The 124,091-nt window shown below is 39.9% G+C and overlaps 2 protein-coding genes across 8 annotated transcripts; one reads left to right on the top strand and one right to left on the bottom strand.

Moving 5' to 3' along the window:
- The first annotated feature begins 5,589 nt into the window (after positions 1–5,589).
- Positions 5,590–51,951, top strand: Ankrd42 (ankyrin repeat domain 42). Of its 5 annotated transcripts, none has more exons than XM_034502201.1 (12): positions 5,590–6,615; positions 9,835–9,998; positions 15,257–15,364; positions 21,810–21,929; positions 25,871–26,006; positions 30,959–31,159; positions 32,712–32,837; positions 34,455–34,560; positions 39,273–39,445; positions 47,423–47,549; positions 48,806–48,950; positions 51,555–51,951. In XM_034502201.1, the coding sequence occupies exons 1-12, from the start codon at positions 6,471–6,473 to the stop codon at positions 51,639–51,641; spliced, it is 1,638 nt and encodes a 545-aa protein (XP_034358092.1). In that variant the 5' UTR covers positions 5,590–6,470; the 3' UTR covers positions 51,642–51,951. The 5 variants fall into 5 exon arrangements, 4 of the variants coding, with proteins under 4 accessions (XP_034358092.1, XP_076794056.1, XP_076794044.1 ...); XM_076937941.1 differs by having other exon boundaries at positions 5,624–6,615; positions 50,720–51,951; XM_076937929.1 differs by lacking the exon at positions 30,959–31,159 and having other exon boundaries at positions 5,624–6,615.
- Positions 51,952–53,405: 1,454 nt separating this feature from the next.
- Positions 53,406–67,088, bottom strand: Ccdc90b (coiled-coil domain containing 90B). 3 transcript variants are annotated; one of them, XM_076937952.1, is made up of 10 exons: positions 66,965–67,088; positions 66,592–66,784; positions 65,139–65,258; positions 64,407–64,510; positions 61,216–61,317; positions 60,035–60,076; positions 59,883–59,954; positions 59,320–59,378; positions 57,431–57,545; positions 53,406–54,218 (listed from the first exon to the last, which is right to left on the bottom strand). In XM_076937952.1, the coding sequence occupies exons 1-9, from the start codon at positions 67,028–67,030 to the stop codon at positions 57,479–57,481; spliced, it is 825 nt and encodes a 274-aa protein (XP_076794067.1). In that variant the 5' UTR covers positions 67,031–67,088; the 3' UTR covers positions 53,406–54,218; positions 57,431–57,478. The 3 variants fall into 3 exon arrangements, with proteins under 3 accessions (XP_076794067.1, XP_076794064.1, XP_076794074.1); XM_076937949.1 differs by having other exon boundaries at positions 59,325–59,378; positions 66,965–67,085; XM_076937959.1 differs by lacking the exons at positions 66,592–66,784; positions 66,965–67,088 and adding an exon at positions 66,380–66,497 and having other exon boundaries at positions 59,325–59,378.
- Positions 67,089–124,091: the final 57,003 nt, after the last annotated feature.

Below are 124,091 nucleotides of genomic sequence, written 5' to 3'. Positions count from 1 at the left end.
GAGTCTGTATTACACTGATTCTGAGGCAATACTAGACCTTTTAAATGAAAGCAATGTCCTGTATTAAGTTTTTCCCCAACAACAAATGTCTACAATTTTAAAGAGATTACCAAATGTTAATCTCAAAGTCAGAGTTCTTCCACAGGATCCCAGTTTGATTCACAACACAACACACACACACACACACACACACACACACACACACACACACACACACACCTCAGTTTCTATTTACAGTTTCAGAGGATCCTTCTTGCCTCCAAGGGTATCAGGTACATACGAAGTAAATTTTTGTGTAAGAAGCCCAAACTCCTGAATTCATTAAAACCCAAAACCTTAAGATTAATAGTCTCCATTCAGCAGCAAATTATAAATGCATCACGGGACAGTAAGAATTGTACCATCCAATAATGTAGGCCACATTTCCTGCTGCAGGAAATCTTGTAAGACCACTGATACTTACTACCAAATACCTAGAAAGGGATGAAGAAAGAGTCCCTAGATTCTTATCAGGTAGGTGGGAAGACAAAGAGAATTAACAATAGGAGAAGAAAATGTTGGTAGGTTAAGTCACAAAAATACCGTAAGATTAAAACATTACATGGGCCAGACATTATGCATTAATCTCAGTACTTGGGAGGCAGAGCCTGCAGGATCTCTTATGAATTCAAGGCCAATAAAGGACAGGGGAATCCTGTCTCAAAATGCAAGATTGTACACAGATATAACTAATATAGGTACCTAGGCTAGGTACAACTGATTGGGTTGACAAGAAGTAGGAAGACACATAAGAGCTACTACTAAAATTAAACTTAGTTGCCATGGGTTTAAGTCAATGATGGAAAGGATAACATTAGAAGCTTTACTGCTGGAATCTACAAAGAATAGTATTGTTTCTAGGATGACAAATAGTATTCATGTTTCAAACTGTTTCTAAGTTTGTCCCTAATTCAAGTTTGTAATTCTCATTTTCTCCTTATAAGAGGCCAAACATGAGATAGTGATCCAGATCTCCTAATTTAGCTCAGCCTTAGAATCACTGTGTATAGTGGGTCTTGTATAAGGTCAACTAGTAAAAACCTTCAAGTTCTTTTTACGTACTGCTAACCATCCTAGAAATTACCAGAATTATGTTTCAGCTCCCAAAGATGGAAAATAAAACATTTTAGAACTATGCTGCCACATAAGTACCACAATCAAAACTAAAGACAGAACATGTTCTGAACCAAAAGTTAAAAGTCTTGGGAGCTAAAGAAATGGTTAGCAGTTAAAAGCACTTGATGTCCTTGCAAAGAACCTGGTTTCATAGCCCAGCACCATCAATGTGTGGATCACAAGTTCTTTTGGCCTCTGCAGCCACCAGGCAGACATGTGATGTATATATATACATGAGGCACTCACACACAAAATTGAAAAATTGAAGGCCACATAAAAATACTTTATCTTCTAAAAGTGAGTTGTAGGTTGATTTTACAAGGTAACTTTTTAACATAAAGATTCTGAACTTAGTTGTTCTGTAAAACAGGGATCACACTAAATTTTGCTGGGAAGGGACATGTATTATATGACTGGCTTAAAGAGATTATATTTTACTTAATTTTTCAATGAGTGGCTGGCATACTATGTCAAAATACATTAAAAGGTTAATTATTTAGGAAATTATAATGAGGCATCTAACTATGCCTTCAAAGAGGAGATAAACTGATCAGCTGTGGTGTAATTCCAGTCCTTCTAAGACAAAGGCAGGGAAGTTCACAAGTTAAAGGCTAGCCTAGGCTACATAGACCCCATCTCAATGTCTTGAGACTGTACAGTGGTAGAACATTTCCTATGTATAAGGATATACATAGGAAATCATACGTTATACATTTCCTATGATCCAGCAGGTAAAGCTACTGACTGCTAAGTCTTTATGAGCTGGGTTTAATACCAAAGAACAATGTGGTGTAAAGAGAACTTCCCTAAGTCATTCTCTGACTTTGACATGAGTACTGCAACATGTATGAGTCCTCCACATAATTTAAAATTAAGGAAAAACAGGTGTCTTCAATTCATATGATGGTAGTTTTCTGTAATTCAAAACATTGTCTATTTCTTGAGGTAATATGTTCTTCAGCAAAGGAGTAAACCAAGAACCAAAAATTATCCATAGGATGTCAAGGCAAAGGACATCTCAGATGACATCAAAGGGAGAGGCATTGTCTTTGAGGAATGCATGGGCATAAAAGGGTGCAATGTCATGGTTCTAGCTACTTGGGAGACTGAGATAGGAAATCACTTGAGCCCACGAGTTTGGGCAAAATAGACTTATTTTCAAAGTAAACAAGTTTATGGAGTACATGAGGACAAAAGAATAGAAATGGTTGTCCAAACATAATCTGCCCTGAGCTGGTCCCACTCCCTCTAGAATCATGCCTAGAGCTGACTTTGTGGGAGATTAGCTTGTCTTCTCTCACTTTAGAAAAACAGGTGGGAGTTAGAGGCGGCGCAGCAGTTAAGGGCACTAGTGGCTCTTGAGAACTCTGGTTTGAATCCCAGCACCAGAACAGCAGCTCACCACTGTACTCTAGACCCTAAAGTTTCCATTGTTTCCTCTAGCCTCTTGAGGGCACCAGGTACAAATGCAGACAAAAAATTTCCATATTAAAAAAAAAATTAAAGACCAATTAAAATTAAAACAAACCAGGTGTGGGCAACTCAAATTCCTAATTAGTTATAGTTTCCTATCTGAAAACAATGCCTACTCTCTGGAATGTTGATATGACCACTCCAGTATGAACTCATCTTTCTACAATTGAGAATCTGCTTTTACTGTCAACTTACCTTGAAATCCTATGCAATCCAATTTTTTTTTTTATCTTGTTTTATTAGAACTGCTGTATCAGTGACGTTGCCGTTGCCAAAACCACTGTGCTTTTCCTTAGCTTCTTAATTATGGGCCATTACTTTCAAAACTACCTTCTGCTTTACATGACAGTGCTTATTTTTATTTGCTTCTATAATCTTTATACTAAAAATTATAAGTCTCCTTCTATGTCTCTTTTTGTGCTCTACAATATAATCAATTAATTTGGTAAAGGTTATTTCCAAACTTGAAATTCTCTTAAGAGCAACTTTTAAAAATGAGTACATGTGTTTTGTTTTTCTCAACTGCCTATGCATTATAACCACATGAATGCCTGTAGACTGTATTTCTACAATTTTTTATATTTTTCACTGTTTTAATAGAAAAGTCATTACTTTTAGTGTGTGTACCTCATTTGAGAATGGGTGCATATATGCCACCTGTGTGCAAAGGTCAGTGGACAACTTGCAGTCGTCAGTTTGCTCCCACAATTTGGGTTTTCAGGCATCCAATTCAGGTCATCAATCACTTTGTACAGGCTGAGCCATCTTGTCTCTGTGCAACATCTTATAAATGTAGTAAAACCTAGACATTCTTTATTGACTCATTCACTATAACTGTAAAGTATTACAATGGCTGTAGTATCAGAGCAAGGTATTTAGAAGACTATATAGTTACTGATTCATAAGTAATGAATTTTAAATGTTTTAAATTTTTGAATTATGGTTATGTTAGCTTAATATTTGGCAAGTATTCTGTCCTGCTTTTTCTCTGGTAGTTATTTCTCAAGGATATATTTCTTTGGGATACTTTTTAATGATCTTATAGTTCTTGAACTAGTTTTTAGGTATCTGTATTTGCCTAGATTATTCAAGCCAATTTTCCAAATTAGTGTAGGCTATGTAAAATAAAATTTGATGTTTTTAAAGACCTGTATATAACACATTCCCCTTGTTTCTAATACTTTCTTTCCTTTCTCATATTTGTTGTGCCCACTGTATAGGCTTATCTATTTGATACAGCATAACCCAGAAGTAGAGCCTTTACTATTTGAAGTAGCTGTATGCACTGTGTTAATCTGGAGTTGTACTTAGTAGGTTCCAGATCCCCAACTCCTACTAATGTCATCCTGATCAAATGTGAACTGTTCTTCATCTGTAAGAAATAAACACAATATAGATTAGCTTTGAAATTACTTGCAAGTCAGTTATGATAGGCACTGGTTCACATATAATTCAGTAAATACCTGTCCTACAAAGGTCACAAAGGTCTCAGTTGCCCCAGTTCTGAAAAGGAAAAAAAAACCTAATCCCATACCCCCTTCAAACAGTAAAAAAACAACCAACCAACCAAACAAAAACCCCATTGTCTTTAGTATCAGTTCACTAATCTGATGATCAGATCAATCTACAAAGTCCACAACAGAATAGCTACTGAGCAGCCCTTTCCACGATGTAAATAATCTAGATTTCGGGAACCAATGCCAAAGACAGAATGCTTACTGTCCAGAAGTTTCAACTCCTTATGAGAGGGTGAAAACCAAGATGACTACAATGTGTGATGTGATCCAATAAAAGCTGTGAGAAATCAGGTTTTGAGGAAGGGAATATGCAAAAAGAAAAAAGATGTAGTAGGAATTGTCACGCAAGCAGTTACTACTTACTATGTATCCCCAAACAATCAACTTTGATGTTTCTTAAAATATGCAGAATGAAAATACACTGTCAAAAAGGTTTAGTGATAAGAAAACTCACACAAAGCACTGAATACAAGTGTCAATTACTACTTAAAAGATCAATTTACCTTGAGAGAAGGTATATTTTGCTAGTAATTTTCCAAATTTGTTCAGAGAACATAAATGGAGAAGACAGAGTAGTTTGTTGAGGGCAAACTACATATTTAAAGGTAGAGAAATGAAAAAGATTGCTTTCCCCAATTCAATTACTCTTGAGCTGAGAAAGCGTGGTGGCAATGCAAGCATGCAAAACAACAACAACAAAAAAACCCCACCTGAGAAGTCCAAGCAATACGGACGATGCTTACCAGTTTTTGTATTCTCGGTGGTTAGCACAAAACTCGATACTTATATTCGCAAAAATAAAGTAGAAGAATACATTTTGAGCAATGTCGGAGAGAAAGGGTTAGTTCAGTTAGTAATGTTACAGCGAAAGAAATGTTGCATTTAAAGTAGGAGTTACTGGTGTGTCTTTTGGCTAACTTCTGCTGTTTTTGGAACTTACCCGCTGTTTTGTCTTAGCAAACTAGTGGTATCTTGAGTGTCAACTGTAAGCTGATGATACCTATCAAGCGAACAACCAAGAGCCCGACATTAAGCACACACTCAACAATGACAGGGACTGCACCTGCTACCGGCCCCTATAGAGATTTTCCAATTTTTGGGAAGCCATGCGTCAAAATAGATTTTCTTTCAAACCAGCATTGAAACAGTATACCAGGCTTGCCAAGGACGAAAAGGCCCCTGAGGCGCGGCACACAGGTCAGCTCCGCGAACCGCAGTCCTGGGACCGCCATTTGGGGGCGAGACCCATGACATGGGGTTCCAGAAACAAGCCTCGGCAGGCTCTTGTGAGACTGAGCAAACAAAACAAACAAAACAAAAAAATAAAAACCCACCAAAAACTATTCTGTACCAGAGACGCGCGGCTTTCCACAGGCGAAACCCCGAAAAAGGTGAAAAGAAGGAAGCAGGAAGTGACGCATGCATAAAGGATACGGAAGTGAGCGCACACCGGAAGTGTATTTGTTTCCAAGGTGACGGCCACGCCGCCACGCCCTCCAGGTTGCGGGAATTGAGACCCTGGAAAAAGACTCCGAGGAGAGCGTTCCTGCCGACGGCGGTCGCCGTCACAACCACCCGCGGGCTCTAGAGACCGGAGACTGCGTCCTCCGCGCCAGCCGCCGCGCATGTGCTATCCGCGGCCCGCACGGCTACCTTGTCTCTGGGTCTAGGGACAAGATTGTGGAAGAGCAGGCATTCTGTTGCCACAACCCCAGAGAAAGAAACCTAGGAGGGGACCGCCTCACCAGGGTCTCTTTGGCAAGAGTAGGTGAAGACGGCGGCTTTTCCCGAAGGGACTCGAGAAAACCCAGTGAAGACCCAGGGCAGTACCGCTGCGCCTCTCAGGAGAGAATTAGGGAACAGGATGGCCTCCGGCAGAGCAATTCATGGGTGTCTGTGAGGGGCGACAGCGGCCAACGCAGTAGCGACGCGAGCCTAGGTGAAGTCGCTGGCTCGCATCCCTGCGACTCGAGGGCAGCCGTCAGCCAAGACGCCTGGGTGGACGTCCCTGAAACCCGAGGGCCCGGAACCATTGACTCCGTGGACCAAGGCAGCGACTACCGCAGCGGTTCTTGGGAAGGAGCGAGTGTCGGTGGCAGTCATTGCCTCAGTAGTTCTTGGGAAGGAGTAAGTGATGACAGGCGCTACGAGGCCAGAGACTCCTCTAGGGTGAGCATCATTGAAAACTCCAACCGCCGCTTCCATAGCTTCTGGGAGAGAGAAAGCGAAGAAGATTCCCGCTTTAGGGGCTCTTGGGAGAGAAGGAAGGATTGTGGGCCCCGCGCCAGTGACGAGGAGTCCAGTTCTTGCAGCAGTGGTCCATACATGGGAGCAAGTGAAGACCAGTTCAGCAGCAGGGACTTGGGCTCCACTCCTCCCCAGAGTCCAGGTCCGAGGATGAAGGACCACACCATGCCTGGTGTGGCTAATCCAGGCTCCTCCAAGTCCTGTAGGGAGACTACAGACTCAAGTGAGTCATGGTCTTTTGCTCATCCCTTGTTTAGGTTACAACACTTTTCTTACTTAAAGGGCATCCGCCTGTGGTCCTGCTGGCCTTTCCGTTTTATTGCCACGCCTCTTTCCCCCTTTATTCCCACTGATTTCAAAAGCTTCTCACCTGTCCCCATGTTCCCTTATTTGAGCTTTCCCTCTTGTACATCATTTGTCTATCAGACATTTTTACTCAGATCAGACATCATTCATTAAATAATATGGACCTTTGTAAATTCTTTTCTTCAGCATTTGACACTGTGGAGATGACAAATTAGAGCCAGCTAAATTTTTAGTTTCCATTCTTTCAGAGCTCCCTTTACTGGCTTACTCTGTTTCTTCATCTTTCTCTTTCTTTTTCTTCCTTTTTCCGAGGGTATTGTGTGACAAAACGTTTCCTGGGGAGACCCAGATAGGGATCCCACTCACCCCAGATAAGCATCCCAACAGACCTAAGAACTGGGTAACACCAATCCAATTTGGCATACCAATGCATTTTATTGAGGTCACTTGGTGGAATATGGGTGAGGGGTTACTTATAGGAGCACAGATGACTCATAGACAGCTGCGTCACCAAAACTTCCCCCAGCATGGGTGACAGCTCAGAAAAGCTGGGAAACCTGGAGCACACTGAACAGCAAGCTGGCAGGCAGCTCAACAGGTTGGAAGCTGTCTTTTCTTATATTTTTGGTTGTGAGCCTAGCCTTTAATGGCTGAACCATCTCTCCAGCCCGAAACTGTCTTTTCTAGGTGACTCAGTTAGTCTAAACCTCTTCCGAGCAGCTGGTCTCAGAGACGCTTTGCAGCTTTTTCACTCAGAGAATTTTTTTTTTTTTTTCAGCTCAGCATTGGGAAAGAGGGAAAGGAAAGAGTGTAAGAGCTGGAGAAATGGGTGAAGTGTTGTGTAACAGTTCTGTCCCAGATAAAAGGAGTCTAGCTTGCAGGAAACTCCTTAAGCAGGAAGGTAAACCACTTAAAATAGCTTTAAGAAGTTCTTGAAACTGATCAGTTTCACTAGAGTAAACAATAAAATTTGAGAGTCAGTCTTAGATAAAAGGAAGCTGAGCTGCAAAGAAGATTCTTAAGACATGCTGAGCTGCTGACGGGTGGGTATCTTCTATTGCTTTTTACTATCTTTTCCTCACTCTTTGAATCTTCCCATAGTTCCAATTTCATGAATCCCAAGAAGGGCTTTTGAGTGTGGATCCAACTTGTACTCTCTTTCCTTCTTTTTCTGTAAGATTTTGGGCCCTAAACTTTAAGAAGCATCAAGCCAACACCTCCACCTCTAACTATTGTTTATTTATTTTACTTGCCAAATCAGAGACTATCATGGAGTTTGCTAGCCACATATCCCTTTCTCGTTGCAATTGCTCCTTTACAGAAATAAGTTCCTACTTGGCTGACACCCAAGATACATTTCTAACTACACACAGCAGAGCCCAGGCAACCTCTGCTGTGCTTGCTGACAATCTTGACCCTTGTGTTTTAAACTCAAAGACTTGCAAAATTTCCTGTAAACTTTTAACTGTTTTTAGAGCATTTCCATGTCCCACATCAAGCAGGCTTGGCAACCCATACTGTATAGACAAAGGACAAAGTCCTGAGATTCCTCCCACAGACACTGCTAATCCTGATGGCTCAGCCTTAGTTGCATGTCTCAGTACCATAGCAAGAACCATGTAACTGCTGTGATAGCACAAAGGCAAACTAACATATACCACACAGGAAAGGACAACTCTGTTGGAATACCCTCCCCCAGATGCTCACCCTTCAGACTTCTTAACCTTAGTTGCATGCCATGGTACCCATAGCCAGGACAATGCACTCACTCTTCCCTAACTCATCTTTGCTTTTGTTGTCCCTGTTTGGATACCAATTCTTTGTATCTTGGCTTCCTTTTTGTCTAAGAGGGGCTTCTCTTTATGTTGGATTGTGATTGGGACAGGTAAGTTGAAATAAACTGTTTCCTCCCCAAGCTGCTTTTGCTTATGGTGTTTCATCACAGTAATAGGGACTCTAACTATCACACAGCCTGGGCAAGTCATTCGAGTTATCACTTCTAGCTTCTAGCAGTTTCTGACTTTCAGCAGTATTTGTAAACTGAACTCAACTATATTTCTCTGTATCTGCTTGTCTCTAGATTTAGGATGTCAGTTTGACCTGAGACTTCAGTTGTTTGATAGGACCAAGAAAAGTTAATGTCTTTTGCTCCTTCTTCCTCCTCCTCCTCTACTTCCTCCCCTCCTTCTCCTTCCCCCTCTTCTTCCTCCTCCTTTTCCTCTTCTTCCTCTTCTTCATCTCCTCTTCTTCCTCCTCTTCTTTCTTCTTTTTCTTCTCATCTCTTTACATTTTCTTATTTTATTTTATGTGTATGAGTGTTTTCCCGGCATTTATGTACATGAACCACATGCACACCTGGTGTCCATGATCCCCTGGAACTGTAATTACCAATGGATGTGAACCACCATGTGGTTGCTGGGAATTGAACCTTGGTCCTCTGGAAGAGCAGCCAGTGCTCTTAACCACTGAGCCATCTCTCCAGCCGTTTTTTATTCTCTCTCTCCCTCTCTCTCTTTCTCTCTTTCTCTTTGGAAACCGAGTCTTACTATGTAGCCTTGGCTGGTTTAGAACTCACTATATAGACCAAAGTGGCCTCAAGCTTATAGTGATCTGCCTGCCTCTATCTTCCAAGTGTTGGGATTAAAGGCATGTACCACCGTGGCTGGCAATTGTTAATATTTGATATATTCAGTTCTCTTGTGGGAGGAATAAGTGGGACAATGTTCATCCTGTGTATCTCAGAAATAGAACCTAAAGTATGATTAAGATATACTTAGTTTGTTTCAGTATTTTGTTTATATAAACAATGCTTAATGAATATTTTATACAAATTTTATTCTTGGGACTATATACCAGGACAACTGGACTTTCTCATGTTTCAGTGTCGTATGCTTATATTAGTTATTGTCTTTCCCTAGTCACAAAACTGTTTTATCTATCTCCAACATATATACACATAAACTTTTTTTCTCTTAACAAGGATGTTTGTGTGATTTGTTCTTTGTTTTAAACTACTTTAAATTTTGTAGTAACTTATTCAGAAAGATAAAATGATGTGCTTTGTCTGGTTCATTGCTGTAGTCATTTCTTTTTTACAGTCCTGTAATATAGTTGAAGAAATTTGACTTTTCAATAGGTTCCAGGAAGAAGGTGCATTTTAGTAGCATACATGATGCAGTACGGGCTGGAGATGTCAAACAGCTTTCAGACATTGTGGAACGTGGAGCCAACCTTAATGAAGTGGATGTTCTCCATCAGTTTACCCCTTTACATTGGGCAGCACATTCTGGAAGTTTAGAGGTAAGAATCTTTAACTGCTATTAAACTAAATAAGTTGACGATTTTACTTTTATAAATTTAGTGTACAGGGATAAGACTTCATGCTTGGCACTCAAAATAATCTTTTCTATTTAATTTGTTATTTGAGTGCTCTTTAGAAGGGCTCTCTAGCAAATTATCCCAAAGCTTAGTGTTGTAAAGTGACCACTTTCAGTGCTTATGAGTGAGCTAAGAAATTGAATTGCAGGGACAGCTTGTCTTTGCTCCTTAGTGTCTGGGGTTCTGGTTAGACGATTCAAAGATGACAGCTGGGGATATAGCTCAGTGGTAGAGCACCTGCCTGGTGTACTATGAGAACCTAAATTCACTCTCCAGTACTGAACAGAAATAGTGTGCTAGGCCAGACTCTCCTGAAGCCTCATTTACTCAGATATCTGGTGGTTGATGCTGGATTTAGACTGAGTACTTTATTTCCAAGTAGGTGTTTTGGTAAGTTCTCCCTGCTGTGGGTTAGTTTGTGCTTCCTTATAAGATGGTGACTAGGTTCTAAAGACAAGCAGAGAGGCTAATATTTATTAGATTCACATATATTTTAAGCAGTTACTGCACGTTGTTCCATGATACTTTTGACTGATATTATACAGATAGCACATTCTATGTGTACCATTTTCCATGTTTCATTTGTTCAACAATATGCTTTTGTGTTTAAGCCATGTGGTTTTATATATGTACATTGTTTCAGGCTTATTTTTAGTTTATTCTTAGAGTAATAGAATTTATTCATTTTTCTGTAATACTTGGTTGGTTTCAATTTTTAGTTTGTACAAACAGTGCGCAGTGAATATTTTATACAGATCTTATTCTTGGGGATGAAGGGCAGCTGGAATTTCATACGTTTCAAAGCTGTATACTTATATTAGCTATTATCTTTCATTTGCCTATAGATTATAGTATGTTTAGTCACAAAACTGTCTTATCTATCCCTAACAAATAACAGCATACTTTGTTTCTGTGAACACGACTGTTTGTACGGTTTAGTTTTTGTTTTTGTCTACTTTGCTTCATGCAAACAGATCTGGATCAGACAATCTCCCTGTGTCAATGTGGGCCTCAATTGAAGTGGCCAGGGTTTCTTTTACTTTGATGTGTCAGTGGTTCCATTTTGTGAGTGAGAAATGTACCTTGTAGTTCTCTGTAAGCTTGTAAGGGTAGGTGGGTGGTGGTCTCTGTTTCCTTCTGTATCAAAAATCTGCATTCTGGCAAATTTTTCATGTTTTGTGTTTGAGTTATTGCTAGTTCATCAAAAGTGGAATTTTATCTTTCTTTATTCCCTCTTTCCTTCTTTCTATTTTTTGACTGATTTTAGGAAGAAGCAACAAAATTAAGCAAAACAAAAACAACAACAAAACAACAACAAATCTCCATAACTACTCCTTCCCCCCCCCCCCCAAAACCTGACTTTATTCTGCCATAGTCAAAGAGGATACCTTGCAGATTTATTCTCTTTCCTGGTACCCATTCAGCCTCATTGGTTACCTTCACTTAATCTTCAAAGTTTAAAAAATTATTTTATTTACTTATATTTTAGACAGGGTCTCACTATGTAGCCCTGGCTTGCCTGGAACTCCCTTTGTAGATTAAGCTGGCCTCAGACTAAGAGATCTACCCTCCTCTGCCTCCTAAGTGGTAGGATTAAAGTCATGACTTCAGACTCTTTCTGATGTTGGCTTTCCCAGGCTGTGGGCTACTGAGGCTGGAGTTTTTCTCTTTGGTAAACCTGGGCCTAGTGTTATTGTTGTTGTTTTTGGTTCACTTTCAAAAATTGTCCTTCTGGTAGGAAAATTATATTATATAACCAAGTAGAACTGTTCTATGAAGCTAAGGGTATGGATAGCTATAGTCCCAGGCTAAAAAGGAAGCTCTACCCTTTTCTAACTGAGATCTAGTAGCTTTTCTTTGTTTCTTATAAAAAATTGCTTTTATTTATGTGCTTGTATGTCTGTCTATGATAATGCGCATGTGTGAAGGTACCTGAGGAGACCAGAAGAGGAGTTGTGAGCCACCTGGCATGGGAACAGAGACATGAACTCAGGTCCTGGAAGAGCAGCCACTGATCCTAACTGTTGAGCCATCTCACCAGCATCTCCTTTAAATAATTTATTTACTTTTTTGGGGGGGGGGTTTCTGTGTAGCCCTGGCTGTCCTGGAACTCACTCTGTAGACCAGGCTGGCCTCCAACTCAGAAATCCACCTGCCTCTGCCTCCCAAGTGCTGGGATTAAAGGCGTGCGCCACCACTGCCTGGCTTACTTTTTTTTTTTTTTTTCAAAGAGATAGTTTGTATTATACCACAGGCTGACCTTTAATTCCTGTGTAGGAAGATCTGTAACCTGTAATCTTCCTGCCTCCACTTGCTAAATGCTAGGATTATAGTTGTGCACCCACGCCTGTTGAGTACAAAACTGGGGATCTAACTCAGGATGTTGAGTATGCTAGGAAACTTTACCAACTGAGCTACATACCCAGATAATATTCAGTAGATTTTCTTAAATATACACTTTACATCTTGTTATATGCCTTTGGTCAGACTTAAAAAGGTCATTTTTGACAGTATTGTTAATTTTATTATTGATTATGTGAAGGTCTTGCCCAGTTCATCCTTCAACAGCTTCTGAAGCCCTGTTCAATTTTCTACTTTTAAAAAAAAATATGGTTGGTCTCAGTATGTTTGTTCACTATCCTCTCAAATACCCAACTGAAGAAATCCTTTTTGCCTCCGGCTCTGAATCAGCTGTGACCTTAGGTACATGCTATGCACCTACTAGTTAACTTACATTTTAAAAATTAATTTAAAATATTTTACATGTAAATACATGTAAAATTTTACATGTAAATACATGTAAAATATTTTACAGACATACACGTTTTGCTTGCATGTATGTCTGTGCATCATGTATGTACCTAGTGCTTTCAGAGGCCAGAAGAAGGTATCAAATCCTCTGGGACTGTAGTTACAGACAGTTGTGAGCTATTGTGTGGGTACTGGGAATCTAATGCCAGATCCTCTGGAAGAGCAGTCAATGCTCCTGTTGAGCTGTTACATATTTATTTATCTATTGATTGATTGAATGATTTTTTTGACAAAGGCAAATATGATTTAATGGAGAGCAAATAACATTAGTTGTCCCAGTTGGACATTCATGTGAAATGAATGTCAATCTTAACCCATACTAGGTTATAGAATTTATCCAAAATTAATATTATAATTATAATAATATAATTATATATTATATAATTATATATAATTATAATAATATAATTATAATAATATAATAAATGCTATAGAATTTATCCAAAATATATCATAACTAAATATAAAACTTGTAAGACTTATATTAAAAATAGGATAGAATCTTTGTAAGTCATATAGTTGACTAAAAATCACAACCAGTTTAAATAAGGAACACTTAAAATTGAACAGTAAAAAAAATGTGCAAATGGGCAAATGTTAATGTTTTCTCAGAATGTGTGGACTGATGACAATTGAGCCTTGTGAGTTCAACATCATTAACTGTTAGAGGAATGAAAATTAAGATCACAATGAGAAGCTACATATGCATAAGAATAGTGAAAACAAGAATAAAACAGTCCCTAAAGTGACAGTATCATGGCCAAGAATGTGGAGAACCTGAGACTCTCATGCATTGCTGGTAGAAGGTAAAATAAAATAGATACTCTAGCAGACATTTGAGGACTCTGTTATAATGTAAAGTGGACATTATTTTTATGTCATAGCAGCTTTGTTACATAGTTATTCAAGAGAAAAGCTAAAGCAGCACATGAGTGTTTATCATGGCTTTAGTTTCCATGAGCTAGACAGTTCTAACACATAGTAGTGTCTCCATAAGTGTTTGTTGAATAAATGAATGACTTGTGATGGTTAGTGAGGTTGAGCTCAGCAAGTAAAGGTGCCTGTTGCCAAGTCTGACAACTTAAGTTCAGTCCCTGGAACCTACATGATGGAAGGGAACAGCCTAGCTCTCACAAGTTGTCCTTTTTCTTCCGTATGGTGTGTGTGAACTGCGAAGACAAAATAATGAATAAATACAATAAAAAGAACTATAAAAAAAGAGAGTAGTGCCCACAGCATCCATGCTTACTTAAAACATAAGAAAACTTTGTTGATCATGAATTTTGGTGGCAGACAAGTGATGCCTAAATGGTAAAGTCATTTAACAAATTACAGGTTATGCATGATGTGAAAATGAGTCAGATAGTCAGTTCTTTTAAAAAGAAAGATGCTTCTTAGAGATAGAACCTGCAATGTTCAACATTGAAAGATAGTAACACCTTCTGTAGCACAGACCTCCAGGTGCAGCAGTCCCATGAGATTTGGTTTAGTTTTAAATCTGTTACATTTTAGTCACTGGCTGTTTCTTTTTTTAAAAAAATTCCTGTTATATACATTTTAGGGATACTATCACAGTAACAGTTTATGTTTTGATACAGTAGTTTTGAAGATTTGTAGTAGAAGTTTGGCATTTAAGTAGTAGCTATGCACTCCCAGCTACTCAAAAAGGATGAGGAAGGGAATCATTTCAATCCAGTGTTAAAAGCAGTCTTGGACAGCATTGTAAGACTGAAACTCTTAAAAAAAAAAAAAAAGAAAAAGATTATTATATTTTTAATTAGTTGTGTGTACATGCACAAGTGCATAAGCATGCATGTTCTGACCCAGGCCAGAGAGCATGTTAGATTCTCCTGGAGCTAGAGTTAGAGGTGGTTGTGATCTATGTGACACTGGTGCTGGGAACTGGACTCCTGTCTCCAGGAAGAGCAGCAAGTACTCTTAACTGCTGAGCTTCATTCTAGCTCTAGAAAAGAAGATTTAAAAAGGCAATAGTAATTGCGAATTGGCAGCTCTTGAGGGAACTTGGCTCACAGATTGGTTTTGTTTGGCATGAACACTTAGCTAAGTGGTATATTTATTGGACTAGCATTTATTTCACTCATAGCAAGAAATGCCAGTAATTTAGTATCAAGTGTACCTGGTAGAGAAGGAATGTGGCTTCCAGTTTGATATAGTTCCCATTACTTTTTCTTATTTACCCAACAGTGAAGCGAAATGTTGCTTGCTATGCCACTGTGTTTGTGCGTTTGGTTTTCTTACACTGGGCTTACACTGGTCTATTGTTTCTCGTGCTACAATGGGAATCTCATAATAGACTAAATTTAAAAGTTTTAAAAATACTAAAAGCATCTGGTTTATTATTTTCTTAGTGCCTTCACTGGCTACTCTGGAATGGTGCTGATGCCACACAGACAACTACAAGGGGATGGACAGCAGCTCACATAGCTGCCATCCGGGGTCAGGATGCCTGCTTGCAGGTAAGGATTTCTGTTACTTTTTTTTTTTTTTTTTTTAATTCAGTGAGTTCAATTATGTCACCATAGCTCTGTTGGGATATTGCCATTATTCTATTTGATCCAACTCTTGATCCATTTCTATGCTGTAAAGAAGGATTGACTGATGCCAGCTGTCCACATAAATGATATGTAACTGGAGATTCTTTAATCCCTGAAGTAATTGGGTTGTGTTGAGTGATGTCACAGTCATGTCCAGAGTATCTTCTTTGTAGCTAGCTACTGTGGTGCAAATGTTTGTGTTGTGCCAATGTAAGTGTTCAAATCTTAGCTCTCAAAGTGATGGGCATTAACTCTAGAACTTAGGCAATGAGGGCAAATAGAAAATACAATAGTAACTTTAGGGGAAACTGAGTCAAGTGAAGCTTTACTTTATACACATTGCCATCATTCTATTGCCATTATTCTCCCCAACAGGCATTAGCTCAAGTCACTCCCTGCACCTTGATTTTCATTTTCTTTCCTACAGTGATCTCTTTCCTCTTAGAATTTTTATATTGCTTATTTTGGTACTGTGCTATGAGCTTACTTCTCATCAGTGTCTTCTTTGTGGAGTTGATTATCTATCCCTACAAATGTCCTGATTCTGTAGGTTTGTAAGTTGCTTCTTCTTATTGTTAATTATTATTTGATGACTCTTAAAACACAGTAAGTACTCAGTATACTATTTTTGACTGTTATTGGCTGGTTAGATCAGACACAGTCATGAAGATCCTTTGTTAAGGAATTGGTGAATGAAGTCTGGTTTAAAAAGGAAATTCTGACTGAGAAGAAAAGAACTGACTAGGAAGGAGTTGTGGAGTAGCTGTGTGATACAGCACAGGGGTAGCCTGGTAAGGCTCTTGTTCCCATCCTCGACACCAAATGAAAAAAATGTCCTAAAAGATCATTTGTTAAAATAGATTTTAATTTTTAGAGCTGTTGTAGGTTCAGCAAAACTGGGCAGAAGATACATAGAATTTGAATTGCTAGATTGATTTCCCAACCAGTGAATCTCTGGAGGGGCAGAACACTTACCTGACATCAGAGTTTACACTGGGGTTCACTCATGGTATTGTATGTACTGTACATTTGAACAAATTAAAATGATACAGTGCTTGGCTTATTTGTTTATTTTAGTGATAATCTCTTGCTGTATAGCACAAGCTGGGCTTCAGCTTGTGATCCTCCTGCCTTAGGATCCCAAGTTCTAGGATTATAGGCATCAACATACCTGATTATCACTAATTTCTTTTAGTGCTCAATATTTTCTTGTCTGAATGTTTGTTCCCATTATGCACTTATGGTATCTTTGTTTACAGTCCTGACAATATGACTAAAGCTTATAAATATTCATTTTAGATTCTCATTGGACATGTTTTCAATTTTATTAGATATTTACCTAATACTAAGAAGTGTACGATTGTTAGATTATGGTAAGATTGTGTGTTGCTTTATAAGAAGCTGCCCTTCATCTTCCAAAGTATCTAACCCATGGTTCCTCATCCTTACCAGCTTTTGAATTGTTCTGGATTGTGGCCATTCTAATAAGGTAGATGCCTTTTACTGTTGTTTACATTAGTACTTCTCTGGTGGCCTTTGATAATCAGTGGCTTTCATATGCTTATCTTCTTTGGTCAATGTCTGCTATGAACATTCTTTGGAAGTATTGGAAACTGATCTCAAGGTCTGTTCTAAGTTAAGAAATTTACCACTGAGTTATATCCACAGCTTAGACCAATGTTAAAATTGAATTCTTAATGTTTAAGAGTGTTTTATATCTTGGGTAACAAACAATCTTTTATGAGATATGTCTTTTAAGAAATATTTTCTCTGTGTGTGAACTGTCTTCTTTATTCTATTCTTGTGTCTTTTTAGAGTAGTCATGTTTAATTTCAATAAAGCCTAGTTTATCAATTCTTTCATGGATTGTACATTTGGTATTGTATATAAAAACAATAGCTCAGCCCTGAGTCATCTAGATTTTTTTCCTCTAGGATATTATAGTTTTATATTTTGTATCTATTGTAATTAAATTAAATGTATTACATTTTAAGTTAATTTCTTCTTTCTTTCCCTCCCTCCTTCCCTCTCTCCCTCCGTCCTTCCTTCCCTCCTTACCTCTGTCCCTCCCTTCTTTCTTCTTTCCCTCTCTGTCAGCTCCTCCAGTGCCTCCCTCCCTCCCTCCCTCCCTCCCTCCTTCCTTTCTTCCTCCCTCCTTCCCTCCCTCCCTCCTTCCCTCCCTCCTTCCTTTCCTCCCTTCCTTCCTTCTTTCCTTCCTTCCTCCGCCTCTTTGTTTGAGACAGGGTCTTTCTACATAGCCCTGGCTATACCAAAACTTGCTATGCAGATAGGCTGACCTCAAACTCAGAGCTCCTTCTGCTTCTGTCTCCTGAATGCTGGGATTGAAGACATGTGCCTCCATATCTGGTCAAGTTAAAATTTTTAAAATGTTGGTGAGGTCTGTGCTTATATTCAGCATTTTTACATGTGGGATTCCCAAGTGTTTTAGCACCTGTGTGTTGAAGAGACAATCTTTTCCTTTACCAGAGTTGACTGTGTTTATGTGGGTTTATTTCTAGATGGTTTATTTAGTTTCATTGCAATATCTGCTTGCTCTTTGGCCAGCATTAATTTGTTTTGGTTTTTGAAATGAGTCTTGGAAAGTGTCAGTCCTTCAACTTTGTTGTGGTGGTTTGAATATGCTTGTCCCACAGAGTGGCACTATTAGGTGAGGCCTTGTTGGTATAGGTATAGGCTTGTAGGGAGAAGTGTCACTGTGGGGGTGGATTTGAGACACTCATCCTAGGTGCCTGGGGGGTCAGTCAGTCTTCTCCTAGCTGCTTTCTGAACAAGATGTAGAACCCTCAGCTCCTCCAGTGCCACACTTTTCTGGACACTGCCATGCTCCCACCTTGATGATAATGGGCTGAACCTTGAACCTGTAAGCCAACTCCAACTAAATATTGTTTTTTATAAGAGTTGCCTTGGTCATGGTATCTCTTCAGAGCAATGAAGACCCTAACTAAGACACTTGTTCTTCTTTTTATATTGTCTTGGCTATTCTGGTCGTTTGCTTTTCTATAAACTTTAGAATCTGTTTGTTGATATCCAGAAATTATATCACTGAGTTTTGATTTGGACTGATAGATTTGTGAAATTCATTCTTCTTCTGTTATATAGGAAGAAATCCTGTAGTTCATGACCTGTGTGGAAATTGGCTTAGTTACACATTTGGATGAAACCATCTTAGAACACTGACTTGGAACTCAGTTAACCAATTAAGGTTCTGCAGGCAGTGTTACAGAAGATTTGAAGACCCTTTATAGGATTACCTAAGGAATGTATCACAGTTTGCCTGTAGGTCATGTATAGTATTCTTGTGTTGGGAGCTGACTTAAGCAGAAAGCGGCTAGATCAACTTTGCAGCCATCTGGAACCATATACCCTGATGAAAGACTTGGTTGTCAAAAGCCTATAACAGCTGAAGCGCACTCTGATAAATATATTGTTTATCCCACACAGCTTGTTTTGCTGTTTAGTGACCTCAGCTGTATGGTGCACGTGGTAAAATGTTTTCACCTGTGTTCTCCTGCTTGTGTATATAAATACTTTTCTTACTTTAAGGAATGGGTGGGGGTAGGGTTATTTGGCTGCATGATCTTTGGGGGAGTGCTGCTTACCCTCTGGTTGCTCTGGAAATTCAAACATCAACATCAAAAGGATAAGGTGGTGATCATGCAAGCATTGCTTGCCGTGGAGCAGGGAACATCCCCTCAAGCCTGGTTGAATCTGCTTAAACAATGAGACACCATCACTTAACAGGATATCCTGAGGGCTTGTGTTCCCATTGCACCAGGTATCCTAGTGGTGGTCCTCCACACTTCCCGGGGCTCAGGTTCCCATTGCACGGGATAAAAGGTGTGGAGGGTCTCGTACTGTTTAACTGCCTTGAACGCCTATCGGTAGAACGGTGGGCTAGATCGGCAACCTAACAGTCCTCGATTGTTGTTGCAGTTTAATAAGGAAGGGGGAGATGTGAGGAGCCGTATTCACCATTATAAGATGGCGCAGGCTTCTGCTTCCTGGTTCTTCACGGAAGCTTTACTTGAGAATGCGCATGGCGCGAAAACCGAGTATGACAATTGGATGAAAGATTTGAGCCAATGAGGGATCTGCACGTCTCACAAAGCTCTATTTAAGCAGCAGGCTTTCTGAGCTCGGTGTCCTTCCCTCCACCTCACCATATTGAAGAGCTGTTCAATAAATGCTGTCAGAAGAATCCTGAGTGTGGCGTTCTCCTTATCAGCGAGGTAGGGCGTCACAAGGGTCCCCCTTTTTAAATTTTTTTCAAAAGGGAAGGCTGGGAAAACTTACGGAAACCGTGCCTGTCCTAGGTTGGAGCAAAGGACCCCAGCCTCACTTAAGATGGTGAGGCCTCCCTTATTTTAGGGGCAAGGGTCTCGATATGCTCTCTTACCCATCATTGGCTATCTGGCTTAGCGCATAAGTTAGGGGTTAATCCTCATCAGTCTTGATGACAGAGGTTTCAGAGTCCCCTACTTCCAGCCTGTAATAGCGGACCTGTATGGGTTTCATTTGTTATCTGTTGCTGAACCAAAGCCATCAGTTTGAACAGCATGAACCCGAGAGACAAGAGACTTAATATCTAAACTGTTGATATAAAAGCAACACTCTTTAAGGCAACACACAACTTCCCCTGTTGGAGAAGTGAAAGGTCTAAGCCTTGTACCCACAAATTTATACCAATGAAATCCTTGAATTTTGCATCAGCTTAGTAACAATTATACAGATAAAGACAGCCTAATATTAGCCACCTCAGTCCCCAAGTCCAGGGAATTGGGGTGCCGACTCCTCATTAACTTCTTCAAGCTGAACATGGGCGTTGACTTTTAGAAGAGGAATGAGGGGAAGGGTAAATTGAAAAGCATCTGAAGTCTGTCTTAACTGCATCCAGCTGGAAGTCCAGGGCATCAGTGAACATGCAGGTGATAAGATTTATTCTCCAAAGCTGTGTATTCTGCAATATACAAATCTCAAAACAAGGTTTAGTATCAAGATAATTATTTTGATTCTCTGAAATCTAGTGTTCTGGAGGCCTACCTCTGTCATGTCTGATCCATATAATTCTGGAAGACATAACTACTACCTTAATGACCTCATCAGAAAACACATAGAAAAACCTTTTCTTCCAAATTAGCCTTTCCTTAAGCCAGTAACCAGAAAAACCTTTAAATTGAGTTTTTATCCAGAAAAATATAATTATACAACTCAGAATCACACCCATTTTAAAAGTTAAATCAATTAACATTATCATTCTGCTTAGCTCTCTGTCTAGAGCAGCCTTCTATTTATTCCTCGCATCTTTAAAACCGTTTTCATCTGTTTTTACTCACTTATTTCTTGCCCCATTTTCGTTACTATAACCTTTATTTATCTGTTTGGCTCTCTTGACTCAGAGCAGCCTGCAATTTACTCCTTGCATCTTTAAAACTTATTTTTTCATCTGTTTCTGCTTATTTTTTTTCTTGCCCCGTTTTTGTTACTATGCAATCACCTTTGTTTCACTTCCGAATTCAACCAGCTCTGTCAGTCGACTGGTTCTCCAGCGCAGGGTGTCTTCCACTGTATCCCGCTTACTGGAGTTCAAACATTGAGTCTCTGTCAGTTCACTGGTTCTCCAGCGCAGGAGTGAGGATGACCACTTCCAATTCCCGTGGTGTCCTTCACTGTATCCAGCTTACTGGAGCTCTAACATTGAGACTCTGTCCAAATTAGCCTTTCCTTCTTAGTTTTCTTCTCTATCCTAGTTTTCTTTTCTATTTTATTAGCGCTCTCTCCCTTTTCTGCTTCTGATAGGCTATCTTGTTGTTAAGCCAAACAAGATCCACCATACCTTGCAGAAAAGCGTCTAGACTCTCCGCGCCATCAGTTCTGAATCCTCTGCGAGCCAACAGGGTCCTTCGTGACTGGTCAAAACCCCGAGATGTTCGGCTTCATCCCGGGTTTCAGTTCCACTTGCGAGCGCTCCCTCGCCGATAAGGAGCACACCACACTCAGGATTCTTCTGACAGCATTTATTGAACAGCTCTCAAGATGGTAAGGTGGAGGGAAGGACACCGAGCTCAGAAAGCCCGCTGCTTAAATAGAGCTTTGTGAGACTTGCAGATCCCTCATTGGCTCAAATCTTTCATCCAACTGTCATACTCGGTTTTCGCGCCATGTGCAGGCGCATTCTCAAGTAAAGCTTCCGTGAAGAACCAGGAAGCAGAAGCCTGCGCCATCTTATAATGGCGAATACGGCTCCTCACATTCTTGTTACACATTAATTGCTTATATTTACTCTGTATCTGCATTCATAGTTTACCATCTGTATTCATGCACACTTTCCCCATTTCTCTGTTTCTAGGCTCTTATAATCAATGGAGCCAACCTAACAACTCAAGATGATCGTGGATGCACCCCACTACACCTTGCTGCCACTCACGGACACTCTTTTTCTTTACAAATAATGCTGCGAAGTGGAGTGGTGAGGAACCCCTCTTAATTAGTCATAGTGTGTGATCATGCAGATGAATTAGCATTTGGTATTTTGGTTATCTCTTCCTGACTTTCAGAGTCCTTCCTATGACTTTGGGGAAGTCATTTTTTCCTTTAACTCTCTTACCTTTAAACATGGGTGCAGCAATGGAGACACATCTCCCTTTACCTCTCCCCACGATGAATAGTATAGACAATATTTAAGAGGTTCTGTGTTTGGCTGCTGGTTCAGAGCTTAACTGGGAAGACTCTGAAGCTTTTGAACAAATATTCACCAGGTAATTACATCTTTATGAATTCATGTGTGTCTGCATAATGCTTTAAAAACTCTTCATTTCATACACCAGTTTAGGAAGTGATTTATTACTCCAGGAGCTACCTTGTTTATTTTAATGCTTATTTGTTTATTTTTTAATTTATTAATCATTTTGTTTACATTTTAAATGTTATCTCCCTTCCCTGTCTCCCCTCCATGAACCCCCTCAACCCCCTCCCCTTTGCTTCTAAGAGGGTGCTCCCTCATTCATCCACCCATTCCCGCCTCACCCCTCTAGCATCCCCCTTCTCTGGGGCATCTAGCCTCCACAGGACCAAGCAAGTTACCTTCCCTCCCACTGATGCCAGATAAGGCAGTCCCCTGCTACATATGTAGTGGGAGCCATGGACTGGTCCACATATACTGTTTGGTTGGTGGTTTAGTTTCTGGTTTAGTTTTTGGGAGTTCCAGTTAGTCGATACAGTTGTTCTTCCTATGGGGTTGCAAACCACTTCAGCTCCTTCAGCTCTTCCCCTAACTCTTCCATTGGGGTCCTCGGGCTCAGTTCAATGGTTGGCTATGAATATCAGTATCTGTTTTAGTCAGGTGCTGGCAGAGCCTCTCAGAAGACAGCCATACCAGGTTTCTGTCTGCAAGCACATCTTGGCATCATCAGCAATAGTGTCGGGGTTTGGTGTCTGGGGATGGAATGAACACATGGTGGGGTGGTCTCTGTGGATGGTCTTCCCTTTAGCTCTGCTCCATTTTTGTCCTTGCATTTCCTCAAGACAGGGATTATAATTTTTGAGATGGGTGGGTGGCCCCATCCCTCCACTAGGGGTCATGTCTATCTACTAGAGATGGTCTCTTTAGGTTCTATCTCCCCACTGTTGGGTATTTTAGCTAATGTCATCCCCTTTGGGTCCTGGGAATCTCTTGTATCCCTTGTGTCTGGGACATTCTGGTACTTCCCCAAGTCTCCCCCCCCCACCCCAGCTACTTAGTTCTATTCATTCTCCTGGTCCTCTGGACTTCTCTCCTGTCTCTTCCCATACCTGGTCCTTTCCCCACTTCTTTCTTTCTTCTCCCCTCTCCCACCCAGGTCCCTCTGTCCCTCTGCCTACCATATTTATTTTGTTTCCCTTTCTAAGTGGGTTTGAAGCATCCACATTTTGTCCTTCCTTCTTGTTAAGCTTCATATGGTCTGTGAGTTATTGTGGGTATTCTGAGCTCTGGGGCTAATATCCACGTATCAGTGGGTACATACCATATATGTCCTTTTGGGTCTGAGTTACCTCACTCAGGATGATATTTTTTAGATCCATTCATTTGCCTACAAAATTCATAAAGTCATTTTTTAATAACTGAGTAGTACTCCATTGTGTAAATGTACCACATTTTCTGTATCCATTCCTCTGTTGAAGGACATCTGGGTTTTTTCCAGCTTCTGGCTATTATAAATAAGGCTGATATGAACATAGTGGAGCATGTGTCCTTGTTATATGTTGGAGCATCTTTTGGGTATATGCCCAGGAGTGATATAGCTGGGTCTTCAGGTAATACTATGTCCAATTTTCTGAAGAACCACCAGACTAATTTCCAGAGAGGTTGTACCAACTTGTAATCCCACCAACAATGGAGGAGTGTTCTTCTTTCTCCACATACTCGACAGCATCTGCTATCACCTGAGTTTTTGATCTTAGCCATTCTGACTGGTGTGAGGTGAAATCTCAGGGTCATTTAGATTTGCATTTCCCTGATGGCTAAGGATGTTGGACATTTCTTTAGGTGCTTCTCAGCCATTCAAGATTCCTCAGTTGAGAATTCTTTGTTTAGCTCTGTACCCCATATTTTAATTGGGTTATTTGGTTTTCTGGAATCTAACTTCTTGAGTTCTTTGTATATTTTGGATATTAGCCTTTTATTGGATGTAGCATTGGTAAAGATCTTTCCTGAATCTGTAGGTTGCCATTTTGTCCTATTGACAGTGTCCTTTGCCTTACAAAAGCTTTTCAGTTTCATGAGATGCCATTAGTCAATTGTTGATCTTAGAGCCTGAGCCATTGGTGTTATGTTCAGGAAGTTTTCTCCTGTGCCCATATGTTCAAGGCTTTTTTCCACTTTCTCTTCTGTTAGATTCAGTATACCTGGTTTTATGTGGAGGTCCTTGATCCACTTGGACTTGAGCTTTGTACAGGGAGATAAGAATGGATGGATTTGCATTCTTCTACATGCAGACAGCCAGTTAGACTAGCACAATTTGTTGAAAATGCTGTCTTTTTTTCCCCACTGGATGGTTTTAGCACCTTTGTCAAAGATCAAGTGACCATAGGTGTGAGTTTATTTCTGGGTCTTCAATTCTATTCCATTGATCTACCTACCTTTCTCTGTACCAATGCCATGCAGTTTTTATCACTATTGTTCTGTAGTACAGCTTGAGGTCAGAGATAGTGATTTCCCCTAGAAGTTCTTTTATTGTTGAGAACAGTTTTCACTATCCTTGTTTTTTTGTTATTTCAGATGAAGTTGAGAATTGCTCTTTCTATCTCTGTGAAAAATTGAGTTGGAATTGTGATGGGGATTGCATTGAATCTGTAGATTGCTTTTAGTAAGATAGCCATCTTTACTATGTTAATTCTACTCATCCATGGGAAATCTTAACATCTTCTGAGGTCTTCTTCATTTTTTTTCTTCAGAGACTTGAAATTCTTGTCATACAGATCTTTCACTTGCTTGTTTAGAGTTACGCCAAGATATTTTATATTATTTGTAACTATTGTGAAGGGTGTTTCTCTAATTTCTTTCTTAGCCCATTTATCCTTTGTATAGAAGAAGGCTACTGATTTGTTTGAGTTAATTTTATATCCAGCCACTTTGCTAAAGTTGTTTATAAGGTGTAGGAGTACTCTGGTAGAATTTTTCGGGTCACTTATGTATACCATCATATCTGCAAAAAGTGATACCTTGACTTCTTCCTTTCCAATTTGTATCTCTTTAATCTCCTTTTGTTGTCTTACTTCTCTAGCTAGAACTTTGAGTACTATATTAAATAAATAGGGAGAGAGTGGGCAGCCTTGTCTTGTCCCTGATTTTAGTGGGATCGTTTCAAGTTTCTCTCTGTTTAATTTGAAGTTGGTTGTTGGTTTGCTGTATATTGCTTTTATTATGTTTAGATATGTGCTTTGAATTCCTGATGTTTCTAAGACTTTGAACATGAAGGGGTGCTGTATTTTGTCAAAGGCCTTTTCAGCATTTAGTGAGATGATCATGTGATTTTTTTCTTTGAGTTTTTGGTTTGGGCTTTTGGGATGCAGTTTCTCTGTGTAGCTCTGGCTATCCTGGAACTCTTTGTAGACCAGGCTGCCCTTGACCTCGCCTGCCTCTGCCTCTGCCTCCTTAGTGCTGGGATTAAAGGCATGCACCAACACACCCTGAAGTAGTTCTTTTTAAAATATTGTTTTAAAGCAATTCACTGAAAACTTCATTGTTCATGTGTTCAGATCAGTGGGTGCTGCAACTTTATTTTGCTATGTTAAATATTTGCTGTATTGTTTTAAGATTGCTATAAATTTAAGCTTCTAATTTTCAATTGCAGAAATGTCTAGATTTACCATTTTTCTTACAAATGGCAAGAAACTGAGTCCATTTTGAAACTGAGTGAATTTTACCTATAGGATCCCAGCGTGACTGACAAGAGAGAATGGAAACCTGTGCATTATGCAGCTTTTCATGGGCGGCTTGGCTGCTTGCAACTTCTTGTCAGATGGGGTTGTGGCATAGAAGACGTGGACTACAATGGAAACCTCCCGGGTATTGAACTAAAGCAAATATTGTAGTTTTCATTGATAAAGCATTTAAATGCTTGTTCATATTTAGTAAATATAACTATATCATCATTCTATAATTTCTTCACAGAGCTAAAATAGCAGATAAGCTGATATGAACTGTTTACTATCATGCCTGTATTATATACCCTCCATGAGTTTTTTTTCTTGAGCTATCTCAGCAGAAGAGAAACTTTTTCTTTTGCTTCTGCCTCTTCCTCCTTCCTCAATATTCATGTAGGATTCAGCTGAGGGCTTACACAAGTTAAGCAGGTTCCTGGGTACTGGCCAGTATCCCCAGGGTCAATACCTTTTTTTTTAATTCCTACCTTTCTGACACACAGGCAACTATTTTACTGTTTAGTTGTCTAGAGGACACACATGTATGAACAGGTTCATCATTTCAGTTTTGGTTTAATTGGAAATAAACTGGTTGACACAGTTTGTAAGCAATCTACCTTGTATATAAAGTGGTATTGAAATTCAAAAGACAGATTGTAGTACGATTGAATTCTTAAAGGCTAGAGAGATGACTTAGCAGTTAAAATAATTTGCTGCTTTTTTTGACTCTTCCAGAAGATCTTAGTTTAATTCCCAGGACTCATATCAGTTGGTTCACAACTGCCTGTGACTCTAATTCCAGGTGATCTGATACCCTCTTCTGGTGAAGTCACTTGTACTTACTTGTATATACATACTTTCACACATTCCCTTTCCAGTTACCTTCTACCTTCCACAACTAATCTCTGACTTTTGGCTTATAAATCAGCCCCTCCTAGTTTTGAACTGTATGGGATAAAATAATATATTAGTATTCCAAGTTACTGGCTTGTATTTTCCCAAGTAGGTGTACCAATTTTATCTCATCGTAGTATTTAAGGCTTTCACATGCAGCTGTGTGTAGTAGTGTGTGCCTCTAGTTACAGCACTTGAAAGGTAAGGGAGAACCATTTTGAATCAAATATAAAAAGTACTAACCACAAAGAGAAGATATTATTAAATTAGACTATATTAAAAGTAAACTTGTATTGATTAAAGGATGCCTCAAGAGTAAAACAGCAGTCTGTAAAATGGAAAAGGTATGTGCAATGTATGCAGCTCAAGGCTTCCATCTAGACGTTATGAAGAATCCTTACAACTCTTGAAGAAGAAGAACCAGAATATAGGAAGGATGTCTGAACTGGTATATCACAAAAGAAACTAACCAAGTAGCCATTAAACATGAAGATATGATGTGCCGTGGCAGTAGTCATGAGCAAAAATACAAATTAAAACCATCAAGAGACCCAATAACCCAACAGAATTACTAAATGTAAAACAACTAATTAAGTTAATGGTCAGGGTTAATAAAATGGGAGCCACTACAATGATTTCTTCCATATTTCCATATTACCTTCTTTTTTTTTTTTTTTTTTTAAGATTTATTTGTTTTATGTATATGAGTATACTGTAGCTGTCTTAACACACCAGAAGAGGGCACCACATCCCATTACAGATGGTTGTGAGCCACTGTGTGGTGGCTGGGAATTGAACTCAGGACCTCTGGAAGAGCCTTCCGTGCTCTTAACCACTGAGCCACCTCTCTAGTCCCCCCATATTACCTTCTTTATGATATTTTTAGTTGGCATTAAAAAAATTTCACTATGATATTTTGATAGTATTATTGTAAACTGATAACCACTCTCCCATTTCCCTTTCTTGTTGCCCTAATCCCCAAATCTCCAAATAGTCATCCTTCTGCCTTCTGATTTCATGTCTTTATAATATATGTGTGTGTGTGTGTATATATATATATATATATATATATATATATAGTTATAAAATATAAATAAATATGTATAGTTATAATATATATGTGTAGTTATAAAGCCTTAATTGTATTTTTTAAAATTATATTTATATCTGTATTTTTATGATTTAAAGCATTCTTTTTATGTATGCATATCTCTGTGTAATATGTCTATCTGGAGTTCCAGGCAGTTGTGAGCTATACAATATGGGTATGGAGACTAAGGTCTGGTGTAAAAGCAGAAGTGCGGTGGGCCAGTGACACTCAGAAATTAAGAGGTTTTTGGAACCTGGAAGGTCATGGATGGCTGCTCTGCAGCTGTCATCATGCCACAAAATGAATTGCATCACAAATGCTATGGATATCATTTGGAATACCATGAGAAAAAGAGAAAGAAAGAAGGGTGGGAGGCCCGTGAATGTTTGAAGAAGGAAAAAAAAAAAAAAAAAAGATTGGCCTGAAGGCTAAGCTCTACCATAAACAGCACCATACCAAGACAATACAAATGAAAAAGACTATTAAGATGCATGAAAAAAGAAACACCAAGCAGAAAAATGATGAGAAGACTCCACAAGGTGCAGTTCCTGCCTGTCTGCTGGACAGAGAGGGGCAGTTGAGAGCAAAAGTACTTTCCAACATGACGGAGCAGAAACGAAAAGAAAAGGTGGGAAAATGGGAGGTCCCTCTACCCAAAGTTCATGCCTGAGGAGAAACAGAAGCATTGAAAGTTATTCCAACAGGAAAAAGAAAAAAAAAAAGGCATGGAAGAGAATGGTCACTAGAGTCTGCTTTGTTGGTGATGGTTTTACAAGAAAACCACCTAAATATGACAGATTCATTAGGCCAATGGGTTTGCATTTCAAACAAGCCCATGTCACACACCTGTTGTAGTAATTATTTAAAAAGTGGCCGCTGGTCAATTCGACTATCTAAGCTGCAGTCTCTGCCTTGCTCAACCACCTGGCCAGAGGCCACGTGCATGCCGCAGCTAGAAATGGCCAGCCAGAGATACCAGCCCTGCCACCCATGAGATGCCAGTGTGGGAGATGGCTCTGACTATCCCGCCAACCACACAGACTCAGTACAGATGAGACTCTAATGCTTAGATTATCCCAAGGCTTATATATTTAGTAATGATCAATAACAAGATGCCCATACAATCAGAAGTGTAACCCAATACCCAACCTAGATATACCAGCTACCTTTGACTGGTAGAGACACGTGAACATCAGCCTCCATGTCCCCCTCTCTCGTTCCTCTCCTAGCTCCTCCTTTCTTCTCCTCTTCCTCCCTTACTCCTCCTCTTCCTCTCTTTACTTTTCCCACCTTAGCTCCTCATACACACACCCTGAGCTGAAAGCTACTTTTTGCCTGCCTATACTCAGTGTGAAAAAGAATCTATCATCCTCATTATATACTACCCTGGGTGTGATCATCAAAGGTACAGTTATTGAAGTGAATGTGAGCAAGTTGGGCCTTGTGTCACAAGGAGGCAAGGTTAATTGAGAAAGTATGCCCAAGTTACCAACAATCCAGAAAATGGTGGGTGCATAAATGCAGTCTTGCTGGTTTGACAGTGATGCCATACAAGTCATTCCACTTACTACCAAAGACAACATGCTGTCAGGAAAACACCATTGCTGTGATCTTTCTGAACTATTGGGCAGCCTTACCCCATGTTCATTTATCAAGAAGTATTTATTAAGTTGTAAAGGAAAATAAAACACTTCCAAGTTTAAAAAAAAGAAAAGAAAAGAGCAGAAGTGCTCTGAAGTGCCAAGTCATGTCTCAATTATTTTACTTTTATGTTTATATCTCCAGCCCACTCAGAATTGACTTTTTTATGTGCTATACAAGGTCACAGTGATTTTTCTTTCAAGTATGTCTGACCGTATTTTGTTGACTTTTTTTGCTGTATTCTCATTAAAAAGATCAAACTTGTTTTAAAATATGTGTACTTGTTATAATAGTATAATATAGAGGATTAAAAATTCTTGAGTGACTAGTGATACTCCTAAAGACTTTTTATGGAGAAGATTTGGGGTTTAATAAATATCTTAATAGTAATTTAAGCATGAAAGGAAAAAGAGATGCTTAGAGAGACACATTGCATATCATGAGTATGTGCTCTGAGAGAGAGTTGCCTTCTCAAGACATTAATTTGGTATATATTTATTGAATACCACCCATGTGTCTATGTGTTAGAGGCAACTAGGCAGAAAGTACAAGGTCATTGCTTTCATGTAGTAGTAAGTGAAAAGAGATAATCATCAAGATGAATGATTGAAACATACAACATTATATAGGGATGCATGTTTGGATAAATATAACAAAGGGGAGAAGAGGATAGTAGTCATTGCTTCATAAACTCCCCCCCCCCCCACACACACACTGAAAGTTCTGGCTTCTGTCTGCCTTTCAGTCTGATCTCATACTTTTAAGGATTCTTTGAATTTTTTTGTCTGTTCATCCCATTCTTGTTTGTTTTGGTTCTTTATAGCTTTTAGAAATGAATTTTGTTATTTTACTTTTGAGGATTTAGTGTGAAAATAGTGAATTTGCTAGTGTGTACTTAGTATGCAGTCTTTTTCTTTTTGAGACAGGGTCTTGCTATATATAGCCCATGCTGGCTTTGAACTTATACTCTTGCCTACACCTCTCAAATAGTGGGATTGCAGTCTTGTGCCTCCCTGACTGGTTAATATAGAGTTTTAACTTAAGTTTTTGTATTTATTATAAAGAATAATGAATTATAAGAAGATGACAAATGCAGAATGATAAAAATATCATTCATCTTTGGTCTTTTCTTAGTGTTTTTGAGACAGGGTCTCTCTATTATAAGCTCTAAAACTTATGTAGATAAGGCTGGCTTTTAACTCACAGAGATCTGTCTCTGCTTCCAGATTGCTCTGATTAAAGGTGTGTACCGCTACATTTGCCTAAAGCTATTTTCGAAAACAATTTTAGACAGTGTGTTTCCATATAGTCAGGGGCTGTCCTGGTAGCCCAGAATGACCTGGGACTTCATATTTCTTTTGTCCTTCCCATTAGGACTTCTTGTGTTATAGTCATGAGCTGCCACACCCAGATTTTCAAGGTATTTTGTTGTCATTTTTAGGATTAAGTCTATCCTTTTGTCTTATCTACAGTTCACTTAGCAGCCATGGAAGGCCACCTACATTGTTTTAAGTTCCTACTGAGTAGAATGAACAGTGCAGCACAAGCCTTAAAAGCCTTCAATGATAATGGAGAAAATGTATTGGACCTGGCCCAGCGGTTTTTGAAACAGAATATTGTACAGTTTATTCAGGGGGCTAAGTATGAAGGAAACCATCTAGATGATCAGGATGGTGAGTGATTAATCCTACATTTTTAAATAGAGAATGGTAATAATAAAATGGAATCCAAAGACAAAGAACTTGTAAGGCAAATGCTACATTGAAACAACAATATGTTTCTATCTATATTCATCCAGATTCTTTATGAAGCATTTTAGACAAAGCATGTAGATAGTAGTATAAAGAACACTGTATGTGACTATGTTGGCTAGGTTCATGTCAACTTGATACAATCTAGAGTCATTTGAGAGGAGGGAGCCTAAATTGAGAAAATGCCCCCCTTAAAATCTGGCTGTAGGGCAAGCCTGTAGGTCATTTTCTTAATTAGTGATTGATGGTGGAAGGCCCAGCCCGTTGCTGCTGGGGCTATCCCTGGGCTGATGGTCTGTCCCTATGCAATCACTGATCTGCTTTGTGTTAATACAGATTAGCTTGCATTTTCTAGAGTTTTTTATATGGTCATCTTGAGAATTCATACGTCTTCTGTGTATTTTTAGTTTATTCTTTTTTATTGCTATATTGTACTCTATGATCAATTGAACTGAGGTGAGCATTTGCAGTGCTTTCAGTTTGGGAATTACCAGTAGGGTGGCTGTTATGTTTACATGGACATATTTCTCTTGGTAAGTACTAGGAACATGTGATGGGTGTATATCTAACTTAGATACTGTTTAAGTAGCTGCTTTTCCTTCCTCTCTTTCTTTCATTTATTTTTATTTATTTGCTTATTTATTTTTGGTATTTTGAAACAGGGTTTCTCTGTGTAGCCCTGGCTGTCTTGGGACTTGTTTTGTAGACCAGGCTGGCCTTGAACTCAGAGATCCACCTGGCTCTGTCTCCCAATTGCTGGGATTAAAAGCATGTGTCACCACATTCAGCAAGTAGCAGCTTTTCAAACTGCTTTCCAAAGTACTCATAAACTTGTCATCAAAGATAGTCGTCACGTCACTCTATTCTATTGTAGTCATTTTAATGGTGTGTGCTGTTTTCTGGAGCATCTTTTCCTGGATGCTCATGCTCCTTTGTTGTTGTTGTTGTTGTTCGAGACAGGGTTTCTCTGTGTAGCCCTGGCTGTCTTGGAACTCACTCTGTAGACCTCTGCCTCCCAAGTGCTAGGATTAAAGGCGTGCGCCACCACCGCCCGGCCATGCTCCTTCTTTAATGAAAGATATTTTTACTTTCTGACATCTTAGAGATATGGCTTTTCTAGTTATTGAGAATTTTTTAAAATATGTAGTCTTGACATAAACTCTGTCCCGATGTATATTACAAACATTAATAAATTCTGTCAGATGTATATTGCATACATTTTCTCCCATTCATTCTCTTTTTGTTTTCAAATAGTAAAAATGTTAAATGTTAGTAAGTTATAATTTTTAATTTTGTTGTTTTAGATACTGTAGCACGTTTGGTGATATAATTCTTTTTATTTGTCAATGTATCAGGTGAATGCACCTGAGTAGCTTCATACATAAGATAATATTGAAACCTGGATTGTATGACAGCTTGAGGGAGGGAAAAGAGCAAAGCCCTGTGTTTACTAAAATGCTGACTTTTTATTCAGATATAGCCTTTCCAGGTCATGTGGCTGCCTTTAAGGGTGATTTAGAAATGCTTAAGAAACTGATAGGAGATGGGGTAATCAATCTGAATGAACGTGATGATAATGGATCAACGCCCATGCATAAAGGTGAGCTCTTCCTGCTTCAGCTTCAGTTGTGATTTCTTAGGTGTTATTCATCAAAGTAGCCATCAGAAACCTACCCTCATGGTCAGCAGTGGACATTATATGGAATCCACAACATCTCATTTCTAGTTCAAGTGCCTTTTACGATGGCAAACGTGTATGCCTTGTTGTACGGAACGTTCTTATAATAGTATTTTTTAAAATAATTACTTTATTTTCCTCTTTCCTCTATTTTAAATTTTATTTTGAAAACAGGGTCTTGCTATAGATTCCTGTCTACATTTGTGAAGTAGGCTGGCCTCAAATTCACAGAGATCTGCCTGTCTCTGCCTCTGTCTTGGGTGCTGGAATTAAAGGTGTCCCACCATGTTCTGCTCCTTTCTTTAAGGAATAGTTTTAATTTTATGTATATGAGTGTTTGTCTGGATATGTGCGTATGCACCATGTGCATGCCTGGTTACCTACACAAGCTAGAAAAGGGCATCAGATCCCTGACAGTGGAGCTATAGACAGTTGTGAGCTGCCATGTGGGTACAGGGATTTGAAAAACAAGTGTTCTTAGTGACTGAGCCATCTCTACAGGCCAGAATCTTTTTCTTTCTTTCTTTCTTTCTTTCTTTCTTTCTTTCTTTCTTTCTTTCTTTCTTTCTTTTTCTTTCTTTCTTTCTTTTTTTTTTTTTTAGAATCCTTATCTTATATTTCATTTTAGAGAAATCATTTATCCTCCATTCTTTCTGTATATTGCCTGAGATAGAATGGAAATGTCAGGCTAAAATAATTATTTTAAACCAAACACCATCATTCATGATCACAAATACAATTTTTTGATCACATTTAAGAACAGGAAAGACAGAGTATATTACTGGTTTTTTTTTGTCTAATGGTTATTTACTTTGGGAAATTCTGTAGTATATTTTTGGCAGCTGGTTCTGGATAGGAGAGAGATGAGGAAAAGGAGTAGGAATTGAGGAAGAGAACTAAAAATCAAAGTGATGATGTGTTTATAGAGACTTAGTAACAATGTATTTATGACAGTTATCAATGCATATCTCTCACTATATTTAATGATTAGTGAAACCCAGACCTGATGAAATGAGTTTGATCCTTGGTATCTACATGGTAGAAGTGCCTGGAAGTTGTCCTTTGACCTCCAGATTTACACTGTGCAGGTACAGACACAGAGTAAATAAGTATATGTAAAATGTTTGAGAAAAGATTTCTTTTGTATGTGACTTTCATATGCACAGAGCAAGATTATTGATGTCTCTGAGGTCCTTGTGATTGGAGTGCTCACATTGGAGACACAAGACTGCATAGGAGTTTTGCAGTATGACATAGCACTTTAGAAAGGGTGTGGAAGACTGCTTTCTAGTTTCTCTGACTTGCTTGTTTGAGCTTTAAATTCCAATTTTTATATCTATATCCAAAATTATTTGGATAGGACCTGAGCACAGTAGATATTTGGTTAAATGTCTAGTAGATGTACAAGTGAAAAATAGAAAATATTTGCACAGCATGCTTTTGTTAGTTACTACAAGGTCAAAATGTCAGAAAACTGTTTTCAAATATAACTCTTTCTCTGTATGAATTACATGTTTCCATGTTTTTTCTTTTTTAAAGCTGCTGGACAGGGCCACATAGATTGTTTGCAGTGGTTAGTTGACATGGGAGCTGACAGCAATATTACTAACAAAGCAGGAGAGAGACCCAGCGATGTGGCTAAGAGGTATGAAATCCTGTCTTCTACTTGCTTCTGCTGTCTTTTTGCTTCTGCTTTTAGAGTTGTGCATTTAGTTTCTTATACATAGAAATTTTTTCATTATTTAATACAGCTTTGGGGGACTCAGTAAGATGCTGATGGAATCACAGTTTTTAAGTCGATTGATGTTGATTTCTTATTAGGTCTCCTCTTTAAAGCAATCATTCTCAGCTGGATGATGGTGTTAGATGATAGTATTAGTTCTTTTTCCTTTGGGGAAGGGACATTTCAAAATGAGAGCAAAGTCCATGACAGTGAGCATCTACCCCATAAGTTCAGGTCCAGGAGTCTTCAGCACACTGCAGTGATCTAACTAGTGTGCACAATGCTCGTTCCACCCAGATATCCTTGATGCCTTGCTGAGAACCTGGTAAAAAGGAGTAACAACAGTGATAGTAGAGGAGCATCTCTAACGGTTTGAATCATAGTTAGGAATTCACATGGGAGCTAAATGTAGCCTCTATTATAGAACTCTGCGAGCTCATGCAGGTCAGGCCCATCGTTGTGCTCCTTTGGTGGTTTCTTCAGTGTGTAGTCTACTTCTTATAGGCCAGGCACTGTGGTACAGGTCAGACTGTAAAGGTGGGAAGCACAGTGCCTGCAGCCCTTGAAGCTTTACTTCAAAGGAAAACAGATGTACAAACAAAGCTTTGCAATCAAACCATTGCCTCACCCACACCACATTGTGTGTATAAGTGAGGAAAACTGCCAGCTCTTTCTGACTGTCAGTGGTGTAGCTTTGGAAACAGCACGGATGCCAGTAAACGATGAAAAAGAGATTGCAGAGGGATGGGACTTAGACTGCTGTCAAGGAAACCATTTTTTTGTTTTTGTTTTGTTTGTTTGTTTTTTTCTTTTTTGAAACAGCAGCATTTATTTTGACACTTGCTGGAGGATTTGCAGCAGAACATTTTGTATTTTTGTCATTCAGAGCTGCTTGAATTTTTACTATGAGTATGGGCTACAGTGGCAGGTGAGGCTTGACCTGATGTTTGGTTGGGTCCAACAGCTACTTAACTTATAAGTAGCTCAGGCTGCCGTTCAACTTGCAGTCCTGTCCCAGCCCCCCTGGTGCTGGGATTAGAGGTTTGTGCCACTATACCTCATTAGGTTATTTTCTTGTTGTTGGTTCTAAAGGGTTCTTTATAAATTCTAGATACTAGTTCTTTCTCAGAAAATATCCTTTGCAAAGGATATTTTTCTCTCAGTTGTGGGACATTTTCATACTCTTAAAATATCTTTGAAGGTGAGTCAGTTTTAGTGAAGTTTTCCTTTTTTAAAACATGCGTTTGGTGTTAGATCTTGAAAATCTTTGTGACTTTGTATTCTATGATTTCTTCTAGAAGTTGTATAGTTGTAGGCTGCGAGGTCTGTGGTTCATTATGAGTTCATTTCTAAAAAATATGTTGTACTAGGTATGCATCTAAGTTCATTCTTTTGCATATGGATATCAATTATTGCACTATTTGTTGAAAATACTTTCTTCACTGCCTTTGTCAAAGCTCAACTTTATTTGCTTGTTTGAGACATGGTCTTTCTCCATAGTCCAGGCTGCTTTTAAATTACCAGACAGCCCAAACTGGCCTCAAAACTGTAATCCTCCTGCCACTTCAGCTTCCCAAGGGCTGAGATTATAGGCATATGCCACCACATATCTAACCTAATACTTACATATAGTAAAATAAAAAATGGAAATAAGGACTATTATCTCTAAGTAGAATAAAAAAAAGATAACTAGGGGAACTTATAGGGTAAGTTAGGATATTAAAAACTAATTCATGAGGAGTGGGAATAGGGGAAAGTAGCAGGAAGATTGGCAAGAGAGGAAAGGGATTGTAGAACTAAGGTATGAGAAATAATAGGAAAAAGAAAGAAGAAAAATAAGCAATTAAAAACAAGAAGGGTGGGCATAATAGTACATGGAGACCATTCTGAGGGCAGGATGGGGAAGATCTCTGTAGTTTGAGGGCAGCCAGGGCTGCACAGTAAGACCCTGTCTCAAAACAAAAAGAAAGACAAAAACATTAGTTCTTTTCCATAAGCAGATGGGAGATTTGATGTTTTTTTCCCAGCCAAGCTGCTTTTTTTGACATGTACTGGAGTTGGGGAAGTGGGCAGCGAGTTGTTTTCTTTCTTTCTTTTTTTTTTTTTTTTTATTTTTTTTTTTTTTTGTTCCAAACAGGTTGTACCTGAAAGAACAGTGTAGATGCTGGGCCCTTCTGAGCCTTACTGAGCCAGGCAAGAGCTAGGATAGTGACAGCCATTGGCTCAGCTCATGCCTGTCATCTCTGTATGTTAACCCAGCACTGCAGCAAGTACAGGAGCGGTGCCCCATGTACCGGCACAGTCCACTTCCCGCGAGTGCTTGGGCATGGGAATACTAAGCTATGGCATATTTCCACCATTTGTCTCTGGGGGTTCAGAGTGGAGGTGGTGGTTAAACCCACACAGTCTGCACCAAGGGCACTGAGGAATCCTCTGTGCTCTAGCAACGCTGGTCTCTGTTCCAGCACCTGCTTATAGACACCCATGGCTGCTTTCACTCCACTTCTCAGAGGTCAGGCTACCATTGCCAAACAGAAGTTTCCCTGTTTCCCTCTGCATGCATTTCCCAGCCTTGGAGATCTGTATCAGTAAATCTGTGTTTAAATCACAGCCTGTTTCTTAGGCCCACATTGACTCTTGTAACAAGCACTTGTGGAGCTAGTGAAGAAGAGAGGCCACTAGCACTTGAAGGTATGAAGGTGCAGGGCCCCTAGTTCTTCCAGCCTGAGGTTCCATGGCACCTCCCTTTATATGCTTTCTCAGCCTAGCACACTGAGCAAATTAGCAAGTGGTGGGGCCCTTTCCTGTGCCTGTCTACGTATAGATCCAGATCTGCGGTCGTAAACTAATTTTGCACAGTGCCAGATTGTGCACCCATGGATCTTTTTTCCAGGTTCCCGTCTCTCCTTTTGCTTAAAGCTCTGAGTGGAATTTTCCTTCTTGTTCCACACTGTGCTGCCTAGAGGTCACTCCACTGGGACTAGTAGTGTAGTACTGCAGGTCTTTGCTTCTTCCATAATTTAAGGTACAATATGTCTGGATTTGACCTGGTCACTGTCTGCTGTACATGTCTGTAGCTGTACACCCAAAGTTCTTTTTTCAACCTTGTGAAGATACAAGAATGTTCTGGCTGTCTCTAGTCTACCATAGCTCCTTACTGTCTTATCTTGTCAGCCTGACAACTCTATATACATTTATTACTAAATTTTGTGTTTCTTCTTGTGGTGCTGGGAATCAAACCTGGGTGCTTGTACATACTAGACAAGTACTGTACAAATGATCTACAAACCCAGCTCTGTTGATAGCTCTTTAATAATTTACTTGCTGTACCTGATTAAAAAAATAAGAATGTATGTATGAATGTGTAGTTTTAAAAATATGAATGTATTAGTTTTTTTTGCATTGCTGTAAGCAAATTACCTAATCAACAACTTGAAAGGAGAAAAGCCAATTTGGGCTCATAGGTTTCAGAGTATTTCAGCTCAGCATAGTTAGAAGGGCCTGGCAGCCAAGGCTTGGTGGTGAGAGTATGTGGTGGTGGTGGTGGTGGTGATGGTTCACATAAGCAAACCTGGAAGCAGTCATCTCTGGCTCTCCAGTGGTGGGTATACTCTTCAAAGCCTTCTCCCTAGCAGCCTATTTGTCCACCAGGCTTCATCTGCTAAAGGCCTTCCTATAGCATCACAAACAGGAGACCTGATTGGGTATTCAAAACATGAGTATATGGAACATTACACATTCAAATCATAACAGTGTGGAAAATAGAATTTAATATTCTATACTAGGGCAATTCTTCGTGCCCTAGAAGAAAGTATTTCATATGTCAGTTAAGAACATTATGGGAAAATAATGCTTGCTTCACTTACTTACAACAGAAACATTTCTAAGATTAAGAATTTATTATTAGAGCCGGGTGGTGGTGGCACATGCCTTTAATCCCAGCACTTGGGAGGCAGAGGCAGGCGGATTTCTGAGTTCGAGGCTAGCCTGGTCTACAGAGTGAGTTTCAGGACAGCCAGGGCTACACAGAGAAACCCTGTCTTGAAAAACCAAAAAAAAAAAAAAAAAAAAAAAAGAATTTATTATGAAATGTGAAAGGGAGCAAAGAGAATAGTAAAAAGAAGAAAATGTCATTATTACTTTAAATTTCAAATGTACTAAGTGCTTTGGTTTGAAGGACAAAGAGTAAGTGAGAAAGTGATTATGGTAAAAACTATAATTAACTCTAAAACTGGAACCAGAGTTAATTTTGTCACCTGCCTTGGGCTAGCAGAAGGAAATAAAATAGGGAATCAAGTAGGACCTTCTGGGCTTTGTAGTCCATAGAATAATTCTGTTTGGAGGCGTGCTAAATATTCTTTTTATGTGGGATCTCCTCTCCCAGTGGACTTTTTAGTAGCAACATTTGTGGGATCACTTCTCAATAGGAATACTTTATAGTATTCAATAACCAATGAATACTATTGGTTCCCACATGGCTGAGTGCAGGTCGGATCTCAGTGACCTTCAGGTACAGGCTTGCTTTCTTGCTTGATTAAAGTGTATGTACAGTGAAATTGTCTAAGTTAAGTGTGACCTGTGGTTTAAATGTATGGATGTTTTGGATCTGGTTAATTATTAATTCTTTTTTCCAGATTCGCTCATTTGGCTGCAGTGAAACTCTTGGAGGGGCTACAGAAATATGACATAGATGACACTGAAAGTGATAAAGATCATATAAATTTTTTTTTAAGGCACGGTGTTGAAGGAAGCACTGATGCCAAGGATGACTTATGTTTGAGTGAATCCGACAAAGCAAATGCCAGAAGTAAGTATGCTGCCTCTATCATGAATCAGACATTCAAAAATACAATGGTCATGGGGCTGGAGAGACGGCTCAGTAGGTAAAATCACTGCATGTAATTCCCAGGACTCGTGTAACACTGGCAAGGTGGCATGCTTCTATAATCCCAGTGCTCCTGACTTGTGATGGAAGGCAAAGACAGGGTAATGAGTCACAGCTTGAGGGCCAGGTAACCTGGAGTAACTTGGAGTATGCATCCACAAACAACAAAGAGAACCTGTCTCTATCATGGTGGAAAGCAAGAACCAACACCGGAGGTTGTCCTTTGAACCCCAAATGTGTTGTAGCACATGCTTGCCTGAGTGCACATAAAAGAACATGTGTACATATGAATGTGTGCACACAGACAATATGTATCATATACACACTGTAAACAAACAAAGAAAGGCTACAACACTAGGGCTGGTGAGCTGGCTCAGTGGGTGGTGAAGAGGTCTTGCTGCTCCATTAGAGTTGATTTCATCTAGTATAACTTAGGCTCCAGGGGACACCTCCCCACCATGTACATAAATACAAATTAACAATCAGGCCTACTTTCTTACTGCAAGTATGGAAATTATTCAAATAGCACTGTCTGCAAAGAAAAGTAATTTGGTATTTTCAGAATCAGAACCAGTTCCAGTATTTTTGTCCTAAGAGTTATTGAAAGTATAAATAAGTGTAAGATATGGTCTTTGGAATGAAAGAGTGTAACGTGGAAACTAAAGAAGTTAAATAAGACGAATGTATTTAAGTGGATGATAAACATGGAAAGAGCCGAGTCAGGAGTGATCCTCTCGCTTGGGAGGCTGAGTGAGAGGGTCAAAGTCTGAGGCCAGTCTGGGCTGTAGAGTGAGTTTAGAGCAAGCATGGACTACATAGGAAGATTTAAACTCCTCCTACCCTAGCATACACAAAAACATTTCCAAGGCCTGTTGGTAAATTATATTTTTGTAAAGGTTCATTATTTTTGTTGTGTGTGTGTGTGTGTGTGTGTGTGTGTGTATGTATGTGTGTGTTTTGCTTGTATATATGTCTGTGTACCATGTGTATTACTGGTGCTCACAAAGTCCAGAAGTAGGCATCAGATCCTCTGGAGCTGCAGTTACAGTCAGCATGTTATAGGCACCATGTCATACTAGGAATCAAACCTGGGTCCTCTGCAAGAGCAACAAGTGCTCTTAGCTGTTGGCTTATCTCTCTAGCACTAATAATTATTTTATTTTTGAGATTATAATATAATTATGCTATTTCTCCATTCCCTTTCCTCCCTCAAAAACTCCTCATATACCCTTCCCCGCTTCTTCAAATTTATGGCTTCTTTTTTCACTAGTTATTATGCATAGATTCTCAGTCCAGCAGTTTTTAAAGACAATGTTTGCAACAATTTTTATGTTTACCTGCTGTGCCAAACAGTTGTCATTATTAGAGAAATGGACCAATTCAAAGAACCTTCTGTTTGGTATTGGTAGCCATAGGGGACAGTAATGAAGAATTGAAAAGAAAATAGGAGTATAAAGAAAATGAGTCAGAGTGATGGTATAGGTAACTATTAGGTCTCTGAGGTGACATTTCAGAAGAGACCTGAATGATGAGAATGAACTGTATGAAAGTCTTGGGAGAGAATACTAGACAGAGCATGTGCAAAGGTGAGTATCAGTGTGCCTGAGTGGAGTCACTAAGAAGTTAACAGAGAAGCTTGGAGAGGTGAGTGGGGGTCCAGTAGGATCATAAATACCCTAATAAGAATTTAGATTTAGGTTTTCTTTTAAGCCTTTGGAGGAGTTAAGGGCAAGAATGATGTTATTTGATGTGTGTTTAAAGACTGTCATTCTTGAAAAAAGACTGTTATTCTAACTACTGGGATGTAGCAGACCAAGAGGCACAAAGAATATAACATTTAATATGGGTTAATTAGGAGAAAACATATTCATTTGACAATATGGATAAAGTGTTTAATTTAGAAATTTGTAAAAGAATTGTGCAAGAGCAGTACAGTATAGTGTTATCGTATTGTTTCCTGGGCTCTACAGTCTGTAATGGAGGCCCATAGCTACCAGACACATTCTTGTTTTGCTTCAGTGCTTTTTATACTAGAGATTTTCATTCCAGAAGAGCTTTCATTAACTTTTTGTATTTCCTTTTAAGATCTCTCTCTCTCTCTCTCTCTCTCTCTCTCTCTCTCTCTCTCTCTCTCTCCACTATGTTTTACAGTACCTAGAAGTTGGTTGTGAAGAAAGTAAGTCAGGATATGATTAGTTCTACTTGTTTTTCCATCTAGACTTCCAGAGGGTTGAAAGGCCATTTCCTTTCCCAGGGCCTGAATGAAAGTGGGAAGGTCAGAGGAAGTAGCCTTAATTGAGAAGAGAGTTGGTGATAGCTTGGTTTGAAATGGAGATGGTGAGGTTTGGATATGCTGTTAAAGGGGCCATGGGATTTGCTGATTGATCTGGGTGGGAGGAGTTTGAAGATGAAGGCAAGGAAAGATGACTCATAGGCACTTGGCCTGCATAGTTAGGTGAATGGCAATGCATTTAAAAGGATTATTCACTCAGGAGAGAGTAGCAAGGGAACCTTTGTAAAAGTGCGGTTTGAGCTTTCCCTTGAATGGTAGGATTTAGATAGGTGACATGGATGAGGAAGGCATGCCATTTATCCAACATGTGTGGATCTGTACACTGTTCACAGCCTTGACTAAGAACTACGGAAGTATACCACATACAGTTCTGCATTTTGGAATTTAGAAACTATTCTGGATTCAACATAGATGTCTCTGTAACTCAACTACAAGATATCTTGGTAACTGTGCTCTCTCAGTTATTTCTCTTTTATCATCTAGCATGTGCTTACTGAATATTGTTTATGTGTTAGTGTGAAGTGCTAGGATTACATTGGTACACACATTAATCATTTCTTCATAATTTTGGACTGATTTTTATAATTTTTAAAACTATGGTAGCATTTATAATTTTCTTTCGAAAATATTTACTTTTTGCTGTTTTTTATTGTGGATGTGCATATGTGTGCATGTGTGCACATGAAGTTAGATGACCTTGGAGTCCAGAGGCTTTGGATCCCCTTGGACCTGTAGTTTTAAGTTGTGAGCCACTGTAGAGCTTTGAATATGCTTGGCCCAGGGAATAGCACTGTTAGGAGGTGTGGCCTTGTTGGAGGAAGTGTGTCACTGTGGACTGTGCTTTGAGCCCCCCTTCCTAGCTGCATGGAAGTCAGTCTTCTCCTAGTGGCCATCAGATCAAGATGTAAAACTCTGAGCTCCTTTTCTAGCACCATGTCTGATTTATAAAAAGATAAAGAGAAAAAGAATACGTTCTATGGGGGTGTGGTGAGGTGTGGGAGAAGGGGGTGCCTCAGCAGACCCACGCTAAGGCATCCCTTCCCCCGAGGGACCAGCCACAGGATAGTATAGAATAGAGTTTATTTAGAGCATGGAGAGGGAAGTTAAGAGGGTAGTAGAGGCAGAGAAAGGCAGAGAGAGAGTAGAGAAGTAAAGGCTGGTCATGAGCACATGGAGAGAGGGGGATGGGAAGGGAATAGGAAGGGGAGAGGAAGAGCAAGAGAAAAGCAAGAGACAAGAGATTAAGAGAGGGAGCAAGCCCACTGGTCATGCCTATCTGGCCATTGCCAGGTAACTGTGGGGAGGAGTATATCTGGCTGTTGCCATGCAGCTGTGGGGTAGAGTTTAGACAAAATGTTAACAGTGTCTGCCTGGATGCTATCATACTTCCTGCTATGATGATAGTGGACTAAACCTCTGAAACCATAGTAAAGCAGCTTCAATTAAATGTTTGACTTTATAAGAGTTGCTTAGGTCATATTGTCTCTTCACAGCAGTAAAACATGAAGATAGCCACTAAATGTGGGTGTTCGGGTCCTAACTTGAATTCTCTGGAAGAGTAGCAATTGCTCCTAACAGCTGAGAGAATGTATTAATTATGTTTCTGTTGCTAAATACCATAATCAAGCATCTTAGAGAAGGAATAGTTTATTTAGGCCTATAGTCTCAGAAAGGTGTTAATCCTGGCAGGGAGGTATAATTATAGTAGCAAGCTGCTGGCCACAGGCATGGTGGCTGGAACAGGAAGCAGAGAGCTTTGAAGGAGAGAGAATAAAACTCAAGATGGTGGGAGGCTTTTTTGCTCTTAAAGCCTAGTCTCATTGACTTCTTCCTGCAAGGCTGCATTGCTTACATCTCCTAGTCATCTAGGGACTGTATCTTTAAATATCAGAACCTTTGGGGGACATTGTCATTCAAACAGTAACAGCCATGTTTATGTTTAAAGACTATCATTCTGACTATTGAGGATATAATGGACTGGAGGGTGAGAAAGCATGACATTTCTAGTCTCTCGATTATCTTCTTGATTGTAGCAGTGAGTTTTGCTTCACTGCTCTGGCTCCTGGTGGATCACACACGCACACCCATCCTGGAGTGATCTTTGGATCCGTGAATAAAAGACACACACACACACACACACACACACACACACTCACACACACTCACACACTAGTTTATTTTTAAAATGCCTTGGCTACCTTAAAGACTGAGCACTCGTAAACCTTGCCCTGCTACCCCAGGCCCAATTGGGGAAGTGGCCAGTGGTCACTTACCTGGAATGATTGGTTGGCTTTATCTCCTGCTGCTCCTGAGTCTCATTCTTCTACTCAGAGTCATGGCAATCTCCTCCATTCTTCTCTGCGTTCTACCCACCCAACTCTAAGTGTCCTACCCTGTTTTATCGGTCTTTATTGATGGATCAAAAACCAATTGGGGTGGAGGTGTTCAGTGTCTGGACATACAGATTCCCAACTGAATCAAAGCCTTAGAACCAATCTCCAACATATGATTACCAGTTGGAGGATAATCTGATTCTATTTAATGGTGTCTTAGTATGCTCAGGCTGTTGTAGTTAGAGACTGGGAAAGTTAAACAACAGAAATTTATTTCTTGCAATTAGGCGCTGGAAGTCCTAGATCAAAGTCTAACATGATTGTTTTATGGAGAAGTGCCTGCTTTTGACTGTGAGATGACCATGTCCTCAAATGAAAGAGTGAGGAAGGCTTAGGGGCAGAACAAAGATGCAAAAGTAGTCCACCTAAAGTAGACTCCTCTAATGATATTAGTCTCATGAGAATAGGACCCCTGCTGCCATGCCATTTAACTCCAGTCACCTTCTAAAAACCCTGTTTCCAAGTAACATCACATTGGAATATAGAGCTTTAATGTGAATTTTGGGAGAGATCTGTTCAGTCAATAATGAATAGATAACCACTAAAACATCCTAAATTAGTTTAAGTTAGACTGCTCTTCTCCACCAGAATACATGCTACTTGACACAAATAGATACCCAGAAACCAATGAGGTTGTGGTTTTTATAGGTGTTATGCTTTAAGCAAACAAATAAACAAACAAATGAACTGGAGAGATGGCTCAATAGTTAAGAGTACTGGCTGCTTTTCTAGAGGACCTGGTTCAATTCCCACTACCCACATGGCAGCTCACAACTGCCTGTAACTCTAGTTTCAGATCTGACACTCTCACACAGACGTGAATGCCAGCAAAACACCAATCTATATTTAAGAAAATGGAACTAATTACTAATGGTAATTAGAGCAAATTTTGTTTCTGTGGCAGTTGTGCTGGCGGTTCAGCTATTGGTATATAATTCTCCTGCCAGGATTTTTACTCAGTAATATTGAGAGGTTTACATTTCTATAGAACTTTATAAAATGTTTTTATCTATCACAGTTTAAGTATATGGGAATGATATCTCTTAAGAAACATTAAGGTATCACATTATTTTGTTTATAAAGAGCCTATAGTGATTTGAATGAAAATAGCTTTCACAGGCTCATAGGGAGTGGTGTTATTAGGTGTGCCCTTGTTGGAGGAAATGTGACACCGGGGGTGGTCTTGAGGTTCCAAATGCTCTAGCCAGGCCTATTGTCTCTCCCTGCAGTCTGCTGATTCAGATGTAGAACTCTAGCTACCTTTCCAGCATCAAATCTGCCTGCATGCTATCATGCTTCTATGATGACAGTGGTCTAAACCTCTGAAACTGTAAGCCAGCCCCAATTAAATTTCCTTTATAAGAGTTGCCATGGTCATGGTGTCTTGTAACAAAGGATATTTAGAAAACGGTGCCCTATCTGACTTGTTCCTGGGCATCTCCTCAGCTCTGACTGGGCCTCCAGTTAGATGCGCAGGCCCTGGTACCCACGAGATGCCAGTATGGGGGATGGCTCTGCCAATCTACAATGGTGCATCCACAAAGCTCGGCCGAACCCCAGACAATATCTGCCATCCTTGTAGTACCCAGTAAAATGAAGACTCTTAAAGCTTAATGATTATCTAAAGGATTTATATAGTTAGAAATGCTCAATTAAGATGCTCACACAATTAGAGTTGTTACTCAATATCTAACCGATAGAAGTTGTCACTGAGGACAGCTTTAGACTCATCTGTGGTTCTCCATGGCTGCTGCTCCTCTCCTTCCCCTCCTCCCTTTCTCCCTTCTCCTTCCTCTTTTTCTTCTCCCAGCTCCACCTCCTCTTCTACTGCCTAATCACTGAGCTTCACTGGGAATACAATGTAGCAGAGTAAGTATCCTGCTACAGTGTCTCTTCATAGCTTGTTGACTAAGACCGAGCCCTAGGTTTGTAGATGCTAAGTTACGTGTCCAAAGTCACCCTATAACTGGATGTAAGGATTTCAGACTTGTTTATGTAGGATCTTTGTCACCACACTTATTGTATCCTGAAGGGAGTATGTTCATGCCACATAACCTTACTGTTTCTTCTCACAGTGTATGGTCAGGGAAGCCATGGTGTGTTCTAATGAATAAGAAGGATGGTTTCAGTGGATCTGAGGAAGCTAGAAGAATGTGTTTGAATTGAGGCTAATCTAAGCACAACTGTGTAAGCCATATAGTGAGTGAATAGTAGGTCTTAGGCAGTGGGTTCAGACATCAGAGCTTCACCGCTATTTAGCTTGGTTGCTTTCAGAACATTGGTTTTCTCATTTATGAAATCCAGCAGTGTTGCTATTGCTACCCTGACAGAATTGTTACAACACTTAATTTCATACATGAAAGAATGGGAACTGCTTAAATTGTGGCAGAGGCTCAGAAATGTGTGTTGCCTTCCTTTTGATCTTTGGAAGAAGTTTTTAGTTATTCTGGTTGGAATACATAGTTGTGATTAAACCATATTTTCTAAGAAAAATTGAAACTCATGTCTAGATATATTTATTTTTCCTTTAAAAAGACTTAAAAGCTCCCAGTACAATCTCAGGCTTATTTTTCCAGGGACATGGAAGATCCTTCCATTGTGAATTCTACCAAGGGATAACCTGAAGATGCTAGCATCAGTTTTCTTGAATTTTCTAACATGTAGTATATAATACATGGCCTGGTACCTACTTCTCATCTTAAAACACTGCTTATCTTCTTTTAAGATATTTTGCCTATGATGTCAGCATTATAATTATCTGATGTATATTCCAAAAACAGATAAAGAATCTTCCAAGTATGTTTTTTATTGCTTGCATTGCTGATACTTTCCCTTCCACATATATATCACATTTGAGTCAATTCCTTCCATAAGCAGCAGACCATGGTTCTGTTAAAGAAGAAGCAAATGGAGGTGGAGAGATAGCTCAGTGGTTAAGAATGCCACATGCTCTTTGGCAGGACCTGGATTTGGTTCCCAGCACCCACATGGCAGCGCACAACCATCTATACTCCAGTTCCAGGGAGTCAAAAGCCTTCTTCTGACCTCCACAGGCACACACGGAGGCAAAACACTCATTCACATAAAATAAACTTGATAAATATTTTTAAAAGATGTTGCAAAAGAAAAAGAAGCAAATGTTGAGAGAGTATCATCATCCTGCAAGCATATGTGCTGTCATCTAAACTAGGTTCCTGTTTAACTGTCTTTCAGTGAGAGCTCATAAGAAGATTGTAGAATTGAGACAACTTCTGGAAATCGCTGAGAGCAACTTTAAACATTTGGGTGGGATAACAGAAGAGGATCTAAAGCAGAAGAAAGAACAGCAGGAGTCTAAGAAGTAATGTCCTTAAGACCAATGCTTTGTATTTAGTACCTGTGAGGATCTTACAATGTAGTGGTGGCTCACTATACAATTCACTATAGTCCAGGAATGCTTTATGTTCAAGGAGTTGGCCTGTGTCTTTCTCCTGCATGCTGGAATTAAGGCTTATGCCTCATGTCTGGAATCTGGAAATTTCTTACACATTTCCAAGTTCATCTTTTTGTTTCAGATCCAGCCTTGACTCCCTCTACTGGACCACAGCCTGTGCTGACCCTGAGGAAATACCTATCAGAAAATTTGAACTCAATAATTCCTATCTCTTGTTAATCACACCTAATTTCTATGCCCCAGTTAACCAGTATTAATTAGCCCCCAAAAGCAAATTCATTTAAGTGGTGCTGGTCTCTGGTTAATCACAGCTGGTTCTTCAGCCCCAGCTAACAACATCTGTTGTTGCAGTGAAGCACAGGCTTTGCTTCCAAAGATCTCTTAACTCAAAAATCATCACAGGAATGACCCTGGTAGTGTCTACTCACTTTACAAAGCAGCCTACATCTTTCAAAATTCTTACTTCCAAGCTCCCACAACAGTTCATTAAGCTTTTATTTTAGCACTTGGAGCCTGAAGTTCTAAAAGCTTCCACAATCCTCCCCAAAACAACCTAGCCAGGCCACCACAGCAGCCTACTCTTTGGTACCAATTTCGGTCCTAGTTTGCTTTTTGTTGCTGTGATGAAACATTGACCAAAAGCAACACAGGGTAGGGAAAGTGGTTATTTACCTTATGCATCCAAATTACACTCTTGTCTTTGAAGAGAAGTCGGGGCAGGAACCCAAGGCAAGAACCTGGAGGTAAAGAACTGGCTTGTTCGTCATAGCTGGCTGGGCCTTTTCATATCACTCGTTTCCATTAAGACAGACAAGCTCCCAGGTCAGTCTGATGGAAGGAAGTTCTCAGTTGTAGTTCTCTCTTCCCTTGACTCTTTGACTCTAGCTTGTTCCAAGTTGACACTTGTTCCACATTTTATATCACTGATTCCTGCTTTATTTCTTCCATCTCTTAGTTCTTGTTACCTTCCAGCATACCATGTACTTTGCTTATTTATTTTATGGTCACTGCTTGTCCCCAGTCCCTAAATCAATATAAGATCTTCAGTACCGTCAACAAATAAATTATTGATTTTATTTGCTTTAAAGTATAGTGGTTTCCACTGTTAACAAAAAATAGTTGTTAGGTAAATCAGAACTGACTGAAATAAACATTTTTGATAGGACCATCAAAGAGCTGCAGGGCCAGCTGGCCTATGAGCGACTCCGCAGGGAAAAGTTGGAGTGTCAACTGGATGAATATCGAGTGGAAGTGGATCAACTCAAGGAAGCACTGGAGAAAATCCAGGTCCCCAGTGTTGTAGCTATGGTTGGTGTCTTTACACATTGATTTTTCTTGATAAATAGTATATAGAAGTGGCTAAGACTGTTAGCTTTGAGTTGAGGGTGAATTTGAATTCTCTCAATAATCTTTTTTGATGTGGGTGAGCCTCTGGCCTATTTGAACTTGTGTTGCAAACTAGAGCTAACTATACTTTCTGGAGTAGACATCATGATCATGAATTTGATACTCTTTACCACTCTGAATAAGCATTTTTTCTACTTTCTGGAGCTGCAGTTTGAGTTTCAAATATATAACTTTTGTTATGAAAAAATAAAAAGGCCAAGATCAAAAGGGCAAGAATTTAAATAGTGATTCTACTGGGTGTCAGTTTTAGACAAAGAAACAACCTCTCAAGAACCCAGATCAATACCTGACAGAACACCAGAAATTATAGAATGAGGACAAAAACAGTTTCTCTTCAGTAGGGAACTTAGAGCCATTCAATCTCAGGAGACTAGTCTTTGACTCCCACACTTCTGCAAGAAAAGGCTATGTGTAGTGGGGCATGCCTTTAATCCCAAGTTTTTTTTTTTTTTTTGTTTTTTTTTTTGTTGTTGTTGTTTTTGTTTGTTGTTGTTGTTGTTTTTTTTTTTTTTTTTTTTTTTTTTGAGGCAGAGGCAGACAGTTTTCTTGGTCTTGGCCCAACCTGATCTACAGAGCACATACCAGGACAGCCAGGGCTACACAGAGAAACCTTGTTTCAAAAAACACACTGTGATGTGTGTGGCCTTGGGGACAGCTTAGCCAGATATTATGGGGACTCAGGAACATTGATCCTTTAGGGAAGTTTTCTTCTCCTGTCATCATGAATGACCTCTGCTACCTTGTCTGAACTGTAACAAAACATCCTGACTTTTAATTTTATGCAAGCTGTTAGCCTCTTAATCACTTTAGAGAATGTAACATAAGAGTTGCTTGCAAGATGTTAAAAACAGATAAATGTACATTCTTATACCAAATTTCACTCTCCAGATGAAGCCATTGTTAACAGATTAGTACATCATGTGATGTAGCAAATTTTCTATTTACCCACAGATACAGTGTGTGTGTGCCTTCCTTCAATTCTTTCAACCTATTCTTTTCTTGAAATAGGGTCTTATCATGTATACAGACCTAAAATGCACTAGGTAGCCCAGGCTGGTCTCATTTACAGTCTCCTACCTCAGTCTCCCATGTGTTGTGATTGCAGATATATGCCAACATGTCAGGCTAAGGTGGGTGGGTTGTTTGATCACACTGATAGTATGACACAGGAACAAATTCAGACTCTCTGTCTTCCTATGTTTCTGCAAAGATTCTAACACTCATACTTCAGTGTTAAGCTCTCACTCAGGTCCCCTTTGTCCTGACTGATAACTAAACTTCCATCTGATATTCCCAGCAGGGTTTAAATTTAAAATGGCTAATACCAAACTTAACAAGACCAGATTTCCACTCCAGATCTCTTTTCTTCTTTCCTTTTAAAAATTTCCTTCTTTCCTCCTTTCCCTTTCATTTTCCCTCCCTTCTTCCCCCTCGCTCCCTCCCTCTTCCTACCTCCTTCCCTCTCTCCCTCTCTTCCTTGCAGACAGGGGTTTTCTGTGTAGCCCTGACTGTCCTGGAACTCACTCTGTAGAACAAGCTGGTCTGGAACTCGTAGTGATCTGCACACCCCTACCGCTTGTGTGTTGGGATTCAAGGCATTTGCTACCACTGTCCGGCCCCCAGATCTATCTTTTTAACTGCCTAGGTTTTTTTGTTTGTTTTGAAGACAGGGTCTATGTAATCCTTGCTGGCCCAGAACTCATTATGTAGATCATGTTGTCCCCAGCCTCCCAGGTGCTAGGATGAAGGAGTAAAGGTGTGAACCACTAGGCAGGGCCAGTTTTGGATTCTTGAATCTTTCTGTACATTTCTTTCTCCTTTCATCCATAAACTGTAGACTCTTAACACAGAATTCAGACATCTAGTCCTTCCCTATCCAAATTCATTTGAGTAAACAGTCAACTTTGCTTTTCCTGTCATTTCTTGTTCTGAAAATCTTGCTTTAATGAAGTGGATTCCTCAATTTGGGTTCAGTTTTAATTTATGGCATCAGCCCTACATTTGCCAATTATCCTTATGTAGATGATCCTTTTTGAACTTAACACTTTCCCAACACCAAACTTTAGTTCATTTTGTAACAGTTTTATTTGCACAAAAGATATCAAATTTGAATGGCTGTAGCAGATGAAAGCTAACAAAATATCATAATTTTATATGACAATATGTGTTATTAATAGAGGGTGCTCTACATACATCGCAGAGCAAGATTATTCCAGCATTTAAAAGTGTGTATTGCTCTAATTTTACTTTTATCTTTCAAAGGCAGTTTTATAAAATTCATGTTCTACAAATCAACATTTGAAATCCTCCTTTCACATAACTTGAGTGATAATTTTACATTTTGGTATCCACGCTGGCAGACAAATCTTTTTTTAAAATAAATGTAAATTTAACAAAAAGAAATTTAATCAGAGCAGAAAATACTTAGTGTGGCTCCTTTTCCCTTTTGGACACATAGAAGAATGTTAGCATGGCGCTTTTATTTGACTCTCTTTTTGTTTATAGGAAGATGACTTGTGTGAGTCTAGCAAAGAGAAGCGGCGAGTCAAAAAAAAAGTGTCTCCTGGGGGCGTGATTGTGAGAAGGTACTGATCAGTGCAGTAAGGTTAAATAAAGCCTTGATTTTCCTTTATGTTAGAGATATGTGACTTGATAGAAATTCTTCAGTTCTGAGGATGAAAATGTTGTATATCAAAGGGACTTAAAAATTCCACGGACTCAGGATAGTTTTTATATACATATATATGCAAGTCAACATCTATGAGTAATAATTTTACAAGTATTCATATAAACTGTGAACTATAAGATTGTATAATCTAATAGTCAAAGGAAATCCAATTCTAGATAATAAAAATTATTAAAATGATACTTTGGCTTCACAATAAAGTTGTATTTTACTGTCTAGATGTACTATTACTAATGTGCATATGATCTTAAGAGTTTTGACCTTTGCTAAGTATTACAGTACATAACTCTAAATCTAGTACGTAAGAGATGAGTATTATGAATTTGTGGGCAGCTGGGCTTTGCTGTGACTGTCTCAAGACACTCACGCACACACATACACACACACACACACACACACACACACACACACAGACACACACACACACAGACACATAGATACCTACCCACTCTGACAAAACATTTATTCAAATGACTTCCAACTTTTACAAAGCATCTAGACTCAGGGTGTGTGGGGAGGGGGGGAAGGTAAGTTTTCAAACAAAATGGCTTTACGATTACCAAATGTCTCATTCGAATACTTTATATGAGTGAAAATGTGGAAATGTACTCTCAAAAAAAAAAAAAGTCCATGCTCCACCTTTGCTGAGAAAACCCGTAAGTAATCTGGCTCCGAATTCCATCTTTGCTGTGTGCTGAGCTTTATGGAAATAGTTAAGAGGCAGACTCAGCAGGACCATAGCACATGCATTGTTTTCTCCTTTCCTCTAATTCTTGGAATTGAGACTTTGTCCTTTGTCGACCAATGTTCCTGAACATTTTTATTCTATTTCTTTCTTCCTATGGTGAGCCAGCAAGATATGTGATGGCTATTTAAACCTAGCTAGTGTGAGCAGGATTTGTTGGCCCCACAAATCTGATTGCTAAGATCACATCAGGCTAGTCAGCAGTCTAAGAACTGTTAAAAATGGCACGGGTGGGATGGGGATGTGGATCAGTTGGAAAAAGTGTTTGCCTAGCATGCATGAAACTCTAGGTTTACTATCCAGCGCCACATAAAATTGGGCATGGTAGTGCATGCTTATTTTATATGTCCAGCACTCGGGAGGGCCAAGTTCATTCTTGGTTATATCAATCTGGATAGAGAACTAAAATCTAGAGGGGCTGGAGAGTGTATACAGAGCTTGAAGCACCCGGGTTTGCATCCCTAGCGCTCTTGTCCGGCCTGTGTCTGTAATCCCAGTGCTGGGGGCTAGGAACAGGTGGATTCCTGAGGTTTGTCAGTTTAGCTGAAAAGGTAAGCCCCAAGTTTGGGGAGTGGGAAGGGGGAGGGGAAAAAGGGGGACAGGAATGGGGGGGGAAGGGGAGAGGGAAGAGAGGAGAAATCTTGTCTCAAAAAAGTAAGATACTGAATGAATAAGGGAGACACCTAAAAGTAATGTTTGGCCTCCATATGAATACACATGTAACACACGCAAAGAAAAAAAAAAGGAAGAGGAAAATATTAAGACTTGATAACAACAAAAGGAAAACAATTTGAATTTCCTTTTTCTGGTTCTGGTCTGGGAGGTTTCAATCTCCAATTCTCTATGAGATGGTACTATATATGAATGTATGTATACACACACACACACACACACACACACACACACACACAAACACCAAGAGATGTTTGAATTTAAATGAATCATTATTTGGAAAGTCTGTTTCACACAGATGAGTTAATATGAAGTAATTCAGGAGGTGAGGTTAAGTGCTGGGGAACAGAGGATGGTTGGTGGAACACCTAATCAGCCAACATGCATGAAGTTTGAAGTTTAATCCTTGGTAGCAGCAAACAAAAAACCCACAAAATCCACCCCTCAAACACTGTACATATGAGAAATTAAAAAGATACATGTAATCAGAATAACTATATTAAAAAGATACATGTAATGAGAATAACTATAGATTTCATATTAAGTATAACACACTTACAATGTTATAATATTTTAAAATTATTCACTACAAAAAAACTCCACTTACATAGGAAGTCACTTTGAAAACTCAACCAACTTTGTTACAGTATTTTATTTTATATAAAAATCTAATTGCAGTAATAACTAAGAAAGTAAAATCTAGAGGTGAATAGACTACAGAACTGTTTTCAAGAATGTAATCTGATAACAAATCTACTTTGCTTACAAAGGTCATATGCAAAACTGTTTTTTCTGTTGTTGTTTTTTTTTTTTTTTTTTTTTGCTATCTTTATCAGACGGTAAGTGCACCTCTATCTCAAGCCAGGCTCTGAGTGACAGCTTTTTAACATAAAAACGTACAACATAAAAATAAAATACCAAAACACTTCATTTAGTTCACAAGTTCTTTGAAGAGTCTGTAGTAAGTACATTCTATGGAGTAATCAGCAGCAGCAACAGGAGTGTCAGTTCTCCTTCCAGAACCTATAAAACCCCAATGCTATCGCCAAGCAAGTGAACACCGAGGCTGTGAAAACAAAGAAACTATGTTACAAGCTATAGTTTAATTATTACAGACAATAAATGAACAGAAACAGAAAATCAAATTTATATCCCATGTTCTTTATTTCCTAGGAAACTAAGGATAAAAGGCATTTGTAAAGGCAACAGTCATATCAGTAGCGTCCTATGTTTTAGAGAGTAAAAATGAAAATAATTTAAAAATATAGGTGTCATGTCAAAAATATAAGCAGTGCTTCAAAGTTACTAATATCAGGTCTTAAGGGTTCTATTGCTGTGATAAACATCATGACCAAAACAGCTAAGGGAGAAAAGGGTTCAACAACTCTTAGTCACAGTCAATCACTACAGGAAGACAAGGCAGGAAACTCAAGGCAGGAACCCAGAGACGGGAACTGAAGCAAAACCAATGTTGCTGACTGCTTTACTTTGCCTGCTTTCAGCCTATCCAAAGGTGGCACCACCCACTTCGGGCCGAATCCTCTCTTATCAATCATCAAGACAATTCCCCACAGACTTGTCTACAGCCCGACCTTATGGAGATCAATTGAGGTTTTTCCTCAATTGAGGTTTTTGGGCACAGATGGCATGTGCCCATACTTCCAGATATGTGGGAGACTAAGCCTAGAGGGTTTGGGCAAATTGAGAGCCAAATCCTACCTTGCCGGGAATCTTCAAGAAAGGGAACCTTACTATCTTATTAACAATATTTCAGGCATTCTAGAACAAATAGATCCATTTGTGCTTTATCTTCCTACTTATTTAAAAATGTGTAATTGTGGCTTCTTAAACTTCTGACGAGTAACAACAGGACTAAAATACACTTAGAGGAGGAAGAAGATGCTTCAACATTACTGGTTCCAAATGCTCAGCAAAACAAAAGAGGGATGATTTAAGATAAAAGTCTATTTTTATGTGTATAGTTTCACCTACATTTATGTCAGTGCATCATCTGTGTGCCAGGTGCTCTGTGGAGGCCAGAGGAGGGGGATTGGATCTTGGAGTTACAGATGGTTATGAGTTGCCTTGTGGGTGCTGAGAATCAAACCTTGGTCCTTTGGAACAACCAGTGTTCTTAGCCACTCAGCCTTTCTCCAGACTCAGCAAACTGCTTTTTAAAAAACAATTGCTAACTTACTTATTGCTTTTGTGACTACCACTAACTCTATTAGATTTGTCGTGCATATCTATGAACTGCTAAAAGAAAGCTTTCTGGAAAGTGTTACTATCTTCAACTTGGTGGGTAAAAAGGATTTTGTGGTGTTATCCACTCACCAATCACAGGATTTCTCTGTGTAGCCCTGGCTGTCCTCGAATTCATTCTGTAGACCAGACTGGCCTTGAACTCAGAGATCTGCCTGTTTCTGCCTCCCAACTGCTGGGATTAAAAGCACCCAGCAATATTTTGGGATTATCCCAGGCAGTATTTTGTTTTTAACTATGATACTTGTACTAGCTGGTTTTGTGTGTCAACTTGACACAAGCTGGAGGTATCAGAGAAAGGAGCCTCCCTTGAGGAAATGCCTCCATGAGATCCAGCTGTAAGGCATTTTCTCAATTACTGATCAAAGGTGGGAGGGCCCACTGTGGGTGGCACCATCCCTGGGCTGTTAGTCTTGGGTTCTATAAGAAAGCAAGCTGAGCAAGGCAGGGGAAGCAAGCCAATAAGTAGTATTCCTCCATGGCCTCTGCATCAGCTCTTGGTTCCTGCCCTGTGTGAGTTCCAGTCCTGACTTCCTTTGATGATGAACAGCAATGTGAATGTGTAAGCTGAATAAACCCTTTCTTCCCCAACTTGCATCTTGCTCATGATGTTTTGTGCAGGAATAGAAAACTCTGACTAAGACAGTACTCTTTAGGTAAATATTCAGGAGAATACTGGGAAATCCCAGGTAGAATCTGAATTCCTTTGTTGCTTTGGGACTGATTCTGGAAGAGAATGAATATTCCAAATAGCTGTTTGGAATTTCCCTTAGCATTACAGTTGAGCTCAAGGCCTTTGGTTCCATAGACTTTGTTAATGTAGGGGTTTTCAAAGCCTAACTTTAGTGTTTTTTTAAATCTGAATTTTAAACAGGAACCCAATGTTAGAAGAAATAAAAATAGAGCCCTTAAAATATAAGGGAATATACATCAGTTCAGGACTGAGACTCATTCATCTTCTAACTTGCTACATCACAGTGAGTGGCCAGAAAACCACTATGATCAGGAATTTTATTTATGTGATAATTTGTTAATACACACATTTATAATAGGTATATCTTTTGATCCCCAGTTTTCTGTTTTGTTGTTTCTGCCTCTCAAGTGCTGGGACTAAAGAGCATGTGCCACCATGCCTGGTGTGACTCCTGATTTCAAATGTGCACAGCAACAAAGATGAAGCATGTGTGTGTGTGTGTGTGTATTCAGAGTAGCATTGATCTTAAGGATGAAGAGCTGAAAGCAGCATTGTTGGGGAAACTATAACATTTTAATAGAACAAAATACTATCTTCAGTAATAAAAAGATGTTATACATGTTAACACTTATGGTAATGTCACATTTTAACACATGGAGTTAACTAACATGGGTAAATTTTTTTTTTACAAAAAATATATAAGATACAAACTACTAATACTAAATCAAGAAGGTGAGGGGATTTTCATTGCTCTTTAATTATATAGATAATTTAAATTAAAACATACTGCTTGTATGAAAAGCAAGTAAAAAGACAAGTAATATTTAACACATTCTTCCTGTCACATGAGCCATAAAATCTTAGGTCAGATTGAAGTTGTGGAGCTCAGTATGAGTCACTCTAAATTTGGCACAGTATCTGTGTGCTCAGTTGGTCCAAGGTAAGAGGTTTCCTTACCCTCCACTCCTCTTCTTGCTGTGTTTTTTTAACAGCCCACATCTACTTTTGTGATCTTTCTAATGCTATTCAAACCTTTACAATAAACAGATTTTTCATTGTGGAATTTACCCAATTAATTTTACCATATTTTTGTTCTTGGGTTTATTCATTTTCTTGATAGCCAGATACCTTTTTATATCGGTGAAATTACACAACTGCTTGATACTTTGATCTTGAAACTGGAACCTTCTTCATGGAAAATGGTACCAAGCAATAAAGGAGTATTTTAGCTCCATCTTTTCCTCTGTCCTGGCATGGTTATCTGAGAGGAACCAATAGATCCAAATGTTCACTGTAGCAGTTCATTTCTCTGACAGACTTACCTGCAAGATAACGAATTGTCTCAAGCTTGCTCGACTCCATCAGTGTTTTTAAAGAAGCGATTTCAGTGTCAATTTTATTACTGGTCTCTGAAATAATACTTTTGGTTTGTGTATCCTGTAGCAAATCAGAATAAACAGAGAAGTAAGGTTCTATCCCTATATATTACGGACAAAAACACTGATGTTAGAAACTTCAGTTGTGTGCTAATGGTGCACTTAAAATCTTAATAGTAAATGAATACTGCCAAGTGATAAAAACATTCCTCCAATTTCATATCTGGAGATAATTTTCTTGGGCAGAGTCTACTAAAAGTCTCCTAAGATATTTGAAACCTAACGATGATATATGATAATGTAAGATGCAAACGTTTTAGTCCCAGAACTAACACTTTTGTATGTAAAATCTTGGGACTATTATTAACATTTTAAACATAGACAATTTTTAAATGTATTCTGCCAAAAAATACAAACCAAATTTCTAATGTGAACGGAGCTCACTATAAGGGAACTGGCATATACCTGGGGGTAACTTTGCATGCATAGGGAACAAAGCTCAGAAATAAGCTGAAGTCAATTTGCTCATTTCCTTGTTTATCTTCTTTCTCTGGCTAAGAAGTTAAAGAAAGTGGATTCTTGAAAGAGCACAGGTGATATTCCCTTACTAAATTCTGAGCAAGAGAACTTTTAAGAAAAGGATGGGTCTAAGTCAGAAAGCTAGGGCTTACTTATTAATGATTTATTACAGGATTATAGAGAATGTAAACAGGACTTCTAAGTACTGGGTTTACAGTCTGGGTTCTTCATTTGAGAAAGGAAATTGCATAGTAGTGGGCTTGGCTTCAAACTCAATGTAGTCCTGAGTGCTGGGATTATACATCACACTTGGATTAGAATCTTTTAAATTTATTTTTATTTCATGTGCATTGGTGTTTTGCTTGCATGTATGTCTGTGTAAGGGTGACAGATCCCCTGGAACTGGAGTTACAGATAGTTGTCAGCGCCATGTGGGTGCTGGGAATTGAACCTGGGTCCTCTGGGAGAGAAGCCAGTGCTCTTAACCATTGAGCCGTCTCCAGTCCCTACAATCTATGTTCTTATCTCAACTCTACCACCTACTGGTTGTGTGATTTTTAATCTTTTTGTGTATTATTTTCCAAACTGCTAAAGTAGAAATAATAGTATGCATAGAGGCTGACCTGAAAACTAAAAACATTAACGGACACATGTAAATGTCTAATGGTATATGGTACACAATAACATTAAGATCTACCTCTGTCTCCCATGTGCTGGGACTGTTGCCCAATCCTTAATCCATTTTTTAATCATTTTTTAAAAGATTTATTTATTTTATTTATATAAATATTCTGTAGCTGTCTTCAGACACACTGGAAGAAGGCATCAGATCCCATTAGAGATGGTTGTGAGCCACCATGTGGTTGCTGGGATTTGAACTCAGGACCTCTGGAAGAGCAGTCAGTGCTCTTAACCACTGAGCCATCTCTCCAGCCCCCTTTTAAAAGATTTGTTTTATTTTATATTGTGTGTCTGTGTGTGGATATGTGTTGGAGGCATCAGGCATGTGACTCCTGGAACAGAGGTACAGGTGGTTGTGAGCTGCCTGATCCTTGTGTGCTGGGAACCAAACTCCAGTCCTTTGTAAGTGTGGTATGTTGAGTCATCTCTGTAGCCCTAGAAGGCTTTAATTCCTACTCCAAGGTAGCAGCTCAAGTACCCCCATTTCCACAGGGCAGCTTTCCCCAAAGTGCTAGCAAACTGTTGCAGCAGTGAAGAACTCAGATTCTATAGGGCTAGGTATTTAAAATCCAAACTTACAAACTGAAACATACAAAAGCACATGATATATGAAAGAGAAATTTGTACATACTAACCTTACCTTTTTGGCAAATTCATTGGTTGCTTCCATAAGTTGCTTTTCTTGATCTGTGAACTAAAGGATATGAAGCAGATTAAAACAAAAAATGGGCAGCTAGATGACTCAGTGGGGAAAGACACCTGCTGCACAAGCCTGAGCTGGATCTCTAGAGCCCACAAGCAGGTGAAGAGAACCGACTCTGTAAAGTTGTCTCTCACTTCTACATGTATTGTAACAACAGCAGCAATGAAAAATGGCTATAAATAACTTAAAAGGGAATAAATAGAACAAGAACATTCATTTAAAAACATTATTGGAGGGGCTGGAAAAATAGCTGAGCAGGTAAGAGGACTTGCTGCCTTTTCTGATTTCCTGCACCCCCACTGGACAGCTCACAACTGTATGCAATGACAGCTCCAGGGGATCTGACACCTCTGAGGATATAGCCACCTCTTAGGTGGATACATAACATATGGATACACACCATACTTACATCTATACATAAGTAAAAATCATCTTTTAAAAACAAAGTACTGGGTATGCACACAAGAAATGAATAAAATTTAAGAAGCATGTTACCATGTCTGTCACTCTGCTCCTTTCCAGGTTGATGTCCAGCTTATTGTCCGCTCTGATTCGACTGGTTTCATTCTTTAAAGGAAATTAGTATTTTTAAAAATGATCTTGTAATGGGTATTGGTTTTGAAACTAGTGGAATAAATTTCACTTACAGTCAGCTGCTGCTTAACTTGATCTAGTTCAATTTTCATTTTCTAGGTGCAAAAGAGGTGACAGTTAGGATCAAAAGTGCCTGTAATTATTTTAAAAGCTTGAAAACTTAGATTAGCAAAGTTTGGGTATCCATGGGTTTTTTTAAATACAGAATTGTGATTTTAAAAAAAACACTGTATTCATTAAATATATTTTAGGTACAAAACAGTTTTGGTGTTAGATTTTACTTTTACAATGATATACTTTTTTAAATATAAAAATATTTAATAAGATAGGGCTGGAGACACGGCTCAGTGGTTAGGACTGCTTACTGCTATTCTAGAGGACCTGAGTTGCACCAGCTGCCTCTGACCCCAGGTTCAGGGGATTTGACATCTCTGACCTCTATAGGTATGTCTCTTTCTACAGCCCCTCTCCTTTCCCCTCCTAAGCCCCTATCCCCCAAATAAATCTTAAACTTTAAGCTGTTTCAAAAGTACATCTTGGGGGGTTCCAAAGAGATGGCTCAGTGGTTGAGTGCTTCCTGCTCTTCTAGGGGCTGGAGTTGCAGTTCCTAGCACCCAAGTTAGGTTGCTCACTACTGCCTGTTACTCCAACATCATAGGATCCGATGCTCTCTTGGCACCTGCACCCATATACATATAGCCACACACATACACAGAACTTTAAAATAGTATTTAAAAGGACAACACAGCACTAAATACAATGGAAAACATCATAGTACTTTTAGTTTTAAAAACAATATGATAAGCTATACTAGAAAATTTATATAATATTGGAGCTCAGATCCTTCCCCTTTTCTATGATTATTTACATAAACAACTTACAGTATGCACTCAGTATGCAAGAAACAGGTTTAGAGATGAAGATAAGGTAATCTAATTTAATCTTTTAGACAGTGACTTTTGTTTTTGTTTTTTGAGACAGGATCCCACCCACTTCAGCTTTAGTTGGTCTGGAATGTGCTATGTAGATCGGGCTGACCTCAGCACACAGGTACTCACCTGTCTGTTTCCTAAGTGCTGGAATTAAAGGTGTACATCTCCATGCCTAGCTCTAAACAGTGAATTTTTAATTTAAAAACTTGTAATATTTGATTTTACTAAGTTATTTACTAGCATACTTGTGAGATCAGTTCCTTTTTTTATCATCACTACTAGTAAGTTAAAAATTCTATCACCTCATTCTCTGCTCTCAGATTTGCAAATTCACTTTTCTCTAGGATGACCATGTCTTTTCTGATGGAATCCAAATGAGCCATTAGCTGCTGGACTGTTATTTCCTAGGAAATAAAAATACACGTGTGACATGTGGAATAGTGCCATCCCTTTGTTTTTTAATTATTTGATAGATTTTTTAAAAAATGTCAACATGCTAACAGGTATAATTACTGATTAAGAAAAAAATACACATGAAACTCACATATCTGAAATAACAAAATAAAAATGAGGAAATTCAAGAAAGAAAACCTGATCTTCCAGTGAAGAGAAATGTCTAGGTCTTTTAATGAAGAGTATCTCAACAAAAATGCTTACTTAGCCTCTGTGAGGTCCTCAGCAAACAGTGTTATAGGCTTTTTTCTTTTAGATAGATATTGATTGATGATTATTTATTTATTTATTTATTTATCTATCTATGCATGCTTAGTCTTCATGCATGCCAGAAGAGAGAATCAGAACCATTATAGATGGTTGAGAGCCATCATGTGGTTGCTGAGTGAGCTCAGAACCTCTGGAAGAGCAGCCAATGCTCTTCTCTAAGCCATCTCTTTACCCTCTTGGTTTTGTTTGTCACTAATATTTCAGTGTTTTGATTTTGAGAGACTTTTCTACCATATGAAAATACAAAGAAATCAAATAGGAGTCAGAGGATTTTTTTTAAATAAGATAAACAGTTGGAATAATTGTCCCTTATCAACATGGCATAGTTTTGTTTAAACGTCCTGGTCTCTTTCCTGTATTTGGCACTGCAGAGAAAATGTGAAAGAAAAGGAAACTCCTACCTGACATCATAAGCATTTACTTTATAAAGGACTATAAGCTTGTTTTTGCAGAAAAGCTCTTGCTCTATATAACTTTAAAAAAATACTTAGGGAATACTTTGTTTCTGTAATGATCCCCTGAACAAATGGGAAAAATTAAGTTTAATGTTTTAAACCTAATTCTTGACCCTCTTGCCTCAGCCTCGGTGTGCACCAAGTACACTGAGCAGAACACTTCTGCAGAAGTGACTCAAAGCAACCCTACAAAGAGATCTGTTTCCACAGTCAGCTTAGATTCATAATTTCTCTCTTAACCAAAAAGTAAAAGAAGACAGTGTAATCTTGAGAACAGGCTTACATATCAGGGCTTCTTAATAAAGAAAAAGGTCTAAGCAAAAAGAGCCACTACTAGTCTGTTTTTAAAGTCACAGTCCCTGTTGATTGATATAGGTAAGAGAGACTGAAAACTGACTTCAGTTTTTTATAACAGAGGGCACAGCAATTTCAGACATCTCTGAAAGCTATGATAATTTAGTCTTCCAAGGGTCTACAATTCATAATCTTTATGTAAAAGTAACTTTTGTTCATCTGATACAATTGTCATATCTGAAGATTAATGCCTTTGTCTGCTAACCTAGGCCTAATCCTGGAAGCTTGTAGCCTCTGTACAATCTTATTTAGGCCTAGAATGTTTTCAGCCTCTGAGACTTACTGCTAAGTAATCTCACCCCTTCCTTGTTCTTTCTGATCTCTGGCTGATTCAACTCAGCTATTCTGGCTCAAATTCCTCTCCAAAGCTGACTGATTCAATACAGCTTCTCTCAATTTCTGACTGAATTGTTCTGTTTAGCTTCATACTAACTTTGGCAATCTGTTCTAATCTTCTGGCTTTTTCTCATTCTCTGGCTTGTTCTGTCTTCACCCATGTCTAGCTTGTTGTCTTTACCACTGTCCCAGTAAAACTGCCCCTCTCTCCCTTTCTCTTTGTGCTGCTCTCTCTTAAATAACTGCTTTTTTCTCTCTTCTGGTGAGAGTTGGGCATATCCTATTCTGTCAAATCTTTCTCTGATTCGTCACTTTGTCTGCCACTCATTAGATACCACTTTCAAACATGGCTGCTTCCTTCTAAAAACTAACTTCACCTTGTTCTTAGATGAACAGTGTGTTTTTAACATAGCAAACCAGTATTTTTTTAAAGTCAAAAGTTTAATAGTAACATTTCTACATGAGTACTATTTTTAGTATGTAGGACCAAGTGGTTCTGGCAGCAGGAATTGTTCTTAAATCATAGTTCTAAATTCATGCTTGTACAAAAAGCAGGCTTAAAATTTAATAGTAAGTTATTTTATTGAAAATGTCAATAGCTCCTTTGAATAGCCCACTATAAGACATAGCAGAACTTTGGGAGTATTAATGAAATGCTTGGCCATTTTTTTTCCCCATTTTTTAATTTACTAGTTTGTGATGATCCTGAAATAAAATAAGCTAAAAATAATGCAAAATTGAAAAGAAAGTTAAATGTAAGACATAGGTGTTTTAATGTCTAACAAATTAAGAATTATAGTAAAAATCTTTAAGAGCTTTTAAATTTCTCTAACCCTTAAAATAACTAAATTGCATGAAGTAGATTCTAATTTTACATAAGAAATCTTAATTTTTATGGTTATGAAATAATCATCTAAAGGAAAAAGACTATACTTGAAAAAAATAAAAGTAAGTCTAAGAAGAAAACAGATTTTTAAACAGTTCAGTGTTTGGTTGTTTTTTTGTTCATTATCATCGAAATATGAAATCTTAAAAATCATTCATTCCATGCATAGGTCAACAAAATAGCTTAGTGGGTAAGCATGTGTGCTGCCTCAGCTTCACAACCTGAATTCAATCCCTGTGACTCACATAGTGGAAGAGAACCAACTCTTGCAAGCTGTCCTCTGACCTCCACACTTGTGCCATGGCATGTATCCTCACCCCGAGTAAATAATGTTTAATTTTTTTTTAAAGAGTGTTATATCTCATCAGATTTAAACACTTCAGCCAGGCCATTTATAAAGTCGTTTGTAGTCTTGTTAGTCCCTTCTAGCTTACAAAGTCTGTAAAAATTAACCATGGCACAACTCAACAACACAGTATATGCATCATATAGAAAGGCTAGCTCTCTTACTTTGTAGAGTTTTGCTTCACTACAGTCTACCACCATGAATGAAATACTACATTTATCTCACACAAGGGATATGACGGAATTCCATTCTAGGTATCAAGTACTTTTGTTAGGAACACTCCAGTTCTTCTAGACAGACTGAGAAAAGCCTTTGTAATTTGTCCTTTCCTCCTTCACTGGAAAATATTATGTAATGAAACTACCCCAGGAGAGATATAAATGAATGTATTACCTGTTGAGCTTTAGTCACCATCTCCTTGTAGATAGTATCCAGGCTGACATTTGATAACGTACATAGTACTGATACAATTGTCTGTGCTTGTGTTTTGTCAAATCCTGCATACAAGTAAATCTACATTTTAAAACATGTATATCACTAGCAGAAGAGACAGCTAACAAACTTTTAGTAGTCTGACTATTGTACTTAAAACAGTTACAATGACAAGATGGACAGTGCTATCTTATTTTAAAAGTACTCTGCAATTCCTAATATAATTTGATCTACAACAAAACTTTGCCTACTTTTCTATAATTACTAATTACTAAACTTTCTTTTGATTCCTAAGACAGTTAGGTTTATCTAGAACTTTAGTAAGCAGATTTGGTATTTCTGAATACCACTCTGCACTGTCTTATCAGTTGTTCCCTTGTAATATATTACCATATCTGGAAATATTTTATTAATTTTTTAATTCTTCAACATTTATATTTCCATCCAGAATTTAGTGTTAGCCTAAAAATGTTTTTTTATACTTCACTGGAATCATTTTGTGCATATACTTTTTCCCTATGCTGTTTTTAAATCTCTTTTTAACAATGATTCTAAGTGATTATAAAACATCCCAGTGTATGGCAAGCATTCTTTTTTAATAATCCCTCTTAATTGTTGGTAACAGTGCCATTGACTTGGGGATTTATTATGAGTGCTGCTAATTTTCTTCTTTCAAGTATTCATGTTTCTCACCGTGAGTTTCCAAGTCCTGCACCAATGCATGGGTATCAAAAGTTAATTTTCTTTGTTCTAAAGGAGTTATGTCCACTGGTCTTCTATCATAACCCGACCTAGTTGTGGTGGTCAAGAAGCCTGAAAAGAAGAAAACAGTGTTATCTTGTATAATTTACAGTGGTATCAAACTTTGGCTTCCAGAGAGCTCTCCTCATGTATTTAAATACAATTCTAGCTTCCCCATTAGGTGTCCTGTATTTCACTCAAATTAACTGACTCTTCTCAACTCCTTTCATCAGAAATGTCTGATGCTGTCCTGTACATGGCAGACATTAATGGATATTTCATTTTCTTCTTTTAGCATCCAAAACTAATTTAAGTGTTGGTCTTCCGGGTTGGGGATTTAGCTCAGTGGTATAGCGCTTGCCTAGCAAGTGCAAGGCCCTGGGTTCGGTCCTCAGCTCTGGAAAAAAAAAAAAAAAAAAAAAAAAAAAAAGAGTTGGTCTAAATCCTGATGTGTATGTATATTAACTGCTTTATATGTCACTGCTTCTATCCTATCTATGGGGAAGCAGAATCTGCTCCGCTTTCTTCAGTGCTCAGAAGTTTCTTACAAAACCTTTGAAGGTTTGTGTTCTTACCTTCTGTTCCCATCTGTACCCATATCATTTATTTCCCAGTTTTCAGCTGCAACAGTTAACGGGTGATTGTTTTCTTTCTGACCCAGACTAGAAGCCTTATGCTACCTTGGCTGTATTTTTCATACTGTATCTTTAGGACTCACAAAGGCACTTGTTGTGTTACAGTTCCCTTCAATGTGGGAACATTTCACCCTTCAGGGAAGCTCCTTAAGCTGGAATGTATACAACTTCCTGCTAGAATAAGCAATGCAAGATGAGAATCCTTCTGAGATGGAAGGAAGCTGTACAGATTCTGGGAGGAGCCACAATGCTAAGGGGCGTGAGACAAGCTGAACTGAAAGATGACTTAGACCAGAACAGCTGTCCCAAAGAAGCAGAAACCAGACAAACTGCCTAAAAGAGGTTCAGACCAACTGAGGCACCTGGAAAGGATAATCTACACAGACTAACAAAGAGGCTAAGTGTTTGGAAACACATAGGTTCCAGAGCACTTAAAAAAAAATAAAACAAAACTAAACTAAACAAAAACCCTACTATGTGATTTGTAAATCAGGATACTCGCAAACTACCTAAGAGTTCATTAATGTTATGAGACAGAACCCCGCCCCGCGCCCCCACCATATCAGAAGCCGAGCAGAAGGGCAGGTCCGCAGGGGCTGGGTTTTGAAGGAAAGCAACTCTCCTGCCAGACCCGGTGGGTTCCACTCGCGACACGCCATCCCCGGAGCCGCGCGGGTGGGCGGGGCCCGGTAGGGGGTGTGTCACTCTCGCGGACGCCTGAGCAGGCACACCCGCCCGAACCTTCTCCCTAAGCGAGTTTTCAGTCTCACCTCTCCGCAGGGCGGGTGACAGTCGCCTATGGGGAGTTGAAGTCCAGAGGATTCCGCTGCCGTCAGAGCGCAGGAACCGCCAAATCCAGCGGCGGCTCATATTCTCGGAGCTCCGGGTCAGCAAGGGGAAGCGGAATGCGTGTTGATTCTCGCACAGGCTTTCGGACAATGACGTTCTCTCACCATAAGGATGCTGGGAAATGTAGTTTCCGGTCCGTCAATAAAGCACCTACTTGCGGGTTTTTTCTTCTACAAAGCTAGGCCTCTTCATAGAATCACACTTCACACAACTCAGAGCTTATCCCCCAGCCCATCGCCCCTTCCCTATCTCTTCCCGCCTTTAGCGCCCTAAGAAACCGGGGTCTTGGAGAACCTTCTGGCGTCCGTTTGCTTGAGATAGCAAGCTTCCCAGACCGAATCCAGTGTAGCCGCATAGCATTATGGGATCCCCAGTCCACGCTGCTGATGGTTGTGGGGGTGAGGTCGCGTTCTATCTTCGTCCAGAAGGCCTGTGGAAGACCAAAGCGCAGCACACATTTTCAGTTTCGCGTCTCTCTGCTTGGCCCTCTGGTGCACTGGAGGACCAACTGTTTTAGGCCTTTTCTTCAGGGAAACGAAAATTCTCGACTTAACCGGGTCGCTATTGTTCATGATTTACCCCTCTCTGACTTCAGTTACCATAGTCATTGCTCCACCTGGTAAAACCTTGAAAACAAGGTACTAGTTATCAGTAACTTACCTAGATTTCAACTGTGGGAATCAGCTACCTACCAACCACCATTTCAAGCACTGAGGCTCATTAAAAACAAAACTTGGTTCCCATCAGCAAGTGCTTTAGTAGATTACACATGGAAGGAAATAAAAATGATTCTGTCGTAGGCAGTAGGGACAGAGGGGCAGGAGTTCCCCTCTGCTGCAGGTGGTTCCCAGGTAGTTAAGCGAAGCACTTTAGACTTGAAAATATTTTCCAATTTCATTCTTAGAAATATCTGAATGCCAACTAGATTTAAAGATTAATATTTTGAAGAACAAAGAAATAATTCACTCCAACAACAATTCAAGCTCTTACTGTACAGAAATTTCTGCCAGGCTATGGGGGGATTACAAGGATTTCTGCTTCCCAAGAACTTGTAATAGAGAAAATAGAATGTAGAGAACAAACTTCCATAGGAAACAGTAATACCTTAGCATCATGTAAGTGTGTAAACAATTAATTTTCTAGTCCAGCTGAGAGTAAGATGTTGGCTGTATTTGCAATGGCCAAGCTAAAGAAGGGCCCAGGAATCCATCAACAAATGAATGAGAATTATTATGTGCACAATGGAATTTTATTCAGCTATAAAGAAAATCAAACTCATGACATTTGGTGGAGGGAATGTAAGAGTATCTATCATATTAAGCAAAGTAAAACAGATACACAAATACAAAAACTCCGTGGGTTTCCTCATATGTGCAATTTAGGGATGTGTATGTGTATGGCATAAAATAGAAGGGAGGGATTATTAGGAAAGAGGAAGGGGAGAATAACAGGAGCAGTTAATGGGGAGTAAACAAAGTCATTATACTCTTGAATAAGAATGCCATTATCAAACCCATCACTTGTACAGTGAGTGTACACTAATAAAAGAATTTAGAAAAGAGGGGGAGAGGTAGGATTCAAATCTGTTTTCAAGAATTTCTATTAAGCAGAGATAGTAGGACACAGGGTCCAAGAGAGGGGGTTGGAGTGAGCAAGCATACTTTATTTATCTTGGTCTTATTTGTGGCCTTTGCGTATGATGTTTTCTCAACTTGGAGAACATTTTCTAATGAATTGGACCAACTTCTTCATAATGGTCAGATCCCAGTTGAAAGCTATCTCATGAAGACTTTATGCCTTGTGCACATTTGGTGCTTTAGTTCAGAACACAATCTTTTCCTGTCATGAGCTTATCTATGTCCTTCAGGAGGGTGGTAACCACATCTATTGCTGTAGTCTCTACTACTTAGCATGCTGGCCAGCCCATAACAAGCCTTTGATATCTATATATAAATATATAATATATATAAATAATATATATATTAAATGAATCTGTGAGTATTCAAAATATGGTCATATTTGGTTAAGAAACTGTTTGATAAGGGCAAAGGAATACATGGATGCTGGGTAGAATTAGGGAAAATAGAGGTTAAAAAAGAATGAATAAAGATTTTGAGTTTCATACAGTAGACTAAAGAAATTTTGAAAGTTTTTGAGCCAGACAGTAAGTTATTAGTCCATTTAAGTTTATTTCCAGGAGGAACTCTTTGCCATTCACCAAAGCAGGCAAAAGCATCATTTCTTATGCCGCTGCTGTGAAGTGGCCTGAGCATTAGAAATGTAGCTACTCTGAAGTAAGCTATTTAATAATTTATCCATAGCTCAAAGGCTGGCGGCTTAGCAGAGATACTGAGTCCCAGTTCATCCTCATAGAAGACCACTTTTATTATTTTTTACTTTTGTGCTCACCAAATTTAGATAAACACTACTTCTTGCCAACCACATACATAATAAAGCCATTACTTCTTTTCCAGTTTTCAAGTCATTTGTGTGAAATTACCTCTTTAGTGAGTGGGAGAAGAATAGTGATGATTCAGCGCCAAGGTGATAAATACCCAGCAGAAGGCAAAGATACTTGCTGGTTTCTTTGGTGGGCTTCCAGGTTCATCTCTACGATGACATAGCGTCTTTAAGCATTGTGTTGCATATGTGGAAAACATGGGAAGGCCTTGTATCAAGACACACAGCACATTGTCCACGAGCATATGAATATCCAAGAGAAGTCTTATAAGTGTAATGAGCTTAGCAAAAATGATTTATGAATCTACCTTATAAAACTAACCACAGAGATTCCCCTCTTCAATCCTGAAGCCTAAAAAGACATAAAACTAGAAACAACAGAGACATATATATATATGTGTGTGTGTGTATGTATATATATAATGTATGTATATACATATATACATATATATACATATATGTGTGCATGTGTGTATGTGTATATATGTATGTATGTAGCTACTTTGAAGTATATATATATGAAGTATGTATATACGTATATACATACATACATACATATATATGTACATATATATACACACACACACACACACACACACACACATATATATATATATATATCTCCAAACTCTCTTAAAGACCCAGATACCTAAGGACCCAGGGCTAAGGTTGGCACAGTTGCTTGAGATGATTGGAAGCTCCAGGCACTGCAAGTGAAGTTTGGGTGTCATAAATGGAAGAGAATGCATATGCTACGCTCACACAATTAGTCTTTTTCTCTATTGCAGGTGATTTCAGTACATCTTTAAAGAGGCCAGTGAAATAGCTTTATCTGGATTTAATTTTCTACTTTAGCATATTTGCTAGGTCTTGGCACTAGAGGGCGTATGTGTGAAAGGATAGAGGTCAGTTCTTTGTTCTTTCTGAAGCTTATTTCACAGATTTTTGTGTAACTCTTGAGACAGAGGAGCCCATTGTCACTAAAGTATTGGAGGAGCTATGCTAACATCACATTGCTGTCATGGCTTAAAAGTGACAACTACTCCTTACCCTTTGCAAATCTTGGGACAACTTTTTTTTTCCTGGGTGTACCAGGAAGTCATCAAAGACCCACAGTTACATATCTGCCAATTACAGTCAATCAGAGGAAAGAATGATAAAGAAAACAACAACAACATCAGCAACCTGTCAAAGAGTTGTATATTTATAGTGTATATTATATCCTGTTGTCTGTCACTAATTATTTGTTCTTTCAAAATGTTATGGTTTATGGTGCTAGACTATGAAAAGATATAGACAAAACACAGTCCTGGTCTCAGGCTGGTTGTGAGACTAATAACTACCATGAAGGGAAGCATGGCTGCCAAGGAAACACATAACCGAGGCTTATACCATTGGGTGTGAAGCTCTGTGAGGCTTTCTTTTGGGAGAATAGGTAAACGGTAGAAGTGGATGTGGCAGATCCTAGTGTGGGGGAGTATTGTGTGCAGAAGGACACAGCACATGTGAAAACTGGGAAGTGCGCGTGAAAGAGCAATTGCTGTATCTATTTCCATTTCTGCCAAGTAAAACCCTTTCCCTATAAAGTAGGCTCCCCTTCCCTCCTACTCTCAGCCTCTGGCTAACATCCGTCTGTTTTCTGCCTCTATGGATTTATCTATCCTGGATATACCATGTAAATGGAACTACTGATAAGTGATGTTTTTGATACACCTTTTTCACTTTGCAAAATGTTTCAGATGTTCATTTGTATTGCAGCATGTGTCAGTATTTCATGCCAGATATGTCTTTGTATGTATCTACTACTATATTCTTTCCATTCATTTATTCATTAATGTTTGCTGTTTCTATTTTAGCTATTGTGTATAGGCCTGATATGAACATGCACACATACTTCTTCCTCTCCTTTCAGTCTTTTGTTTATACATGTAAGAAGGTTAATTATAATTATAGGGTTATATGATAATTCTGTTTAACTTTTGGAGAAAAGATCCAGTTCTTTTTTGTTTATCCTACTGGAGATAATTTTATGTTTGATAGTAAGGAAAAACAAACATTTATTTATTTATGTGTGTGTGCTTGTTTGTGTGTTTCATGTACCATGACACATGTGGTTGAGGACAACTTTGTGAATTTGTTTTTTGATTCCCTCGTTCCTTTATGGTATCCCAGAGATGAGAGTCAAATCAGAGGGTTTGACAGTAAGTGCTTTACCTGCTGAGGTATCTCACTAGCCTCTTCTTAGCCATATAGTTTGTATGGTTTTAGCTTTATTTTGGGAACATTTAAACCTGACTCTTTATAGTTATGTCAGTAATTATAGCTACCCCGCCAATTATAATCTCCTCAGGGAGGCAAATACCGACATAAGGATTTAAAGGAATAAAACCTAGGAATTCTTGGGGCATGGACTCCAATCTTCAAGACAACACTGTCTAGCAGCAATGATTTCTTCCAGTTTATAGATGCATAAACCAAGGCCCAAAAGGATAAAGTACATGTTTAGTGCCACACAACTTCGGTGGGTGGGATACAAAGCTTTGAACATCTGACTCCAGAAAAGATATTTTTCCTATTCTGTGTGACCTTTCTTAAGGACTTCCTATGCTGTTTCCACTGTGTTGCTGTGTTTTAATATTTCTACAGCGAGTGAGAGTCATATAGAAGAAAGGGACCTCAAGTGAGAATATACCTCTACCAGATTTTAAAAGTCACAGTTGCTCTTAGAAAATTTATTCCATAACTTGGGTTTGTTTATCTTCAATTTTTAAAGCCATTTTAAGATCCAAAACATTGAATCTTTTTTTTTTTCAAGACAGGGTTTCTCTGTGTAGCCCTGGTTGTCCTGGACTCACTCTGTAGACCAGGCTAGCCTCGAACTCAGAAATCCGCCTGCCTCTGCAAAACATTGAATCTTGCAGGTAAAATTAAAGGGTCCAGCATAGGCATACCAGTTATACAGCTTGCCTTATAAAATGGGATTGAATAAAGCATTTCTCCCATATTCAAGGTCTTGATGGGCATACTATGTTGCTCTGTCCATCAAATGGGTGCCAAAATGTCAGCATGGCTTCTGACAAAAGAGCCAGCTTTTAAGATGATGGGCATATAAAAAAGATTTAGTTGTTAGGTTTTGAATAGGGGATGGCTCCCACAGGCTTGTATGTTGAAGGCTTCATTCCCATTAGTGGTTTTATTTTAGAAGGTGCTGTAAGTTTTTAGTAGGTGAGACCAAGTTGGAGGAAGGAGCTCACTGGAGGCATGTGCTTCAGGCTTAATAGTTTCCTCACCTCTTCCTGTCTGTCTCTTTCTGCTTTCTGGCTGACTGCAGTGAGCAGCTTTGTTCTATCATATTCTTCCAGGATGATGGTCTCCCTCACAACCGCCTGGAAACAGCAGGGCTAGCTGACCATGTACTGAAACCATAGGTCCACAGAAATCTCTCCTTCCAAATGAGTTCTCTCAGATATGCATCATGGTAATAAGACTCTAGTACATTAGTCTTTCTGGTTTCAGTTTATATGAATAATTACCTAGGCTTCTTAAATTTTCTAGAACATTACAAAGGAGAGCTAGAATTCTTGTCCTTTTGGAAGCATAGGTACTGGAGGATATCCTTAGATGCCTCTGCAGTGTGAGGCCTGTGGCCCAGGAGCACAGGCAGGTTCTTCAGAGAAAGTTATAACAAGGAGGGTCACATCTTTGAAACAATATAGGGCACTTACTGCAATTGAGGGACAATGGTTCCAATTTCAGCAGAATGGAAAGCTCCACCCTCTTTCTTTTGCTGGCACAAATAGAATTGCTATGAAGGTGGAATAGTGCTTCTAGCACAGCTAGCTTTGAGTTAGTCCTTTTTATAGTGTATCTAGGGTTAGGTTGTCAACCTCTGGAGGTCTACCTTCTTTTCTGCTGGGCTCTTTGCTGCCCAACCACAGCCACAGACCCAGATCCCAGCATAGTACCCACATTTAATGTTGAGCATTGGGACTTGAAGCTATTCTTGTCAGAGGCTGAATATTTGTCAGCTGTGCCACAGGGTAGTTGACATAGAGTATCTGCCTACCAATCTTTTCATAAAAGCAGGGTGAGGACAACAGGCCTTCTTTAATAGTTGCCAGGGAAGTAAGAGAGGATTCTAGGAAGGAAAATACCACATGCGGAGCGATGGCTGTTCTAGACACTATGCAGACATTTCCCATCTGCTATTCAGGGTAGTTGGAGCCCAGTGGAAGAAATGGCATGGAAGTGTTTGGGAATCAGCTATGTAAGCATTCCTTTAGGAGTGTGCTGACTTCCTGAAATCCATATCATCCTGTTCTGCCTTTGGCGTGGGGAGTAGCAAAGACCAGCTAAATTAGCCAGACCAAAGCAGATTCCAACCATGATGGCTACTTGTGAACAATTGGGGAAAGCTTTGACAGAGATGGTAGCAGGAGCTCAGGGGCAGCGAGGTCTCTCTGAGAGAGCACTGTGGGAATGGACCTGAGGAACAATAAGAGTGAGAAAGAGCAAGACTCTAGAGCCTGGAGGGTCTCTGCTCCTCTGGACTTTCTCTGTGGGCAGAAGGAAGATACTAGAGGGTTTTAAAGATGCATATTTTGGAATTGGAATATCATTCTGGCCATTTAGTGGAGATGGGAGAGTAGGTTGAGAGGTGTTGGTGAACAGCACACCATATTCTTTAGAAGACACTTTTTTTTTTTTTTTTTGGTTTTTCAAGACAGGGTTTCTCTGTGTAGCCCTGGCTGTCCTGGAACTCACTCTGTAGACCAGGCTGGCCTCGAACTCAGAAATCCACCTGCCTCTGCCTCCCAAGTGCTGGGATTAAAGGTGTGCGCCACCACTGCCCGGCTAGAAGACACTTTCATGTTAACCGCTGTTTAGCTGTGAGATAGAAACTGACTTTTGTGAGAGAAAGCTGTATTGTACAGGGTGGCTATAGCCTGCCTTTTAGAGTGACTAGAAGTGGGATTTGAATGTGACCAGGCTTCTTATTTCCAAATTTTTAAAAATATATTCTGCCTTCCAGCTCTGACACAGATATATTAATAATTGATGTGATAAGGACTGGGACCAAATCAATATTCTTATAAATTGTGTGATGTTGAACAAGTTCCTTAAGCTTACTGTATCCATTTCATCATCTTTAGACAAAGGTGAGCAGATCACTAACCTCCTGGGGTGGTTGTAAGGACCAAGTGAGTTCTGGAGGCTCAGCACAGTGTGTGACACAGAAAAGTTCTTACTAAGTGTTAGGATTTTTGTTGCCATTATTTTTATTATTTTATTTCAGCAAATTTCCAGAAGGTAGGAAAACAAGCTGTAAGCTCTGAAGTATCATGTTTCACTCCAGTCATCAAAATGAGGTTGAATTTTCTCTAATTCTGTATCTAAAAGCCCAAAGGGAGAAAGTGTTGTGGCCTGAGCTGCCCCACACTTGGGGGCCAGAAATGTTGAGAACTGCACTACCCCACGTTTGGGGGCCAAAATGTCTCAGACCATTCTGTCAATGTTGGAACCTGCACTGCCAAAAGCCTTGGGGACTAACTTGTTAGCCTGCACTGCCTCAAGCTGCTCCAGTCCACGGTCGGTGTTCAGCAAGAGAGAGAGAGTGAGTACGGACTCGGGGAATGTAGACCAGATAGAGTGTGATTCAATCCCGTTTATTCTTCAGTCTCTCTTCTTCTCTCCAAGTCCCTAGTTCCTAGTCTCTAGTGCCTCCAAGTTCCAAGTTCCAAGTGCTAAGTGCCTAATGCCTACTACCTAGTTCTTCTGCGTTCTCTAGTCCAAGTGTCTTCTACCTAATGCCTAATAAGTACTCCAAGTTGTACTCAATTCTTCTGTCTGCCTCTCACTTTTTATATGTTTCACTTCTAAGCCACACCCTTAAGTCACGCCCTTAAGTCACACCCTTAGGTCGTATCTCTAAATCTGATCTCTAAGTCACGCCCTTAAGTCTCGGCTCTAAATCACAGCTTTAAGTCTCACACACCCAAGGGAAGATCCTGGGTATCTAAAACAAGATGTTATCAGAGTGTGCTCAGCTGTTGTAGGCTAATGTAATCAAGTCTGTTGTCAGGGTATATGGCTCAAGATGGCTGAAAGGATGATAGCCGACTTCTGTCGGCTCCCCACAGGAAAGTCTTGCAAATCACTTGAGTTTGGTTTCATTCTTGCCCCTAACCAACATGATCCAGTGGTCTATCCCTGTGAAAACATCTCAGGTCAAACACTCCACTGTCTCTACAAAGCTTGCTTTGACCTATGGCTGTAATACAAATACAAGGACACCAGGATGAGTCTTTGGCCATTCAGAAAGGAGAAGGTAGAACCTCAGTTTCCCAGGGTGATGCTGCAAGGAGGGACATGCTAGTGGATCCTAGTGGGCAACTACATTTTTTAGAGGAACTGCTGAGGCCTTTGGGACCTCTGCATTTGGGTGTCTTCTATAGCTTCATGTCATGCAGAAACAAACAAACAAAGAAATAAACAAACATAAGGGAAATATTGTAACTAATTAGGCTGGATAAATGAATGTATAAAGGAGTATGCACATAATGATGGCTGACCCTTGGGGACCCAATCAGTTCTCTGGTCCTTGACCATCAACTTTTACTTGATATCATAGTTAGGGTTTTATTGCTGTGAAGAGACACCATGACTAAGGCAACTCTTATAAGGACAACATTTAACTGGGGGTGGCTTACAGGTTCAGAAGTTCACTCCATTATCATTAAGGCAGGAACATGGCAGAATCCAGGCAGGCATAGTGCAGGAGGAGCTGAGAGTTCTGCATCTTCATCTGAAGGCTGCTAGCAGAACACTCACTTCAAGGGAGCTAGAACTAGGGTATTAAAGCCCACACCAACGGTGGCACACCTACTCCAACAAGGCCACACCTCCTAATAGTGCCATTCCCTGGGCCAAGCATATGCAAGCCATCACACTTGACAAGTGGAGCCTGAGTCCAAGCACCTAACCAACCCTACTCTAGTCTCAGTTCTTGGTTATCTTCTATATATCCTTTCTTCCTCTTTGTAATAGTTTTATGACCCCCACCTTCTGATGCCCCTAGACCCTTCAGATGAAGTTGAAGAACTGGAATAAATGCATGACTATTCTTTTCTTCTTCATGAGATAGAGTGAAGACAGAGGTGGGAACAGGAGCATGATCCACCATCTTTCCCAGAGACTTCACTTTACCATACATCACCACTTGGCTAGATCAATTATATCCTCCTTACAGTAGCCGTGAATCACAGTCAGCTCCAATAAAAATTCAAGTTAGTTCATGGTCTGGATGCTTAGGGTGATTTGCAAATGGTCAAAGTGGATAATATAGAAATCTGTAAATGTCAAGGGTACACTGTACAGATGTGGAATAAATTACTTCCACCTACAGTAGCATTTTAGCTGAGCCATGGTGGATGGGAGGATATTATCAAAACAGGAAAGTAGTATGGACTATCAGAGTGAGGGAGGCATAGGGGTCAGGGCATGCCATGTTAGGGGTATGAGGAAGGTCAGATATGCCTGAAGCTCAGGATGGAGAGGTGAATGAGAGATAAAGCTGTAATGCTATGAACCCCACAATTCCCATGATAAACAGCATTCTCTTCCCTAACAGTTGCATGCAGGTAGCATTTTGTTGCTCATTGATCTCTTGTAAGCAGGGAATGACAACATTTGTTAGGAAGAGACACGCAGAGTCGCGTGTGTGTGTGTGTGTGTGTGTGTGTGTGTGTGTGTGTGTGTGTTTTGGCTTTTCGAGACAGGGTTTCTCTGTATAGCCCTGGCTGTCCTGGAACTCACTCTGTAGACCAGGCTGGCCTCGAACTCAGAAATCCACCTGCCTCTGCCTCCCAAGTGCTGGGATTCAAGTCGTGTGCCACCATTGCCCGGCATGTGTTTTGTTATATTTATGGAAATCAGACTGATTGTGATGCGTAATGTTTCTGGCTCATGGTAAATTTAAAGTCCATTACCTCTGAGGACATTTGTCACCTTTGGTTCATGAATTAGAAGATGCTTAGAGCAGTGTTCAGTGGACAGCATGGAATGAAGATGAAATGCCTTTCAAGTGTTCAGCCCCAACATGTGTATCTTCCCTCTAAGCCCCCTAGAAACACAAACATCTCCCTCATAAAATTAGATTAGCTATCTCTGATCAATAGTGACTACATAATTTATTGTTTCTCTAAAAGGGGAGAGACCCATCCATGACAATAATTCCAGGTTCCAGCCCCAGGTCTGAAGCAGAACAAGTTCACAATAGAGCGTGTGGTAAACTGAGCCACAAGAAAGCATAAAGGGGTTTTCAGTTGTAGGAATAACTTTGGAGTGTGCAAGGCAAGATCATATGAGAGATATGAGGCATCATTTAGAGGGTGTACTTAGAAATAACAGAATCTGTTCCACTTGCCTTAGTGGGAAGTTTGAGAAAAAGTATTTATGGACCACAGAATTGCTGGAAGCAACAAAGAAACAGAACTTAATCTGAGCTTCCAGGAATCATTACCCAGAATCACACTGCAGAGTTTAAGCTTTCATCCAGTCAGGAAGCAGCTGCCTCAACTCTGCTCTGGAACCAAGTCAGCTCAGTTCCAATTTATGTGAAATATGTGATGGCTCATACTGTGTCTCTTTCTCCATCCAACTCAGCTCTGAAGCTAAGTCACAAACCATCCCATCTGACTAAAGGAACTAGATCACACTCAGTTTATGTGCCAGGAGGTTTGGGAAATTGTGCTTTTACTGTTGTTGTCATACCGGATGCAGTAGAGTAGCCTGGATAAGCTGTTTTCCAGTGTGTGCCACAGTTAAGCTGAAGGAAGTCTCTGGGGGAGACATTGGAAAATTCACTCTTCCTTACTGTCCTGTGCTGTCTAGAACCTGAGCCAGGAGTCCGTGCCCTTGGGGAAACTGGTAGTCCCTTAAAATAACACAGGGAGAGTTAGAAGGAAAATGATATTCTTGTGTCAGGGCAACTTGCTTCAGAGATCAGGAGAGCATGACATTTCAAGGAGACAAGTTGTACCTTCAACCTCTATCACTGAGAGACAGAAAAACACCATTCAGTGGTGAATTGAAGATAGGCCAAGGGTGAAATTTTCTGTTGGTAGACCAGGATGGCTTTGAACTCATAGAGCCCTACCTTCCTCAGCCTCCCAAGTGCTAGGATTAAAGGTATACACCACTACTCAGGGCCTTTCAAGGATTCTTAAAGCTAGAAAGAACTGAGAAGTTAGCTAGTCCTCCTGAGATGATGGAATATCTCTCAATAGTGATTGAAATTATTTTTAGCTTTATCCAGATTCTTAGTTTATTTTTTAGTTTTGGGCTCTCATTTTCCAGGTCAATGCTCAGTGGCAGGTTGCCTTCCAGATAAAATATGCGAACAGGTGCAAGAATAGAAAAATTTAGTAACAGCAGAGTTTAAAAATGTTAATGAAATCAGGACACAAAAGAATCATAGGAGTTTGGTTCTCTCAAAAGCTTAGTCAACTTGTCAGGTATTTAAGCCTGTGGGAAAAATGTGACTCTGAGCTTTCTGAAAGACATAAGATGGGAAAGTTCTCCTCATAGGAAGAAAAGCAGTTGAGGGTACTGCTTCAATCACAAAGAAATGGGTGTAAGAGAGGTTCCTTTATAAAGAGATAAATACTGTTCCTACTCCATTTATTTTTTCTACTTAGTAATTCTGAAGAGTCTCTGGGTTGATAGATGAGTCCATGTCCAGAAAGAGTGTTCTTTTGTTCCTTCTGATGGATGCAAGCACTAATAGAGGCTGCGATGAGGTGGCCTTCCCAAATTTTGTGTCAGCTCTGAAGGCCATGACCAATAATAAGCACCTACCTGCCAGCCTTCCAGTCATAGGAGGTTGTGTGGGAACAGGAGAATGGGATAAAAAGGAAGAAAGAAAGAAAGAAAGAAAGAAAGAAAGAAAGAAAGAAAGAAAGAGTCATGTGATGTCGATTAGGTTGATGATGGTTTGTACAGGGAGTGACACTATTAGAAGGTGTAGCCCTGTTGAGTAGGTGTGGCCTTGTTGGAGTAGCTGTGTCACTGTGGAAGTGGACTTTATTACCTTAGTCCTAGCTGCCTGAAAGCCAGTCTTCCACTAGCAGCCTTCAAATGAAGATGTAGAACGCTCAGCTCTGCCTGTACCATGCCTGCCTAGAAGCTGCCATGCTCCCACCTTGATGATAATGGACTGAACCTCTGAACCTGTAAACCAGCCTCAATTAGATGTTTATAAGACTTGCCTTGGTCATGGTGTCTGTTCAGAGCAGTAAAACCCTGAGACATGTTGGCCTCAAATTCACTCTCCTCCTGCTTAATCTCCAAGTGATGGGTTACAGGTGTGTGCTATAATGCCCATTGTATAATGGAGCATTTATTGAATAGACATGTGAACATAAGGAAAACAGACATGTCGTAAGATCAGTCCTGGAGTCTAGGGAAAATGAAAAGATAGGTACTACTGTGTAGTAAAGAGGGGTAACAGTAGTGTAGAGTTTAAATAAAGAGACCTGGAGAATCCAGTGCTTCGGGAGTAAGACTTTGCTATACTGTAAGTTGACTTTTCCCCGTCTCTTTATTTTTGGATCAGTTCAGGCCACAATTGAGTTGCTTAGATGAAATTTTTATAGATTAATTTATTTTATGAGTGTAAGTGTTTTACTGTATGAGTATATGTGAATATGTGTACCACATGTATGCCTGGTGCCTGTGAAGGTCAGGAGATGGGGGTTGGATCTCATGAAGCTGGCATTATGAATGATGGGGACTGGGAACTGATCCAGGGTCCTCTGCAAGAACAATAATTGCTCTTAACTACTGAGCCACCTCTTCAACCCCTCATCTGGGGTTTTTAAAGCAAGTTTTGGATGAGGAGACTATTTGCAAAAGTTTGGGCAGAGACACTGGCAATACCTGCAAGCATTATCACGGCTGGGCATGTGGAAATGGTGATCTTGGAGCCTGGATGGAAGTGGGAGCTGTGCAGGGCTACCCGAGAATAGCTGCAGCCACAGAGGATGGGCAATGTTGCCAAAACGAGTGTAAGAGTGAGAGATGGGTGATGTGGGAGAAATAAGTACCATGATTTTTCCTCCTCTCATCTTCAGCCTTTTGGCAGTTGTTCCATTGATTACAGTGAACCCAGACAGAAGCTAGAGAGTAATGTTCCATAATACTACACTAACAGAGACTAACAACAAGTGATGTCATGGCAGAGAAAAATGGAAAATGAGTTGTGAATGAGAGTGAGAGCAAGTGAAGACTAACCAACCAGCATGACACTCTCAGATTTTCTCTCGTAAACATTAGATTCTCATATTGTTTCTCTAATCAAGTTCCAGAGAGAAAACCAGGTTGGCTCAGGTAATTACTACTGTTCCTCTCTGTTTATAGGTTTTCTTTGCCAGCATCTGGAGTGCTTACTCTTGAGTAGTTGTTTTCCAAACAGTTCCAGCAAGAAGGAGGAAAGATAGATCTGGAGTTACAGAGTCTGGCCTCTTCCCCAAGTACGGAGTCTTGGAAGGGCAATTTTACTCAGAAATGGTTGAAGTAAATGTAGATTGTCCAAATGTTAGGACAAGTTTGAAGAACTCTCAGCAATATGAGAGAGCTTAGCTTACTCTCCACACTTTCCCTGCATGATGGTTCCAAGACCGTGTGGTCTCTCTTAGACTCAACATCACTGTGTTGAAAATAAGGCCCTTGATGATATTGTTGCCTGTAAAGACCAGGTCTTGGCTGTATGGGGTGACTTAGCATCTGAATCAGGGTGGGGAGTCCATGTCTCTTTAGTACCTTAGAAATATCCCTCTTCTTAGATCCCTCTCTCTACAACCAAAGAGGTTAGGATTGGTTAGCAAATGTGTATCCTCTTCTGTTCCAGTCTATATCCTTTGCTTGTCTTCATCATTGTGCCTTTTAGTGTACTGGGAACATGATTCTGTTCTGGGCAGCAAGTGGACTGTGCTATCAGGCAGAAGAACTGGTAAGGTTGAGCCAGCCCAACCCCTGGGAATCTCAGAATTGAGAATGGTAGGTGTGGGATCAGTTCCCTGTCAAGCTCTATTTGATATGGAACATGTAACCATAGCACCCCACCAAGAGGAACCATGACAACTAGTCACATGTATAAAAACCTGGAGTTCTCCATGCCAATGAGGTGTCTAGACAGGCTCTGAATGTTTCGCCAATGAGTTTCCCTTCCTGGGCATTCCTTCCCTCCCACAAAAGGTATTTAATCCCTGGCTCACCCTGAGAAAGATGTATGCATTCATAGCCACCGTCAAATAAAGCAGTTTGGACAAGCAAGGACTGTCATGGATGGCAGGGGAGAGGAGGTTAGCGGTAAAGAGCTGTGCATAAATCTCCCAGAGAAGGACTTCTTTCCTCTAGCCCTTTGTACAGGGAACTCACTTGCAACCAAACTGGTCTCTGACCCAGTCCTGGGCGCAGCCATCCCCTTTCTGCCCAGTGCATGGACATTTCTCCAGTACCCCAGCAGCTATGTGTACATAGGAGATACAAGAACGACAGCATCCATCCCAGACCCTGATATTTCTTACCCAGAAAAAACCAGGTTGGGACCCCTATTATGAACTGTGTTCTACCTCCCTGAGTGTCTTGCCAGGAACCTGACACTTTTAAGATCTTTCCAATGAAGCAAAATGTACCCATCACTAACTCTGCACCAAGTTTACAACTTAGTCTGGAAGATCAAAATAAGTAAGATTCAGTTCTTGTCCTTGGACAGTTCCCTAGACTGGCAAATGAGAAGAGTGGCCACCAGGCAATTCACTAGAATTAAATTTATAGGATCAGAGAATGTAAACATATGTTTGCTCTTTGTATGCTTTGTAAAATTGTCCTTCAAACTATTTAAATAAAATAATACCACCTTTTCTACTTTTTGAATGCACCAGTTTCTCTGTTCTTTGACTCACACTGAATTTGATTGCAATCTCCCCTTTCCCTAATTTTGCATATAGAATGATGTTATTTGCAGTGATTATTTCTTTGATTGTTAATGAAGTTTCTAACTTCACCATTTTTATAGTAGTGGTTATTCCTTGTATGAATTTTATGTTTACATTCTTACTTCTCCCACTGGTTGGGCTCTTAACTTCCTCTTTATTATGTGTGTATTTTATGATATGGATTATTTTCACACTCCCAAATTAGAAAGCTAAACTTCTTTTAGATTGAATATACTTTCATGATGATTGTTTTCTCATTCTCTATTGATCATAGTACGTATTACTTTAAAGTGACATTTTCAAATGTACTTTTTTCACCAGGAGTTACAGTTCATAAGGAAGAAAATAGAATTACACAAAATAGAATTGAAAGACTTGTGTAGTGTGATTTGGATATGACTTGGGGACAGGACTATGTTCTTTAGTAGTTTGAAGGAGTTAGGCTCACTCTGCACAAACAAGATAAATGATGAGATCATAGTAAATGACAAATAGTATTTACTATATTGTTTATGCAAGGCAGTATGTCAAATATTCATTAGTCCTTACTACTTTAAGGGTAGAATTATTATACTCGTTTCCAGTGAGCTTAAAAGACCTGCTCAGGGTAACATGGATTAGTATGGGAAGAACCAGGCTAAGCCCAGGCCTGTAAGCCCAGGCCTGAGATAGATCACAGATTCAATATCTTTCTCAGGACTACGTGATCAGGGTTGGTCTTGGGTCGTACAGTTCTCCCATTATAATACGAGAAGTAGAGCAGAAGGCCTCAAAAGTCCAGTCCAACTTGAGTAGGCAAAGGAGCATACGCTGGGGAGTGGTAACTGCTGCTTCTCACCCATCTCAATGAACCAGGGAGATATAACAAAAGAATGTTCCTCTTTCACAGTGTGCTATTTGCGTGACAAGTCTTGCCTTCTAGTCATATGAAACATCAGGCTTGATTTTAAATACAGGAACTCAACCCTCCAAATAGTTATGTTTCTAGAATGAATCAAGTAAATCGGATGATTCTAGTGGAGTAAGTATGGTGCTCTCTTTATGTACATGCTTTATTAAAAACAAATGAGCAAGCCAAGCGTGTAGCCAGACTTTTGGCTACTTTGTGGGTTATTCTTTCTTCCACTTTTCTCCGTCCCCTTTCTTCTTCCCTTTCAACTTCTGAACACTATACAGGAAAGATAAAAGGATGGGGGGGCGGGGGGGAGGGTCAATCATTATTGTTAGACTACTGCCTGCTGATTAGAGGCATCGAGTTCCTTGGGGGCAAATTTGATCTTTGCTGTCAGAATATCTAATTTCTTCTTGTTTTTTTTTTTTCCTTTGCATGCTACTACTGAACAGACCACAGCTAACCAATAACCCACCCAACCTCTTGCGGCCCTAGCATTTATATAGCCTCTGAAGAGTCCCCAGAATTCTAAATGTTACACACTTTCAGAAACTATCTGTAGCTGGCAAAATCATGTCCCTGCTAGAGCATAAGGCAAATCGTTGTCAGCTGCTGTGGACAACCTGAAGCAGCCCCGTATCCCATATGGGATAAGAATATGAAAACATTCTTATAATATTTCTGTGTTTTTAAAGGAAACGAAAATTATCACTACACAAATGTGGTGTCAATCTCTAATTATTAGTTCAAGGCCAATTCAGTATACATAATAAGCCCCTGTCTCAAAAAAAAATACTCAAAATGATAAAGACAAATGAAAGAAACCTGTTTGTTAAATATGGAGTTAGGATGGGAAGGAATATAAAATTTACACAGTTTTAAGCTGGAGTACAGAAGGAAGCAATTGGAGAGATTGCTCAACTTTCTAAATGACCTTCAGTTCTTCTCTCTACCTTGGAGATAATAACATCCATCACTGATGGCAAGGAACACTTTCTAGTTTTATCAGCTCTGAAATAGAGGTATATTGAGTAAATAATAAATATTCTTCATTCTTAGTGTTACATAAAGAATCAACTGTTTTATAACTGAAGCTATCTTATATAGGGCTACATCAATTGCAATGAGATAATATACACTTTGTGCATACACAGTGAGACACATAATTCATTCATTCATTCTTCCTTCCACTTATTTTTCAAAAAATATACTACTAGAAAGAAAGCAAGTCACTATTAAAGTTTATGGACATAAAGAGGAAAAACAAAAGTGACTTCAGTTGGAAAATGGGTGGGATTTCAAGATTTTGCTTATGTTTGGTTATGATCCAGGGCAAATGTTTTGGTAATTTTAAATACTTAAATTAAGAATAAAATCTAAGTAAGCCATGGCACCCCTTAAGTTTATTATTTTTCATTATTAATTTCATACTGTTATTTTATGCATATTATTCATGAATTCACTTCTAGGTATTTTATTGCTCTTTGTTTTATCATTACATTTTCCCCTCCCCACCTCAACCCCAAGGTTTGGTAGAACTGTATGGTGAAACTGGTTATCATTTTATTTTTTTTAGATTTTATTATTTTGTTCTTACATATGTGTCTTGATGTGTACGCAGGTGCCTGCAGAGACTAGAGGAGGGCTTAGGATCTCCCAGAGATGGAGTTGCGTGCCTGTGGAACACTTAACACTTAACATGAGAAGAAGGAGCACCTTCACCATTCCAGCCTGAGTATCCATCTGGTGTCTTTTAAAGAGGATATCCTGAGAATATTCTCAATATTTTCTGGTTATGGAAGATCAATTCAAGAATTCTTACTTTCCTTAAATAAGTTTTGGCAGTTTCTACTTTTTCTTTTGGCAGAACAGTTCCTTCATTATAGAGTTCTAAAAACTTATTTCAAGGTACTTTATTCTTCTTTTATAATTTGTTTTTGTTTTTTGCTGTTGTTGTTTATTTATTTTACTTGTTTACTTGCTTTTTGGTTTCGTTTTTGAGACAGGGTTTCTCTGTGTAACAGTCCGTGGCTGTCCTGGAACTTGCTTTGTAGACCAGGCCCGGAAGTCACAGAGATCCACCTGCCTTTGCCTCCTGAGTGCTGGCCTTAAAGGCATACTCCACCATGCCCCAGTAAGAGTGTATTTTAAAATCTCATTGTTATCACTGTTGAATTATACCTCAGGGTCTTTTATTGTTTTTTTTTTTTCTTGACAGTGTGATCTCTCAAATGAGAATAGTTGTAGACATGCATTTTTTCCAATCTACTATAAGGGTTCAACCTCTGTAGCTTACTACCCACCAGAGGTAGTGGAAAAGAAAAGTTATTAGAATATGGGGGAAGTAGACCTGTTTAGAAATAGTTTTTTGGGGGGGCAAGTCCAATTGTCATTGTCAAGATATCAGCAGTCCAGTCCAGTAGCAAACACCAAACATAAATCAGCAGCTGCAGTCCTGTCCACTTGGCAGTCACCACACATGAACCAGCATGGGCAATTCAATCCTGAGGAAACCACAAGGCTTGCCAACCAGCCTGAGGCCAGAAAGCTGCAAGAAACCTCAGGAACCTCACAAGAAGTTCTTTGGTGAGTTCTCTCTCTAAGGCGTCACCAAAAGCTGAACTCAGCAATGTACTGTAAGGGAAACCAATACTTGTATGTCCTTAGCAAAGAACGGTGAGGTGGAGCAAAGCAACCCAATGCTCAAGCTCCCACTGTCTGTGGGGTCATGTTTATATTCCTTCTGAACATCATGTATCCGTTCATGTGTTTGATATAGTAAGACATCCTTTCACCTGTGTCTGCTTCAGGAAAGCATTCTTTCATGTGTCTGCTTTCCAAGACATCCTTTCACCGGTGTGCCCCAGCAAAACATCATTTGACATAACCGACTTTCCAAAGAAACCAGAAGTTTCCACTTTAGATAGTCATTCAAGTAACTGACGTTATTTCTGCTTGGTTTATGAACATTAGTTTTTTTTTTTTTTTTTTTTTTTTTTTTTTTTTTTTTTTTTTTTTGTGGGTTTAGTTCTACTCTTTGGCGGAATTTCTTTTCTTAAAGGATTTTTTTTTTTAAATTTGTGAGGGGTTTCTCCAGACTATGTTATCTGAAGCAGATACCCTAATATAGGGTGTACTGTCCTAGGGGCTGGGTTCCTGGACTGAACAAAAAGCAGAGAATGACATGAGCAGGAGCATTCATTTCTTCCCGCTTTCTTACTATTGATGCGGCATGACCAGCTGCCTCAAGCTCCTCACTATGAGTGCAGAAATGTAAAGTCTACATTTCAAGGGCAGACTGACTGTACCCTTCTGTACTCTTGAAACGTTAACCGAAATTTTGCTAAATGAATTTCTTTTGGTATGGTATTTTGTCATAGCAATGAGAAAAATACACCAATTCACAGAATCCATTTGTCTGTTTCTATTCTTTTTCTTCACAAAGGGTTGTAGACCCAGGTGTCTTCTATAGGCAGTTTCTGATCAGGTCAGCCTAATGTGTCACAGAACTCTGTTGATGGGCACCGTGCCCAGGACTTATTATACCATTGAAAACTAATGTGGAGGATGGTGTTTCTGCAGTTAAGGTGCATACACAGTTCATTTCTCTTTTATTTTTGGGCTTGACAAGGCAGCCTTGTAGATAAAGAGAGAGGCAGAGGCAGCCTTTTGTGTCAGAGATCTCCCACCTACCTGTCCTATTCTATATTCTACTCTCTTGAGGAGGGGGTGTGATTGGCAGCTGGAAGGGAGCAGCACTCAGAGCCACGCCTCCCTTTTAGAACACCTGCAGAAAAGCAGATTCTAGCATTTTAAAAGTCCATGAACAGCCCTAGGCTTGTCTTCTAGAGCATTCAGCAGGGTAGGGGGTGCAGCTGGGTGTAGGGAGTGTGCTGGCTGGTTTTGTGTGTCAACTTGACACAAGCTGGAATTATCTCAGAGAAAGGAGTCTCCCTTGAGGAAATGCCTCCATGAGATCCAGCTGTAAGGCATTTTGTCAATTAGTGATCAAGAGTGTGAGGAGCCATTATGGGTGGTGCCATCCCTGGGCTGGTAGTCCTGGGTTCTATAAGAAGGCAAGCTGAGCAAGCCAGGAGAAGCAATCCAGTAAGTAGTAGCCCTCCATGGTCTCTGCATCAGCTCCTGCCTCCAAGTTCCTACCCTGTGTGAGTTCCTGTCCTGACTTCCTTTGGTGATGAACAGCAATTTGGAAGTGTAAGCTGATAAACCCTTTCTTCCTCAACTTGCTTTTTGGTTATGATGTTTTGTGCAGGAATACAAACCCTAACTAAGACAGGAGGGAAGTGGGCCTCTATTTTAAAATTTGCAAGTGTGTTGCTTTCTTCAAATAATAGGAAAAAAAAGAGCATAGAGATATAGGTAGGTCAGAATGAAGCCACTCTCTAACTCTTCATCCTAATTAGCTCTGTTAATGGTGGGTACACACCTATCCATTGTGTTGGTTAAGGATATGATCAGGTGACAGTGTTCACTAGGGATGAGGGCTGGGCACAGAGTCACTCCTTATCTTTTGTATCTGAGAGGCTTTCTGGATTGGTCTCGAGGCTATCATTTAGCAAGTTTATCATATCAAATGGCAAATAAAACTGTATTGATTTTGTTTTTTTTTTTTTTTTCATGTCTTAAAGCAATAAATTCTTCTACTTGGAAAATATCAAATCTGTTGTGTCCTGGGGAAATGAGGATTGGTTCAATTGAAAACTGCTGTCTTAGGACAAGAGAGGCTTATGCTCTGTGCTGGGCCAGGAAGAGCTCTCTATTAGATTGGTTCCTCGTCATTATTAGGAGTTATACACTGACCCAGACTACTGAGGTATGGGAGAGGACACAGGCAAGAATACTAATATCCTCTCAATGGGTCTTGAGAAGGACAAAATCAGTAGCTCAAACAGATACTTAGGGATTCCTTTCACTGATATTAGAACTTACCCTGTGCTCAGGAAGGTTTCAGCCTTTGGAGACACAGTGTTTCATTGACTAGCAGCAGCAGCAGCAGCAGCAGCAGCAGCAGCAGCAGCAGCAGCAGGGAAATGTAAATCAAAACAACCCTGCGATTCCACCTCACACCAGTCAGAATGGCTAAGATCAAAAACTCATATAGTAGATGCTGGTGAGGATGTGGAGAAAGAGAAACACTTCTCCATTGTTGGTGGGATTGCAAGATGGTGCAACCACTCTGGAAATCAGTCTGGCGGTTCCTCAGAAAATTGGACATAGCACTACCTGAGGACCCAGCTAATACTACTCCTGGGCATATACCCAGAAGATGCTCCAACATATAACAAGGACATATGCTCCACTATGTTCATAGCAGCCTTATTTATAATAGCCAGAAGCTGGAAAGAACCCAGATGTCCTTCAACAGAGGAATGGATACAGAAAATGTGGTACATTTATACAATGGAGTATTACTCAGCTATTAAAAACAACAAATTCAAGGAATTCTTAGGTAAATGGATGGAACTAGAAAATATCATCTTGAGTGAGGTAACTCAATCACAAAAGAATACACATGGTATTCGATCACTGGTAATTGGATATTAGCCCAGAAGCTCGCAATACTCAAGATTCAACTCACAGACCACATAAAGCTCATGAAGAAGGAAAACCAAGTGTGGGTGCTTCGGTTTTTCTTAGAAGGAGTAACAAAATACTCAAGGGAGCAAATATGGAGACAAAATGTTGGACAGAAACTGAAGGAGGGGCTGTCTGGGGACCATTTCACCTGGATATCCCATGTGCAGTCACCAAAGGTAGACGCTAATGTGGATGTCAGAAAGTGCATGCTGATAGGAGCCTGATACAGCTGTCTGCCAGACAGCTATAGAGGTCTGCCATAGTCTGACATATTTAGAGGCAGATGCTCATAGCTAACCATTGAACTGATCAAGGGGTTCCCAATGGAGGAGTTAGAAGAAGCTGAAGGAGCGGAAAGGGTTTGCTGCCCCATGAGGAGAGCAACAATACCAACCAACCAGAGCTCTCCAGGGTCTAAACCACCAGCCTGGGAGCACATAGGGAGGGACCCATGACTCCATCTGTACATGTAGGGGAGGATGGCCTTGTCGGGCATAGGTGGGAGAGGAGATCCTTGGTCCCATGAAGGCTGGATGCCGAGTGTGGGGGAATTTGAGGGTGGGGAGGTGGGGGTGGGGTGGGGGCACATCTTCATAGAAGCAGGAGGAGGGGGGATGGGATAGGGGTTCCTGGGTGGGGGAGAAATGGGGTAAGGAGATAACATCTGAAATGTAAATAAAATATCCAATAAAATAAGAAATTAAAAAAAAAGATTGGAAGCAATAAGAGCCTACCAAGTGTTTGTTTCTCAGATTTAGTCTTCAGTGAAAGCATGGCATTGGATATGTTTGACCTGGGAACATTTTCCTAGCCCTTTCTCCATCTTGTCTGTTCCATTTGTCTTGCTGTTGATGGGTTTGAATGTTGTTCTTGCTCTCAGCTGGCTTTCAGCTGACCCTCATTAAAGTGCTGACGGATGGTTAGGGCATTTGTGAGAACAGCACGAGACATGTCCTGTTGTGAGCTTTCTGGAGGAAAATATCAGATTGTGATTCTGGTCCCAACCTTACTACTCAGTAGCTTTGTGACTAGGGGAAAATCATTTATCTTTTCTGGGCCTCATTAATCATAATTCTTGTTCTTCTGTCCTCCTGAGATGGCTGAAAGACTTGGTAGGATGTGGTTATGCTTTGAAAATTGTTGAATGCAATATGAAAGCAGGAGCCTGTAATTACTCCCTGTGCTCTGTTGCTTAGAGACGGAGACCTGGGTGATTATTATCACAGGGTGTTCACAATTCACAGGCATCTTCTTTTTGCTCCATCTCTCAAGGGAATGATCATATCAAACCTTGGTCACCCCCTTCTATTCTAACATGAGAGACTTGGGTTAATGAGGGACAACTAATTTTCTTCTAGAAGATAATCTGTGTGAGGGGCAAAAGAGAGTAAGAATTTAAAAGGAATCACTAAAGCTTTCTATGGAGGTAGCAGGATAAGAGTGAGTTTTCACGAACAAAATCGGCAGAGATCAGTTACTTACAGAAAAAATAAACCTGGTTTAAAAGACTAGGAGACCCTGAACTATATGGCCATAGAATGGTTTATGTTCATTATGAACAACTATGAGATTTCAGCAAGTTCTTAAGGTCAGGAGCATCTCTCTCTCTCTCTCTCTCTCTCTCTCTCTCTCTCTCTCTCTCTCTCTCTCTCTCTCTCAGCTCTGGTTTTCCTGGAACTTGATATGTAGACTTGTCTCTGCCTCCTAAATGCTGGAATTAAAGCTAAGCACCACCACACCTGTCAAGGTATCTTTTTTTTTTTTTCATGTTGCTAAGGGCCTCTAATTTAGTAGGTCTGTGATGATATGTATGATTCTTTCATTTCAATAAGTCCTCAAGTTAAATTGAGGCTGCTGACTGGGGACACACTTGGAGAAGTATGGAAAGTGATGTACTACACATGCTGCAGGATAAAACAGAATGTCCTTAAAGCATAGTCTCTTAGTGGCTTCTACACTTTAGGATGATGATATTGGAAACCGATGTCTGAATTTGGTTATGTGGCTCTGTGGTGAAGCACACATCTAGTATGGGCAAGACCTTGGCTTAATCTTCAATACTAAAATTAAAAAATGAATGGACCAACCAACTGAAAATGACAACAAACGACAAAATCATATTAGTTACTCTTCTATTGCTCTGATAAAATATCATGACTGAGGTAACTTATAGAAGGAAGGATTTATTTGGGTTCAAACTTCCAGAGGATTAGGATTCATTTTTGTGGGGAAAGCATGGCAGCAGGTGCCAGTCATGATGGCTGGAGCTGGAAGCTGACAGCCGACGGATCACATAAACACAAGCAGAGAGGGCAAATGGTGGATAGCAGATGGCTTTAACACACCAAAGCCTCTTCCGCAAAACCACACCTCCTAAATCTACTGAAATGATCCACCAACTGCAGACCAGTGATTCAAATGCTCAGGACTATGAGGGAGGAGGCCCATCTCATTCAAACTAACACACTCCTGAAACTTAAAAGAGAAAGAAACAAATACTTGTTTTGTTAGGGTCCATGAATACTTGAAGAATGATACCCCAGACTCAAATAGTATGCAAAACCAAAGAGCATTTATTCCTGCATACAGGGGCCCAATTCCATCAGGATGGAAGGACCCCAACTAAATTAAAAAATTCAAATTTTAAGCCAAAAAGAGGAACATTAGGGAGGGGTGGGTGATCTGTATCTTGATTAGTGGGTTGTATCTCTGGGGGTCTGGATGATGCTATGGTTCAGAGTAACTATTCTTCATGCCAAAGAGGGAACCTCTTGACTTCTTGGCCAAAAGTTTGGCTAATTGTCCTTTTACAAGCTTGGGTGGGGTCCCTTTTACATAAGCCTATTGTTGTTCCAGTAACTGATTTGCCCAGTTCTGAAAAATAGAAACTCAGGTCTGGTCTCCTGATCTGCTAGTCTGCAGCCTGTCATGGAGTCAGCCTGTCTCAGTCCTTTCAGTTTGCCATAACGCTACTCCTATGTCTTACATTTTTGTGCTCTCTGAATCCCAGTTACTCTCTGTATACAGATTTGGGTTAAATTACATGATGTTTAAGGTCTTTGCATACCATAGTAAATTATGAAAGAAATGTCAGGATGCAGGCTGGACTGCTGTGGAAAATGTTTCCATGACACAGGAAGATGGAGGTAAAGAATTGATCTTAGATCATTTCTAGAAGAGCCCATAGACCTGGACCAGTAGAGGAACTACTTTCTCCTTGAGAAAAGTAGTGGTTAATGTCATGACTCCTTCCCTTCATATTGATCTTTTAAAAGATTGTAATTTATCACTAGAAACCTTGAGAACTGTTAGATTCTCCGGACTGCCATTTAATCAGCAGCATGAGAATGGCTACTAGATATCTATCCTGGATGTTCAGCTCTGTCTGAGAAGTGGAAAGTTCCTTCTCACCTATCCTACCAAGGTAGGGAACCTCATCTTACAGCAAAGAGCCCTAAGGTGAAATAGTGTTCAGTAAGGAATAGACGTGCTCAGGCTTTTAAAACTCTCTTGTGAGTAACACAGTGGTACCCTCTAAGAGTCAATAATAACCCAAACAGAAATTCCCTGCCTGAGTGATGATATCTTAGAGGGTAAGGTTGATTTTCTGGGGCTGAAGCCAGTTGAGACAGATGGGGAAAGAGGATGAATGATACTGATATTACTACTCTTCAAAGAAAAAAAAAAGCCTCACTAAATAAACAAAACTACCTCTTTGGGTTAAATACTAAACCTGTTAAGAAACAGAGGCTTGGAGATTTGAGTTGCTTGTCCAAGGAAACTTAGCTTGTGAGTGGGATTCAAGTCCTGGCCTGACAAAGCCAAAGCCTGTGCTCTTGCATTCTGCTATGCTGCTTGTCCTAGAATATCATTCCCGAAAGAATCTGAAGGTCACATTGGAAATCATATTTGTTTTTCAGTCCTAGACAGTTAATCTTGGATTTAGAGGTAAAATATAGTCACAAGGAACAGAGAAATAAGTCTGGACCATGAAAACGAGTTGTGGGAATTTAGGGCTTTAACTGTGAATGGAGTCCAGACTCTATCCAAAGATTCCTGATGTAAAGTCTCTTCTTATTTAACAGGTACCAGTGACTTTTTAGCTCAATGTGAGCTGTTGCTTCTTGTTGTGGATGAAATCACAGATTCTCTTGATTTAAATCATCCCTGTGAGCTCACTTTGGTCTCATGGGATGTCATGAACTTTCTACTTTAGCACTTGCTTTCCTCCATCTATGTCTCCTGTGTGCATCCACCATCTGATCGTCAGGCTGAAGTATAATCCCCCTGGAGAGTACAGATGCCTGCCTGCCTGCCTGAGATGTGTGCAGGTTAATCACAAAAGACAAGCACTCTGTCTCTCCTGGGTAGAGTTGACCTAGATTCACTCAGTATAATTTTTCATGGTTCACTACGTCAGGGTTAGGGATAAGTCTGGACATGTGAAAGCTTTTTCAGATTTTTAAAACCTCACAAGTAATGGAACCTAGTTATTACCTATTGAATGAGCACAATTCCATCCCTAACCTGAACCTGGCTGTGTTGAGATCAGGCTAAGTCCTATTGTGCTAGAAGATGGTGTTTCAGATCAAGCCCTACTCTAGGTTTGTTTGTTTGTTTGCTTGTTTGTTTTTTGTTTTCGAGACAGGGTTTCTCTGTGTAAGCCTGGCTGTCCTGGAACTCACTCTGTAGACCAGACTGGCCTCGAACTCAGAAATCCACCTGCCTCTGCCTCCCAAGTGCTGGGATTAAAGGTGTGCACCACCACCACCCGGCCCTACTCTAGGTTTTGTAAGCAGCTTTACTACATTTTGAGGATAGGGGATGGCTCTGCATCTGGTGGACACCTGGCCTCTGGCTTCTGCTACACTAACAGTACTGGTACCTCACTGGAACTCCTCTCAGATACCTTGTTGTTTCCCTGTGTCATGGAGATTCTGGATCTGGGCTTGAGAGGTATCTGAGCTGGTGAGCCTTCCAGCTCTTCTGGACCCACACCACCAGGGTGAAATCATCTGCCATGCTTTTGCTGGCCCATCTTGTACCACAGCAAGCAGGGGGCAGAGCCAGCTCTCCTGTTCTCATGCCCTTGGGCTGGCTCATCCATGACCACACCATCAGGGCCAGTTCTACTGTGCTGCCCAGGTGAGGTGCAGGGACAGTTCTCCCACCTCATGTCCTCAGGGCAAGCATCCCGACCTACCATAGGCAGTGAGGGACCAGGAAAGGGAGGAGGAAGCACTGTTTCCTCATTGGAGCCACTGCACAGCAGACAAGAGTCAGGGTTGGCGCTCCCAGCCTTAAACCATTGGGGCCATCTTACCCACATCCAGGGCCAGCTCTCCTACCTGTTGTAGGTGGCAAGAGGCAAGTGTCAGAGAGGGCATCTCTTCCTCACCCAGATGTTACCTCACAGCAGATGAGTTGAGGAGCCAGGTCTCCCATGTTCACATCTTTAGGGCCAGCTCAGCTATGCTCCCACTACTGGGTCAGGGTCATTTCTACTGTCCTGCCTAGGCAAGGTGTTCTTAGGCCTGCTCTCCTAAGTGCAGCAGCAAGTGAGGGGCAGGGCCAGCTCTCCCACCTGCTGTAGGTGGAGAGGGTCAAAGGGAAGAGGGGCTCTTTTTGTCACAGATGCCACCACACAGCAGACAAGAGGCAAGGCCATCTTTTCCATGCTCATGTACCCAGGCTGGCTCACCCACAACCCCCACATGCAGGGTTAGCTCTATTATACTGCACAGGTAAGGTGCAGGACTCATTCTCCAGAATCTTATAATAGGTGAGAAATAGGGCCAACTCTTTCACTCTGTGACCTCAGGTCTAGCTCTCCTGCCTGCCATAGGGGGCAAGAACAGGGCATTTCTTTCTCATCCATGTCACTGCACCTGTTCTCTCTCTCTCTCTCTCTCTCTCTCTCTCCCTCTCTTTCCTTCCTTCCTTTTTTTTTTTTTTTTTTTTTTTTTTAAGATTTTAGTTATTTTATTTAAGTACATTGTAGCTGTCTTCAGACACACCAGAAGAGGGCATTGGATCCCATTATAAATGGCTGTGAGCCATCATGTGATTGAACTCAGGAGTTCTGGAAGAACAGTCAGTGCTCCTAACCACTGAGCAATCTCTCCAGGCCACATGCCCCCTTTCTACTGATGATATTTTCCCCCTCTGAAACAGGGTCTTACTATGAACCCCACTGGCATTGAACTTTCTATATAGATCAGGCTGGCCTAGAACTCAGAGAGATCCTCCTGTCTCTACCTCCCAAGTACAATGATTAAAAGGCATGTGCCACCACGTGGGCTCTTATTCATTTTTATTAGCATATCAAGTATACTTAACAATGGTGTTCATTATGACATACACATAGATCATATTATTTATCATTCATACCCTATCATCCCCCTCCGATATCACTAACTCATTTTATCTTCCAAACTAATCTCCCTTCTATTTTCATGTAGTCTTTGTTTTTTTGGCTTTGGACCCAATGGGTTTTATTAGGGTTGCTCATAGGAGTAAATAAGACATTTGTTACAGGAATATGGGCAACTTACTAGTGGCTACACCATCAGAAAAGTGATTCAACCATTAACTACATATAGATCCTTAGGGAGGAATGAAATCTTGTGAGCCCCTACACGTGGAGATATTCTTTAGATATGAGTAACATTTAAGTCAGTGGACTTTGAGTATACATTGCCTTTTCTATTTCCTTATCTAATCAGTTGGAAGCCATGAGGAAAATGTTAGCCACCCCACAGGGAAGGAGAAAATCTGCCTGCTGGCTACTTTCACACTCAAGTCTGTGGTGTCAGTTCTATCTATCTATTCTGGTGTTCAGCTTGCTGGCCTGCACTATGGATTTCAGACTTGCTAGCCTTCATAATTGCATACATAAATTCTTTAAAAGAAATCTCTCTTTCTCTATGGGTATTCAATTGGGAGGATGTCTTCTTGTCCTAGCTTGCATTTTTTGATTTCCTTTTTGCTGAGGGAGTAGTTCAGGTTTTTATTATTTATTTTTATGTGCATTGACAATCTTGCCTGCATGTATGTCTGTGTGAGGATGCCAGATCCTTTGGAACTGGAGTTACAGACAGTTGTGAGGTGTTGTGTGGGTGCTGGGAATTGGACATGAGTCCTCTGAAAGAACATTTAGGGCCCTTAACTGCTGAGTCCTCTCTCCAGTATATACTTGTGTAATTCTTACCAGTAATAAAATTGGTCACATGATATCACTGATAATTATTAAAGTTCAAGTTCTTGTATAGTGGTTTATTTGAAGGTCATACAGTGTGTGTGTGTGTGTGTGTGTGTGTGTGTGTGTGTGTGTAAGTTCCTCACTATGATTTCGTTTCTTCTCTGGGTAGAGTGAGTCCTTTCAATAACATATGGGAACCAATGGAAGAGAGAGCAGAAAGCTTAGCACCATTTCTCAGTTTTAGTGTTTCTTGGTTTCATTTCCTCAAGCTAAAGCTTTCAGATCAGACAGATCTTTGTCACTTTGGGAAGACTTTATGACTATGTTTCTCCTGCACATAGAAATACCAGTGAGGTATTCCCAAGGATTCATTAAGACATTATTTATAAAGTACCTTGTTTGGGATGGTCATGGAAACCTTATTTATGATGTGTTAGATGTATTTGTTCTCTCCCACATTTCCAGTCTGTAGATTCACCAAGATGAATAGAGTATAGGTGTCCCATTTATTGAAACTTGTAAGAATTTTACTTAGCTAAAATGGAGTTTGCTTAATATCTAATTCTTCAAGAATGAAGGAAACTGTCAGGAAGTATATATAGCATGTTTATGATTAAGTAATTCTAGCTGAAGAATAAAGTCTTATTTCATGATGATCCAAGCATGTCTGATTGAGTTCATCCCCCTCTTCCCTTCCCTCACTCAGCCATCTCTACTCATTTCCCAAAACCCAGGTTTATACCATCTTCTAAAGGGGCCTTTTCAACCCCCACACCAGCCCTGCCTTGATATCAGCAGCACCATCACTACTGCTAAGGCATCTGCAGAGAGCAGCAGTCACATATTTTGTGTCTGGTGACCCTTTCTGTTTACTCCATCATGGTATGCATTATATTGCTTATAATTGTTGGTGCTTTTTTTTTTCCGATCCTTTTATTTCAAGAAGGACCATGTTGACTCTTTTTTCCTCTAGTGCTTACCACAGTGCTTAAATATTATTAAAGGAAAGAGTGAGCAGATGGACGAATTAATAAAATATAATCAGAATTATGGGATCAAGTATTATTTTCACTATCTACTCTTTTCTGTTACACCTACATCTCTCCTACATATTGAAAATGCTGTTGCCATCTAAGTGTAGAATGTAAGACATCTCAGAATTCTGCAACTTCATCTTCAGGTTGTGTTTATTCCAGTCGTATTCAACAAGGCAGACTCTGTGTGAAAATAGATGAAATAGAGCCTAGTGAGTAGAAATTATGAGAATCTTTTAATGAGGAGAATAGTTATGAATATCAAGTTGCTCTCCTGTCTCATTAGCATCTTTGAAAATTGTTTGATAGCCTCATAAAGTCAGGATTGCAAATTTAGAGATGAATCAGTCAGCCCTTGCCTTTCTGGGGCTGCATCTTTTCTCATCATAGCTCTTGTGTAGTTTATAGGGCAGCCTACAATTTTGATCCCCTCCCTATTGACACTTTCTATCTGAGCACGTGGCTATCAGAAGATAACTTTCGTAGGGTCTGTTTTCTTCTACTCTGTGTTGAGGCTGACTCTTGCTTTGCCATTGTACTGTGTATGTGAGCTTCTGTCTGATTTGTCTGCTTCTGTTTCCAATATTGCCATATGAGTTTTGGGATTACAGATGTGTGCCACCACATCTGGCTTTTTATGTAGTTTCCAGAGATCAAACCTAGGGTATCAGGTGTGTGACAAGTACTTGCACCTCCCCGTTCTTTATTTTTCTTTTCATGGGATTTTTTTTCTCTCAACATTTCCCTTGCACTTTAGTTATCAATTACTCTCTACCTAGAACATTGCCACTGTTTTAACACCTTTCATATTATACTGACAAATCAAGAAAGAAAATGCTTAGAGTATACCAAACTGGATGCTTCAACTCCTCCAGGGATGCTTCTGTATAATATTGGACATAATTCATTCAACAGCTCCTTCTTTTTTAATGAAGTCTGCTGGGGTACTGAGGTTTGTCAAAAGCAAAGAGACAAAGCCTGTATTACAGATAATTTTGTGTCAACTTTAGGTAGGCCACAGTGCCCAAATATTTGAGCAAACTCTCTTTTGGATATTTCCGTGAGAGTGTTTCTTGACATAATTTATCTTTAAATAAGTGGACTTGAGTAAAATGGGTTCTCTTCTATCATGTGAGTGGATCTCATGTACAAGTTGAAGGCCTGAAGAGAGTAAAGACTGACTTCTTGTGAGCGGAAAGGAACTCTGCCAGCTGACAGCCTTAGCGTTGGTTGGACTTCAGTGCTTTCCTTCAGGGCTCCCTCAAGTTTTAGATTCATTAACCTTCACAACTGTGTAAGCCAGTTGCCTCAAGTAAATGAGCAGACAGACATATATTTGATATGACAGCTTTATTTACAATTTCTCAGCCATGATCTGAAAGTGATACATATTCAATACAACAGGATTGAACTTCATTCCCTCCCCAGCCTGCTGATATATACCACGATACTCTCACTGCTGCCCAAGTATATGTGGCTGCCAGTTACTTATACAGCTATATGGGTAAAACAAGCAATACACTGTACTGAGTGCATTGTCCAGTGAACTACATTGCTAAATTATGATGTTTGGAAGGCTGAGTGTGTTAAATGTATTTTGATTTACAGTATTTTCAATTTGTAACTGGTTAATTAGAGTACAACCCATCATAAGCTGAGCACCATCTCTTTGTCTTATTGGTTTCATTTCTGTGAAAGCCCCATTCTCAGCACCTCAGTGACCCTCAGAACCCCCACACAAACATTAGATTCCAGTGGGGAAATTGCCCTCAGTGGCAATCTTACATCAGTCTTTCTTCCCCACAGGGAAGAAGAATTCTAAGTGTCCAGTGATACCAGAAACTGGATGGTACAAAACTCTAATCGTGCATATCTGTATAATGTTTAATATGTGAGTTAGGCATAGTAACAGGTTAACAGGAGCAATAATAAAACTATATAATGTTTAATATGTAAATTAGACATAGTAACAGACTAATAGCAATCAAATAAAATAATTAGAGTGTAATAAAAATTATACGAATACCCCTGTTTTTCAAAATGCTTTATTAGACTTTTGCCTTTTCACTAAAAGGAAATGCTATGAGATCAGATCAGCAGAACTGAACTAGGAGCATTATCATTCCTGCACTGTGGGCTAAGAAAGATTGGGTTATCTGAACATAAGCACTGTGCTACCCTCACAGACCACATTGTGACGAAGATAGCTACTAAGTAATGAAAGGCAAGGTAGTAAATTCAGTGTGAATGACCTAGATAAAGTGATGGTCTACTTCTGAGTGAGACAAAGTGGTGCAGAGTGAAATATTTGAAAGAGCACACAGTTTAAAACTAGTGAATGGCTTTTTTTTTTTCTGAAAATTTCCATTTCGTGTTTTCAGGTTATGGTTGAACTTGGTCAACTGAAACTGCAGACCTGTGATAAGGAGGAACTACTGACTGTAAAGGGTGCCTAGGGGCTGGTAAGATGGCTCATAGAGGAAAGGTGCCTGCTGCCAATCCTGATGACCCATATGCTGGAAAGAGTCTTATAAATTGTCTACACACACACACACACACACACACACACACACACACAAGTATAAAAAAACATAAAAATAAATTAGGTTCAGAACACAGACAAGGAAGAAAGGATTTATCCTCTAGGGATACTTATAGAAGCCTTTTGGGTATATTTTCTAGGAGGATGGCATCTTAAGTCCTGAGTTAGGAAAATGTGTGCAAAGATTCTACAGTGTAGAAAACAATCTATTGTTTGTTGTGCATTGGGAGTCATCTGTGCAGGTGGTAGTGTTTAAAAAAAACAAGGCATAGCAAATGAGCAAAATGTTCATAAGTTAAAAAAAGAACCAAGAGTGCAGGTATGCATCTATAGGCAGGCAGAATCTTTCAGGGACCCAAGCTGGAAAGGGGCTCATTTTGTGCCTTAGAGCCCAGTGCAAAACAAACAAAACAAAACAAAACAAAACAAAACAAAACATGACCAAAACTAACAAAACCCAACCAACTAAAGGAACAAAAGGGAAGACAAGCAAATGTTAAGCAGCCTTTGCTTCAAAGCCAGATGAAACTAACCTGACCAGAACTGCAAATGAGAGGAAGTTCCTGCAGAGGGTGCTGCCTCCACAGAAACACCCAGGCATACAAGAGCCTGTTTTGGGAAGCTCCCCAGGGCACTGTCTCATTCTGAATATTTGTTAAAAAGTCCCGGCTGTTAGTTCACTTGGTGCATTTTCTTAGATCCATTGGTATGTGCACATGGGGGTTTACTCTGATAGCATAATGAAAATGACTTTTTTTTTTTTTTTTTTTTTTTTTAAGAAAGAGAACCAGTAGGCATTAAAATACAGGAGTCATTTGAGAGCTCTGCTCCATTTTCTGAAAGAAGATTCAGAGACATAGGCTAAAAATAGATACTGAGAGGCAAACGATGGGTGAATAAAAAATTCTACACCTCTAGGCTAGAGCCTGATTACAATAGAAAGAGGATGCTCTTAGCCTAATTGCACTGCACTAACTGTAATTAGGTTAAAGAGAAGTTTAGAGTGCTGTCATTTCAAGGACACCTAGGCGTACATGAGGTTTCAAAGTGGAGACACTAAGCAGGGAATGAGCATGTATTGAGAGTCTCATCCATCCCGAGGCTGTCTGAGAGCACAGTGTGAGGCTGAAGGAGTGTTTGTGTTAGTTGGTCTCCCTTTGAGCATTGTAACCTCCACTCAGGTGTCCAGTATCTCTCCCACATAAAGTGTCTTTTTTTCCCAGCAGTCTGTTTCACATCGTTTTGTTCTATGGCCCGTAGCAATGATTGCCTGTCAAGTTGAGACACATCTCTATAAGCCTAACTAAGCTGAGTAACTTGAGAAACCAATCTTGAATCCCTAGACTCCATGTCACCTCCCTGAACTAAGATCCGAAAACTATGTCTGTTTCCTATCACATTTATTTGAATTTTAAATGTTTTATTAGCACTTATTGATTTAAAAAAATAATGACTTTCATATATATATACGTGTGTGTGTGTGTGTGTATAGTGTACTTTGATCATTCATTCCCTTATCACCCTCTGCTGTTCATCCTCTTCTATACTGGTCCTTTTCTTCTTCCAAAATAGTTTCTTTTCATTCATTCTTTAAAAAAAAAAAATCCAGAGATATGAGATATGCATATGAGAGAAAACATGTAGTATTTGTCTTGCTGTAGCTGGCTTATCTTGTTTGACATGGAGATTTTCTAGTTCCGTCCATTGTCTTGCAAAGGTCATAATTTCATTGGTCTATAGTGGAATTATATTCCGTCGTGTGTACAGGCCACATTTACACTATTCATTCATCTGGTGGTGGACATCTAGGTTAATTTTACTGCTTAACTGTTTTAAATGCTTCTGTCAACAATGTGAACATGCAGGTGTCTCTCTACTGTACTCTGACTTCCATTCCTTGAGTAGATATTCCCAGGAACAGTGTAACAGCAGGACCAGTTGGTTGTTCTAGTTTTAATATTTTTGAAGACTTTCCATACTTATTTCCATGGTGGCTGGGCTAATTTACATTAGTACCAACAGGGTGCAGGGTGCCCTTTTGACTCTTCTGAGCCCCTCTAGCACCTTCTTAAGTACTTAGCGCTTAATAAGTGCTTAGGAGCTTAACACTTTATATCTAGAACATAATAGTCCTAAAAATAACTCTGGTTGATTTGGTTTCTTTCTCACATATTTTTACAAGCAGGATTTTACCACAAGCATGAAAGGAGAAACAACCCACATGTCCCTCAACTGAAGAATGGATATAGAAAATGTGGCACATCTATACAATGGAGTACTATTCAGTTATTTAAAACAAGGACATCATGAATTTTTTCAGGCAAATGAATGGAACTAGAAAATATCATCCTGAGTGAGGTAACCTAGACCCCAAACGACAGGCATGACAGGAGCCTAGCATATCGGTCCTCTGAGAGGCTTTACTCAGCAGTGGACTGAAACAGATGCAGACACCCATAGCCAAACATTGGACTAAGGTCCGGGACACTTATGGAAGAGTTGGGGGAAAGATTGCAGTCCTGAAGGGGATATGAACCCCACAGGAAGACCAACAGAGTCAACTAACCTGGACCCCTGGGAGCTCTCAGAAACTCCCTCACTCTTCATGACTTTCTTCTCTCTTCCACAATGCCCACCCTCATGGGGTCCTCTGAGCCTTCCTGACCCCTCTACTGATATGACATAACGGTCACAGCTCTCCTGAAAAGCACAATTTTCAAAATTGCTTCCAGTGGCCTGTTGTTAACGCTGGGCAACTGCAAGTTCACTGAGGACTGTTGGATGCTGGGGCCTCTTAATGAGTTGTCACACTAACACAAGGAGTTGTGTTTAATTAATACAGATTTGCTTGTCTAGACTCAGGATAAGTCCTAGCTATTTTTGACACAGTCCCCAAAGAAAGCCTAAAATGGTAATTTAGAAGGAGCTGCTTCCAACTTCTATAAACAGGAAAGACTATTGTTACATTTCAATACAACATTGCTGTAAGATAGTCTGTACGATTGAGCCTCCAGGGACACACTCAGCAACTCATCCTTAGAATCAGAGTAACTGAATCACCACACAGTGAAGTCCTACATTAATATGCTATTTAGAGGACATTTAGTTCGAAAATCTAATTAGTGGTTTCCTGCTTCCCTTTTCATTTCCAGTTCACCTGTGTCTGTGTTCAGTTCTCACTCTTGACTTCCATTCTGATGATAACACTTTTCACTGAAGCCCCAACCTTTTGACACAAAGGCCCAGGAATGAAATGTACCAGAAACAGATGGCACGAAGAACTCAAAATGACTTTCCATTAAAATGCTTAGGATTCTGCATTATCACTAGAAAAGTGCTAATAAAATTCACTGTCAGTAATTAGGGAGGACATTTGCAATGTGCTTTCCCCTGGGGCTTCTCTCATCACTGGCTCCAAGTAATTCTCATGACAATGAAAAGTAAAATGATGCTATTGATACATTGCTCTTGAGTCATAGACTGTCTGGATGTTGTAATGTTACTGTGCTCTAAACCGAGTCTCAAGGGGACAAAAGTTGATGTTCATGGCTAAAGTAAAGCCTCTTTCTTAATTCATTTATTTATACAAGGTCATTTAAGACTGAACTTCTTTATGTAATTAGGAATAAAGTCAACAATAACAAGTTTTGATCTAAATGGTTCTGTATATCATGTGGTCACCTATAGTATAGACACACACTGTTACCTGTGAAACACCTAAAGAAACACATTGCAGTGTCTGTGCACCCAGATCATTTAAAATACCGGACACAACTTTTTCAGCTGTGAGTTTGGGGAAATGATTCAGTCTCAAGGACTCCACTGCTTTCTTTGTGCTGACAATTTTAATTGTCATAGCTTAATGGTCCATCCATGTGTTTAAATGTTTGCATTAACTTTCTGGTGCTGTAACAAAACACATAAGGGGATCTGCCAAAACACATCCCCTCTTTCTTTATCTTTCAATAAACACATCATAGTGAGGCAGAATATCATGATAAGGGGCATTTTGTAGAGAATAGGTCCCATATCACAAGGCTCAGGAAGCAGAAAGAACATTGGAGGAAGGGGTCAGAGATGTGACAAAGCCTTTGAAGGCTTGTTCTGCTTCCTACAACTAGGCTCAAGGGTCTGGTGTGGTGACACATGCCTATAATTCAAGAAGTTGGGAGGTAAAGGTGAGAGGATCAAGAATTCAAGGTCATTCATGGCCAACATGGAAAATCTGAAGCTTGCTTGGGCTACAGAAAAGCTTAAAAGATGACAGAGAAAGTGTGAGAGAAAGAAAGAAAAACAGAAAGAAAAAAATCTAGGTTTATGTAAGGTACAACTGGAAGAAAAACAAGTTTTCCATAGATTTCTAATAGTAAAACAGTGAAGACCAGGAGATGGGGATAAATATCTTTAAGTGCTCAAAGAATTATGCTTATAGTCAAATTTCCATTGGAGACTGACAGAAAATACTCAAAGGCTGGGAACATTTAACAGCCATAGACCCGCTTGTAAAAGACCTCCAAAAAGTGGTGCTTAAATTGAACTTAGAAAATAAGTGAGGTACAAGAAACAGAAGACTACAAAATTATATTTTGATGTTTAAATAAATTAATAATATGAAATTCATAGCATTAAAATTTATTTTATCATTCATTCATTCATTCATTCATTCATTTGCCTTTTTGTCTTTTGAGACAGAATCTGCTTATGTAGTCTGGGCTGGCACAAAATTTGTTATATATCTTAGGTTAACACTGAACTCATAATCCTCTTTTCTTAGGTTTATAATTGCTGGGATTGCATGCAGACATGTAGTCCCATTGTTTGATTCTATAACATTACGTTTTATAATGTAGATATGGTGGTTTGAGTGAGAAATGTCCCCCATAGTCTTGGGTATTTAAACACTTGGTCCCCAGTTGGTGATGCTGTTTGGGGAGATTTAGGGGGTGGATTGGAAAAAGTATGCCACTAGGAGGGGAGTGCTTTGAGAGTTTAAAGTTCTCTCTCTCTCTCTCTCTCTCTCTCTCTTTCTCTCTTCCTCCCTCCCTCCCTCCCTCTTCCTCTCTCTTGCTTTGTGCTTGTAAACTTTCAGTTTTCTGCTTCCAGGGCCAAGCCTGATGTTTGCTGTCATGCTGTCATTAGGGATACTTGCCCTCTGGAACCATAAGCTGAAATAAACTCTTCTCTAAGTTACCTTGGTTACGTTGTTTTATCACAACAACAGAAAAGCAACTAGTACAGAAGGAGACCACTTAATACATTAATGTCTGATTTTAAAACCAGAAAAGGCACAAAAGAAGAAATAAAACAAAACAGCCTTATAAAATGTAGTATAACAAGTGAAGGAAGGGTTGCTATAGATATCAGTACCAAAAAACACATAACATCAAAGAAGTGATGTTCTATGCATTGTAAGTTTGGGAGGTAAAGAGAATTTGGGGAGATACAATAATGTATCATGATCTTTATAATCCCATAATGACACCGCTCTGCTTTTTTATCATTGACTTTGCAAATGTGTTTGTCTGAGAGAGGGATCCGGTACGGGGTTTCCCCACATTGTTCGGGACTTGGGCTGAGCAGTGCATTGATGGTGAAAATAGCCAACTATGGCTACTTTTAATTCACAATTTCATGATTGGTGTTTGCTGAAGGGAAGCTTCTGATCCAAAAGACATTCAGTAAATAAGAGAGCTCACAGAAAGCAAGGAGCTGAGAGAGGAACAGTGTTCCATAGAAAGTCAGCCTCAGTTACCTTTACCTAGGGAGGGAGAGAGGGTGAAAGGCTTGACTTGAGTAGCAGCAGAAATGACACAGCTACTTCCAGAAATAAAACTGCTCTAACCACCAACAGTCACATGGGACCTGGCTTTCAGAATTCTCCTCAGGGGTCTTTAATGAAGCACAACTGGAAGCATTATCAAGCAGCTGTTAATGCCCATCTTTGCTGTTATGCCTCCTAAGCCAGCTTATAAAATCAGCCACTCAGAGAGACCACACTAAGTTCACTGGTTTGCACAGTGACAAAATGCTGAGAGTCCAAGTCGTACTGCTGAGATTGCAAGATCCTGTCAGCAATGGGCTATGGCTAATTAAATCTGGCACCACCTATAGCTTTGAGCTCCCCGGGTCTGCTGTGTTCCACAGTTTTGAAACTCTCATTTTTGCTTTTCTCTGTCAATGACCTCCACACAGGTGAACGGCCCTCTAGACCCATGGAAACCCAGAACTCCAGAACCCTATGCTCCAATGGTCCCACTCCTGCATGGGCTTCCTCTCGGCCTATTCTCTGGAGTACAGAGCAGTCAGTGTGTGCTCCTTCAGGGTTGAAGCAAGGCTGAGAGATGGCTTTTTTCATGAAGGAGAAAATAAATAAATTTAGGCATGCATGAGGATCAGTATATCTATTGTCAGAGGTTCCTCAAAGTACTTCCCCATGGGTGGAGATACGATGAGGATTGGTGTGTGTGTGTGGGGGGGGGGGTGGGGGGGTAAGTGGGGGCAGTGTTTAGATATACCGTATTTTTATTGTTGTTTTTAAATAAGTTGATTGACTTGATTATTTCTAAATTAGGCTATTATGAATAAAGCTGCAATGAATAATCATTCATGTATTATTGCTTAATATTCCAAGATATGGATGAGTAAGAGTTTATCTATTGCCTATGATGAGAAACACAATTTCTCCTTTCCCCTTATTATCTTAAATTTGCAATTAAAACTCATCTTCTTGGGCATATTTTCAGAGTAGCATCTTTAAAAATATAAGAATTATAATATTTTATTGTGGTAAAAAGCCATAGACACTGTTCTATTTTTTAGCTTGAGGGATAACTAATTTTTTTAAAAAAATATTCTATTTATTTATTATTATTTTGTGTGCATATAACCTTGAGACTGTGTTATATGTTGCCATCTTATGAGCTTTGAGATTGTTGAGGACAACAACAATGAGTCTGTGTAGACTAGGGTAAAGGTGCTGGTTCCACAGGCCTGACTAACCTTAGTCCCATCCCCAGGACCCACGTAAGGTGGAAGAAGAGAATCATCTCCACAGAGTTGTCTTCTGACCTCTGCACATGCAGTATGGCATGTGTGCCTCATCCACTATATAAGGGGGGAATGAAAAAACTTTTAAAAAATAACTTTTTAAATGGACATTAAATGGTCCTTGGCCTGCATGTACGTCTGTAGGAGGGTATCAGAAGAAGAGTTACAGAGAGTTGTGAGCTGCTTTGTGGGTACTGAGAATTGAACCTGGTCTTCTGTAAGAGCAGCCAATGTTCTTAACTGCTGACCCATCTGTTTAGCCAAAAAAACCAAAAAGTTTTGATAAAAAGTTGATTATTTATTTGTGACCTTAGCCTTTAACGGCTGTTTCCCAATGGAGAATTTAGAGAGAAGACTGAAGGAGCAGAAAGGGTTAGTGGCCCTATGAGGAGAGCAACAATACCAACCAACCAGAGCTCCCCAAGGTCTAAACCACCAGCCTGGGAGCACATAGGGAGGGACCCATGACTCCAGCTGTATATGTAGGGGAGAATGGCCTTGTCGGGGAGAGGAGATTCTTGGTCCCATGAAAGATGAATACTGAGTGTGGGGGAATTCGAGAGTGGGGAGATGGGAGTTGGGGGGTAGGTGGGGGTACATCCTCATAGAAGCATGAGGAGGTGGGATGGGATAGGAGGTCCCTGAGTGGTGGTGGTGGGGGGAAGGAGGGTTACGGGATAAAATCTGAAATGTAAATATAATATCCAATAAAAATAAATTATAAAAAAAGGAAACAACAAAAAAGTTGATTTTTAAAAAACGATCACTCTTTGCAGTCTTCCTCAGTGGACTTGCCTATTTTAGACGGCTCATAGAAATGGAATCACTTACTGTGTAGTCTTCTATATATGGTACTTTTTTCTTAGTGCAGTGTTGGCAAGGTCCAGTCAAATTGTAGCTGGTATTTCAATTGGGACAGTAGTAATTTATGGAATACATCTATCCTACTGCCATCCTCCACAATCTCCAGTGTTGAAGCCTAGCTTCTCGGTGTGATTATGTTAGGGACTGGGACCTTCTGGTGGAAAAATATGTTTTGATCAGGTTATGATAGTAGTCATCCCATTATGGAATTAAGAGAAGCAGGCACTAGGGCTTACCCTCCTTTAAAAATAATTTTTTACTTTGTGGGTATGGGTATTTGCCTGTATATTCTTGTGTACCACATGAATGGATGATGCCCAAGGAGTCCAGAAAAGGGTGGTGAATTTGTTGGAACTTGAGTTCTATGTGGTTTTGAGCTGCCACATGGATGCTGAGAATCGAACTTAGGTCTTCTGGAAGAGTAGGCAGAGCTCTTAACCACTGAGTAGTCTTTCCAGCCCTGAGCTTCCCCTCTTTACTAGATGAAGATACGAGAAGGAGAGGCATCTGCTAGCCAGGAGCCACATCAGTTGGATTCTCAATCTCCCACTTCCCCAAATAAAGAGAAGTAATCTCTGTCGAGTAAGCCACCCAGTCTACAGTGTTTTTGGTATTGTAGCCTGTATTGACTAGGACAATGACAAATGACGTGTTAACATTTTATTCTTCTCTCTCCATCCATCATTTCTCCTCTCTCAATTATAATAAACATTTCTATTTTATTTTGAAAACTATTTTTAATATTTTTAGAACCTCATACATGAGTACTGAAACTACGTCACTGCCACATCCCCCACCTACTTCTGACTCCTGTTCCTCTCATGTACCCCCTTCCTTCAAATTCATGACCCTCTTCTTCTTTAATTATTACTGTTATCTACATACATAAATATGTATGCACACACACACATCTATATCAACCTACTAAATCCATTGAGCTTTGGCTGTATGTGCATATGCCCAGGGCTCACCATTTGAGATTGAACAAAATATGTCATGCCGAGCTCAACTTTGGAGGGAACTGGTTCTGCCTCTGTCTCAGTAGCCATTGACGACTTGTCACTCTCTATTGAAGGATAGGACCTTGAGGAAATTCTCCCATCCATAATGGTATGTCAACTGGTACTATCATACCATTGTTGAGAGTTCATGGGTGGCTTTTCCTTCTCATGACTAGGGGACAATATCTAGCAACAGGCATTCTGGTCCTCTGGCTCTTTTTATCTCTCTTCTCTTCCTTGGTAATCCTTGTGCCTTAGGTATAGGGGTCCTTTTGCAGGTGTACCAATTGGGATTGGGTACCATCACACTAACATTTAGTCTGTGCCTTTTAACCAGTTACAGATGTCTGTAGTAGTCTCCATCTGTTGTAAGAAGAAGCTTCTTCAATGAGGGAAGACTGCTGCACTTCCCAGACTGTGCCAAAATACCTTGAACTTATTTGTTTGTTTGCCTTTTTGAGACAGGGATTTTATGTATAGCCCTGGCTATCTTGGAACTTACTCTGTAATCAACTTTATTTTTTAGATCAGCCTTCAGTTTACAGCAAAACTGATTGGAAAGTAGAGTTTGACCAATGACATCATTACTTTAGGGATTATTATTATTATTCAAATGGGTAGACATTCTGCATTTCACTTATCTCTTCATCAACTGATTGCCATTTGGACTGCTTCTTTCTGCCTTTGCTATTATAAAGGATGCTGTTCAAAGGATGGACTGGGTATTAGGACTATCCTGTACCTCACTGGTACAAATTGGCATAATTATGTTCTAATTGTATTTTGAGAGAAAAGTTTCATTTTAACAGGAAGGGCGATGTGTAGGAGGAGCTAAGGTAGGAGGAGTACTGAGAGGAAGAAAAGGAGTAAGAAGAGGAGAAGAAGAAAGAGAGGAGAAGCTAGGTGAAGAAAGAGAGAAAGAGGGGGGAGACAGGGAGGCAGAGGTTCAAGTATCTCCACCAGTCAAAGATAGTTGTTATATCTAGGTTGGTCAGTGGGTTACACCTCTGATTGAACAATTCCAAACTTATAAAGCCTATGATTAACATTATTTTTAAAAAATGTATAAATGCAAAAAGGAAAAGGGGGCATGGGATAGGGGTTTCCTAAGGGGGGGTGGGGGTGGGGAATGGGGAAAGAGGATGCCATCTGAAGTGTAAATAAAATATCTAATAAAAAAAAGAAAAAAAAAGAAAAAAGAAAAAAAGGATGCTGTTCAGTTTTTAAATAAATAAATAGTAAGTGTGTGTGTATGAGTATCGCATGTTGAATTTGAACAGGCATATGCATGCATGTGTGGAGGTCAAAGGTCAAGCCTCAGGTGCACATTCTCTTCTGTTACCTTGTGGGATCTGAGAACTTAACTTCAGCACCCCTGCTTACTGAAGGATCTTGCCAGTTCTGCTTAGGGTTTTTGGAATAGAATCTTGTTATATAGCCCAAGATAGCCTTGAATTTACTATGTATTATAGATTTACTGCAAACTGGTGATCCTTTTGCCCTATCTTCTGGAATACTGGTATTATAGGCAAGCACCATCACACATGCCTTCACATGTAAACCTTTGTGTGCATATGAGCTTTCCTTTCTCTTGAATGTGCACTTGAGGACACAATTTCTAGGTCATATGGTAAGTCCATGCTTGACTTTCTGAGAAACAACTAAACTGCTTTCTGATGTGACAGTAACATTTTATATTCCAACCAGCAGTATTAAGCATGTTCGTTTGGGAGGATTTTTTCCAATTTTTATTGTATGTGTTTATTGTACCTGTTGAATAAGGACATTTCAGACAAGTATATACTGTCCCTCAAACATACTCATTCTGCTTGCTTCTACCTTCCCTTTCTCTTCCATCTCTTATGACTTCCCTTTGTTTATACCCTAGATAGTTTTGCTTCTAATTTCATTTCATAGGTACACATGAGATTTTATGTATCTATATAGGTTCTAGGAACCACATGTGAGAGAAAACATGTGATATTTGTTGCTGAGATGAGCTTTATTAATATGATTGTCTTCATTTTCATTCAAATGACAAAACCTTGTTTTTTTATGGCTGAAAAAAATGCCATTGTATCCGTTCCTTTACTTTTGGGCATCTAGGTTGGTTCCAAAACTCAGCTATTTGGAACAGTGCTGCAATTAACATTGATATACAACTATCTTTAACATGTTGACTTAGAATCCTTCAGACAGATACCGAGATGTAGCACAACTGGGCCATGTGATAGGTCTACTTTTGGTGTGGGGATTCTCCATATATCTGAACCACCATTTGTTGTTGTGGTGAGATGAACTCTCTGGGTAGCTTTAATTTGCCTTCTCTAACATTGGGACACATTCAGGTTCCTGATTCATATTAATAAATTACGCAACAAGTGCAGGCGGCCTTCTCCCTGCACCTTTCCCAGGGTGATTTTGCCACCCTGCTTTGCTTCGTGCATCTCTGTGGCCCAATGTGATTGTCCTTTTAGGTCTGAGAAGATTGCACACGATACAGAGGAGGACCAGTTTGACCAGCTAGATATCCTCATGGAACTCAGTTGCCATCTGGACAGCTGCTATTTACTCACTGGGAATGGGGACTTTGGTAAGCCATTAGTCCCCATGGGGACTTTGGTAGATGAACTAGGTAAGTGTCTGGCACAGTTTCTGATGTACACATGTGTTTAACTCATCTGTAATGATGTTTCTATTTGAGCCTGTTTGTGTTGGGCTCAACTCTGCATTGCCTTCCCGCTTAGGTAGTGCTAGTTAAGGTACCTGTCATGCCCACAGTGTCATATGGGTCATCACTGTTGTCCTCAGTTGGCAATAACATCTGTGGAGGGTCAGGCCATGTTTCCTAATGCCTGCTTGTCTCTTGCATCTCAGAAAGTTCAGTGTTATGCAGGCTGTGGTCAGTCTCTCTAACTGGCAAATTAGTGTCCAATAAGTCACCCTGCTGATGTCTTTCCAAATATTCTTGCTCTGCTGCATGGAACATCCTGATATATATTGGCCTTAGTCCTTTCTTCATAACCCCATGCTTCTTCCAACTAGCAGTGCTTTCTCTCTGTCTCTGCCTCTCTCTCTGTCTCTCTCTCTCTCTGTGTGTGTCTCTCTCTGTCTCTCTCTGTCTCTCTCTCATTTCCATCTATCTTTTTCTTTTTTTGAGGAGAGTCAGGAGAATTTTACTGGGGTCAGAGAGAAGCTGGACTTGCAGAGTGGAAGGGGCAGCCTGCCTTCATAGTGTGGCAATGTTGTATCTTTCCCTGACAGCTGTCATGACTTGTTCTTCGTGTCAAAAGACAATCTAAAGGCTTGAGACAAATTTCAAATTTGTCTCCTGGAAACTGGGGCCAGCAGGAATGATGTTAATGTCTAACACAGTCTCAAATACAAGTGGGGGTTGGATGGCAGTAAGTCCTGGACATCAATAGCCAAAAACAAACCAGCATTGGGCAGAAGTAAGAGGTAGATCGACAATTATAGTAAGAGTTGTATTTTCATACCACCATTAGAAACATGGATTAAATAGGTATAAAGTTAGGAAAGGATGAAAAATTTAAACTATAATCATAAAAGGATGATAATTTTTTCCTTAATGATGAAGAGTAAGATTATGGAACGAAGAGGATTATCTAAATGAAACTGTAAAAACAGGAAGGGAGATAGGTTTGACCCTCTAAAGCAATGCTTTTTAAATATATTTCTTTATTCTTGTGTGTGTGTGCATTTATGCATGGCGTGCACACACATGTGGACATCAGAGGACAACTTGCATGGGTTAGTTCTTTCCTTCCATCATGTGTATTGCAGGGATTAAAGTTGGACCATCAGGAAGGCAGCAAGTACCTTTCCCCTCTGAGCTATCTCGGCAGCCCAAAGCCTGCAATTTTCCGTCTTCCTGAAGTTCTAATTGGTTAGGAGAAATAATAAAATAATACATAATAATATTAAACAATACATTATAGTACAAAATAATAAAAAAGAAATAATAAATAAAACACAAAAGGTATATTTAAATAAAATACCCAAGGATTACTTACAAATTAATCATGAGGCTTGTGAGATGGTTAAAAGCATTTGCTGTACTTGTAGTAGAGGACCCAGATTCTGTTCCTGGAATGTACATGGGCAGCTAACAACTGTCTGTGACTCCAGTGTCTGAGGATCCTCTTTTGGCCTCTGCAGCTGTTACATGGATGTCGTGAAGAGACATGCATCTAGGCAAACCTCCATGCACATTAAATAGAAATAAATATGTCTTTAAAAAATGAATAAAAAACAACTGATCAAATGAAAGTAACAAAGCCTCATCAAATTTGGGACTAGTCAGTGGCCTGTGGATCCCCCTCCTCATTTTAATTTCAGTGTAATTAAATTAGAAATGAATATTATGGTAATGAAAATTAGAGTTTAAAATATTCACAAACAGAATTGACACACTATTCTGTTTTAATTTGCATAAGTTTGGGTTTTTTTTGCATAATTATGAAAGCAAGAGACTTAGAAAAATTTAAGGATTTATCAACATAAAGTTGGCTAAAAGAAAAAAAAAATACTGTGGCCAGACAATGGAATACTATCCATAAATAAATATGTATATAAACTCATGCAGGCACACACATGCATATATAAATAGTAAATAAATAATTCTTTTTAAAAATCAGAGGGAGAAGTTGTAGGAAAAGTTCTATAAATGGTGGAACCAAGAACTTCAAGTTGTCCTCTGTCACATGTTTGTAGGTATGTGACAGTGTGTGCATGTAGATGTCAGAGGACAATTTGCAGCATCTATTCTCTTCTGCCTTGCAGGTCTTGGGGGATAGAACTCTGGTTACCAGGCTTAAAGGCAAGTGCCTTTATCCACTGACTATCTTGCCAGTCCTTTTCCTTTTTAAAATTTCTATCCTTTTAAAAAGTCTTACAGTTTTTAAAACTCTCTTATTAACTTTTATAACTTGGCAATTTTATTTTCTCCCTTATATGCTTTTAAATTGCAGTTTATGTAAGCTGCCCATCTTTTGTTTTGTAGTTCCAGTTTATATATGCCACACACAAACCCAACAAAAACGCATTGGGAACATTGAAAGTATCTTCCAAATACTTTCCATGGAATCATTGTGATTACAAAATAAAACCAACTTCCAAATTGTGTTTTTTCTCTGAACATTCCCACTTTTCTTAAATCCCTCTTTTCTATTTTAGTGGTACCCTTCTAATTTTTTTTCTTAAATCTTCAACCTTCTATACTAGCTGGAGGGATTTGTGTTTTGAGGGAGGGGAAGCTGCAATTGAGATGTTAAGTAAATAAACAAATTAATTAATTAAAAAAATAAAAAGAAAACACAAGTGACTAGCAGGTGTAGTGTTTCCAAATTCTCTAGAGTCAATTCAGATGCTTCTTTTCCAGAATGTACAGTGTTCTGAGAAAGATCATGGGGTATATTAAAAAAAGATATCTGCAGTGCTTATGGGGGCAGCTCCCTTGAGTCATGCCAATGTCAGTTCCTTCCACCGAGTCTCAGGTTTATCCCGCACATTTATGGGAATATGATCAGGTTTAAGACACTGAGTGATCATCCCTTATATATGCCTTTTTGGCTCTGCCTATAAGGTTCCTTCTAACCAAGGATTAAAGTGTGTTGTGTTGGGGTTTCTCTACCAAGATATTGTACATCTTAGGGAGACTTTTGGGCTGGAGGAAAACATGTCTTTCATATTTCAAATAGTTAAAAGAATGTGTTGATAGAGTTTCAAAACTAAAAGGGACAAACCTGGAATAAAAAGAGAGGCATGAGGTGTGGGAGGAGTAGCAGTAGAAAAAGTCTTGAGCAAAGCTCCTAACACATGTGCTCATGCAAAGACCTTGAAACAAGTAAGCCTTGTGGAAGAGTTAGGGGAAGAATAGAGGAAGCCAGAGGGGTCAAGGGCATCACAAGAAGCCCTACAGAGTAAACTAACCTGGACCCATGAGGGCTCACAGAAACTGAACCACCAAACAAAGAGTGGGCATGGCCTGAACCTAGGCCCCCTATACATTTATGTGCAGCTTGGTCTTCATGTGGGTCCCCTAACAATTGGAGCCAGGCCTGTCTCTGACTCTGTTGCCTGCCATTGGATCATCTTCCCCGAGCTCTACTGCCTTTTCTGGTCTCAGTGGGAGAGGATGTGCCAGACCTGCAGTGATTTGTTGTGCCATGGCAGGGTGGGACACATGGAGGGCTTCCTTTTCTTTGAGGTAATGGAGAGGGTGGTGTTTGTGAGGGTGGGACTGGGAGGAGGGCTGTGATCAAGTTGTAAAGTGAATAAATAAACAATCAAATAAGCAAACAAACAAATAAGAAAGAGCTGTCATGAGGTAAGTAGAAAGAGCCCACAGCCCTCGGAATTTCCAGTTTGCAGTCTGGCACTTAGCAATTTCCAGCTGTCGGTCCTCAGGCAACGTAATTTTAAATACCTTTAATTTCTCCAAGCCTTGGTTTCACATCCATTGCATGTGGAATAATCACAGTACCTTTATTACAGAGTCGTTGTGGGACTCAGAAATAAGGACTGTGGAACACCTGCATATAATAGCAACCATCATTATAATTACAGTGTTGCCTAAAATACCCATCAGGCTCAGCTCCAACTCTTTAGGAGAAGCCACTTCAGATGACCCTCATTGCTCCTGGCACCACAAGTCCCATCTGTTAAAAGATGTTCATGCAGCTATTGAGATTAGTTTCTACCTGGCTTGATCTCAGCCTTCCCCAGTGCTATACTTCTGGGATTTGCACAGAAGGGATTTCAGTGGTTGGCATTCAAGCTTGCTTTCCCTAGGGAGCTCCTCTTTACCCATTTCCCCATCTGTGCTTTCCCACAGTAGAAGCTTTTCAGAGTATGTGTTGCTCAACTGGAAGAGGAGCGAGTGGCTCGGGTAAATGCAATCAGCACGGTGCTAAGGAAACACAATGAACTCTACAGAGACCAAGTGCTCACCATTTTTAGAGAAACTCGGATGTACGCTCCAGTCCTCTCCCTCAGTAAAAAGCAAAGTAAAAAGCAGGTGGAAGTTATGAACTAACTCTCTGGTGCAGTGGCTTGGAGGGTAAAGGAACTCACTGCAAAGCCTGATGACCTTCTTGATTCAATCTTGAAGGCATCCCTGGAATTGCCAGCTGGAACACAGCACTGTGTGCATTGCTGACGAGAGAGCTGGTACCTGGGTATGCTGTCATATAGATGATACCAATAACCAGCTCAGCATATAGATGATACCAATAACCAGCTCAGAATAAAGATTATATCCCACAAATCAGCTCAGAATAAAGGTGCACTCTGTAACTTTAGAAAATCATCTTCACTCCTGGCCTGGGTTACCTTTGTGAAAGGAGTAAGGAATTTTTAAGCATCTTAATGGTTCCGACTTATCTTGGACTAAGTGCACATTGGACAGATAATCAGAACTATTAAGAATTTTAGATACAAAAATAAAAGAAAAAAGAAGACCAATAGAGTCAACTAACCTGGACTCTTAGGGCTCTCAGAGACTGAACCACCAACCAAAGAACATACACAGGCTGGATCTAGGTCTCTTTGCACATATGTAGCAGATGTGAAGCTTGGTCTTCATGGTGTCCTGAACAACTAGAATGGAGGTGGGGGTGGCTATCCCCAAAGGTGTTGCCTGTCCATGGTATATATTCTTCTAGCTAGGCTGCTGCCTTGTCTGGCCTCAGTGGAAGAGTATGTGCCTAGCCTTACAGAGACTTGATGTGCCAAAGTGGGGGGATACCCAAGGGAGCCACCCCCCAGAGGAGAAGGGGATGAAAATGGGGGAAGGATTGTGGGAGGGGGTGACCAGAAGTGGGGGCAGTGAGCAGGATATAAAGTGAATGAGTTAAAAAACTAAAATAAAAAGAATTTTAGATACATTATCTCTTTTCCTCCTCCCCTTCCTCCCCTTCCTCCTCTTCCTCCTCTCCCTCCCCTTTCTTTTCTCCCTCCTCTTCCTCCTCTCCCTCCTCTTCCTCCTCTCCCTCCTCTTCCTCCTCTCCCTCCTCTTCCTCCCCTTCCTCCTCTCTCTCCCCTTCCTTTTCTCCCTCCTCTCCTTCCTCTTCCTCCCCTTCCTCCTCTCCCTCCTCTTCCTCCTCTCCCTCTCCCTCCTCTCCCTCCTCTTCCTCCTCTCCCTCCTCATCTTTCTCTTCCTTCTCCTCCTCCTCTTTGATTAGGTATAAGGGGCCATCACTCACATTTTCCCCAGTGGATAGGAAGGTACCAGCTTATTAAATGAGTTGGATTTACATGTCTGCCAAATACTTGATTTGAACCAGACATGTCTGACTCCAGTATTTGTATCCAGGCAGCTGGATTAATATCCATGTAGGTATAAGAGGCTGTGTGTACTAAGCAGTACAGTGTGCTAGACTGTGGGGAGCCTGGGCTAAGGCCTGGCTCTGCTCCTAACTAGCTCTGCAGGTTGATATTCTCATCTACTGAGCCAGGGAGGCTCTAGGTGGCTGACCCTCTCTTGCACATCTCTGTAAGCGATGCCTGCTCATTGTATTTCTTCCTGGGAAGGGGGCTTGAGGTTGAGTGAAAACACATTAATCTCAGCACTTACTTTGGCCTTTCTGGAGTTGCTTTTTCATCTATGTAGTTGGGTAAGTACTGCTCTTGCTAATTTACAAAGGTCAGGGGATAGACAAATAACATTTTTTTACTATAAAATATTCTATAGATTGCATTCATTCATTCATTCACACATTCATTTGCCATTCATTCATATGATTAGCAAACATCTGTGTATGTACTGGTTCTTAAGAATGTAACATTATGATTCAACCCATTCCCCGAGGCCTTTCAATTTTATGTGGATACAGTGAAGTCCATAATAAAATTGCTGTAACTCAGCATAGTTACTCTCAAGGGCAACCAGGCATACACATCTAGCGGGATAATGATATGTTCATTCAGTCCACAAAGATTTAGAGAATTCCTGCTCAGTACATGTGTTTGCATCCCCATTGGGGAATAAGTTTCTTTGGTTCTTCTGGGTTCTTCTGTTGTTGGTGTCTTGTTTGGAGGAAGGAAACACTGGGTTACACCTTTCTGGGAAAGTTAACATTGCTTTACCAGGTAAACTGAGGCCCAGGCTCCTCTCTAAGACATCCTGACAGACATCCACAGGGGAGCAGAGAGCGTGTAGCTGTCTTGTAACTCTTGTATAGATATTTTCTCCAACGAATTAAGATCCTAGTTAGATATTAGTCTTTGCTTGAAAAAAGTGACTGCAGATGTAGTATAAAGTGGAACACTGCCCAAAGGTTTGGAATCAATTCTGCAGTACTACTGCAGGAAAAGAAGAAAAAAGAATAAAAAAGAGAAAGAGACAGGGAGAGATGGTTAGATTTACTTGGTACTGCACTGTTTATTCTGGTTAGAGTTGTGACTTTTTTTTTTTTCATGTGTGTATGAATATGTGTGTGAGTGTGTACAGGTCAGAGAACAGTTTGTTAGAGTCAGTTCTCTCCTTCCACCACGTGGGTCCTGGGGATAAAACTCAGATCCTTAGGTGTGGCAGCAAAATGCCTTTACTTACTGAGCCATCTAGCTGGCCTGCATCTGTTATTATTAGTTAAATTCAGTGTCATATATAATTAAATATTAATGAAATTGCCACAAAAACTGGCTTGTGCTTTTAAAAAATTCTAACAAAAGTGAGTAGTTTATAAAAATGTTATGAAAATTGTATATATATGGAACAAGTGGACATAGTGAAATGGCTTCATACCTGTCACTTTGTCACATCCTATTGGCTAGAACTTTGTTTTGTAGTTGCATAGTGGCTGAAAAATGTAGCCTTCTATCTAAAGCGCTGTGTACCAAGGTCATCCTCTAAGTTTCTATGACCTTGAGAGGTTGAGAGAAGGACTATCAGTGAGAAACAGCAGTTTCTTTCCTTCGTATACACACATACATACGAGGGAAATCATGCCTGGTGCTAAAAACTTGGCACTAGTGACGTAATAGATCTCACAGGAAAGCAGCAACTGCTCCTTTCCCAAACTAGCACAATCCCTAACTGCATTCTAAATATTTGTTCTTAGGCACACAGATACGTGCAGTCCTCACTCTGCATTACGGAACCCTCCCTGCAACAGATAGAGAGCATTACAGAAAATCACAAGCAGTCAAAATGGATAGATGTGGGGACCATTCCTAATGGACATATCTACAGCACAACTTCTCAACCTACGGCTTCCAGAGCAGCATGGAAGAGGAGGGAGAAAGGTTGTAAGAGCCAGAGGTATGGAGTTTGCTTGTCCTGGTTTTACATTGAAGAGCTGTGTCCAGGTCACCTCAGATAACAGAACTCTGGTGCATAGCTCCCTCTCTAGCACTTTGTCACTGTACCCTTCACCCACCTTAATCCTATTCAGCCTGTCATCAATGGACTTGTACTCATTCATGTTTTTAAAATTTTTTATTGGTTATTTTATTATTTATGTTTCAAATGTTATCTCCCTTCCTGGTTTCCTCTCTGCAAATACCCTATCCCACTCCTCCTCCCCCCTGCTTCTATGAGGGTGCCTCCCCACCCACCCACCCACTCCCACCTCACTACTCTAGCATTCCCCTATGCCTTCACAGGACCAAGGGCCTCTTCTCTCATCGATGCCAGATAAGGCCATTCTCTGCTACATACGCAGCTGGAGCCATGGGTTCCTCCATGTGTATTCTTTGGTTGGTGCAAGATTCATCCCATATGCAGCCACCAAACCTGGTCACTATTGCTGATGCCAAGAAGTGCTTGCTGACAGGAGCCTGATATAGCTGTCTCCTGAGAGGCTTTGCCAGAGCCTTACCGATACAGAGGCTGATGCTCGCAGCCAACTATTGGACTGAGCATGGGACCCAAATGGAGGAGTTAGGGGAAGGACTGAAGGAGCTGAAGGGGTCTGCAACCCCATAGGAAGAACAACAATATCAACCAACCAGACCCCCCAACCCCCTAGAGTTCCCAGGTACTCATTCATTTTATTCTAAAAATATTTGTTGTTGTTAAGGGCACTTGGTCCTGGGACAACAGTGACAGGCCTCTTTCTTCTGTAGTGTACAGTTGCCATAGTTAGTTTTAGGTTGTTCAGGGAAGAAAGAACTTCAACTGAGTAATTGCCTCCATCAAATTGGCCTGTGGGCATGTATGGCTTGTATGTTTGTAAAGGATTTCTTTCTTCCTTCCTTCCTTCCTTCCTTCCTTCCTTCCTTCCTTCCTTCCTTTCCTCCTTCCTTCCTTCCTTCCTTCCTTCCTTCCTTCCTTCCTTCCTTCCTTTCCTCCTTCCTTCCTTCCTTCCTTCCTTTCCTTCCTTCCTTCCTTCCTTCCTTCCTTCCTTCCTTCCTTCCTTCCTTCCTTCCATGTATTTTATGTTTATACAAAAGCCTGTATGTCTGTGTACTACATGTATGCCTGGTGCCCAAGGAGACCAGAACTGGGTGTCAGAACTGGAGTTCTAGAAGGTTGTGAACCATCACGTGGGTGCTTAAAGAATACCAAAGGTTCTTAACCACTGAGCTATCACTCCAGCTTTGCAGGATATTTTCTTGATTAATGATTGACATGGGAGGGCCCAGCCCACTGGGAACAATGGGGTATATATGAGAGGTAGTTGACCCAGCCACAGGAAGTAATCCTGTAAGCAGGTTCCTCTGTGGTTGTGGTTTCTACTTCAAGTTTCTGCCTTGGCTTCCCCTGGTTATGGACTGTAACCTACAAGCCAAATAAACTCTTTCCTCCTCAAGTTGGTTTTGGTCAATGTTTTATCACAGCAACACTGAAGCAAACTAGAACTGTAATCTTCAGCTCAGGTATCACATCCGACAGGTCGAGCCAGAGACATGAATTTTGCTAGCATCTGCCCCAGCATTTAGTCCTTGCTGAGGGTTCAGCAAAGTCTGAAGAGATTGCAGAGTTTGGACGAGTGCAATGAGGACTGGACGGCACTATGCATAGTGAGACAGTGCATAATTCTGGGCAGCTCATTTCTTAGGTCTGAGGCCCACTTCCCCATCTGTAGTGGTTTGAGTGCTTATGTCCTCTAAAGCTCATGGTACACATTTACTCTAGTGCAGCATCAATACAATGTATGACCTTTAGGATTCGATTAGGCCAAGAGAGCCCTGCTCTAATAAAAAGACTAGAAGGAACTAACTAGCTGGGTCTTCTTGCCCTTCCCATCTCTTTGCCATGGGAAACACAATATTCATTCCTCTGGAGGAGAGAATGACCAAGCATCACCTGAGAAGTACAGATGCTATTCATGATAGTAAACTTGGTGATTTGGCTTTGTAACTGCCAGAACTATTTAGAATGAATCTCTGTTCATTAAAAATGATAACATCTCAGGCATTACATAGTGATCAGACTGAGAGATGCTCACTATAAAATGAGAAAGTTCAATTTAATAATTTAACATTTAATGGACATTACTAAACAACACTGCAAAATGCTTACCACTTCCACACCCACTACCATCCTTTGGCAGAGCCTGCTGGGGCTTTGAGTCATGAGACTTTGTAGCTCATAATAAACAGAGTCAGAATGTGACAAAGGCTAGTCCTTTTGACGTGGCCTGGCATGAGGACTGTGTTTTGAGAGAGAGAGAGAGAAACCCTGATCAGATATGCCAACCACATCCTTTCTGCTGAGGAACATGAGGGCACATGGTGAGGTGCAGATGCTGGAAGCTCAGAGAAAGTACAGAAAAGCCATCAACAGAGCCACTAGACTGATGCAGGAGTGATGGATGGGTCAAGATGTTGCTAGGATAATAGCAATAAGAGAACAAGGGGTGGTATTGGCTTGTTGGGAGCTGACTTTTAGCAGAAAGCAGCTAGAAAGCAGCTATCCAAATGCTATCCATGCCATACATGCCTGCAAGGCGCACGGTGCACGTGCTATCCATGCCTGTAAGGCTTATGTCATATCCATGCGCCTACAAGGCATGTGGCAAAAGTGTATAAATACCTCAGATTTCCCTTCAATAAATGAGACTTGATCAGAACCTCTGTCTTGTCTCCATTCTGTGCATCTCTTCCCCTTATCGCCCCCCCCCCCCTCTAGACCCTGACCCGAAGACCGGGTCGAGCCAAGCAGTGGTGGCTCACGCCTTTAATCCCAGCACTTGGGAGGCCAAGCCAGGCAGAGCGGAGCAAGCTGCAACATTGGCTCATGAGAAAAATGGTGGTACCATGATCAACCTTGGCTGGGATGGTTTCCTCTGTATCTTTATAAAGATCTCTCTCTGCATCTTCCTATGTCTGATTTAGGTATTGAGAGCTCTTTACAATTTATTTTACAAACCCTTACATACTTACATGATATCAGGTCCTGTTCTATGTATGTTATAATCATTATGATATGGACATCACCATCATACATACTTCATTGAAGCACAGCAGGGAGGATAGTTGACTTGGGTGTGTGTCCACTAGTAAATAGCAGAATCAGGACTCAAATCCAGGTCACTAATTCAGAGGTCAGACATCTCACCTTTATACCACAATGGTTTTCATAGGCAGCAAATGATTTCTTAGTATCTACCATGTGTTAATTTTGATGTTTAAGTATTTGCCTCAATCTTGTGTTTCATCTCATTTAAATTGTTCAATTCTATGGGTTGAGTAACAGCTAACAAGCCAGGCTGGAATGGTAAAGAAATCCTATTCAAACCAATGATTACCATCTGAATGATGGAAATGGTTGAAGTCCCAGCCTTTGCATCTGGCATTCACAGTGACAACTTGTGCACTAGCTGTCATTTCAAGAACTGTGAAAAGTGAGACAAAACCTCCATATGTTAAGAATTCACAGGCATTTCATGAAGCCACAGCTGAAGCAGGGTGTAGAGGGAGGAAAAAGAGAGCATATAGAATTCACAAGCACAAGAATATAGCTTGTGAATGCTAAAATGTTTTTTTCCCATCCTTTCTCTCTCCTGTTTAACCAATTTATAGAAGTAAATAAAACAGGGAAATTACATTTAAAAATCTGAAACTAGGAATTGGATTTATGGCTCTTCCGTTCTCACTTCAATTTTATTTTTATGGGTATGGGTATCTTGCCAGCATGCATGTCTGTGTACCATGTGTGTGCATCGTGCTCAAGGAGGCCATCAGATCCCTTGTCAACAGTTTATAGATGGTTGTAAGCTGCTGTGCGATGCTGGGAATTGAACATGGTTCTTCAGGAAGAGCAGACAGTTATAACTGTTACAAGAGCAGTCTTAACTGTTGAGTCATTTCTCCAGCCCCATTATAGCTCTTTCTTTACTGTTGTCCAAGGAGGTAGCAACTGTTTTGCTTAAAAAAGATTTGTTAGCCAGAATTTTCTTCTTTTGTACTTGTGTTTGTTGACTATACATCAAAATGAAATGCAAAGGACACTTCTACTCCTGGCAAACAAATATATGTTTAAGACAGAAGCATACACTATGGAAGTAGGAAATGCATTCATGGGCTAGTTATAGTGTCTGAAACCATTTATTTACCTGTCTGGGATTTTGTTATGCCGCTCATAATCTGGGAAAGGAAAAGTTTGGTCCAAAGTGTCAAGATTACTGAGGCAGCCACTAACATAACAATATATACTATTTAGGCTGTTGTGTTTTCTGATTTGCTCATTGTCTCTCTCATTGTCTGTGCACAGTAGACAGCTTCATCCCAGTGTTACACATGAATGAATAAAAACAACATGCTAAATGGCTGGGCTATCATCACCCATTCAGTAGATGCCAGCACAGGACTTCATTTAACTCCTTGCCCAGCAAGGAAGTGTTAAATTTTATTACAACATTATGATGCTCAAAAGGGGGTTTGCATGCTTGATCATTTTCTTTTATTTAGTTCTTGGGTATGCAAATAATGTAAGTTCATTCAAGCATCATACAAATGGGATACCTTTTAATTCTATTCTATAAATTATGGTACACTCTTTCAGGTCATTTTCTTATAGAACCATGACTATTATCAACAGTATAGAAGCTTGCATCCTGATAGCGTATCATGCCTGCAAACTCCTTTACAAGATACGTGCATTTACCCAATTTGCTTTTGATGTCAATAGAAAGGAAGCTGAGACTGTGGCTTTCAAACTGTGAAGCCACAGCCAGTGAAACTTGTATCTATTTGATATGGTAGACTGCATTTTTTTTTTTAAAACAGGAATGGCTGTTCCCCTGCAGACTTGGGAGCTGACTGCCCCCCCCCTTCAATCAGCCTGATGGGCTGTTTGCCAGAGCTCAATGGCTGTTTTGATATTTCATAGACATGGTATCAGCCACTTGAGACAGCAGGAAATCAGCCATCTACCAAAATCTCAACAGCTGGAGTCCTTACACTGATAATAACTTAATTTGCAAAAAATGTGAATGGCTTGAATTGAAGTGAGAATTTGAATATTTTTAAAAAATAATTTGAGAGGCAGACTTGGAAAATGTCATCACCAGCAAGGGACCTCAGAGATCACCACGTTCAGTCTTTATATTTTATGTTATAGTGAAGAAACATGAGCTCCAAAGCTGGGAAGAACACTAACTTACCCGTATATCCATTTGTTTAAAAAAAAAAAAATGCTATCTAAAAGGTAGTATTATTAAGTAAAACATCCCAAACATTTTTTTGCTGTTTTTGTTTCTTTTAGACAGCATCTCTTTGTACAGCCCTGGATGGCCTAGAGCACTTGTTCTCAACCTGTGGGTTGTGGAACCTTTGGCAAACATCTATCTTCAAAACTATTTACACTAGGATTTGT

This window comes from Arvicanthis niloticus, chromosome 1 (genome assembly GCF_011762505.2).
Source record: "Arvicanthis niloticus isolate mArvNil1 chromosome 1, mArvNil1.pat.X, whole genome shotgun sequence".
Lineage (NCBI taxonomy): Eukaryota > Metazoa > Chordata > Mammalia > Rodentia > Muridae > Arvicanthis > Arvicanthis niloticus.
This window is presented reverse-complemented; position numbering and strand designations above follow the sequence as displayed.

Bases quoted from the DNA above. Each gene is read 5' to 3' on its own strand.
- Ccdc90b (XM_076937949.1), bottom strand. From the start codon at position 67,030: ATGCTATGCGGCTACACTGGATTCGGTCTGGGAAGCTTGCTATCTCAA. The intron at 61,318-64,406 runs GTAATACATTCA...TTTATTTCCTAG, and splicing joins TGGTGACTAAAGCTCAACAG to GAAATAACAGTCCAGCAGCT. The intron at 57,546-59,324 runs GTAAGGTTAGTA...GATTTGCTACAG, and splicing joins CCAATGAATTTGCCAAAAAG to GATACACAAACCAAAAGTAT.
- Ankrd42 (XM_034502201.1), top strand. From the start codon at position 6,471: ATGGGAGCAAGTGAAGACCAGTTCAGCAGCAGGGACTTGGGCTCCACT. The intron at 34,561-39,272 runs GTATGAAATCCT...TCTTTTTTCCAG, and splicing joins CCCAGCGATGTGGCTAAGAG to ATTCGCTCATTTGGCTGCAG. The intron at 39,446-47,422 runs GTAAGTATGCTG...ACTGTCTTTCAG, and splicing joins CGACAAAGCAAATGCCAGAA to TGAGAGCTCATAAGAAGATT.